General features: G+C 49.8%; 4 protein-coding genes across 11 annotated transcripts; 3 read left to right on the plus strand and 1 right to left on the minus strand.

The window, feature by feature from the left end:
• The first annotated feature begins 215 nt into the window (after positions 1-215).
• On the plus strand, positions 216-31,264 carry CCDC102A (coiled-coil domain containing 102A). 2 transcript variants are annotated; one of them, XR_013538617.1, is made up of 10 exons: positions 216-662; positions 16,184-17,157; positions 20,240-20,466; positions 20,606-20,714; positions 20,867-20,983; positions 21,525-21,734; positions 23,090-23,260; positions 23,892-23,995; positions 28,665-28,852; positions 30,269-30,400. XR_013538617.1 is itself a non-coding variant. In XM_020797941.3 (9 exons), the coding sequence occupies exons 2-9, from the start codon at positions 16,558-16,560 to the stop codon at positions 30,393-30,395; spliced, it is 1,665 nt and encodes a 554-aa protein (XP_020653600.3). In that variant the 5' UTR covers positions 226-662; positions 16,184-16,557; the 3' UTR covers positions 30,396-31,264. The 2 variants fall into 2 exon arrangements, 1 of the variants encoding a protein (XP_020653600.3); XM_020797941.3 differs by lacking the exon at positions 28,665-28,852 and having other exon boundaries at positions 226-662; positions 30,269-31,264.
• Positions 31,265-33,210: 1,946 nt separating this feature from the next.
• Positions 33,211-77,557, plus strand: DOK4 (docking protein 4). Of its 6 annotated transcripts, none has more exons than XM_072980687.2 (9): positions 33,211-33,300; positions 53,688-53,989; positions 62,393-62,500; positions 64,288-64,402; positions 64,659-64,778; positions 65,572-65,761; positions 69,397-69,538; positions 71,093-71,216; positions 73,019-77,557. In XM_072980687.2, the coding sequence occupies exons 2-9, from the start codon at positions 53,924-53,926 to the stop codon at positions 73,147-73,149; spliced, it is 996 nt and encodes a 331-aa protein (XP_072836788.2). In that variant the 5' UTR covers positions 33,211-33,300; positions 53,688-53,923; the 3' UTR covers positions 73,150-77,557. The 6 variants fall into 6 exon arrangements, with proteins under 6 accessions (XP_072836788.2, XP_020653599.3, XP_072836792.2 ...); XM_020797940.3 differs by having other exon boundaries at positions 69,400-69,538; XM_072980688.2 differs by lacking the exon at positions 33,211-33,300 and adding an exon at positions 40,551-40,841.
• A 919-nt stretch (positions 77,558-78,476) lies between these two features.
• On the minus strand, positions 78,477-88,339 carry COQ9 (coenzyme Q9). Its single transcript, XM_020797841.3, has 9 exons — positions 88,183-88,339; positions 86,216-86,387; positions 85,588-85,723; positions 84,750-84,892; positions 84,468-84,552; positions 83,525-83,629; positions 80,474-80,629; positions 79,869-79,922; positions 78,477-79,083 (listed from the first exon to the last, which is right to left on the minus strand). Exons 1-9 carry the CDS (start codon positions 88,247-88,249, stop codon positions 79,048-79,050), a joined length of 954 nt encoding a protein of 317 aa, XP_020653500.3. The 5' UTR covers positions 88,250-88,339; the 3' UTR covers positions 78,477-79,047.
• Positions 88,340-88,821: 482 nt separating this feature from the next.
• On the plus strand, positions 88,822-98,421 carry CIAPIN1 (cytokine induced apoptosis inhibitor 1). 2 transcript variants are annotated; one of them, XM_078380474.1, is made up of 9 exons: positions 88,822-88,967; positions 92,506-92,674; positions 93,658-93,810; positions 94,575-94,651; positions 94,996-95,164; positions 96,197-96,273; positions 96,532-96,647; positions 96,975-97,044; positions 98,041-98,421. In XM_078380474.1, the coding sequence occupies exons 2-9, from the start codon at positions 92,518-92,520 to the stop codon at positions 98,149-98,151; spliced, it is 930 nt and encodes a 309-aa protein (XP_078236600.1). In that variant the 5' UTR covers positions 88,822-88,967; positions 92,506-92,517; the 3' UTR covers positions 98,152-98,421. The 2 variants fall into 2 exon arrangements, with proteins under 2 accessions (XP_078236600.1, XP_020653502.3); XM_020797843.3 differs by having other exon boundaries at positions 88,827-88,971.
• The last annotated feature ends 2,705 nt before the right edge of the window (positions 98,422-101,126 follow it).

Raw genomic sequence — 101,126 nt, forward strand, 5'->3', positions numbered from 1 at the left:
CCCTGGAAGCAAACCCACTAAATCCGAAAGTTTTAGGGTTGCACGTGGCCGAGAGTTTAAGCCTTTCCCCTGCTCAACGGGAGCCCTTGAAAGTTTCAGCCAACCGGTTTCTTGGAGCTCAGCTCTTGCCTGTTCAGTAACGAGTTACTCCATGGTAACTCCTACACAGAACAGCAGGAGGAGGACCCGCGCAGCCGGATGCAAGGCCAGGTTGCGCGGCGGTAACCCGATCCCCGACTGCTTTAGGTCTTGGGACAGGATTAGTCGGCACATATCAGCGTGGCGGGTTGCAGCCCTCGCGTCACGTCTGAAAGGACCCCGGCCCCTTCTCTCTCTCTCTCTCTCTTCCCCCCCCCTTCCCGAGTCTACTGGCTCCTGGGCCGGGCCAGGGGACGACCCCCCCCTCCGACATCTATCCACCCCCCCCCCACAGCCCCGGCTCGGCCGCCCCGCTTTGCGCGCTGCTTCCAAGGGGAGGAGACTAAAAGTTTCTCCCTCTCGAGGCGCGCCGATCGCGGCAATCGGACCTGCCTGCGGACGGAAGGGGAGGCGAACCCGCCAGCGCCAGGACCGAGGCAGGGAAGGACGCCGCCCGCTCCCCCCACCGCCCCACTTCCAAGGGGGTCGCCGATGCTGGAGGCGGAAGGCACGGGGGCGCCGAGGTGAGCCGCGGCCAGGTCTCTCCAGGGCGCGCGTCTCAGGGCGATGGGGAGACCCTCGGGGGGGGGGCAGGCAGGGCAGGGCCCACAGAGGACCTAGATGCCAAGGGGGCGTCCAGAAAAGGGGGGGCGGAGGCGGATCGGTGCATGCACGGACCGGTGTGCAAACTCCCGCCACCCCAAAATGTTCATTGCAAAGTTGCCATTTGGAGGGCAGAAAGTTGCAGCGCCGTCTGGGGAGGAAGGGGTTAAAAGCCAGCGGTGGCGAGAGGAGGAAGGAGGGGGGGGAAGAAGAGGGTGCAGGAAACGTCTGTTCTCCCCCCCCCCCACAAGCAGCGCCTCTGGGCATGCAGGAGGCTCCCTCTGGCTTCCTGCTCCTTTCTCGGACTTTTGCGCGGAGGAGCGCATTGCAAGGGCGCAGCGCCTGCCCGGACCGGCCCAGCTATGCGCGCGAATTGGGGGGGTGGTGGAGAAGGGAGGGTGGAGGATGGAATGCGGGGCGGGGGCGGAGAGGGGACTCCCAAGGGGGGGTGTCACTCTGCTCGGCCAACCCCCCAGCCAATGGCCTGGAAGCATCTGGTGAGGGATGGAGCCAAGGAAGCTGCTTTCGGCCAATCAAGAGGGGGCGAAGGATAGTGGGAGGCTGGGAGGGGGGAAGTCTTCCCCTACCCTTGATCTGGGTTGTCTGGAGACGAGTAGGTCTGGGTGGATTGCAGTGAAAGGGAGGGGGAAGCAAAGCATTGAAAATTTACTGCTGAATGACTCCCCCCCACCCCGAATGCTGCCTGGAGGAATCTGGGAACTAAAGTCCAAGAAAATTCAGTTTTCTAATAGTTTTGAAAAGAAACCTTCCTGGTTGAGAACATTCTGGGAACTGTAGTCCTCAAAAAGTAACTTTTATGGGCATGTCGACTGGAAGGGTCTAGCACCCTTGCAAACACACAGACGGCGATGAGATTTCTAGCTATACACTTGTTGGGGGATTCTGGGTGTTGTGGTCCCAAACCACGTAAGTTTTTCATCCCTGCTGCATCTTTAGGAGGGAGAGGTTTTAGATCTCGCCAGCTTTTGGAGGACCTGACCCATTTCCTCAGATGCCCCCCCAGCAAAATATTCAAGGCCACAGGTGTAGATGCAAACCTAAGGAGGGTGAGACAGAAGAACAGGAGATACAGAGAAGGACCAGTGTATTCATTCACTCTGTTGCTAATCTTTGAGAGGAGTCATCATGAGCCTCCTGGCCATGTACGTGAGGTCAATTACGCGTCAATTACCTTCTGAGTGTTAAAAGGGGGGGTCCTAGTGAGTGTGTGTTTTATGGTGAAGGCAGAAGTGACCTGTTTTGTCTCCTAGCCCTGTTGGCAGGTGGAGAAGTCTTCCTGTTGCGGTCCCCAATCTTGGGTCCCCAGATGTTTTTTGGACTACAACTCCCAGATATCCTGGCCAGCACAGCTAGGGGTGGAGGCTTCTGGGAGTTGTAGTCCCAGAAGACGATCTGGGGACTTCCAGTGGTTGGGAACCACTGCAAGACAACACCGTAAGGTAATAATACAGATAAAGCATCACAGATAAATGGATTAATATGTGTTAAGAGACAGCTTGTTGAAGCCAGGAAGGAAACAGTCGGACTGCTAGACGTCTTCAGGTTGAGCTCTTTCCTTTGGCGTCTCCTACCACATAAACATGTTAGTTATAAAGCTATCTCCTCGGAAAGGCTTTCATTGCCGGCGATGGAGAGAGCAGGTTGTCCAGCAGAGCTGTACCAGTTACATCTCAGTCTACCTCTTCCCACCCCAGGATAAAAAGAGTAAAGCGTAAAGAGTGACAGTGTTCTTGGGTGAAGGGATTCTTGCATCTTACATCCTTCCAATCACACTATCAAAGAACCTACCTGATGGAAACAAAAAGACCTCTTTCTGTATAGATTTATAGCCACACCGTTGGTCCGTTTGTGTACAAGTAATGGATAATCAATGACAATGTAAAGCCCCACCCTTTTCACGATTTTCCAGGTAAAGAATGCTCCAAAGTGATTGAGCCTTCCCTTCTTCTGGGGGCAGTTTTGGGACTGCTTGCAGCTTTTTGCCCAAGCCCCCCCCCCCCCAGGCTGGCTCTTCTCCCAGGAAGTCCAGTGGGGGGAATCGAACTCCGAAACTCTGGCTCCAACAGCCAGAGACCTAACTTACCGCCAGCCCAGTAAATCAGTTTGTTGAAAACTGAAAATGTCCCACCTAGATTATTTGTTTCTTTCCCTGGTGTTAAAAATGTACTGCAAACTGACAATAAAAAACATATTGTTTTAATTTCTCGGCAGCTACAGAACCACAAAGGGCATGCATGGGTCTTGTTCAAGTGTTATAAATGAGGGTTTCCAACCAGGCTTCTAGTTATGAAGAGGGACCAATCTGTATGAAGATGGAGCCTGCCTTCTTTACTAATCTTTTAGAGATCACTGGAAAGTGAATTGCCTCCAATTTCAAATTCCTTCTTCAGAAATCTACTACTTTGTAAAAGAGAACTTGTTGTCGGCTTGTAAGCTTTCTCTCTCTGGGCACATCAAAACAGCAAGCTCAGAACTCTTGTTTCTTCAATGCCCTTAAAGGGTGAATGTTATGCATTTCAACGGAACCGCTTTTTAGAAAGAGCCAGGCCTTTTAAAGAGCAATTTTAAAATGCTTCTTCCACCTGGTAACCAGATGATAACTGTGTTGAAAACTTCTAGCTGTGGTCATCAGTCTTCTGGTGTTATTGGTTTGCATGTCTGTGCATGCAAACACCCAGACAAAATGTATAAAGGCGGGCTGGCTCTTCACTTTGTGAAGTCCCTTCCGCTGCTGCGGATTCTTGTAACAAAGAACCAGATCTTACCACTCAGATAACACTAGAATTACTCCTTTGTTCACTTTCTCCTGTGTTTTTGATTGTGAAATGTTTTCTTTACTAAATAGATCTTTGGGGCTCAGATGAGTCTTCTGGTGTGCTCATGGCAGTTCTCTACGTGCTTAGCAAGACAGGGGAAAACTGTGGAAGGGATATCAGCCCAGGCAAAAAGCTATTCTGGTGTCTTTTCCAATTGTTTGTATCTTCCACTCTATAAATGAGCCAGCCTTCATCTGTGCAGACCTTGAGGTGACTAATAATAATAAATAATATGGGAATCATCCAGGATTGGGAGGGTCAGATGTGTGTTACTTTCAGCTGAGTACACAACATACAAGTCAATGCAAATCAGCCCAGAATTTTCCCCTGCAATCTGAATTTTTTCCCCTCTGCCACTGGGACTTCTCCTTTTTTTTTGCAGTAAATGCATTCTGATCTGTTTGGCCAGCACGATTGCTTGAACCAGCATAGAAGAGCATGCGCAGAGGTGATTGTGGTTGGCAGGTAGGGAGAGAGAAAGCAAAAGGGCACTTGTCTGGGTCAATTCCTCTCGTATATCTTAGGAGATCACCAAGAAAACTTTCGGTCTTTGTTAATAGTGCTGTTTCTTTTTTCATTTTTTTTTTAAAGCTTGTGCCAACACTGCAGTGATGTTGGGCTTTGGCAGCTAGGAGACAAAAAGGAGGGAAAGAGGAGGAAATTGTTAATCAGCACTTCTTTGCAGCTTGTTAAGGTAGTTATACCGTAGCCATGTCTCCTGCAACTCTGGATGGCTACAGCAGAAGCCGCCTTAAAAAGCTTCAAACAAGAGCTGATTGTCAATTTCCTCCTCTCTCTCTGCTAATGCTTGTGTGGTCAGCCTGGCTTCCCAGTGGACCCATTCATATTTTTCCCGCTGTGTAGTGACATCCCTTGTTTGTTTGTTTTTAATTCCTAGCAAACCCGGCAGCAAAATTTATTTAATACTTACATGATGGCTCCTATCCACTTTCAGTGCTCTTCTGTCCAAGCAGGAGGGCTGGCTATGGTCTATAAGACGGTTACAGCCTGCTGAGAGGGATCTTGCACGCAAAGCTGCAGCTATGAAATATACAAAACCACTGTAACCATGAACGGAAGAATACCAGCACCTTGCACTGCAGTTGGTCTCTCGTCTCTCCCTACTTTATTTGTTATGGCACTAAAGTTGGGTTGAAGTGATTAAGCTCTCCTGACATTGATAGGCTGGCCATCCTCTCTTGCCCTGTACTTAACCAATTTAGATCCTCCAGTACCCGTCCATTAAGGCTTCCTGGAGCACTTTCCCAGCTTGGCAAAACGGCCGGCCGTGGGGCTCTGGTTATACAGCCCTTTCCGGAGCCTAAGTAAATGTAAACTCTCAGACGCAGAAGACCTGAAGGCAGGTGGTCCTGACATCTTCCCAGCCTGCCTGTTGTGTGCAGTTTTCTTTGATAGCCCAAGAAGACCCCTGGCGTGGCACAGGTGACCTGACAAGATAGAGCGAAACCATTCAAATAGTGTATTTTTTTTAGAGAGAGAGATGCAGCTGTTTTCTTGAAATACTGGCTGCCAAAGGACATTATTTTTGGCTGGGGTTCAGGTTCGCCCACCTGCTGAGTAAACAACGGGGCTGTGCGTCAACACCAGTCCTTATTTTTTTGGGAACGCAGCTACCAAAATATCCTAGCCAACGTAACAACACACACACAGACACACACACAGACACACAGACACACACACACACACACACACACACACACACACACACACACACACACAAAAGCAACTTTTTCACATTGCTGCTTAAGATTTGCCAGAGTTTCTCTGCTAGAACCAAAATTCTGGGCCCGCAAAACAAAAACAAGCACAAACCCTGAATCCTGTGACTTTTGTGAAATCCAGTGGATCTGCTCCATCTGTTATTTTGTATAATTGTTTTTAAAAAGCAGAAACAAAGACCTCCTCTTTTCCCCCCCTGTCTTAGCAAGAGCTTTGCCACTTCAACTGAGTAGCGCTTCAAAGAGTTCCCGGATGTTGACCAAATAATTCCAGACAAATATAAGATGTAGCGCTTTCCTTTAAACCATATCAACAAAAAGGGTAGTAAGCGATGGAGAGAAAGTAGCACCATCTACGGACTTGGGGATCAGATTCAAGCCCCGATTCCTCCCCGTCGGCTTCACCAGCCCCCAAAGGTTGAAAACTAACCATTTTAATAAAATATGGGGTAGAATGAGGGGAGTCTTGAGGGATCTCACCCCATGACCCAGGAGAGGACAAACACTGTTCCCGCAGGCCATTTTTGCCCCAAATCAATAGGTGGGTCTGACCTTGGGGGGGGGGGGGCTTTTGGATAGCCTGGTGGGCTGAAAAAAAATGGCCCTTGGAAATTTCATGAGGTCCGTGAGCTGCATTTTGTCAGACTTGCCTCAGAGCCTTGGAAAGCTGAATTCAGTGGCCAGGACCCTGTTCCAGGCTTATCTTGTGCTTGACAGCATTTGGAGAGGCCACCTGAGGTCTCTTGATGCCTGGGGATTGTGGCGGGAGGGAGAAAGCACTGCTATCTTTTTATCCGACTGGCACGGCCCCTTATTCCTCCCCCACCACTAATAGCAATTTTTTAAAAAAATAACACCATCAAGTTATTTTCAACTTGTGCTGACCTTCCCAGCATTTTCTAGGAGTAAAGTCCTCAGAGGGAGTTTCCCCGTCCTTCCTCCTGAGGGCGCTCTATAGGGCCACAGTGCCGCTTGTCCAGTGCCACACAAGTGGCAGGGCACACGACTCCACCCGCCACACACGTGCGGGTGATCTTGGCTGATCCTTCTCCAAGGAGGCAGAGAGGAGACTCGAACTCCTGGCCCCTGGCTCCACAGCCAGGTGCTCCAACCCACTGAGCTGTACCCGGTCCTGTCAGACTGTAGTCCCATCCATCTCTCTTATTGCCCCCTACCCTCTCTTCTCTCAGGGCGGGCAGAGGTTCTCTGTGGAGAGCAGCAGCCCTCAGAGTGAGGCATGGCGGTGGGTTCCCTCAGGAAATCTCTCGTACTGCTTTCTGCCTTCCCGAATTTGGAAAATGGCAGGAGGATTTGAAGAGGGCGAGTGTAGAGGAGAGGGTAGAGTTTTGGATTAGGGCTGAGGAGACCTGGGTTCAAATCCTGCTTAGCCATGGAAACTCACCAGCAGGGGATGTGGAACTGGTAAAATAGCTCCGCATACTCCAAAACCCTTCTCTGGTCAACAGGTCAGAGGTCAGAAGTGACCACAGGCCAGAAGTGACTTGAGGGCACCCCCTCTGTCTTGGAGGCAAGCCTGGCTTCTCACACCTGCACCAAATGAAGACGTGTCTGCTTAAATAGATCTTTATTGTCAAAGCCATCAAAAATGTTGGCACCTCCTCCCCAAAATGAAATACTCCCGTTCCAGATGAGTTTGAGGTTTTTTTGCACATTGGTCCTCCTCCATCCCATAAAGCACATGCCAAACAAAAGCAAACTGGCGCCTTTGAAAACAGACAGACTGGATTCAGTGCGAGCTGTTCCTGGATTAAAAAAAAAACCCTTTTGGCCGGGTCCATCTTCTCTCCAACCGTTTAGGAATCCCAGATGTTGAGGTCTTCTGGAGTTTCCTGAGACCATTTTGTTCCTTGCAGCTCGGACCTAAACGGAGCAAGGAAAAAGAGCGATGCCAGAAAGCGGAGGGCCGGGGAAAGGACCCCCTCCGCAGTAGGAAAAAATGGCTTTGTTTGCGCAGCTGGAGGAACGATTATGCGAGGCTCGCTGTCGCTTGGGCCCCAGCCAAACTGGAGTCCCTTTTCTGCTGCCATTCTCCCTCATTGCATGCTTTCCCTTCTGCGTTTGTCCCTAGTTCCCTGGGTCTGGATTTGTGCGCACTCTTCCACTTTCAACACCCAACTGTGCATACAAATGCAAATGTCAAAGCTGGGGGCTCCTTTTTTTTTTTCCAGTTTGCTGTATCTCCTGGAATCCTCCAGCCAAGCTTAGCAAAGCAGGAAAAGTTGGGCCAATGAAGCAATGAAGTGCCCCTGGATGGCTCAGCAGCCTGGGTCCGACCTAGGACGAGGCAAGGCTGAAGTTCAACAGAGGCAGACGTCCTTGCCTGCCCAGCGAGGATGATGCTGGAATGGGGCAGAGAAGCCCTGGTTTGCAAGCCCTTGGCAGCCGCAGGGTGGCTTGACTGCTGGAGGGCTCCATCGTTGAGGTCTCTGGCTGTGGGGCCAAAGGCTGGGGGTTGGGTTCCCCACCCACCTCCTCCAGTGATCCCTGGATTCTCTTCCAGCTCTGAAATTTATGAACCTAACATGGAGAGTTGAGACACCTGCCGGCCAATCTGGAGGGCAGAGAGGGCATCGATGAGATCCTGAGAGAGCTAGCGAAGAAGACCAAGGGGCGGAGGGGGTCTGCTTCTGGCCCAGGCAACCGTTTTCAGAGACGAAAGGCCGCTTCTTGGCCTCGGCCAGGAAAAAAAAAACAGCAGACACAAAGGTGCCAGTGAGAAAACATCGGCCCGGAGGGTTGCCAAACAGAGCATTCTCCGACTGCACTCCAGATGGGTTTTTTTTTCCCCTAGAGGGCTATAAAAACTGTAATATGAGCCAGTCCTCACTTAGGCCCTTGGAGAGCCCAGCAAATAATCTTGCGTGGTTTTATTAGCCCCTTTCTGTGACTCCTTCGGAATGGGTCACCACGGCCTGAGGGGCCTGAGCAGGGTGGCCTCTTTATACCCTTTTTGAAGGAGAAGAGTTCTCTGTCCGATGGGCACAGAGGCCAGTCTTCCTCCTGATGGGGTGTGGACCATCCCTGATGGAAAGGGACAGAAAGAGTAACATGGATAGCTCAGGAGGGTTAGGCTCAGAGGTTGGGAGTTTGATTCCCCACTGGGCCTCCTGGAGAGGGGCTGGACTGGATGACCCCCTGGGGTCCCTCCCAGCTCTGGCATTCTAAGGGGATGATTATAAAAAGCTTGCCCTTTCAAAACGCCTGGACAGCGGTGGTTCAGGGTCAGCCGCCTGTCGCTCCATTTGGCAGCTTCCTGCAGGCGGGCCAGAATGCCCGTCCTCTTTCTTTCGGCGTTCCCCTTTGAGTGAGAGCGCGGCAGACGTCATGAGGCTGAGCAGCCCCCGTGCGGGAGCTTTGCAAGGGTTCCGTGAGAAGCCAGCCGGGTTGGCTCCCACTCCGAGGTCTGCTTGGTGTCTGGATGCAAGCACCAGGGGCCCTTTCATGTGGGCAGAGCCCTTCGGGGAAGAGCCGAGCCTGCAAACAATTATTGCAGCGTTGTGGGTGGCTCCTTCCCCCCCCCCATGTGATTCTTATGGCTCTTGGATGTGAAGTTTTGTGCAGGGGAGAGGGTTTCCAAAGGAGACAGGGGCACATAGAGAAGCGCATGACTTTGCCTCCCGTTTGACTCAGGCTCCCCAAACAGGCCAGAAAAGCCTTTCTCTGCAAGACCTTAAGAGTCAGTGGGGCAAAACGATTCATTTACCCCCAGGTCCTTGGGCCCATGTGTTGTGGCACATTAAATCTAGGGCGGTCTATGCCAGACAGTTCAGGGGTTGAGGTCTCTGGCTGCAGAGCCGAAAGTTGGGAGTTTGATTCCCCCACTGGGCCTCCTTTGAAGGGACCCTACGGGTGGATGACCCAGAGGGTCCCTTCCAGCTCTGTAGTTCTAAGAGGATGATGGTGATAAGACTGGCCTTGGGTCCAAAGCCCCTTCCCTCTGACATGTGCCCTGCTGAAACTGGGTGGCAGATCGTGGCACTTGAGTAGCAGACCAGAAAATCCCACTTAAAGGAACTTTTTGCAACTGAATTTTGGCAGCACCCCCCAAATAACTTGCTTAAAGCAAGCAAAAGGCATGCTCTAGTCTAAATGACCTGTAATCATTTTATCTTTTAGTGATTATATGAGTCAAGGCTTTCCCTGGACTTGGAAGTGTAAATCTTTACTTATTTCATTCTCACAGGTGAGAACGAAACTATCCCACTGCTTTTCCCCTACTGGGCAAGATTACATGGGTTTTTGGACATTTTTTCCCCTGCATTTTAAGACATTCTTCTGAAGCAGGTTAAGGTGTGCAATTTTGACTCTCTCTTTGATGCTGGAATAATTCTCCATCGAGGGACCTGCTTTTTCAACTCTTTGAACTTTAATTTCCTTCCTTATAAATCAGGTAAAGAGTCCTCCGCCTTCCCTTTTTCCCTAATGCTTTTTCCTTCCCTCCCCACTTTATTTTTCGAGGAAGCCCTAAGAGGACTACTGTACATGGTATAGCCTTTCCCCACAAACATGCTGCCGGATCAAACATAATGATTTTCTGGTATCTCCTGTTTGATTTATTTAAGGAAGCTTAACAGGTTGTGCCTACAGACAGAGACTTAACCTCGCGTCCAGATGGGGAAGGCAGGTTTATCGTCTTTTTATTTATTGTCTGTTTTATATGTGTTGTAACCACCTAGAGTACTGCCTCTGCACTAATGGGAGTGAGATAGAAATATCATTCATTCATTCATTCATTCATTCATTCATTCATTCATTCGCCACCTAGAGTGGTCTTTTAGGCCAGATGGGCAGGGTATAAATCAAATCAAATAAATAAATAAATATTCATTGATGATGATCCCCTTGCCTGCATGCTTCCCGCTGACATTACCTTTTCCATGATTCGATGGAGAGATTGGTGAGCATACAGAAAACTCCACTTGTCTTGCACGTGTCCCCTGCTTTTCTCATCCAGCCTCCCTTAGAGTGAAGTTGCACCCAAAAAAAGAAATGAGATTATAATTGTACAGCATTTTGTATGTGATCCAGTCCTTGGCCAATGGCTGCACATGGAACAGAGCAGATAAAGAATATATCAAAACCTGCTAAATGTCTGTGCTTAAGCCCAGAGGGGTGTGGGAGGGAGAGGGTTGCTACTGGAGGTGTGTTGGGGGGGGGGAGAGGTCAAAGGTCTGGCAAGTTTATCTAAGGCTGCTCTTTGGACAAAGGCAGAGAGACCTTTAGCAGCTGTTGTCCAGCTTGGAGGGGAAAGCTTAATGAATGGATTAATCATTTATTCCAGCTTCTTGGCTTAGAAAGAGTTTGTCCTGCCTGAGGGACAGAAAGAGGAAAAGCTGGCAGAAGCAATGATGTCCTCTATCCAGAATCTGGAGAAGTCAGACTTCTGGACTGCTAATATATATATGGTCTGTATATATATTAGCAATCCAGAAGACTGAATTGTCCAGACTCTGGACAGAGGACATCAGAATATTCCCCCCCCCCAGGTTTTTTGCTTCCATCCAGCCCAGATTTTGACTGTTCGCACTCTCTGGAGGTACACCTGTGCAGGTGTCATGAGCAGGGTGTCCACCTCGTGACTATGAGGGTGCCTTGTGGCCAGTTTGGGAGAAACAAGGCGTTCATCATTCATGGTAGGTGGGTTATATTTCTGATCGCAGGGTTTGGAACAGTTAGTCTGTTTCAACAGGAAACAGACAGAAAAGTACAAACTTCACACTGAGATACCTTTGTTAGTCTTTAATGTCCGCCCATGAATACCTGAACATCTCTCTCTCAAAATGTTCAGGTATTCATGGATGGACATTAAAGACTAACAAATGTACTGTATCTCAGATAAAAGATAAGCGAGAATACCTAAGTACTGACCCCATTATGTTGGCTTGCTTCCTGAAAATACCCAAGGAAGATTTTTACCGTATTTTTATTTTGCATATTTCCAACATTAGACACGTTCTGATAGTTGGGGATCAGCTTTAATGTACACCCTGTATTGCTTTAGCCTGGCACCTCCTTATTAAGTCAGTGATTGTCTTCAGATGGCTTGAGAAAGTTACATTTTTTTGGACAGCACGTCCCAGAAGCTAGATCCTGGGGAGAGTATCTTTCTCCCCTTCCCCAAATATTTTTCCCAGTCTCTTCCAAAATCCCCTGCTTCTGGAACAGATAGACCAGCTTGGATGTATTCTGTGGCCCATAATCAATATTCTGTTTCTACCCTGTTTTAAAATACTGCAATCTGCATACATTATGAGCCTGAAGTCTATTTTGAGTGTGTTTTCTTGGCCTGCAGAATGTATTCTGCCTCCCCTCTCCGTAGAGATGGGCAAGGAGTTGCATGACATAGCCCATCACTGGTGACCTTGCTTAGCACCCTCTCCAGCTTCTAAGATTCTGCTAGGCTTTCAGATAGATCATCATGGTTCAGAAATTTCTGCAGGATACTGAATTGTTCTTGTGATGGGCTGTCAATCCGCTTCCCATTTATGGCAACCCCATGAGTGAGCCATCTCCAAAATTTCCTGTCCTCCACCGCCCTGCTGAGGTCTTGTAAACTCAAGCCTGTGGTTCCTTTAGGGAGTCAATGCATCTTTTCCTGCTGCTTTCCACCTTCCCCAGCCTCCATGATTCTGATGCCGAATACTGGGTTGAAAATTAAATTCTCTGCATGCTGAGGCTGATGAATGCAGACATACTGGAGCTGGGTTCAGGTCTAAGCCACCAAAGGACACTCTTGCCTTAGGGGTCATGATAGAGCCCACATTTGTAAGAAACTGGCAAGGAGTGCCATTCACTGTTCATCCTCTTGTTGTCGACCCTTCTTGGGGGAAGCTTTTCGGCAGATCTCGGATGATTGTGTGGATGCAGTTGCTTAGAGAACGGTTTCGCCGTGAGCACTTTTTTGAGCCTGGATGGGAAAAGGCAGGATGGTCATCCAAGTGAAGAGGGGTCGTCCTCCCAACGGACTCTTTCTCCCATGCTTTCAGAAAGAGCCCTGGGGATATTGGTGTGTGGGGGGGGAGAAAACATCCCCAGGACCTCCGTCAGGAGGTGGCTTCGTGGACCTTGGGAAGCTCTGGGTTGTTTCCTTCCCTGTTCCTTCAGGGTCTTTCCCAGCTTGCTGGCCATACCTAAATCAACTGGAGAGGAGCAGACCTCTCTGGTTATATGGCGCTGGGGGTGGGTGGGTAGGGAGTTGGAACAGAGCGCCCAGGAATTCGGGTTGGAAAAAGACGCAGCTGGGAGATGGAATTCTAGAATGCCTTTGGAGCCTCTGTGGGTGGATGGAAATGCCAGACAAGCTTTCTGGGAGAGCCAGAAAAGGGGCCTTGGTGGGTTTTGTGTGTCTCTGTGTGTGTTCTTTTTAAAGCAGCAGAGAGCGTGGGGCTGCAGAAAGAGAAAACATGCCGCTGGGATGAGGGAACAAAGCTAGCAGGGAGCCGGGATGCCCCTCTGTTTGCGATGTAGGGTTCGATGTGACCTTCATAAACACACAGCCCATCTCACTGTGCAAGGTGGCGTCCGTGCCTCGAACGACACTTTCAGACGCCCCTGTGTCATCTCAGTTCCCCAACTCACACCTGATTCGATGGTCCATCATGATTATCATTGACATACAGAAGACGCGTGGGGCATGGAAAAGTGTGCCACGTGAACAGTGGGGTGGTTATTCTGGTGGGTGCGTCACTTGGCCGGTGCTCTTCCTGGGGTTTCTCCTGCCCTGAAGGCTTACCTACACAGTGTGGTGTAGTGGTGGCTAGAGTGATAGATTAGGACTCTGGAGACCAGGGTTCGAATCTCTACTCAGCCAGGGAAACTCGCTGGGGAAGTGAAACTATTAGGATCACTGTAAGTTGAGTTTTTGACCAAACTCCAGGAGGCAGTGGAAGACAGGAGGGCCTGGCGTGCTCTGGTCCATGGGGTCACGAAGAGTCGGACACGACTTAACGACTAAACAAAAAGTTGGTTTTGATGCAACAACGACAACAAAGCCTTGCCTATGGTTTCTCCAGTGCGCTGCGTTCAACCGCACGCCTCCTGTTTTTTCTCTCCGTCTCCATCACTTCAGATTTTGATCCTTCCCCAGCTACTGTCCGTTTTGCTCTGCCGGCCCCTCCTGCCTTTGTCAGGACTTTACACACCTCCTGATCAGTCTTGGGAGTTCTCGCCCTGCTTTCTTTTAAAAGTTTCTTTCTCCGTGGCCTACTCATTGGCAAGAAGACACCCGTTTCCTAGGCCCGTGCTGTTATTAAGTGAGCCTCCTCTGCTTCCCTCTGTGTCAGGGGAGGAAAAGAAAATCAAGTATTTATAGTAGCAACTGTCTTGTGCTGTTAAAAGCAAGACTCCGAGAGTGGTTAAAAAAGAAAGCAACGGAAATTACTGGAAATCCATGCAGAGCACATTGTAAGAGAAATTGTAAAATAGCTCATAAAACCCTCGAGTGATGAGTGTGTGTGTGTGCTTGCAGCCTGTGTGGAGACACCTTGTGGCTGCTTCTTTCTACAACAAAGAAAGAGTACAAACTTATTTCTCAAAGAAGGAGCAGGAAGGAAGTAGATCCTAAGAATAGCAATCTACATAGCAACATGTAGTGGCTTAGACAGAAAGGGGGAGACACCCTAGGTCTATCTGGCTGTTTTTCTATTTATGACTTCTAGGGTTCTGAGTTGCTTATCTCACGCTTTGGTGTTCTACTTGTTGTGTTGGACTCCAGCTCCCATTCACCCCAGCTCCTGGGGGTGCTGGGCAAGAGTGATGGGAGTTGTAATCCAACACACCTGGAGCATGCGAGTTTAGGTAAAGGTTTCCCTTGACATTTAGTCCAGTCGTGTCCGACTCTAGGGTGCGGTGCTCATCCCCGTCTCCAAGTTGTAGAGCCAGCATTTGTCTGAAGACCGTTTCCGTGGTCACGTGGCCAGCGTGACAAGACACGGAACGCCGTGATCTTCCCACTGTAGTGGTACCTATTTATCTACTCGCATTTGCATGCTTTTGAACTGCTAGGTTGGCGGGAGCTGGGACAAGCGATGGGAGCTCACTCCGTCACGTGGATTCGATCTTACGACTGCTAGTCTTCTGACCCTGCAGCACAGAGGCTTCTGCGGTTTAACCCGCAGCGCCACCATGTCCCCAGGTTAGGCAAAGCCAAACAAGAGAGGCCCTGCTCGCCTGCTTCCTAAGGTTGAAGCCCAGGGACTTTCTGTAGCCATTGTGCTCATTCGGATAAACCGCCTAGGATTGTCTCAAAGGGAATTGTAAGTTTTAGCTTCTATGAACCTTCCTCTAAGCACAACGATTATTATTTTTTTTGGCTACACTGTGGGTGGACGTCCTTGCCTCCAGGTTGGAAAAAGGAACCCCCCCCCCGGACCAGTCCCTCTTTTTCCAGCTGCACCCTCCCTCCTTTGAAATCACAAGCCAAGAGTGAGCAGTCTGTTTTATCTTTGGCCAGTACCGAAATGGTCTGGGTATGTCTCCTGGCTGGCTCTTGGCTGGCTCGCCAGCCTCTGTCTGGGCTCGATCGTTTCCAGTTTCTTCTGCACGTGCCTTCCTCTCTCTTGCTGTCTGTACCCGCCTGGATGCAATTACCCCTCTCTTCTTTTGTCTGTCTCTTTCTTTCACGCAAAAAAAATTATTCCTCCTCTGCCTTTTTCGCCAGCTCCCTCCATCTCCCTCCCTAGATTTTCCAGGCCAACTTCCAAGAAGGAGGGGGAGAAATGGCGTGACATCCCTCTGATGCCCCCACAGGCGCCCATCCCTTCCTTAGAGAAGCCGCCAGGTGGGCTCCAGAACCGAGATTGAGTTTCGTGGGTTGCTTTTAAGCAAGGGGCAAGACCCTCGCTGAAGGACGAGAGGTTTAAGGTTCATTGGGGGGGCAGCACAGAAGAGAAGAGGGAGCCCTCGGCTGAGTTAGAATACTGCTCGGCGTTGGTCTTCGAACCATGTGCCCCCTGAAATTAAATATTTAATTTATTTTCATTTTCTCTCCTCTATAAGCTACCTTTCCCCTGATGAGGGAACTCCAGGTAGCTCACCATGTTAAGCCAAGTAAAACGAAAGACACAGCAATTAAAAAAAAATCCTAATTAAAATACATTCCGTGATTTAAAAACATTCAAAACTCTAAAAACAAGCATACATAGGGACTCCTTCGTGGTTAGGAAAAGGGGGCTTGAAGAGGTGGGCTGTCAGCTGAAAGCCACCTTGGACCCTGTTAAGGAGAAAAGGGGGGTAAAATATTTTAAACAAACAAGCAAACTGTTGGTGGAAGGGTCATAAGGAGGAAGCTAACCCTGACCTCCCGAAAGAGAGCATGCCACAACCTGTCCAGTCAGCCTCATTGTGTGTGTGTGTGTGTGTGTGTGTGTGTGTGTGTGTGTGTGTGTGTGTGTGTGTGTGTGTGTGTGTTTCTGTGGCATCCTACACAAACATAGGCATGTGTGTGCGCGCGCACACATAGATATTATACATGATTAGGTAAGACCCTGCTGTATTTTAGTGCCAGGACAAGATAAAAGATTTCCAGCCCTTTTCTTAACCCCTTTTGGTGGCTGTTCTGCACCATCATGTCAGAACCGACCTTCTAAACAGGGCTTTCAAGGGAGTGAGGTATTTAAGGAGTGGTTTTGCCAGTTCCTGAGTTTCCATGGCTGAGCAAAGATTCGAACCCAGGAGCTCATGAGTCCTAGTCTGATTTCAGTGCAGCAGGCCTATATGTCCGGGTGGGAAGATTTTTCTGCCTTAGGGGTTAGAAATGTAGATGCAAAACAAAGTACTCTGTTCTTTGCAGCTGATCCTTGCACATGGCGAGATTTATCTTTTCTATACTTTTTTTTTTAAATGCAGGCTTCTGCATCCCATCGTTTTGCACGGTGATTCTAGACTTGTTTAGACGGAGCCATAAAGATTGGAGAGAAAGAGGTCTCTTCCAGCGCACAAGGGCCAGGAAAATGCCTCCATCGGCCGGGACTTCCAGAGGTGGTCCCTTCTTTGCTTCTTTGGGGACTTCCTGTTCGCCCCTGACTGGCTTCTTCCGAGGTGATTTTTGAAGAAGGGAAGCTTCAAGGCCTCTTCCAGGTCTCCGTTGCATGTGAAACCAAAGGTTTCCCGGTGGCAAAAACAGGACCGTTATTGCCGAGGGACGAAGGGCAGTTTCCCCTCCCTCCTTGCCTGCCTGTTGATGGAAGAGGTTCAGGGGTGACCGGACGCCCCAACGTGAAATGGATCCGAGCGCCGGTTCGCGCTTGGCTGATTCGCCACAGCTCTCCAAGAGCAGCCTCCTCCACATCCTGGGCAGCCCGCCGCCCGAGAGGATGAGCTTGTCGGAATCTATGCCCCCCACCCCAAAGAGCGGCACCCCCTCGCCGGGGCTGCCCCAGCTGCCTCTGCTGAGCGCCGCCTGCCTCGACGGCGACTGGGAAAGCCGGGAGGAGCTGCGTCTGCGGGAGCTGGAGGAAGCCCGGGCGCGGGCCGCCCAGATGGAGAAGACTATGCGCTGGTGGTCCGACTGCACGGCCAACTGGCGGGAGAAGTGGAGCAAAGTGCGAGCCGAGCGCAACAAAGCCCGGGAGGAGGTGCGCCAGCTGCGGCAGAAGCTCGAGACCCTGACCAAGGAGCTGACCGGCTTGAAGCGGGAACGCCAGGAGGTCCTGAACGAGAAGGAGCAGCTGGCCAGGGAGGTCGGGCGGCTGAAAGGGGAGGGCGGGGACGGGAAGGAGAAAGACCTGGACAACCGTCTTGCCTCCGAGAAGGAGAGCGAGGCCTCCCCGGAGCAGGAGCCGGTGCGCGACGTCAACTCGGAGAAGGCGCCCAAAAATAAGGTAAGGAGGGAGAAGAGGACAGGTGGCCAGCCTCCCAGGAAGGAGGGAGGGCTCCTCTGTGGTCGGCTCTAAAAACACGTCTTGTGCATTCGGCACCAGACACACCCAGAGTGTGTCGCCTGAAATGTCATTCTCTTCCTTTCCCCGATTTCAATCTGCTTCTCTGAACTGTGGAAAGGGAGTCAGCAGGACCTGATAAACAGACTCTCCAATTAAAGGAAGCTTATGATTTCCCTCTGGCCTCGGCCACTGCTGTCCAAAGCCTTAAGGACTAGCAGCTTGAGTGATGCAAGTAAAAGGTAAAGGTAAAGCTTGACATTTCGTCCAGTCATGTCCGACTCTAGGGCGCGGTGCTCATCCCTGTCTCCAAGCCGTAGAGCTGGTGTTTGTCTGAAGACCGTTTCTGGCGTCACGTGGCCAGCGTGACTAGACACGGAACGCCATGACCTTCCCACCACAGTGGTCCCTGTTTATCGACTCACATTTTTACATGCTTTCGAAGGGCTGAGTTGGCAGTGATGCAAGCAGGAGATGCCTAAAAGCCGAGATTCAGGAGATGTCAAATTATACACTGATCTTTTGCTATTCTTGCTGGATAAGATATCGGTTCTCCTTGCCCTATCCATTTAACCACCTACAATGGCCGTTCTCACTAGAGCAGAACATCATACTTGGAATCTTTCTTTCAGAAACCTGGAAAATTTACAAGAGGTAGAGGTCAGAATCTTCTTGGCTGCCTGTGAGGTGTGATGCGTGACAAGACAATGAGACTTGGGCTGACATAAAGGAACCCCCGACACGTAGAGAGTAAACCTTATTCCTGTTCGGTGTTGTGGCTGGCTGAAATCAATGCAAGCTAAGCCAGATGTTCTTGATGGCATGCAGAGGTTTGACACAGGTTTCAAACACCCTAACCCCTTGACAGAGCCTGGACACGAAAAGATGCTCATTCATCTCTCCCTAATTGTCAGACCCGGGAATGACAGCTACCCTTCAGTCGCTGTGTTTTGAATAACCTGGCATAGTTAATAAGAACAATAGCAACCAAAAAACAACCCACAACTGCAACATATTTGGGATGGGATGGGATGGGATCTAAGCTTGCTATAATACAACTGGAGCCCGTTCAGCATAGATTGTTTCTGCCAGGAGCGGGTGCAAAATAATGGGACGTTTGACTGTGCGGGGGGGGGGGAGGGAGGGAGAGCCAGCTGTTATGCATCAAAAGAAAACTACTTGGGCTCCAGAGCGGAGGGGGATGGGAACTGATTGTCGAGATAATAATTCCATGTTTGGAAAAATAGAGGTGGCAAAACATTCATTACAGTGTGTTAAGCTCCCCTCCAGCCCTCCATCCGTGGGGTGGGAGAATGGTTCTCTGTTGTGCCTTAACTTTTACTCGCTCTTAGAAGTCAGGTCCAAGCCAGCGGGCAGAGAACGGCAGCCAAGGAGAAGGGCCAGCTCATCCGCTTTTGCCTCTGGTCCTGTTTCTATGAACCACCCCCTGGGTGACAGTCCGGTGTGGCTTGATGGCCTGATCCATGCACTGGTGGTCCAACCGCACGTTGGCTCAATGGCCTGATTCAGGCCGTCTTCTAAGACGTGATGGGGAGAGGTAGAAAAAGGGCACAGGGCGAAGGGCACTCCTTTCACAGACGCCTTCCCATCTCCCATCTCCAGCCTGTGGTGGGTTTCCTTTTTAGTCAAGATCCTACTGTTACCCAAGGTCCCGATCACAGAGCTGGGAGTATGTAATGAAGTACTTCCGATCACTGGCTTTTGGAGGAAACAGCCGCCCAGTGTTGTTGCTTTTTAAACTGAAGGGATGAGAACCTCACTTCCTCCCTTTCTCAGCAGTGCATGAGGGGGTTTCCCAAGTTTAGTTACTAGAAAAAAGCAGAACTATTTTCTTCCTCTTTCTATTTAAACTTCATAATTTCCTTGCTTCATCCAAGATTCTCCTACAGGCTCCAGATACTTCAGGAAGACTCCAATAAGTGTTTATACTGTAATTCCCAGGACTGCTCTAGCAAGGAAACTCTAGAGCAGCTATGGGCAACTTCAGCTGTCCCCCCCCCCCCGTGGTCCATTCAGTGGGAGCTCCCGGGCCCACCTCCTCCAGGGGGCGGCTGCTGAGTGGTTGCCCACGGGATGGGGTGGGCCAGCTGTTCGGCTGGGAAGCAAACTGCACCCAACCAGCGGTTCCTGGTCATCTACTGGCAAGCGGTGTGTGTGTCATCCTGTTTCAGGGAAATAGCTAAAGTGGGGAAAGACATGTCTGAGGAGGCTAATTACTTGTCTAAATAATTTATTTTTCTTTTAATAGTAATACAGTGGTGCCTGGCTTGATGACGATAATCCGTTCCGTTGAAATTGCTGTTAAGTGAAATCGTCATCAAGCAAATTTTAAAAAAACATTGAAATGCATTGAAAACTGTTCAATGCATTCCAATGGGCTAAATACCTGCTCGTTTTGCGAAGATCCTCCATAAGGCAGCCATTTTCCGGTGCCTGTAAAGCAATGAATCCATCCTAAAGCACAGTGGGGAGCCATTTTGCACAGCAGGTGGCCATTTTAGAGCCACTGATCAGCTGTTTTAGAATCATCATCTAGTGAAAAATCGGTTCCCAAAGCAGGGAACCAATCATCGTCAAGCGAGTTTTCCCTATCTAAACATCATTTTGCGATCGCTATTGTGATTGCAAAAACCTCATCGTAAAGAGGATTCGTTGTTTAACGAGGTAATCGTTAAGCGAGGCACCACTGTAATACCAAGGGATGAGATGGTTTGCTGGGTACTAATTTCACTAACATCGGAAAGATGGAAGGCTGAGTCCATTGGGACTGAAATTGGGTTCTGAGCAGAGCTTTGCCTGCAGTACTGCAATTTAACCACTGTGCCACAAGTACAGTCTGCCGTCTTGAGTGCACAGAGAGGGACTGATACCCCTGATACCCCTAGGTTAAAAAAGGCAGGAATCTGCCGCCTGGATGTTTTGAAAAGTGCGGTTTCGGTGACTTTGCTGTTTGTTTGTTTTTTCTTTTTAAGCTTGGCTTTTCCTTCTTATCCCTTTTCTGCAGTCCTTGCAAGAGTTTGAGCTGATGGAGAACCTCCTGAAGAGCAAGCAGGAAGGGCCAGAGTGCTGGGATCAACGGAGCTCGGTCAGCGTCCGCTCCTCGTTCGCTCGTCCGGAGAGGAACCGGCTGCTGTGGGAGGACGTCTCGGTCATTGAGGAGGACGCCACCAAGATCACGGCCTTGAAGCTCCGTCTGGACGAATCCCAGAAAGTGCTCCTCAAGGAGCGGGAGTGAGTGTCGCCAGGGAGCATCGCTCTCTCCTTGCTTGGTGTGTCCCCCACACACCCACCTGATTCCTTCCAAAGGAAAAGACCCTCCTCCCACCGCTGCCACCCCTCAGCCCTGCTTTTATGTCCTCATTTCTTTCAGGGACAAGCTGTCCCTCAGCAAGAACATCGAGAAGCTGGAAGGGGAGCTGAGCCAGTGGAAGATCAAGTACGAGGACCTGAACAAGAACAAGCAGGAAGTGCTGAAGCAGGTGGGCAACGAAAGGCCACACACGCTCACGCACATGCACGCACGCACACACACTCCTGCAGTGTGCTGAGTAGTAATAGCCAAGAGGCAACACCAGGACCAGAGGTTGCCAGAATCAACATGGTTTTTTGGCCTCCCTTTTCTTCCCTGCAGCTCAACATCTTGAAGGAGATCCACCAGGATGAGTTGGGGCGCATCTCTGAGGATCTAGAAGACGAACTGGGGGCACGATCCAGCATGGACAAGAAACTGGCTGAGCTGCGCTCGGAGGTGAGAGAGGGTGGGAAGGGTTGGTCCTGAAGACCTGAGATTTCACATTTTTTATCCCATGTGGTTGGGGGATGCATGGGAGTGGTTCCACTGGTTTTTCAAAACTGCCCAGCTCTGATTTTTGGGTGGTGGTGGTGGTGTTGGTGGCAGGCATGCATCGAGCAGTGGTTTGGACTCAACAGCCTTGTAGGCCCCTTCCAACTCAGTTATTCTAGGATTCTCTGACTCTGGGGGACAGTTTATCCCTCTGTGTGGAGTGCATTGAGATGTTATAAGAGTTACCCAGTGATCCCCACTTTAAATCAGCCTTACATGCATACATGTGGTTTAAAAGATCAATAAGGGCCAACAGCACACCCAGAAGAAGAATGTCATGCGGCTGTCCCAGGCCAGAGACTTCACCTCACCTCGTGAAGAGGTTATTTGGAATTGGTTATTATTATCCATGGGTGAGTTGATGCAGAAGACCCCTTTTTGCAGGCGGGTGTCAATGGCTGGTCTGATTTTTTTATTTTTTATTTTTTTGGCCCTTTGCCCAAAGATGGAGCGTCTCCAGGCAGAAAACGCAGCAGAATGGGGGAAGCGGGAACGCCTCGAGACAGAGAAACTGAACCTCGAACGAGAGAACAAGAAGCTGCGTGCCCAGATCGAGGACCTGGAGGAGGTCTTGGCCCGGAAGAGGAGACAGACGGCCAGCGCCCTGGACACGGATTTCAAGGCCATCCAAGCGGAGCTGTTCGAAAAGAACAAGGTAGCCTCAGGTCTGGGGACAGGGACGGGAAGAGAGACCCCAGGGCAACGAAACCATTTGGGGGTTCGTTGACCCCTTTGGCATTCCAGAAAGATCCTGCATAAGCGAGGCCAGCAGACAACATGCTTAAGTTTCCATTCCTTCAGAAATGCGTCTTCCAGGAAACACCGTTCCCTTTCATGGACTGGAGACACAATAGCACTTTTTCAAAGACTTGAAGGGTCGTCCTACAGTAGAGTGGCTGGGTCTGTTCTCGATCCCATCCAGAGTGCAGGACGCGTCATCATGGGCTCAGCTGACAGGAAGCCAAATTTAAGCTAAATATCAGGGAAAACGTCTTAACTCTTAAATAAGGATAACCATGGGACCCATGACTTCAGAGGGAGGTGGGGATCATTCCAACCCTGGAGACATTCAAGAGAAAACCTCTCCTTGGATCGGGATCCCTACCTTGAGTAGGGGGTTGGATTCGATGGCCTTAGGGGCCCTTTCCAACTCCATGATTCTAGGATTATAGGATTTTCACATTTCTTAAAGTACCAGCTTCAACAGTGATGTTAACCATATTTTTTTTCCAGCATCCATATGACACTCTCCTTCTCTTGCTTCCTACGGGACATTTCTCCATGACTTCCTGTTCCTTTTTTTGCTCTTCCCGAAAGCATGGCTTTGTTTTTAATATCCCTTTGTACCAGGGCTGCGTTTAGCGCTTTCCTCCTGCAGTTGATGCCCACAGAGGCCGTTTCTAGGCAGAAGCTTTCACTAAATACAGTTAACACTGCAAAGGGGGGGGGGGGAGGCACTGAAAAAAAAAACCTCTGGCGTGGAAGTAGATTTCTGAAAGAGGTCATTAAAAGAAGCAGAGCTTTTGAGCAAGAAGACAAGTGGTTTTCCAAAGAGGGGTTTAGATATATCTGCCCACCAAGGCCATGCTATTTCAGCACTAATGGATAGAAGAGAGTGTGAAAGTGGAAGAAATGTTTGGAAAAGCCCTTAATTGGAGAGGTGCATCGAAGGTGTTAAGAATCAACACTAGAGGGCAAGCACATCTTTCCATTGGCGAAAAAGAGAGAAAGTGGAGTGGGTTTTGGGAAGGAACGAGGGAAGGGAGGGAGGGGGGAGGGAGCTGATGATGGAGGGAGGGACGAAGGAAGCTGATGAACCATAGGATTTTGTCCAGAGAGAAGAGTTCCCTTGACCAAGTGCAGAGCGCTGTTTATTTCCCTCGCCACTGCAGAGTGCCTGCGATCTCGCATTAGGGAGCAAAGGACAGGAGTGGGTGGCCTGGGCCAGGATCCCCGCCTGGGAGAGGTCAGGGTCTTGCTCGCTGACGCGCCGGCCTTGCCTCCTTCCAGGAACTGGCTGACCTGAAGCACGTCCACACCAAGCTCAAGAAACAGTGCCAGGAGAAAATGGCCGAGCTGGCCCACGCCAACCGGCGGGTGGAGCAGCACGAGGGCGAGGTGAAGAAGCTACGCCTGCGTGTCGAAGAGCTGAAGAAAGAGCTGGCTCAAGCGGAGGACGAAGTAAGCCTTTCCCCCCACACACACGCACACACACACACCTCCAGTCCCTCCTTTCTCAGAGCGTGAAAAAGTTAGCCTGTCAAACTGCAGTGCCTGGATCAAAATCCCATCAATAACCCCAACTGAGTGGAACCATGGACTCCGTCGCCCATTTAGGAATTTGATAGCCCCGTGAATTTCATTGACTGGGTGGGTCTACTCTAGTGGAGACCAAGAGTTGAATTTAGGCCCTTGGGTCTGTGTGTTGGTTGAGCTGTTCTGGGAGCCCAGAAACCTAATTTTTCCAAGCTCTTACCGGTGTTCGTCTTTTCGGAGATAAATTGAACATTCCTGTTACAGCCAGCAGAGAGAGAGAGCGGTGAGAGTCGGGCCCTGTAGATTCAGGGGGAGGTTCCTTTAATGCCTCTCTGCATGAGTTCCTGTTCCTGAAGAGAGGAGCCATTTTCAGAAAGGATCCCCACTGGCTTCTTTCAGTCGGAGAAGCAGGGAAAGCTGCAAAGGAAGGCCTGACAAGGGTGCGGATGTGAGAACGGTGGCTGGTGCCACCAACTCTGGGTGTCGCGCGGAGAACAGAAAGTAGGGTAGGCAAGCTCATTGCCCACACACGTCTCTGTTTCTGTCCCCCGTGCAGCTCGACGAGGCCCACAACCAGGCCCGGAAATTGCAGAGGTCCCTCGATGAGCAGACGGAGCAAAGCGAGAACCTCCAGGTTCAAGTGGAGCATCTGCAGTCCAGGTAGGGAGGAGCGCGTTTAAGCGGATGGAAGCCGGTAGGTTCAGCCCAAGGAGAGGCAAGCGACGTGGGAGGATGGAAGAAGCGTGATCAAGAAGAGAAATTGCATTTATTCGGGATGACAGCATAAAGCATCATCCACACAAAACTTCCCTGGGTGAATTTGGCTTGCGCCGGGGGCTAGCTTTTGCACATGCGTGCATCGCTTGATGGCTGCAGTATCAAGGGGCATGAACTGCACAGTCTAAATATGTCGTTTGCACACGACTGAAAGTGCTGTGCATGCAGAGATGTCTTCCTATGACGTTTTCTCTACAGCTAAGAGGCTGGCCTTCCTTCCATTTTGAAAGTGGCTTGCCTCTTCTGCTGTAGAGGCCGTTCAAAGGAATTTCGGGCTGAGCCTGCATGCTCCCTAACATGCATGACAAGAGGAATCTGCATGCATGCGTGAAACAGGTGCAGAGCTGGGCCTCTCACTCTAGGCAAGCTGGAAGAAATTCGTCCTCGCCGTAACTGGCGGTAGGGAGGATTGTGTTCCTCTGCAGCATCCAGATTGGCTCACTTGCTTGATGAGTGGAAGCTCTCGGTCTTGTGTGCAACTCGGAACGCTTGCTCTTGCCCCACAACACATAGCAGTCCTGGTTGCGCAGGCTAGATAGTTTTATACCAGAGAGCCGTAAAGCCCAGCCCTCTGCCAATCCAGGAAGGTTGTGTCCTTCCGTTGCCAACCCCTGGATGAAGAGTCAAGAATGGGTAACAGAGAGAAAGAGTTGGGGGGGGAGGAAGTCCACCCCCCACATTTCTCTCCTGGTACCCCATTGACTTTGGCCTCCAACCTGTGAACAAACACCCAGACACACACCCTTGATAGGAAAAAGTAGCATTCGCCTTGCGTTTTCCATCCGAAGATAAATCTCTCCCAGAGTCCCACCGCCACCACTTTCCTTCCACGGATCTCCATGAAGTCAACTACCGTTGTGCTTAGAGCGTTGTGGGGGAGTTCGGAAGGGAGGTCAGGGTCTCTCTTGAGCCACGTAACTCATCCGGTCAGGGTCTCTCTTGAGCCACGTAACTCATGGGGCCGGCTGCTTCCATACGCTCAGCTTCGTTCACCTCTTGGATAGGTTGTGAAGATGATATGAGGCGAAGGAGGGGTTTGCTGATCACACAGCCTTACACGCCCGGGAGGAAAATATATCTGCAACTGCCAGCAAAAACGACAAGGGATATTTTCTCCTCCCAGACTCGTGCCTTTCAGAATTGCAGCTCTGGAGGTTTTTTTTTTGGCTTGCATGCATTTCTGCCCATCACTAGAGGGCGAGGCTGTATACGCTGAACGGTGGAGCTGCCGCTAAGGCGGGTTTGCGTGAGAGAGAGAGATTCTGGCCTTTAAAAGCTGCCCTTCTGTCCAGGAGATCCTGACACAGCCTGGGAGGGAAGAAGGGGTGGGGGTAGGGTTAGAGGTTGCATGACATGCCAAGCAAAGTGCCTTTAAGAGATACTTCCATTTTATTGCCTTTAAAAAGTTCTTTCTCTCTCGCTCGCTCTCTATTTTTTTTTAATTTGCACATTCGCTTCTCCAGCAATAAAACACCGAGATGCCTGCCAGCCGAATCGATTGTGCTCCATCCAAAGAGCCTTTGATCAAGCAGCTGGGCTTTTAAAAAAAAGAAAAGAAAGGGGAAGAGAGAGGGGTGGGGAGAGAGATGATTCTTATCTTCTTATTTTATTGGGGAAGTTGCCATTAAATCATAGGAAAATAATGGAGCCTTCGCCTCCCTCCCTAACAGATACTCGCCGCCCTTTTTTCTTAAATAATTCATGCCTTTTCCAGTAAAAACTGGCTGGAGCTGGGTGGCTGCACCTCGAAGGAGTACAGGAGGAGGGGGCATCTTTTCATTTTTGTGCTCCTCCTGGGTTCAGAGTGGAAATCGGAGGCATAAATTTTTGGCGTGTGAATTGGGAGGCTGGGAAGATCAAGGGGCCAGTGAAGCCGAGGGGGCAAGGCGATAATGGGTCTCCCAGCCAAAGGGCCAGGGAGGCCAGCCGGGGGTCAGGCTGCGCTGCCTTCTCAGCACCTGGCATGGAGGGACCTTCTCTCATCGTTGAAAGAACCCGATGGCCCCAGGTTAGCCGGGCAATTGCTCATGGCAGTCGCAATTTTCCAGGCTAGCGACCAAGCTTTGGAGTGCCGCGAAGCTGATGGAAAGGCTGTTCCTGGATCCCGCTTGCTTCATTCGGCTTGACTCGTTTGATGCTTTGAGCCAACGTCGTTCCCAGCTTGGCAGCACTCCTCAGTGAAAGGCGCCTCAAGCGTTCTGTCCCAACGATGAACTGTACCTATCAGTTGTATGCATTTGCTTCTCATTTTCTGCGCTTCTGCAGCGGCCAAGGATTTCCATACAAATCATAAAATCCTAGGCTGGGATCCTCTTGCACAACCTTATGGGACCAACAGGGGTTGGTTTTGCGCACCAAAGAGTTCTCTCCCCTGTTCTGCAGCTCCCAAAGGCTTGCTCTGGAGGGAAGGGATCCCTACAGATCCCTGGATCCTGAGGGGACTTGGACGGAAGCTTTTCATTCCCACCCTAAAAAGCCAGAGTCGATGACATCAATACAGCTCTATGCCATGAAGTTGTGCAATAGGATCTTGGCCATAGGGTTGGAGTTGCCTTATGCAGGATACCCCAGCTAAAGCATGCTGAAGGATGTCTGTCCACACTCTGTTTCAAAATCTTCAACAAAGATGAAACACAATTATCGTAATGGTCCTGGTCCGACGAGGAAGAAGGGCGATGTAGCTTCCCAAAATCTCTTCACCCCTTCAGAAGTCTGGCAGAAACCTTGTTCCGAAAGGTAGCCATTTCAGCACAGGGAACACCTTAGAGACTATGACTAATTTATTTCACAGCGAGCTTCTGTGGCTTGCGGTCCACTTCCTCAGGCACAAAGAGCAGACGTCTGTCGGTTCCTGAAGGGATTATTTTTCTAATATGCCATCGGACACCAAGCTGTGCAGTTGAAATTTTTGTTGCATTTCCCTGCCTGTTGTTCAGGTTCTTAGTAAAAAGACATTGACAACAACCGGAACAATCTGCCATCAAGTCAATTCTGACTTACGAGGACCCTTTTCAGGTAGAGAATACTCAGAAATGGTTTCCCCTTCTCTACGTCTGGTGGGTGCCCTGGGATCGTACAGCTTGCCCAAGGCTACCCAGGCTGGCTTAACAAAAAAACTCCCAACCCCTGGCTTCCCAGTCGAATTCCTAAACCACTGAGCTATCTAGCCATCCTGAACAGTTAGGGAGAACATCTCGTAATTTGCTCTTTTTAATCCAGCTGCACATGTATTGATTTCCAGCTGCACATTTATTTTTCTCTCAACTCCCCCTTTCTGAGTCCAGCTGCACACTGAGAAACCCGCCCGATTTCCTGTGGCACCGTACACACCTCAGTGTGGAAGAGATTAGCCGGCCAGCACAGAAAGGTTGGGCCATTCTGTGGGCAGTTTTTCAGATGAGCGAACCGCTGTGATCCTTACAAAGTCGTTCTAGAAGCAGAGGAACCCCGAGGCAGATTCACAGCCCGCAGGCAGAGAACTCCAGAGATGATGTTGAGCCAGTCTCCTTTCTCACGTCTTCTCGTTCTGTCCGTCCAATTCGTCTCGTGGGATGGCTGTGAAGGTGAAATAATGAGGAGAAGCACCCTCAGGGAACTGCTGGAGGGCTCTGTGGTTTAGGTATGTGGCTGCGGAGCCAGGTGGGGAGTTCAATTCCCTGCTACGGTGCCTCCTGCAAGAAGAGCCAGCCTGGGTAGCCTTGGGCTAGCTGCACCGTCCCAGGGTACCCCCCCCCCTCAAGAAGAAGGGAATGGGGAACTATTTCGGTGTATTCTGTATCTGAAAAACCCTGAAAAGGGGCACCATAACTTTAGATTGGTTTGACAGTATGTTATTATTATAGCTCAGTGGTTCAGGCATTTAGCTGCGGAGCCAGCAGCTTGGAGTTCGATTCCCACGCTGGGCCTCCGTGGCAGGGGCTGGACTCCATAATCCCGAGGGTTCCCTCCTGCTCTCCACTTCTTGTGCTGTGTTTCGTTGTAGTCCTAAACAACAGCCATGCAAAGCTTGGCCACGATTATGATCCCCTTGTGTCACAGAGGCAGGTTGGGTGGCGCTGAGACAGAGCGGCTTGCTTAAGACTTTCTGGCAGGGGCGAACTTCGTGGGATTTCATGACTCATCACTCAGCCTCCAAGCCAGCCTGCCGCACCAGGTAACCAGTTTACCAACCGAGTCATGAAGTTCCTCATCCTTCATCTTCACGGGCCACCTTTGCTTCCATAGCTAGAGCTTGGAGGAGGGATCCCCCCCCCCAAAAAAATATTGTTTTGCTGGAATCCACTTGTGAATCCTCTGTATTTTGCTCCATCTGTTTCTACAACAGTGTTTCTCAGCCTTGAGCCGCCAGATGTTCCCGGACTAAGATTCCCAGAAACCCTGGCTAGCACAGCTAAGGATGAAGGCTTCTGGTCATTTTCGTCCAAAAACATCTGGGGACTATGTTTAGGGCATGTGTCGCTTTCTTCCTTGACTTTATAATCTAGCATAGCAGAGGTATGAAATATCAGGAAGCTAATCAATGGGAATTGCTGCCGGTCTTATTCTGTTTCAGTGTACATGTACACCCATGCAATCCATTCAACCAACTGCTGGTTGGGCATTCGATTCCCCCACTGGGCCTCCTTGATGGGGCTGGACTTGATGATCTCATAGGGTCCCTCCCAGCTCTGCAATTCTAAGATGATGATCAGAAGCCCATACGCTTAATACACAAATACATGTTTCATTACTGGCAGACAGGTAAATAATTCTTAACTATAATTATTGATATGATTTTCATGGGACAGAAAACATAAGAGGACTACTGAACTGAATAATGGATGTTAGCCCTGAGAGCTAATTCACTAACCTCCCGTCTCCTGCTTCTGCCTCCCTAATTCTAAACAAAAGAAGTTCCAGACGATAATATGCAGTTGTTAAACGTCCCAGATCTGGAAAAGGTTTCCAGTCAACTTTGCTGGCTTTTGTCAAAAGCCTGTAAGTGGTGCTTGGAGCCACTGACGGACGGTCTGGCCCGCTTTGGCTTTATCAGCATCTAACACCCACTTAGTTGGACGGAGTTTAAACAGGAGGCAGGATCTCTCTTACCCGCTGGTGGGTGGGAGAGCAAGGAGGCAGATTTATTTATATCTCTTAGAAGCTTTAATGGGAGAAGTAAGCTTCTTGCTGAGGATCTAAAGGAAAGAAGAAAGAAAGGAAAATCAATCAAAAAAAAATCAATTATCTACAAAATTGGCACTCCCAGGAAAACGTCAGCCAGAACCTAACTAAATAAATATCTTTTTTTCTTGAATCAGCTTTCTGGAGGGCAGGGTAGTGAGAATGGGGGACCCCACACATGTGACTTGTTCATCTTCTTCCCAGATTGACAGGGTCTTCTGCAAGGCAGAAATGGGTGAGTTGATCAGCTGAGTAGAGAAGTAAAATCCCCATGCAAAATGATGACTGGGTGCCAGTTTGTGGGAAACTGAACCAGCTTCTTCCACCACCCCCCACCTCCCCCCCAGTGGAACAGGCAGTGCTACAGATAATGCAATGAGCTCCTTTTTCACCTGCGGAGCAACAATATGTTACTCTTTGGACACAGTCAATTGGAAACTCATTACATGTACAAGTGCCATCTGGGTTTGTTCTTTCGTTTGCTTCCTCAAGCTTCCAGCCTCTAGGTTCAAGGGAGGTGCGGGAAGGTGCTGTGGACTCCGTGGGAAGCTTGGGAGAACTTGAGAAGGTCCTCGAGTTTTATGTTTGGATTCAGCCGTAGGAGAACGATGGGGCAAGGGTCTCTCCTCCCCGCCTAACCTCTGTGATGCCCAGCCTTTTGAAAAAGGCTTGCAGGAACTGGGGAAAAATCGCATTGTTAGGCCACTTCCGTGGTCCAGTGAAGGCCTGACCAAACCCTGATTTGTGCAGGTGGACCAGACCCTGGTACTGCTTTTCTGTAGCTGCAGGATCTCCAAACAGCTGCCAGGGAGATTGTGTGAAACTTGATCTTCCTGCTTATCTCACTGTCTGATAGTTGGCTCTACAGTGGTGAGCCACCTAAGAGGAACCTCAAGGGGTGGGAAAGCAGCACGCAAATGTTGTGATGATGACATCAACCGTGACAACGATGGTGATGTAGATATTTGAGCTTCTTCTCTCTCTGTCCCGGAACAGGCTGCGCCGTCAGCAGAATATCCCTCTTTTTGGGAAGATTCGTGGTTCCCGCTTCGGCCCCGACGATCCAGGCGACGGCACCAGCGACGTCGATGACGAGGAAGACCTTCAGATCCAGGTCCCTTAACCACCGGCCCCAGGTTCGAATCCATGCCGCTATAGCTGAGTGACCCAGAGGGCTACGGAGTAGACCTTCGCTCTTGTCTTCCAAGAGTTACTCTTGGGCAGCAGGAGTGCTTAGCCTCTCCCTCCACCGACTCAAGGGGAGACCAACCCAGGATGATGAGAGGCTGAGGAAAGGGGGTCATCCGCACTGTAACATCTGCTGACTAGGAAGGGAGATGAAGATATGACGGTTTCATGGAAGGAGGTAACTTATGACAGCTTCTTCTTTCCCAGGTCCTTAAAACTCCCAAAGTCCATTCAGAAACAATAAGCAAAGCCAAAACCTCATGTTCAAAGCAATGGGGTCCACTTGCCTACATTTCAACCTCCCTTGTATGGCAACCTTCAGATTCTGCTGCATCTTCTTCCTGCTTCCAGGCATAATCCCTGCCCAAGACATGTTTTCTCTTATGGCTGATGGACTCTGAGCAGCCCCCACAATACAGCCCCCCCCCACAGATCGCCTCTGATCCCAGTCCATAGGGAGCCAAGCACGGAGAGAATAAACCTTCCCCGTGGAGGGTTGGAGACCCAGAAGGTGGGAAGGAGAGGGTGGGAATCTCCATGACCATGGGATCACTTGAGGCTGTCTTGCCTTATAACTTCCGTCTCTTACCTCCCACCAAGCCAGCCCAACTGGGAGGGCTTTCCATTTGCTCCTCCACACCTCATCAGGTAAAAAGGACTGAAGTAACGGACCTGATGCAAAGACAGCAGAATGAACGTAAAAGCTGGTGAAAATGTCACCTGTGGCTTTAGCTTACCCATTACATATGCCTCTCTGTGTGTGTTGTATATATTTTTATAATAAATACTGAGCTAGCCATGGAACCTGGATGTGGTTGGTACTGGGGTCCACTGGACCAGTTTCCCTCACCTCTGTGCCTATAGAGGTAAACAAGAGATAGAAGTCCTTGGTTCAAATCTCATCACAGCCTGTGCGGTGGAAAAAAAAAACTTTGGTGAGCCTCTGCTTCTGCCTCAGCTTTCCAGGCAGCCCTCATCCGAGATGTGGAAATAATCACGATGACCTCATTTTCAGGGCTGTTTTAAGAATTTTACAAGAGCGAGGGCCGATGTGGACATGATGCTGCGCCAAGCGAGAAGAAGACCTGGCTAGTCCGTCTGGCGCTTCTGAATCCTCTGGCAGAGAAACGGGAGAGGATTTGGCAGGTCTTGATTGAGATATAATAATTGCATGCCATATCACCATCGTCTGGCAACCAGTGATTGATCTTCACTGCGGCTAGGGAAAACTTCAAGCCGAGGTTCAAGAAGCTGGCTTGTTCTTCTACGTGGCCTCTGTGAATGCACACCATTGGGTTGTTCATGCTATTTATGGAGCCCCAGGAAACGGCCCTTGGTAGAGTGGATGGCCCACAAGAGTGGCTTGTATTGCAAGAAGGAGGGAACTTTCTCCTGATGTGCTTGAGCTGGGCATCAGGGGGTGTATCCAGTGTGCTTGAGGCGCATCTTCTCTGCATGAAGTCTTTGGCCAGCGCCCTTCTGCCACTTCTGCAGCAGAACGAAGTGCAAGGACCTCTTTCTCGTGGTGTCTTCGGTTCTTCAAGACACAGAAACGTCCTCAAGGTCAGGAGCCGTCAGCCTGCAGAACAGCCATGCAAGGGTGGCATTTTCCACCTAGGGCCGTGGTACCCCAGATAAGGCTTGGCTGGCACACACACTCCACTTGTTGCAATAAGCAAAGGGCTTATGTAGGTGTGGGTGTGTGAAGTGACATGCTGTGGGCAGAGTTCAAGACTGGGTCTTGCGGAAGGTAAAGTGTTACTGGCAGTGGGGAGCAGGATCTCACCACACAGTTCTTTCTACACGGCTTGAAATCCACACCCCTTTTGAAAACAGGCAATTTGAGGAATTAAGCAGAAACACGAGGAACTGGTACATCCAGTGGCACCAGAAAGCAGAATGAGAGACTCTGTCTCAGGATGTAGAAAAATGTAAATAATCTTTATTTTGATACTACAGTAATATTCAGAACAAATCAGCTAAGGAGGTTCCAATGCTAAAACCTTGCTCCTGAAGAAGGCCATCTGCTGAAAGAAGAATAAAGATGATTTATATTCTACATCCTGAGACTTAGCTTCTCATTCTCATTTGAGGAGTTTAAACAGGAGGGAAGGGGGAGCTGAGCCCTTTTTTTAAAATGTGAATCTCCATTCTTGCAGGAGCTGCGATTCTCCTTCCTTCCTTTTTGAGCCCCTGTGCTGCGTTTGGCCCACAGGTTTGGCAGACTGACCTGTGCTCGCCTGTGGCACCCTTAAAGGTGCTACACCATCCCCGTAGTCAGGCTGGATCCTTCAAGAGCTGGTCTCACTAGCCAGGGGTGGTGGTGTTGCTCCAGCCCCCCAAAGAGGGGGACAGGCACCGCTGAAAAGAAGGGCGAGGAAGACCAAGAAGGAGAATGTTCTTCACACATATACACAAAAGAGGAAATGTGTCAGGATTTGGCCCATTACTGCCTGGGCACTTGCAGGATCGGGGCCAGCCTGACCCAGGAATGGCCTGTTCTTTGCAGGCTCAGGCCCTGGCCTGGGGAGCAGCTGCTGGGCCACTCATGAGGCTCACCTGGAAGCCTGGAGGGAAGGCCTATTTAAGGAGGGGTTCTCCCTCCCAGAGCTTCCCTGGGCAACCCAGGTCTTCGGCTGTGCCTTGTTGCCTTTGAGGTCCAGTGGTCCGGCCTCTGCTGCTGCCGCTTCCTGCATCTCTACATCTGGACTCCAGTGCTCCTGCATCTGTTATTGCCTATGCCTTGGTCCCTGCTTCCTTCTGCATCTGGGCACCTTATTCTGGCTCTGTGCTCCCAGCCCTGGGGCTCCCACCTCGGCTTGGTCACAACCCACTGCACGGTGAGTGTCTTTGGACTTGATCCCCTGTGTGGTGGACTGGGGTCCCGTGTGTCCTTTTTGCCCCTGGTGAGAGGCTCCCTGAGGTCTCTTGGACAGTGACCAAAGGTCTGCATTAAACTAGCATGTGCTAATGTGTGCAAATATTGCAATTGGACATTGTTACTTTATTTTAAATAGAAATACACAGGTGCTCACTGTATTGCACAAAAGTGTGACTTAGGTAATCACCTGGGGACACAATGTTGAAAGATGGGGATATGAATAAATAAGGCCTAGTGTTTGCAGCTCTGTAGTTCTAAGGTTATTATTAATAACACTCTCAGATGCCCCATGCCTTAAATTTTCTACAGCTTACTGAAAATGAATAGAGCTAGAAGGAAAAGATACAAAGGTTACTGGAATTTGGCTCAAATATCTGGCTAGGTAACAATCAGTTATAACAGCACTTTCAGAGTGTCCCCTCGTGGGAAGGACCTCATACATGAAGTTCATACACACTGGACCTGCTTTGTTTTACACCTCCTGCTGGATTTTTTGGGGGGGGGTCTACCCAGACGTTTCAGTGGGAGATAACACAGATCCAGCAGGCAAGAAATTCTGACCTGCCGATTATAATACAGTACTTTTGAGCAACCAGGATATCCCATCCCGTGTGTGTGTGTACACCGACACCTATATGTGCACACATGTGCAAAAGGTACTCCCAGTGTGTTGGTCCATGAATAAAACATTGCAGCTTGCCATTACTTTACAAGCCTCTGTGCACTCGACGGCTGAGATGTTCTTGGAAATGAGCCTAAAACAATGGTTAAAAATTAAGCAATAATGGCCCGTGATAACAGTTTTATGGCGATCAAGGGGCTTATATTTCCACCCTCCCTGAGTGATGTAATCGGCGTGAGCTCACTTCCTGCACACGCTGAGAATCACACTCGCACACGGTTCCAGGGAATTATTGTGAGAAGCTGAACAGGATGGCTCCGTTGGGGGGGGTTCTGTTTGCTCCTGACACCCCTGTAGCAAAGAGGGAGCACTTCGGGGGAGAGGATAATGCATTGTCCGCTAGGCTGGGCTTTTGTAGAGCTTCACGGGGTGGCGAGGGACCCTTGAGCCTCCAGCTATTTGAGGCTTCCAGGTCCCCGGTTGCTTGACCCGAGCCGTGCCGGTTGGGGCCGAAGGGTGCTCGGATAGAGAACACTGGGTTATGCTGCTCCCGGATGGTCAGGAGCTGTGTGCCAGAGGCAGGGGGTGGGGGTGGGCTGAATGAGATCCTCTCCCAGTTCCCCAAAATGCTGCAGGATGAAGGCACAGCTAGGATCCCGCAGGTTGAGAGCTCAGGTGGAGGAAAAGGGTCCTCAGAAGGGCTCCCCAGGCATAGGGTCTCCTTGAAAGAAAGCTCTTCTTTTTTGGGGGGGCAAACCCTGCACCCGACTTCCTTTCCCAGTTGCCAAGTACCTGCAGCCGAGCTCCATAAATCTTAAGGGTGGATCCGTGCGGTGGGGATTGGACCTTGTCTGTTGCTCTCCAAGCCTGTTTATCCTGACGGGGACTGCCTTTTGCTAGACTTCGCAAGGGTGTTTGCTCCGGGTCAACCTTTGCCCACCCAAGACTTTGCCTGTAAGATCAGCCCCCCCCAGAGGAAGACCCAGCATGGCTTTCCCCTGGTGGCCCTCGACAGAAATGGCCTTAGGAGTCTGTGGTGCCCATACGCTGCCTGGTTCTCAGGCTGATGTGAACAGGCTGGATGACGGGACCCACAAAGCAGGAGGTCAGGAGGCTCAAGGGGCAGGCCGGTTCACTCCAGGAAAGAGGTCCGCCGATCTCCATCTTTAAGAGCACATCAGCCCTTCCCGACAGGGGGCCAGACAGCAGGAAAGACATAAGTGGCCAAGAGGCCAGGGGTAAGGGTGAGTTTCTCCCGCAAGCGACGGCTGTTATGTGACATCAAGTCACTTCCAAGTTACGGTGGTCCAGCAAATGAGTGGCTTCCAAAAAGCCCTGTTGTTAAAGGTCCTGCTTAGACGTTGCAAACTCAAAACCATGGTTTCATTTATGGAGTCAATCCATCTGTGAGTTCCTCCTCTTTTCCTCCTGCCTTCTGCTTTACCCCACGTCATTGTCTTTCCCAATGAGTCTTCTCTGAATCTTAAGTCTACTGATGGTCTCCAAAGTGCAAACAAACATAAACTATACAGGCTTGCTAATTTATATGGGGGGGGGGGTGTCACTTGCAAAGGCCCTAACAAAATGTGGGTGGCTCTAATAAAAATGTGAGCTGGATAATTTAAAGTGAACAGGGATGTGATCACCACCACCTTTATTATTATTATTGTTGTTGTTATATCACCTTTCTCCCTATGTGAGGAACTCAAGGTAGTTTGTTTATATACATATATAAAGTATGTAAAACATAGTAACTAAATCATGAAAACTGACTAAACAAGAAAGAAAACTATAATGACAGCCCCACCCAGAACATGTTTTTTAAACATCCTCTCTTCCCGTCTGGAAAAAGTAGCATGTTATAACAAAAACTGTAGCAGAGATGTCTCCTGGGAAGTTTAAAGCAAACAGTTTGGTTCGGTGTGATGATTTTTGGATTACAGCGTAGCGAAAGGAAGACTAACATAAACCTGATAGCCTTAAAGGTGCAACAAGGCTTTGTTAAACAAAAGCCTTTTTAGCTCATGGTTAAAAAAGCTTAACATGGCTCCTTTTCCTGAAAACTCAGGAAAATAAGTGGTCCTGCCTTCTCCTGCCCTAAAGTAAAGACATTGAGTTGTTTCTGTCTTTGAAATATTGATACCACCAGTAAAAGTCCTGATGAGCAGCCGTTTGCCCCCAACATGACGGAGCAAAGGGGGAGAAAACCAGTATATCTTCTTGCAAAGGCGAGCAGGTGTTTGCAGAGAAGATGGAAAAACCTCTCATTTCTGCAAAAAAACACGAGGGTGATGCTAAGCGCTGGAGGTTTCAGGGGTCCCCGGGCAAAAAGCGATGCAACCCCAGGGAGGCTCAAAGCACTTGCCGGGCACAGGGACTCTCCTCAGGCGAGCGATGTGTGCCAAACTTTATGGGGAGGGAAGCGCAAAGGCGCATGGGAGCGATGCGCTGAAAGGAAACCGGGAGATGCAACAGTATTAAAAATTGATATTTCAATGAGATAATTCTGCTTGCGCGGGCTCTTAATTGATTAGCTGAAAGAGACATGCCCTTCGGAGTTGTGGCTAGGGCTGCTTCTTTGGGTTTAAAAAAATTTTGAGAGACAAACATTAATAAATTTTATAGGCAAGTAAATCAAGCCCGGAGTGGGAGAAGCGTGTCCACAAATCACAAGCGCCTCTTGAGAGCTGCAGACTTGCAGGAAGGGTGAGACGGAAGGAAGCTGGTTTTAGGACAGACTGGAGTGTTTACTGGGAAGGCCGGACCGGACACCAGCTTGCACGGCGTGGCCCTCCCGGCTGAGGCTTGTTGCACGTGAGGTTTCCTTCCATGTCTCGAAGTGCAGTTCCAGGGATGCTTCCTGGGGTCTCCAAGCCAAGAAGCCCCAAGTCAGGGGTGGCGCTGGAGGAGAATACAGCTTTATTTTACTGCAGGTGGCGGCTTTAATCCCTGGGTGCCTGTCTCACCTCTAACTCCGAAGGAAACCGGTGCTCATTGACTCGGCCTCAAAGTACTTCCCAGGGGATGCTAAAGACCCTACTTTTTCAAGGGAGCGTTTGCCCCAGTCTGAACCCCTTGGCCCCAACACCATTTCTGACTCACCCGGGTGGCTTGCCTCCGCTTTCAGGTAACAAAGGAAAGTCTTTTCAGGCAGCTGGCACCGGGTGTCCAGTCGGGCCAGCTTTATTCCATGCCTTCTGTTCTTGTAGTAATGGCTGGGTAGCTCAGAGGGTTAGGTCTCTGGCTGCAGAGCCAGAGGTTGGGGGTTCGATTCCCCTACGGGGCCTCCTGGGAGAAAGAGCCAGCCTGGGTGGCCTTGGGCCAGCGGAATGTTGCTCCCAGGGATCCCGCCCAGAAGAAGGGAATGGGAAACCACTTTTGAGCACTCTCAAACCCTGGAAAGGGTCGTCGTCAGTCAGAATCGACTCCATGACACCTGATTATTGTCTCTTATTATTCTAATAGGTGCATGTGGGATCTTCAACCCCTGTGCATTGTAAAGGCTTGGTTAGTATGAGATTTGAGTTGAGAGGCGGAGGAAAAGGGTCCCATTTACTGCCTGGTTACAGCCGGCACAGCGTTCTAGGGCCCCGACACAGAAAGCGGTGTGAAACGCCAGTGAGGTTGCAGTGCTGGAGATCTGAAAGGATGCTGGGCGCCGGAGTACCTGCGGACATTGGGGAGAACGGTGAGGGGCGCTGAGATGAAAGGGTGGATCTTGCAGAGGAGAGGCCTGTGGCCTGTGCTGTTTCTGCCGGCCTGCCAGCAACCTTCCAGAGGGTGGGGAACTCCCGGACGGTCACCACCCGGCATGCTGTGGGTTAAGGTGAGGAATGCTAAGCACAGCCGGCCTGACGCTCCTCCTGGCCAGGTCTGGTTCTCTTCCTCCTGCAGCTCCATCGGTCTGCGTTAAAGTGACAGCCGGCTCCGGCCCAACCTTCTCGGGAGGCTGACGCACCCTCACCAGGGTCAGCTGGGAAGGATGATGGCCAGGCAGGTTGATAACTGATGCTCCAAATAAAAAAAGAGAGAGATGCAAGTTGCCTTCCCACTGATCCCAGGCTTCCTTCTGCTTCCTTTTTCCTCTGCAAGATAAGACTGAAGAACAAAGCTTAGAGATGATGATGATGATAACACCATGGCAGAGCTGGAAGGAATCCTATGGATCATCGGGTCCAGCCCCTGTCAAGGAGGGCCAGGGGGGGAATCAAACTCCCAGCCTCTGGCTGTGCAATCTCTGCGTTACCTCTGGAAACGACATCTCCCAGAATTCCCCAAGCTCTGAGATCGAGGGTGTGTGCCAACGGAACCTTCAGCCATGGTACTTTGTTTCCCTACAGTTCTACAAATCCCAGGGGGTCACACCAGAAGGAGAATTCTGGGAGTTAAAAAACAACAACAACAACACCTCCCAAGCTGTGTTTCAGACTTCGTTTTGTGGTCAGGAGTTAGAAGATTTCGAAGGGAGCAGATATTCTCAAGTCTCAGCTAGACATAAAAGGCACGTTTTGGAAGATGAAATCAGCAAATTAAAAAAAAGGGCAATGCTTTATAAAGGTAATTATTGTAATTACTCATAATAATAATTAGCTGCAGCAGAGTAATCAGTGCCCCAGTCAATTAGCCACCTTTCTTTTTTTTTTTTTTTTTTGAAGCAAAAACAGACTCTTGTGCATTGGGGGGGCACACCTAGGGAAATTAAGGTTGCCTGGAAGATTCTCATTTGGAGAGATAGTGTCAGAGTGAGTCCCCCCCTCTGGCCTTTCGCAGTCTGTCTGAGAGTCTGAGAAAGCCCGAGATGTTTGGGCACTTGAGATCAAAATCCCAAAGGTTTAATTGTGCCTCACTCCGCCTGAGGATACGGCCGCCTGCACTGACGGCCGATCCATCCAGACCTTCTTGTTTACCTATGCCACTCCATGGACACACCTTTAACGTTGGATTCTGTCCCTCTGAAATGGCCTTGTCAATTCCCCAGTACAAGCCGAGGATCAAAGACCTTCTGAAAGGTTTTCCAGGAGATCAAAAAACGAGGGACAGCCTAGTTCGGGGGGGGGGCATTCTTTGCTCCTTTAAGGCTGGGATGACATGTTCAGCAGCCCCTGGTGCCATTTTTCTGCTCTTGGCATCCTCTGAGGGTGTCACACACCACAAAAAGCATGCTCTCCTCCCCCCCCCCAAAAAAAACACAAATGATCAAAAAGCACCAAATCCTGAATTGGATAGAAATTTATTTCTACCTTTGAGAAACCAACATGAGTCTCTTTCAATGCTGGACTTTTGTTGTTGATTCCTTGGCTGTATATAACCTTTGGACTGTCTTAATTCTGCTTCTTAGACTCGCCCTGCATGTTTGCTGCTACTCCTAGCAACATAGGACTCGCTTGTCAAGTGCCCTTTGATTCTGGATCTCCTTAACTGGGTCCCCTCCAGGCTTGGGTAGGATTCACCTTTGCTTTGCCTCTCGGCTGTGGTTTGGGAGCCCCCCACCCCCCAGGCCAGGCTTTTTATGTCTCAGCCCGCCAGATCCTTGCCCGTGGGACCTAGGCAAATATAAATGTATGTCATTTTGGAAAAGGCAATTGGAAATAGAAATGCAGTTTCAACATAAAATGGGACAAAGCGGCCACAGAACCGAAGAAGAGGGTCGGACAAATAAGAATAGCAGTGTAAGGGCTTTGTTAGGTCAACGCAAAGGGCGGGAGCCAAGTGGCTGCTTTTGAGCTCTCTTCATCTTTTAATTAGACAAGGTTTCATGTAAAGCTGGAGTAGAAGCTATTGGCTTGATGGGGAATCCATGCCATTCTTATGATCTCCTCAGGCCTTCATCCTGTTACAGCCTTTGTGTTTTTCCCCCCTCCTTGAAACCTAAAATAAGTAACAGAATACTTGTAAAACAAGCAGTCATTTTCCAACTCTAGCAAAAACAAGTTGGGACAGCAATCCTCGGTTCCTTGTTCTTCCTCAACCTACTATATTCAAGACAGTAGTATCCTGTGAGTTTGCTCCACACAGCAGGGCAAGTGTTTTTCTCCATTCCCCCCCCCCCCGTGGTCTGCACAGCACACCCCATCGCTGGTGGGGCCAGTGTGCGACTCTTTGCAAAGCGGAGAACACGGCTTCCACATCCATGCAAGCAGGATCCTGCCCCGATGCAGTAGAAGCACTAGTCCAAGGCGTTTTCTGGCACTTTGAAAAACCTGGCAAGTTTTATTCAGCAGAGGCTTTGCAACGTCCACCGGTGAGAAGGCTTCTGTCTGATGACACGGAGAGGTCAGTGCTGCTACCCTAGCCTAAGACAGGGAGGATGTCTTCAGCGGTACACTGCTCCTGATTCTGGAGGTTCGATTGCTGCTGATTGCCCCGTCTGTCTTCTCTTCTGATGCTTCTAGGGAGGGTGACGCATGGGAACTCCAGAATGAGCGTGCCCTGCCCTGCCCTTTGCGCTCCGAGCAGCCAGGAGGGAAGAAGGGCGCTCTTTGGAAGCAAACCAGGAGGAAGGGAGGCGCGTTTCTGTCCCTCCCCTCCATCCTCCTCCTCCCATTCTCCCTCCCCCCCTTTCTCTCTCGCTGCAGTCGCGGCGAGGGGCGGCCCCTCTGCTCGGAGGCATCCGGCGCGGCGGCGGCGGCGGCGGCCAGGGGCGCAGGAGGCGAGGCGAGCGGCGGAGCCGGGCGAGTCGGGCCGGCGAGGAGGAGCCAGCCGGGGGGCCCGCCTTGGCGCCAGCCTCGGCCGCTGCCTCCCAGCGCCTGGGCTCGCCCGGGCGCCCGAGGAAGGAGCTGCCCCCGCAGCGAGAGGAGCGGACGGGGCGCGCTTCTCTCCGCCAGGGCGCAGCGCATCGCCGGATCCCGGTTGGCCCCAAGCGCCGGCCGGAGGCGCAGGTAAGACGCCTCGCGCTCCGGGCGGCGAGCCAGGCACCCCGCAGGCGGCGGCGGGGGTTCTTGCGCGGCCCCGGGGGAAAGTTGCGCCCGGCCGGGGAGGAGGAGGAGGAAGGCGAAGACAGCCAGCGAGGGCTCCGCGGCTCCTCTGCCTCCCTGCCCAGGAGAGTAGGGCTTACCCGCCTTGGCTCTGCCTCGCCCCGGGGCGCCTCTTGGCAGGGCTCTCTAGGGCGCGCGTGGGGGGAGCTGCGCCCCCCGGCCACCCCTTTTCTCCTCCAGGCAAAGGGGAAGGGGCCATTCCGGGGAACCTCCCGGAGCCGAGACGCGCCTCGGAAATTCAGGCCCGAGGCCACCCGTCCCTGCATGCTGTTGCGCCCCCCCCCAAAAAAAATACAGTATATCAACCTGGGTGCTTTAAAGGCCAACGCTGTCTTTGGAAATATCATTCGATCTGTCGGTTTGGTGGGTGGGTGGGGGGCTTTTCTGGGTCTATTTTCTTGTATGTTTTCCTGCGACAGGATAACGCGGCTGAACTCCTTGGGAATCGCTGCCCGAGACGCGCAAACAGAAAACAAAACAGAACGCGCGCCCCCCGCCCCGGTTTTTGACAAGGGGATCTGGAAGCAGACAGTGCCTAGTTCTGTGGGGCTGGGCTGGTCCGTGTGATCTCTGGGGGTTCCCATAGGTGCAGAAACCGGGTTACCCACTCCCGGTCTAGTCGGAGAGGTTTGGCTGCCCGGTCCCCTCCGTCTTCCTTCCTGCTCAAGGAGCTGATCCTTAGTAGGGTGTCCTGGAATGATCTTCCTGGAGTCTTATGGTGGGTGGGTAGGATGATGATTATCCCAGGAGCTGAGAGAGGCTTGCCTGCACAACCCTCCTGGCTAAGCGCTTGCCTATTTTCTTAGGATGGCATCATCGTAACAAGACCCTGCTTCACTTCCTTATTGCCAACCTGCCTTGGATCCTGTAGCAGATAGGTGGCCTATAAATACTTTAAATAACTAAGTATCGCCTCTTGATTACTGGATAGCTCAGTGGTTTAAGGCAGTGGTTCTTAACCTTTGTTACTCGGATGTTTTTGAACTGCAACTCCCAGAAACCCCAGCCAGCACAGTTGGTGGTGAAGACTTCTGGGAGTTGCAGTCCCAAAACTCCTGAGTAACCCAAGGTTAAGAACCAGTGGTTTAAGGCATCCCGCTGCAAAGCCAGAGGTTTGGAATTTGATTCCCCCACTGTGCCTTCTTGACAGACGGTGGGTTCGATGGTCTGCAGGATCTCTCCCAGTTCTCCATTTCTAAGATTATTGCTCTCTCGTTATCGTTTTGCTAGTTTTTCTGGTTTAAGGATCAACCCCACCAGTGTAAGCCATGAATCTTCATATTACTTCCCTGTTCCCTCATTTGTAAAATGGACATTATAGCAGCTGACTTTCAGCAGCAATCCTGAATGGGGCAGTACAGGTAGCTGCCCTGGACATGAAAGGCTGTTCGGGATAATGCTGCCTGGGCAGAAATCCTGTTGTGGAGCTGCGCCTGCATGGCAAGCAATAGCAGCCGAGGTGAAAGGGCTATCCAGGAAGCACTTCGGCAGGCGCATTGCATGGCAGTCACGATGGGAACAACATGACCCATGGCGCCATCACCTTGTACAAATTTCTCTTGCTTGGGTGTAACTAAGTTACATGGAGGTAACTTTATGTTATGCCTGCACAATCTGGAGTTCCATCATCTTGGGCTATTTTCTTTCTGTTCTGGGATTATTGTCATTCCAAAATGGGCAGATGAATGAGAGGAAACAATGAGGACAGAAGTAGGTTAGACCGAACAGTGTTCTGGCAGCTTCCCGTTGGTGAGCAGCCTAACACAGTAAAGCACATTCAACTTTGCTGCAATTGTAGGAAGAACAGAGCAGAAGGTGGTACAGTATTGTCTGCTTGTTTTCTGTGCTTGCTTGGTTTTAATACAAGGGCTGTGTGTTCTCAGGGGAGCTGCGGGCTGCTTTTCAGACTTGCGAAAGCTTCAAAGCCTACACTCCCCTCTTTCCGCCTCCTTTCTGGCATAGAAAGCATAGAACCAGAGCGGTACAGTGGCCAGGAGGTCCCATCTGTCGTGACCTTGTACTGGATCACACCTTCCGTCCGTGGCTCCCAGCGCTGTCTGTCAGACCGACCACCCCCTGTAGGACCTCCTGTGGGTTTGTTTTGGGCCTGGACGTTTGTGGGTTTGTTTTTGACGGAAGGACACACTAGCCACGATGTCGCTTATAAGGCCGGTGCTTCAGCCAGTAAGTGCTGGAGGGCAGCCGTAGCCAAGCCAACTGGATTTGCCCCGCATGTACTGGCTGGCCCCTGACAAGTTGGTATGCCTGAAATGGAGGAGACCTTTCCCTCAGGCAGCAAAAACTCTTGGGCTGACCCCACCCATCCCTTCCTTCTGGGCACCAGCCAGGTTGAAATCATTGGGGGTGTCTGTGTTTTGCCCCTTCGGGCCTGGCCCCTTGGCAATAACTCCTTGGTGCGTGATGCCAGTTCTGGACGGCCTTCAAGGTGTACCTTCCCGGTGCGTTCCTCCCCCTGCCCCACAGGCCAGCCCCTCGCTGTATGCTAGGACGGGTCCTTGAGGCATGTTCTTCCACTTACCCCCCCACCCCCTTCAGAAGCTGGCCCACCCAGCGCTAGCGGTGGTCAACACACATGGTGCCAGTCATGTTTACACAGCCAGGACTTAATTGCCTCTGGTTGCCTAGGCAAAGTTATATTGTTATATTCTGGTGAGGATAACAGCTCTGGAGTTCGAGCTGTTAATAACATGGGCTGAAGCGGAGAAGAGCGACTTGAGGGTTTACATGCAGCCCCACGAGGCACCCAAACTCTCTGTGTTGGGAGGGCGGGGGGGAGGAAGAGTCCGCTTTTAGGATTTCTCCAAGGCTAACATTACTCACACCGAAATTGCCAAGATTACGGCACACTTATGAGAATAAAGGCCCCACACGAAACCTCTTATGCGCTTCTGTGTGAACCGTCTTGAGGCTGAGTGCATGGGTGTATAGGATAGTGCGTATGCGTGTGAGAGAGATGGCCAGGTTAATTGCTGTTGTTGCTCAAACATCATAGTGGAAGTGGAAGGGGTGTGTGGGAGAGAAATTCTACATGCTTTTAAAAGTGCAAATTAGAGAAGACGAGAATTTGGAACAGTATGTATGAATTTTGAGGCAATGCATCTAAGATGGTCAACTCATAATCAGGCAAATGTTGGCGACCCGTGAACATTGGCTGTTCGCATGGCAGCTTCGCTGCCTTAAAAGGAGCACCATTGGGTGGCTATAGAGAGAGCGTAATCACTCTGTAGGAGTGCTTTCAAAAAGATTAATATTAATAAAGTTTGCCTTCCTGTGTCTCATGGTTGGAAAAGAGCACCTGGGGTATCTCCCTGTTGCACTCCACTCCTTGCTGAAGTTTTACCCTGCTTCTTGTCTTTTTTAGATCTACATGCAGGCCACTACTCTTAAGCTTTCTTCCTTTTGTCTTTAATGCTTCTTTCTGTTTCGTGTAGTCTTCCCATGCCTGCAGACATGGAAGCCAGGTCTAGTGGTTTCCCTAATCAAATTTAAGGATACTTTTTCCTCTTGCTCTCTTCTATCATTGGGGCATGTATCTTATAATCCACACATTTTGGCTGTACTACTAAGATCTGGAGGAGCTGCTGTTTTTAAGTGTCACAAGAGCAGCATTGGACGCAGTAAAAATAGCAGAGCAAGGAAATGTGACTTGTGTACAACAGTTCCCAGATTCCCCAGACAGCATGGGCAAATACAGAGTGTGGGCATTGATCTTCCCTTTGGGCCAGGGAATCTGTTGAGAGCTCATGCTGTACAGTGTTTGGAGAAGAGGGGGCTGAAGCACGGGAGGGGCTGATCCCACTAATCCATGTCACTCAGCAGGTTTCTTTAGGCCACTTGTTCCCTTGGAAGTGGGCCCACCTTATAGGGTCGTTGTGAGGATGAGATTCATGTCTGCTGCCTTGATCTCACTGGATGGAAGTCGTTCTAATCAGAACTTAAAACGAGTGGCCAGAACCCGGCCTCTGCTGTATGCTTGCATAAGAGGATTTGCCCACGTCTTGCAGCAATTTGTCACTGGATCATGAGATCCAGGTTGCACCTCGTGCATCCTACTGTAACCCCCCCCCCCCGTCCTTTTCTGGTGGTCCTTGAATAGCCACCGAGGTCTTGCAGCTGGAGCAGGAAAATAAGCAAGATGGAGGCAGAATGCTAGCCAAGAACTATATTTTGTATTTTCAAAACCCTTGCCTTGGATCAGAGATGAGGGCCGAGCTGTTTATGTCGCCTGTTGTGGAGGAGATGAGTCCAGGCAAGCCAAAGGGCACGGTTTGAAATGCTGGAAGTCTGTGGCTTGCCTAAATGCTAGCAGTTGGACCTACCTGCAAAATGCCTCTTATTAGGAACTAATTTCCTTTCTCCTAAAGGCCCGGATCCAGAGGTGGAGGAGAAAATGAAAATAATTGCACCCGGTGCTCTTGAAATTGTGGGTCCCTATGATTTTGGCAGCCTTAATTTTCCCCCCACTACTGTTTTCTAGGAAAGAGTCAGGCAGGCATTTAAAAAGAGTAGAGGGGGGGGGGGGGGAAATCCCTGTTTCCAAGCTAACCTTAGAAGGATGCAGACTCGATTCCTTTCCAAATTAGGAGCTGGGGAATCATGGAGAGGAAGCTTGGGTGGCCCCTTCCTCAAGGCTGTGCCCACTCCCCTCTTTGGGAAAAAAAAACACCCTGATAAGAGCCCCTGGGCACACAGGGTCAGGCTTTGCATCTCGGGCGACAGGAAGGGGGTCTGGGGGAGCTCCCGGGCGCCCTTGACAAGGCTGATAAAAGGAAGGCTGATAAGATCAAGAGAGGTGGGGGTGGGGGTGGGGGGTGGCAGGGATGTAGTGATCCTGCGCCTCTCCTGCCAAGATAGCAGAGCTGCTGGTGGGAAGCAGATAAGAGAGACCCATCATTCTTAGCTTTGTCTTGCAGGGGTTATTTGTTAACCCTCCAGGGCATCCCTGCTGGGAGCTTGTTCTGATAACAAGGGAAGAATGCACAGACATGGAGAGGCGTGTAGGCACACACAGGCGCACGCACACACACCGAGCCTACAGGTGAACAGGCACCGGATGCAGCCGAAGAGCATCACGTCCTGTTTCTGAGAGAATGTTCTGAGCTGTTTCTCTTCCCTTGTCTCTTTTATTTACTACACCATGTTGCCTTCTCGCTCCTTCTCATGGGCACTTAGGGTGTCCCCGTGTGACCTCCGAAATGTCCTGTCCTCAGCAGTCCTGCTCAGCTCCAGCAGACTCATTCACACCTGTGGCTTCCTTTCAAGAGTCGGTACATCTCACTTTGGGTCCTACTCCTTTCCTGCTGCCTTCTACTTTTCCCCAGCATGACTGGAGAGAAACAAATATTGTAATAAGAAAGTAACTCCCCTTTCTTTTCTTTTTTTTGTTTTAAAAGGAAGTTTAGGTTTTAAAGACAAGTCAATGAAATATGGATTAAAATAAGCTTCAATCCTTTCATTTCCTGTATTGCACTTCATACCTGCCTTTCCTTTTCCTCCCCCCTCTTGGCAAAGGCGAAGCCAAAATTAAAAGTACGGCAGCACTTCAAAGATGAACAGATTTATTTTAGTGTGTCTGTTAGTCTTTAAAACGCTACTGGTTTTTTTGGCCTTCTTCCCCCTTTTCTTTTCCTCCTTTATTTTTGCCAGCATGCTGAGACTCACGAGCCGGCTTTTTCTTTGGAAATGGCTGCTTTTCCTCTTGGAAGAGCTGGCATGGGCGCAAGAGGAAGAGGAAGATGCACTGGGGAGCCCTAAAGTCATTCATTCATTTCTCAGATTTGCACCTTCCTCTGCGAAACAGGACCATAAACCAAAGAGTCAATGCCTTTGAAAACTCAAAACAAGTTGATCTATGGAAGCACTACTATGTTAAAAACATAAACCTGGGAAACATCTCGAGTGGCGAGGAATAATAAACAGCATCCACCAGCCCCTTCGTTAGTGGTTGGTTGGTCACCAAAAATGCAGACGTTCCTTTTTTTACCGACTGAGGAACAATGGTGGGGCCGGCCCAGCTGCCTGAGTAGGTGACTCTGGAGTCTACAGGCCACTCGGTGGTTTAGGCATCCGACATGCAGAACCAGTGGCTGGGAGTTGGATTCCCCACAAGGGCTGGATTCGGTAATCCAGAGGGTCCCTTCCAGTTCTGCCCTTCTGAGATTCCCCATTGTGTTCCCACTGATTTTAGCTCAGTCCAGGTGGAGGGGCTCAATGCACCGTTTCCTGAATTGGACTCTGCCCCAAACCTGCACCATGATGTGTGAAGAAGAGAGCAGTGATCATGGTTTATATCCTAGGATGTTTACAGAGGAATCCTCCCAGCAGGCTGTAAGGGGGGGAAACAGGAGGTGAAAGGAACTGTTGCAGCCGAACCGGTTGGTCTGGCGTAGGCTGAGCGGAAGGCGTGAGGGCTATCTTTATCTTTTTCCCCCTTTTCCGTGGCTTTTTCCCCCCTTCTTAAACAGCTTCCCTTCCTTTGATTCTGTCAGGAAGGAAATGATCTTAACTTCCTACCCTGGAGAGGCTCAGCTTCTCCCACTCTGCCCAGGATACACTTCCTTATCTTAGTATTCCTTTATTTAAAATATTTTCATCCTGCCTTTCTCCTTAAGAAAGAACCCACAGGGACTCGCGGCATTCAAAGACGGGGTTTAAAGCAAACGACGGTGTGTATACAAATACTAAAAAAGGATCAAACAAATTCTATAGTAAAAAAACATAAGCAGCACCAAAACGCATTCAAAGCGGTAAGATGCGGCAGTCTGTTTAAAACATCCTACCTAGGCAGCCAGTCGCTCAAGGAACGCTTGCTAGAAGAGAAAATTCATCATCTGCTTGCAGAAGGTGAGTAAAGGTGTTGTTCTTCAACAACAACTATGGAGCCTGGGGATTCTGGAAGTTGTAGTCTAAGAAAAGTTGCTTCCTCAAACACTGTTCATAGTCGCCGTTTAGTCGTGTCCGACTCTTCATGACCCCATGGACCAGAGCACGCCAGGCCCTCCTGTCCTCCACTGCCTCCCGGAGTTGGGTCAAAGTCATGTTGGTCACTTCTATGACCCTGTCCAACCATCTCATCCTCTGTCGTCCCCTTCTCTTACCTTCACTCTTTCCCAACATCAGGGTCTTTTCCAGGGAGTCTTTTCTTCTCATGAGATGGCCAAAGTAGTGGAGCCTCAGCTTCAGGATCTGTCCTAGTGAGCACTCTGGTTTGATTTCCTTTAGAATGGATAGGTTTGTTCTCCTTGCTGTCCAGGGGACTACTGTTCGTGGTAGTTCTATGGAAATTCTGGGTTTAGTGGCTGTGAAGACATTCAGTACAACAGCAGAGAGAGAGAGAGAGAGTTTATCTCGCAGTACTACCTTACTATGTTGGCTTGAAGGGCTTGGTGGTTTAGGTATCTGGCAGCAAAGCCAGGAGTTGGGAGTTTGATTCCCCAACCGCCCTGGGCCTCCCAGGAGGAGAGCCAGCCTGGGTAGCCTTGGGCCAAAGCTGCACAGTCCCAGGGCATCCCTGGAAGAAGGGAAAGGGGAACCCCTTCTGAATATTCTCTCCCTGGAAAGCCCGGATGCTTGACATCTTTGATTGTGTTTTGGTGTTGCTTATGCTTTTTTGTATGGCGTTGGTTTGATCCCTTTGAGTATCTGTATACTCATCGTTGTTAGCTTTCGGTGATGAAAGCCACCTTGCATCCTTTTAAGGAGAAAGGTGGGATATACCTATTTTTAAATAAATAAAATAAAATTTAAAGGGCACATCTGCCGTCGTCTTCTTGTATGACAAGCCGTGGGCAGGAGTGGCTCTGGGTGAAGGTTTGAGTCCTTGCCGACCACAGCACCGAACTGCACAGCCGGTCCTTGTCGGATGCATTTCTGTGCAGCCCGGTCTTCATGAAGAAGATCCTTTAAGGTTAAACCTAAGCACCTCCTGGTCGCTGTGTGGGGCCAGGTATCCCCGAATATAAGGGGAAGGTCAGCCTGGCGTTGTGTGTTTGCATGTGTGTCTGTGTGTGTGTGTTTTGCTCCAAAGCCTGCAGGCAAGAGAGCATGGTAGTTGGCTTTGGAGCGAATCTGTTGGTTTTTGTACAATTATCATCGCATGAATTATTTAACTCGGGAGGCTCTGCTGCGACTCATTGTGTGGGGAGGGCGGCTCCAGCTGGGCTGACGCCTTTGGTGTGCTGATCGAGGCGGCCTGGAAGATCACACAAGAGGGGTGGGGTGGGGAAAAGGGGGTGGCAGCCGGGGGGGGGAGGAAGAGCAGGAGTAGGAGAGGGGATGGCTTGCAGTCCGGGAGTGGGCAAGAAGTGGCCTTTGGATTTCGGTGAGGTTGGAGTGGCCCGGGGGGGGGGAGAGGGCGGGGTGTGTGTGAAGCAGGCGCCCCCCCCTCCTTCTCCAAAGGCGTCAAGTCAAGGTCATTGGTGCAAACTGAGAGGCTGTGGCTTTCTCAGATGACACAAAGCCCTCCTCGGCTGGGGACTCCAGGGCTCGAACCGGCCACCTCAGACCCTCCAGGGGCCGGAATCTGACCCAGCCGCTGGCCTCGGAGGGATTCTGTGTGCTCGGCAGCCGGAGGGAGCAAAGGGGGGGGGGAGAGAGAAGTGCCAGGCTCCCTAATAATAATACAAAGCCCTTCTTTGCCTTTGTCGTCATTGTCATTTTACTGAAGGAGTTTTTGAACCCTGGTAAAATGAACTGTGGTTTGTTCTGGCTTCAGCTCTTCCGCTGGTGCGGACGCGAGGGGAAGCGCAATCTAGGTATTAGGAGCCGTCACGGCCGTTTTCTGAAGCTCTCCAGAGTTGTGTTTGGGTAAAACACGGATGTGTCTTTGTGTGTTAAAAGGTCTGCCCCGTTCCACACCCCACGCCCTACCTTGAAACGGTGGAGTACCACTCCCATTATCCATGATGATTGTGGCTGATGGGAATTGGTGCCCCTGAAAAACTCTGAGTGTGTGAGATGTTGAAAAAGGGCTATGGAGACATCAGTGGCCATTTATTTCTTTAAGCAATGTTTGTAACAATACAAGGGGGCTTTCCGGGGCATTCAGTAAGCAGGAATATTATGGTCTGACATTTAGATGGTGTGTTAGAAGTTCCAGATGCTTTGTATAATGATGGATGGTCTTAAGAACAACCTTGTGAGACAGGTCAAATGATTTGGTTCCCGTGCTGTCAAGTCAGAACCCACTTATAGGGGCCCTAACCGGGTTTTCAAGGTTAATGAGATATTTAAGGAGTGGTTTTTAACCAGTTCCACACCCCTAGTGAGGTGCCATGGCTGAGTGGGGATTTGAACCCTGGATTCCCTTCTCTGTATCCCTTCTGTCCATTACAGCTTGCTGGGCGGTTCCATATGAATGTCTTTTTGTTACAGACGCAGGCGGAGACTGGGAGAGAGTTTGTCTGTGGTCCCTTGCCCATGGCCGAGGCTGGCATCTGCACAGGGCTTGCTTGAGTCTGTGGTTGAATCCTTTTCGCCGTTGCGCCGTCCTGGTTCCTGGCTGTTTAGTTGAATAGGATTGCCCCAGTGGGCGAGTTTGACTTGGAAAGGACGGGAGTCTTCCTAGAAAAGAAGCTTCTGCTCTCTGCTCTCCTTTCCCCTCCCTTCTCTCTACACAGCCGGGATGGCTTGCATTTCTAAGCCTGCCGATTTGGCCGTCCGCAAGTATTCCATCTGGCAGTGCCAACCCTTTCTTCTTCAGAGGGCGAGTTTCCAACCACAAGAGTCCTTAGTTTCCCCGAACGCCGTGGGGGGCCTTGGCTGCAGCACCGTAAACGCGGCTGTGTTGGAACCTTGCCCGCCAGCCTTGCGAAAGACGCCTTTCTAGGACCTCTGGTTTCCTAAGCCTCCCCCCTCTGAAGGCGTCCCACGGTGTCTGGAGATCCAGCCCCACAGCCTGGGCTCCCTCTCATTGATTTGGGGGGGGGGTGTGGGTGGCCACAGACGCAGGATCCTTTCCTTCTGGCCTGGTTCCTTCATGCACTTCCATCTCTCCATTTACATGCAGGGAAGGTCACTGAAGATTAAATGCCACAGATGGGTCTGATCCATGGCTGGGTCATGGGTCTAACTGCGCAACCAGCCTCCCTGTCACCTGCAGGGAAACACCTGCAGGGAAGGACCAGGCCCTCCCACCGAGGTGCCTAGCAGACCCAGTCAAGCTAGGCGCATTTCCGAAATGAACCTCTTTCCCCATCCAGGTTTTTACCTTTTATTTTCAAAGGGAGTGCGTCCCTATAGGTGCCTGCCTTTACATGCCCCTCCCTCTCCAGCCGAGGAACGCACACCCCGTTTTTAAAAACGAGGAAGGAGAGCTGGGGGTAAGCACGGGTGGGCGCACACAGCGTTTCCCCAACAGTGCATGCATTGGCAGATGGTGTGGCGTGTTGGATCTTTGCAGGGCTCTGAGCAGGTGTGAATGGCAGGGCCATGTCCGTTTCTCTTCCCCCACAAAGAGGCAGGTGTAACAGGTCTTTCCCTTCCCTCTGAGCAGAATGTCTCCCTGCAAGCCAACACTTTGCTCTCTGCCAGGTTTAAATAGACCCAGCCGGGGAGTCGATCAGTCGGAATGGATGAATGGACTGGGTGGGAGCAAGCGGCCGGGGGAGATATATTCGCGAAGGCTTTCACGGCCGGGATCTAATGGTTGTTCTGGGTCTTTCAAGCTCTTTGGCCGTGTTCTGTCCTTCCTCGTTTTTAAAAACGGGGTATGCGTTCCTCTGCTGGAGAGGAGGGGCATGTAAAGGCAGGCACCTATAGGGCTGGGGGAGACTTCAACTGTTCTCCTTGGGTCTCCCTCCCGTGCCAAGCTGGCGGTGCTCATCTGTTCCTCATTAGGGACCTGAGACTTCTAGTTTGATAATTAATGTTGTCAAAATGAGGTATGGATGGGTGGGTGGGCGGAATAGAGAGGCACAGAAGCAAGCCACCCCTGCCTTCACAAGCAGACTCTCCGCAAAGATTCCGGCAGCTTTCACCCTGCAAGAAGAAAGGAGCAGCAGTCATGGGTTTTATTGTCTTTCCTCTTCATGATGAGGCCCGTCCAAGCATCTTTATGGACCTCAGGATTGCCCCCTTTCTTTTGCCAAAGGGCTCATGTAATGCCCTTCTGGTACCGCGCGTGTGAAATAGCAACACAACACTTTCTGGGTCGGGCAGGAGGGTTTGGAACGGAGCAGGATGTAAAGCAGGCAACAGACACGGTTTGTCCGTCAAGCTCCCATCTGCACATCCTTGACATCTGGGAATGTCTCTCTTCTGGCCTCTAGGATAAAATCCTGCCCTTCCAGCGCCCGGGAGGTGAAGGAGGGAGGCTTGCCCCGGTGATGACGGCCCTCCCAGTCTGCAACTGGGGTATCTGGTTTGCTTAGCTATGTGAGACCCAAATGGATGGGGCTGTGGTGGGGTGGCCCTCTCGTCTGCAGAAAGGGGTGCAAGTCAAGTGACGACCCCGTGCGTATCGTCTAGGGTGTTTGCTGCCCACTCCGCAAGAAGCAGCCGCACTGGAACGAAACGCAGGATGCCGGGAAATGAAAGGCCCAGCAACTCTTTGACAAAACCTCGGCCACCCTTGCAGCAGGGGTGGGGTGGGCATGGAGGGAGAGCCTAGATCTTGCCAGGAATCCATGATGCACAAGGCCAGAGTGTGCCTCTGTGTGTGTGTGTGTGTGCCGTACCCACAGAGGCCTGTGGTGACCCCCATGAGTGAGAGGGATTTCCTGCCTAAGATTGCAGATCCCTTGCTGTCCTGTTGTGAGAGGCAGCCAACGGGTCTGTCCACCCCTTGCATGCCATAGTCGACCCCTGAACCACTGGGTGGAAATAAAAGGGCCCTTAGAACAAGGAGAGAGGCTGGGGCTGTTCCAACATGCAGCTTGGGTAGGATGCCTAGGGGACCAGCCCAGAGATTCAACAGGGAGAGCGCAGGGGTCCTCCAAACCCTCCCACCCACCCCCACAAGCTGATATTGTGTAGTTTGCAGTCTGTGACATGTGCTGGGCTTTGAGGTCCCCGAGTCGTTTAAAAACCAGAGCGCAATAATGCATGCAATAACCTTGATGTACTAAGAGAGCTGCCCCCACACATCTTGCAAATCCTTTTTTTTTCCAAAAAGTCATCGAAGAAAGGGTGTTAGTTGGAAAGCGAGGCATTTGGGCAGAAGCCCAGATGGCAGCTCAGCCCTGCTGAGAGTTGTGACTGTGTCTGTTTCGCCCTCCCTTGACAACCTGATGACGAGAGACCGGTGGCCCTGGGGAGGAGGAGCAGGAGCAGGAGCAGGAGGAGACCCATTAAACCGCCTTGAAGATTCTCCTTCCTCTAAAGTGACCGTGGGCTGGTGGCAGATCACCCTCGGTGGGAAGTCCCCCCCCCTCCCGTGTTATCTTTCCCTTTAAATAGAAGAAGATGGTAAGCCGCCTGAGCCGGGCTGGTCGGGCAGGATTGCAACCCGAAGCACTCTCTGTTGTTTGAAAGAAGCCTTCGATTTCAAAGGGATCCGCTTTGCATGTGGAGCTTGGCAGAAGCACCACCTTAAAGGTGGGAGACCTCAATTGCCTGGCGGGTTAAAAATCTGGATTGTTCCATTTCTCTTTCCCCCATCCACTGCATTCTCCGGAATGGTTTCGTCGAGAGAGGGGGAAGCAGGGGCGGAGAGTGGAGGAAGGGGGGGGAAAACGAGCGAGAGAGAAAGATGTCACCGTCTCTAATCTATCTGTCATTTCTGTTTTTCAGCAAACAAGAGGAAGCCACCCCAGCTGGCCAGCTCCCTGCGAGGACAATGCTGAGGAAGGCAGGAGGGAAGAGGGCTGGCGTGGGAGGCCAAGCCTGAAGACAGGTGAACCGGCTGACGAGGAATCCTCCCTGCCGTGGGGAGGAGGAGGAGGAGGTGGCACACATAGAGAGAGGCGTCGGGAGGAGCCGGCCGACTCCGTGGAGGTGGATCGCAGCCCGGCGGCGCGCCTCGAGCCATGGCTACGAATTTCAATGACATCGTCAAGCAAGGCTACGTGAAAATGAAGAGCAGGAAACTGGGGGTAAGCGTGGGTGGGCGCACATAGCGTTTCCCCAACGGTGCATGCATTGGCAGATGGTGTGGCTTGTTGGATCTTTGCAGGGCGCTGAGCAGGTGTGAATGGCAGGGGCAGAAAAAAAGCCATCTCACAGCAAGCGGCTAGTTTTGCGTGGAAGAATTTTCCCTAGAGGTTCCCTCCTCTCTGGTTTTCCCCTTCTTCCGCTCCCTCCGTTCCGCACAGACAGTCGGTTCTGCCCGAAGGCGGTTGCCGTAGGTGGAGATCTGAGCATTGGGTCATTCCTGGTCTCCCTGTGGTGGATGTGGCAGCTGTAGAGTTAACGACGGGCGCATTGGATGGAGGTTCTCAGGAGGGGCTTTGCCTTCTCAGCTGAAAGAATTTCCTTCCAGGATGCAAGATGCTCGGACACCTTCGTGCACATTAAAAACAAACCAACGGCCCTCGGTGTTTATAGATTTCCATTGTCTGCGTGTGTTTGTGTGTCTGTAGCATGCCTCGCCCCTCACTGGCTGTGTGGACGGTTTGTGGTGTTTATAGAGTTTTTCCATGGCTCTCCCTTCCCCGGGGACACCTCAAGTCTTGAACAGCTTATGCAAGGAGAGGAGGGTATTTTATCTTGCTAAAGATGAAAGCTGGCAGGGGAGGAGGAAGAGAATGGATTTTGTATGTGTTTGTGTCTGCTTGTATTTTAGCTGTCTTTAGCTGTACAGTTTTAATTGCATGCTTCATGCATGTGTTTGCTGATTCGGCTCTGGCTGCCCTGTGGCTTGGAAGGAGGGGTGGGCAAAATGTGGGATTTTGAAAAAAGGAAGGAATACCGTTAGTAGAAAATGTGGCGGTTTTATCGTGGTCTGTTGGGAGCGTTCAGCTTCAGAGTCCTTTTCTGGATGTGTCCTCCTTGAGCGCCTCTGGCCCATACGGGTGAGAAGGACTCCGATTTCACTGGCCAAACCCCAGCCGTGAGCCAGGGAAGGTTGTCGCTCTCGGGCTGAACATGTGGGGCGTGTCTCTCGGGGAGCTCTCGGGCTCTCCTGGTGTGCAATAGGAGTGAGGAAGAATGGACGTTATTACCTGCCCCTTTTTTCATGTTGTTGTTTACTCTCAAATGACTTTGGGCTAACGACAGCCCCTAATTGTGTTTTTGAAGCGTGTGAAGTGCTCAAGAGGTGGTTCACTATCGCTACCCTCAGTTGAGATGTCCAAGCAGGGATTTGAACCTGTGTCTCCAGAGTCCTGATCCAAAGCTCTGTCTCCTACATCGCTCCGGCTCTCCCTTTTTGCTAGGTGGCTCTTCTGGGAAAGGCCGTTTGTCCAATTGTCTACATTTTATTCTTTAAATCGGTATGAAATCTATACTGCCCATGCAGCCTTAGTAGGTTTTTCTAGACTGGGGGTGGGGGGTGGGGGTATTGTGATGGATGATGATGGTTGAAAGGCAGGTGAAAGCCCAGGAGGGGCTTCTCACGGAGCTTCCCATGGACTGAGTCCGAGAGGTCTGTACAAGCTTCATTCCCTCCCTCCCTCCCTGCCCGTAATCACAAAATGAATTAATTTTTACTTCCTGATTCCAGGTTTTCCAAATCTCCCCTCTTGACAGCCTAATACTTCAGGGGGTGATTAGGATGAATGGCCCTCGTTACCTCTTCACCGTTTTCAAGAGATCCTAATTTTCATGCTTAGGGCTGCGTTTCTGATTGAGGGTTAGCAATCCCCCTGTAATGCGAGGAGCTCTTTGGTTGCTTTCGAACCCAAAAAAAGGGGACCCTGATGGGCAGAAATCCACACACGGAAGGAAGGATAGCTGCCCAAGCGGTCCCCCTGTGTGATGACGGGCTTGTTGTGCAGTGGTTGCGAAATTGCTGTGACGGACGTCCTCGTGCCGACGGAAGGAGGCACTTGCAGGATGGGCTCAAGGCATGATGCCTTGAGCACCATTGGAAGGTGTCCTTGTAGGCCCCTTCCAACATGATGTTTCTATGGCTCTGCCCTCCACGGGTCTCCCCACAAGGCCTTGGCGCTCCCTCGTGAAGTCAGAGACGTGGCTGCCCCCCCCCCCCGTTATGGGCATTTAATTAACCAAAGTGGGCCTTCATTGGTAGAGTTGTCAGGCATCAAAGAGATTGGTTGGTATCCCACGGAAGGGCTCTGCTGCTCCAAGTCTCTAGAGGGGAAGAGCCAGACTCAATGGCTGTGAAGGAGGAACAGTTTGATGTGTGTGCGAGAGGTGGCTTCGAAGCCTTGACACACCCATCATCACGCCTTCCCAGCTGGCATCAGGGAATCACAGATTGTGAGAAGAGGATCATGTCATTTGGAGCCAGGCGGTGGTGGAACGCACGCAGGTGTCTGATCCTTTGAGCCCTCTGGCCGTGCATGCTCCAACTTTGGGTCCCCAGCTGTTCATGGACAGCAACTCCCAGAAATCCTGGCCAGCACAGCAAGTCGTGGAGGCTTCTGGGAGTTTTAGTCCAAGAACCTCTGGGCACCCAAGGTTGGGAACCACGGCTCTAGCAGAAAAGGGGTTGGAGCACCACCATCAGAACTTCTGAGCCTTACTTTGGCCCAGGCCTTAGCAATCAGGGGGGGCAGTGTCTCAAAATAAGTTCCTCTGGTCAGGAGGTGAATTTCCCACAAACGCCAGTAGCTGCAAAGAAACTGCCCAGAGAATGTTTTAAGCACTGTGGGGTGGTATGTAAGTCAGAACGACAGCAGCTTCCATTACATAGCCGCCTTCAAGGGGATGTGGGGGTACTGCTGAGGTAGAGGTATATGGCCCAGATATGCTGCATCTTAAACTGGGGTCATGACCACTGTGTGTCTCAGTAAGCCGAGTTGGTGCATTTTGTCCCACAGATTACACAACGGGACAGGTGCGGTCTTAAAACATGAGCCCGCTGCAAGGTTCAAGCACACCCTTCTCACTTTTCTGTGCTCACCCAAGGGGCAGTTGCCTCACCGCTGCTGGTCATGTCCTTGTCAGGCGCTTCTTCTGGAGAGAAGCTTGGCCAAAGCCCCTCCGATGTGACAGATGTGGTGGGCTTTGAAGTCGGCGTTTGGGCCTCGGTTCCTCAGCCCGTTCTGAGCGGATGTTTTTTAACTACAGAGCAGACCTTTTGAAAGGGCCAGGATGGCACCGGAGGCAAGCTATGTGGTGTGCTGTGCCCTCAGGAAGTCACGCAATGCGCCAGGAAGACGCTGCGCTCCCAAGAGGCTTGTTATGTGTCTGAAAGAGCCATGGAGGAGCGTTGAGTTCCTGCGTGCAGGCGACTTAAGCAAACGCCACCATGTCACGCACAGAGAGACAAGATTTCCTTCTGAGGAAGCTTGGCTTTGCTTATCCTGGATCATTTCCTGTCCTGGCTGTTTCCTATTTAAAGTTTTGAGGGGAGACAGTCATTATGGGTTGGGTCACCATGCCCCAGAAATAGGAAATGCTAGTTTTTGATCCACAGCTCCTCGTAAGAGTGTCCACGGTGGGTGTTGAGAGCTTGAGGATTCAGGTTGGAAAAACCGAAGTTGTCTCTTCTTTCTGTCGCTGGAGCCATCACTGAGACAGAACCTCTGGCGTTTTGCTATTCTGGCAGACAGGGTGGAAATCTCTCCTGCCCTGCAATCCATGTGAAGTGAGGCACAAATCATGGGTGGCCGTGCTTCCCAACTTGGGGTCCCCAGATATTCTCGGGTGACCATTCCCAAAAATCCTGGCCAGCACACCGTCCAAGACCATCTGGGGGAGCCAAGGTTGGGGGCCCGTGACATATGGAATGAACGGCTTTGGGGCCCAGCTGAAGACGGGTGCAGACATTTCCATTCCCCGAGGGAGATTAGTAATGCGCTTCTACAGAGGTCAGACCCTGAACTATGAAGCAGCTCTTCGACCACCTCAAGCCCCCGTTCATTCTTCAGCCTGGACCATGCGCCTGCTTCTTAATGGAGCACCATCACAGGAGAAGCATTGTAAGGAGGCGAAATCTTAAGGCTTCCCCGGCCTCTTGGGTGACTTTTTGAAAACCTTCAGCCGACTCTCTTTGCTGGTTGAAGTTGCCAGTTAGGAGAATGTCTGGAGTTTGGTGTTCGAGTGGATGTTTTCCACCCAAAGTATCCTGGTTTCAGTAGCTGGCATTTCTGTTGCAAAGAAGGGGCACGGCGAAGCGAGAGGGGACCTCTTTTTCTGGCTTAATTCCCAGCATCCCTCGTTAGGGCTTTGTCTCGTCCCCTCCTCTGACCCCCGGGAGGGGCCCTTGCAGCTAGAGCAGAAACTGCTGACCCGAGAGGAATGACGTTTCTCGTTCAGCGTCTAATCGTCTGCCTTGATTCCATCCAGAGGGTGGCTCAGAGGAGACGCTTGTGCTCTGAAAGTGGAAGGCTGCAGATTCCGTCCCTGGCATTTCTAGGTCGGGAGGCGCTCTGGAGAACTTCTGGCCCATCCGTCCAATGCCAGGGAGGGGCACCCTCCAGCCTTTCCCTGCCCTGGGGAAGAAAACCCATTGGGGTGTTTAAAAAAAATGGCCCACCATGTATCAGTGGCCTTTTGCATGCACCTCCTGACCTATTTTCATCCCAGAATAGATGTTGAAAGATCAGGTGTGTCTCAGAAACTCACCCTCTTCCCCAGGTCCTCTGTGGCTGGCAGCCCTGGGCTCCATGAACCCATGTGGGGTGCTGCTATATAAGGCAGAATCTCTATGCTGCTCCCATTCATTCATTCATTCATTCATTCATTCTCTCTCTCTCTCTCTCTGCTTGGCACGGCAGATGCTGGAAGGAAGTAGCTTGCCATCTACCTCCTCCACCAGCTGCAAGAGGGCTGAAACCCTACTGGATGCTTTCGCGCTAATTGCATGGTATTAAAAATGGGATGGGGGGGAAGGAAAGCAGCCAGGGAAACCTTTCTGCTTGGAAATGGTTGTGGGTTTGAGGGAGGGGGGGGAGAGGTTGGGGGTGGGCTGGCTCGGATGTGCTGCGACTCTGCCGGCTGGAACTGGGTGGGCGAGAGAGAGAGAAAGAGAGAGAGAGAGAGAGAGAGAACATTGGGGGTATGTAGAGAAAGCCCCCCCCTCCATGGTAGCAGCCCAGCACCGCCCGCTGTTGCTACTGCTTCTGCCGGTAATTAAGTGGCTGTGCTGTAATTAATGCTGGCATCCTTCCTGACAGGTAGGGAGTCCCAGGAGGAGGTGGGGGAAGGAATGGCAAAAAGTTGTCAAGAAGAGACAAGGCTGGTGGTGCTGGTTTTGCTCATGTGTGTGTGTGTGTGTGCGTGCACACACACACACACACACACACACACACACTCAGCTTCTGGGAAGGGTTTACTTGTAGACCCCGATGAGTCAGTCTCTGAAGAGGCAGCCTGAACGCTGTGCTCTAGGTTTATTTTATATTATGGGGTTATTACTGTTTTGTTCTGGATCTCATTATTTATGTCTCTGTGGGCCGTTGTGTTTTTAGCTGTGGTTAGCCTCCTAGAGTAGTGCTGAGGCACGAGATGGGCGGGATGTAAATGTACTGAATTGAATAAATGAATAAGACAGAGAAAAGCCAGGATTTGTCACCCGTATATGGGTTCCTACCGGATGGATGGATGGATGGATGGATGGATGGATGGATGGATGGATGGATGGATGGATGGATGGATGGATGGATGGATGGATGGATGGATGGGAGCACTGCTGCACGTATGGGTGTGACTTCCTCATTTGCTCTAGCTGTGGTTCTCAACCTTGGGTCCCCCAGATGTTCTTGGACTACAACTCCCAGAAATCCTGGCCAGCACAGCTTGTGGTGAAGGCTTCTGGGAGTTTTGAGTCCAAGAAACATCTGGAGACCCAAGGCTGGGAACCATGGCTTGAGCTGATTCTTGGCTTCCACTGAGCTGCGAGCGGTGACACAGAGAATGGACCGGGGGGCTGCATTCCCGCCACCCACCCATGGGTGGGCCTCTTGTCTTGTACGTACCGCCCAGGTCCTCTTTTCTTTCGTCCTTGCGGGTGGGGCCTCCTTGGGGATTATACCCAGAGCATAATATAAAGCCCTAGCCCATGAGTGGTCAACCAAGAAGCATTTAGCAGCACCCCTACCACCCAGGACTTGCAAACAACCCCACACATCTAGGGTTGGAGGCCAAAAGTGGTAAGAAAGAATGAGCTTTGTTTCCTAAGTAACATCTTTGCCTCGGAAAATTTGCTGTTTTCTGCCATCGGATCGCAGGGACTCTGGACAGGGTTTTCCAATTCTGTGAGATGTTCAAGGGAGTAGTTCATCATTGACCCCCAAGTGACTTTCCATGGCTGAGCAGGGGCTGGAAAGTGGGTCTCTTGGTTTCTAGTCTGCCCTCCAGCCGTTACACCCGATTTACTCTTGTGTTCAGTCTTCCGTTTTAGGATTGAATCATTGATTAATGTGTTGGCTCTCCCCCATCCCGACGATGGATTCTTTTCTAAATCTCAAAGGCTTGGTTGGGTCTCCAGCCATGGCATCCCCTGTTCTTTTGAAACAGAACGCAACCTGGGATTTTTGCAGGAAGGAACAGATGCCTTAAGGCAGATGCACTAAGGCAGAAAACCCTCTGCCGGTCACGTTGAGCGGTTCTGTCCGGTTGCAGCCCCATGAAGCAGGTTCTTCCCGTTCGTGCTGCTGACCCATAATAGAGCCTTGCTTTTCAAGTGGCGTGGGTTGGCAAAGAACCATACCCAAAAAAGGTGCCTCCAGAATAGAACCCCTTTAGATGGCATGGTTTGCTTGCTGGTGCCCCTCGTGACCCTCAGAAAGCCTTCTGGAGTAGACAAGAGGCTCCTCAAGTTTGGTGTTGTGTTCCAACAGAGGCCAATCACCCTGCTAGGAAGACGCCCATGAGCAAGATTGCAATCCTACCCTTCTGCTTTTGCTCCCCTGCAGCTGGACTACCCAGACATTACCACCCTGGCTAGTGGTAGCCACCACCAAGAGCCATGCAGATCAACGAGCGGCTCTTGAATTCTCTGGGTGGTTGAACAGTTGGGACATGGCAACACTGGAAGGATAGGAGGTCTTCTATTAATCCATTAAACACACAAATTAAATTCAACTGCTGCTCTTTCGGATCTGGGTTTGTTTTGATTGTCCTGCCAATGTTGCGTTATTTCACTCTTCCATTAAATACCCATCGCTTGTCTATATTTTGAAGGCTGCATTGATTGTATGTGTTATAGAAAGCCATCGTGTGTGTGGCAGAAAGACAAAAGTCTGCAGGCCTTTCCCCCAAAGGATCTGTGGTCTTTGTAACCAAGAAAAGTTTCTGCTTATGCTCATGGTTTAATGGGACAACTCTCTGGAGCTGTGTCTCTGCACCACCTTTGCTGATTCCAGCTCCTTTCTCGACGTTTCATGGGGGCTGACCATTCCCTTTATTCCTGCCCCTGGTTTCTTGGTCCCAGACTAATTATTCTGCATTTCCCATCCGCTATCTCACCAACGTATACCACTGGGCTCTTTTTATGCCTCATATATATTGCAGTTGCTGGGAGCAACATTTCCAAGGTCGTGGTCTCTCAAAATAAATTTCAGGATCCCTTCCTGTTGGATCGATTTAAAAAGCAGGGTCGATTTTAAAAAATATATATTTCAAGGCTTATTTGAAATATATCACATGATTTATTTATTTTTAAAACATCCATTTTTAAAATTTAAATTGTCAAAAAAAAACACACACACATGATTTAAATCAAATCCAGCAAAGACATAGCATTTCTTGAGTTGCTGTAAGAGGATCAGGCTTAAACGTGTTTTGTCCCGTGATTTGACTGAAGCTGGAAAAAGTTTGGTGGGTCAGAAGAGGGAGTGAATGAACAGAGAGACCCAGCAAAGTCTAGACTTCCTTCTTTACTCTCTTCCATCCTTAAGAGACAAATCACGGGGCCTTTCTCAGTGTCTGCTCCTTACCTTTGGAATACCTTCTCAAAGGATTTTTAGATGGACATCCTCGTTGTTGTCCTCCTCCTGCCAGCAGGCAAAAACCTTTTAATTCAGGCAAGCTTTGGGCAACTGGTTGGCTCCAGTGATGGGGGCATTCATTCATTCATTCATTCATTCATTCATTCATTCATTCATTCATTCATTCATTCATTCATTCAACTTCTATACTGCCAATTTGGCTACAAGGCCATTCTGGATGGTTTAACTTTTGATGGATTCCTGCTGTGTTTTTTAATGAAATATAAATTGTTTAACTGCTTTCTAACCCTATAACTTCCTAACTCTTTTTTTAAAGAAATCTGTGTCTACTGTTGATCTGTTCCTTTTTAAAAACAATCTCAGTGTGGGCCATCTTGAACCTTAGGGAAAGAAGTGGAAACGAAAGTCAAATACAATTAGAAAAGAAATAAATGAGACACTTGTATCTTCCTTCTTTCCTTTTTTTCCCCCTTTCAGATTTACCGGCGTTGTTGGCTTGTGTTCCGGAAGTCTTCCAGCAAAGGCCCACTAAGGCTAGAGAAGTATCCAGACGAGAAGTCGGTGTCTTTACGTGGGTGTCCGAAGGTGAGGATCTCACCCCTTCTGGGGGCAGCTGGATCTAGAACAGTGGTTCCCAAACCTTGGGTTCTTGGACTCAAACTCCCAGAAGCCTTCAACACTAGCTCTGTGGCCAGGATTTCTGGGGGTCGTAATCTTGACAACATCTGGGGACCCAAAGTTGGGAACCACTGATCCAGAATATAGTGAGAAGTCTTTCCAGGCCCCCCCAGCAACGCTGACTTCATTCCCAGGGAAGGGGGTCCCTCCTGAGAGATTTAGGGACCCAGCCATCTCCTGCACCAAGCCAGCATGCCATTTCTCTGCTCAACAACAATATCTTTAATGCTTCCCTGGGGCACCATCGTGGTCCGCGTGACACAGCCTGGTGGAAAAACAGTTCTGCCCAAGGGAGCCATCCTGACCAAAAATAGCCCTGTTTACGTTTTGGAGGGGCTGCCCCTCCCCTCCCAGCCTCACGCGTTGGGTCTCTTTTCCCTTCCCACCTGGCCTCCAAAGCTTCCTCTCCAGAGTTTAGTCTTTCCCCCGGTTGCCATGCCTCCTTTTTCTGGAGGAAACAAAAAAGGCCCGTTCTGGATTCTGCACCACCGTAAGGTCGCCTCTGTCGCTATAGAGAAGGCACACGAGTGTAACTTTCTGAGCAAATTGCCCCCCCCCCATGGCTTGGGTTCATCTTGGGTGACGTGAAGAAGCAGAGGAGCCTGGAGCTGGATATTTGGACAGGAGGACCCAAGAGTTAGTTTGAGTCCATCCGGAGCTGACCTGTTTCCTTCTGTCCAGAGAGGAGAGGCTAGAAGAATACATGCGCGTGGAGTTGGCAGGTCCATGCGTTTCCGTCTGCAAATACCGACAGGCAGATTCACATCCCTCCAGCCGCTAATTTTTGTGCCATCTGAACTTTGGCACCCCAGGCTGAAGCTCTAGTTGCCCTATCTAGTTACTCCGGAAGGCCGTAACCGGTACGTTTCTGTATGAAATTCAAGGTCCCAGTGCGGACGTAGAAAGCTCTGAATGGTTTGGGAGCTCGTTACGTGTCAAAGTACCTCTTCCTGAGATCTACCAGCCACACCAGTCACAACTCCAAGGCTTTGACATTGTGGTTGGCCACCCAGAGAGAGGCCAGGAAATCCGTGACAAAGGAGCAGGGCCTTCTCGGTGACGGCCCCTTCTTTGCAGAACCCTCTCCCTGTGGAGGTCTGCCAGCCTTCCTCCCCTCCTAACATGTAGAAAGCACATAAAAACTTTGCTTTTCAGAGAAGCATTTCAGGACAACTCTCCCTTTATAATAGTAGTTGTGTGTGATTTTTTTTTTTAAAAAAATGTATTTCTTCTTATATGTTGATTGCTTTTTTGTGTCCATGGCTGCCGTCTTGTGTTTTCAGTGAGTTACTCTTTTTTATATATATATTATTGTGGTGTCGGATGGGCTAGGGAGTGTTGTTTTCATTTACGTTAATACTTACGTTGGAAATTACCCAGAGTTAACGGTGTGCTGCTAGAGGGTGCGGTATAGAAATTCAGTGAACAAACAAGCCAGTAACAAGAGGCAGTTCCACCTTTCTAAGGAGAGGCACTTAAGAGCATCTCCTTGTGAAGCAGCATCTTCTGCGCCCCAGATATTAGTCTATTCAGATCTCAGCAAAGATGTTCTTGAGATGCATCCAGGGAGTTGCATGGAACAGGTATGGCTTCTCCTATGTTCCGGAAGTGTGATGGCAGGACCTTACCTGTGGGATGTTGGGGCGTCTCCTAGCAGGTGGGGCATCCGTAAATGATCTTGCTCTCCCCTGCAGGTCACAGAGATCAGCAACGTGAAATGCATCACCAGGTTACCCAAGGAGACAAAGCGGCAAGCCGTGGCCATCATCTTCACTGACGACTCAGCTCGAACGTTCACCTGTGAATCTGGTAGCGACTCGGGTGGCTTGGGAGCAGCAGCAGGGTGGGGCGCGAGGCAGGGTGCGATCTGGGGGATTTGCTGGGGCCGGCCCTGCTGTGAGGCAGGGTTGTGAGAGAAGCCACCTCAGGTGGTGGGTGGATGCTGGGAGAGGTTGGTTGGGCCTTTTGCCTTGGGCACCCAGTGTCTTAGGCTGGCCCCAGAGTTTCCCTAAAGGCTTGATACTGATGGTATGTTTGTGCATTTGTGTGTCTTCTGATTTTGCAGAGCTGGAGGCTGAGGAGTGGTACAAAACACTGTCCGTTGAGTGCCTGGGGGCACGGCTCAATGACATCAGCCTTGGGGAGCCAGATCTGTTGGCCCCGGGCGTTCAGTGCGAGCAAACAGGTAAAGGAAGTTGACAGGTCTTTGGGTACCAAGTCCCGGCTCTTGAGTTCCTCTTAAAAACAAAGGTTTTCTCCCCAAGAAAAAGGGGCGGGGAGCATGCGTTCTCAGTCAGAGTTGAGTCTTGAGTCATTGGGGTGGGGGGAGATAACAGAATCAAGTCCGAGGTGAGTCACTGGTGTGACCAGCATGACAGCAAAGTCCCACAAATTAAGTCCCCATCTCTGGTGCACAGGTCGCTCCCCTGACAGGAGGGAGGGAGGTCGTCCCCTGCGTTGGAGAGGAAGGAAAATACTGAATAGGAGTAAAGAAAGTTTCAATAAAGGGCTAAAGCTCATGGACTGTCCCAGCTAAAGACAACCCATTCACAGGAAGTCAGTGCAATTAGGAATCCTGTTCATTTTAGCAAGTCTAAACTAAGGGCGGGCGCGTGTGGTCACCACATCAATGAAAAAATGCTTGAAAAGAGGTTGGATCCACTCTGCGTTTTAGTTCAACCTTTACAGGAACTGTCCCAGGATGCTAAACGCTGTTCCCGAAATGGGTTCAGCACCCTGGATAGCTCCCAGTGTAGATGTATTGCCCTGCAAAACTGGGACCCCCAGCCTTCACTGGTCTAAAGCGGAGCCAGGAAAGAACTTCCTTAAAGGAGGAACTTGGCACTCCCAAGACCATGGATTAGTAAACTATGTTGTGGTCCAAGCAAGTGCACAAAGAGGTGTAGGACTCCGGGAGGTGGAAGCAAGCGAGAAGCGGCTAGGATGGTTGATCCGGTCCGTGGCGTCTCTCCTTGCAGATCGGTTCAACGTCTTCCTCTTGCCTTGCCCCAACCTGGACCTCTACGGCGAATGCAAGCTGCAGATCACCCACGAGAACATTTACCTTTGGGACATGCACAACCCGCGCGTCAAGCTCATCTCCTGGCCCTTGTGCTCGTTGCGCCGCTATGGGCGAGACGCCACCCGGTTCACCTTTGAGGCCGGCCGGTACGTTTCAGGTGGTCGCAGATGTACAGTATTTTGGAGAGGTGGGGGGAGAGAAATGTGGTTCTGTGGAAAACGTGGATTCCCGTTCGGGGACACGGGGGGCAGCCAGTCCGCTCCGGGGGTTGAGCCTGAACGGTAAAGAATCTGTCCGAGATATTGGACCCAACTTTGGGGAGTGGATTGGCTGCACCCAAGAAAATGGAGTTGTCCGTCTCCACGGGAGAGAGGGCTAATTTCATTTAACAGGCATTCCTTCGGCCCAGAATGCGTGCCGATTGAAGAATCCATGTCTTCTGCACCTGGAGAAGCATTTGCCTGCGGGTTCGAGTTCTGCGCATTGGATGATACTATCTTAGAGTTTCTTGGTGGGACATGAATATTTTTAAAAATGGACTATCAATAAGTGTGTAGAGAAGAGGAAGGAGGAAAAAAACAGATGAAGGGGTAATTCATTCTAATCCACCCCGCCCAGGGTAGTCAGGCCGAATCCAGTTTCCTCTTCTTCCGGGCTGTGGACCATAGGCATCCATAGTTTTGCAATTCCCCAAATGTAAGCCGCCTTTTCCTTATTTTAAACACTGCATATTTATTCATCTGTTAGAAGTTCCTCCTTTTCTCTTTCTGGACTGCTTCAAGTAAGAAATAGATTCAAGAGGTCTCAGACCCCAGCTGAAAACTGGCAGAATCGGAGGTCAGCCGTAGGCAGGAGATGCCACCGTTAAGTAAACGCCGTTTGGGCTGCTGTTTTACAGTTCTAGGTTGGTTCACAAGCACTCAAAAAGAACGTAGCCCCCCTGCCCCCCCGGGAGGGGATCTGCTCCCTTGGAAGCGATGGTTGCAAAGAGGAATAAACCACCCTTATAATCCCCAGCCTTATGGAATAAAGCTAAATGGTCTGCTCCTCTCTCAGAGCAAGGCAGGATTTTAAACCACCGCTCCCTGAAGGCCAAAGCGACACCCAGGAAGTCTCGGCTTTTTTCCCTTTGTGCGCCTACACCGCCGCTGCAAAACTTTGCAGATGGGTTTAGATCGTCCCCCGTCTGCGCCTATTAGTGACTCCAGCTAATTGCCCTCCACAAAGGAAAGAAATCTGATCCTTTCCTTTTATCCCAGAACTTCTTTTATAGAGAGATTAGAGGAATTTCCCTCCCGTCCCGTCCCACCCTGTTCTGAGGCCGCGGAACAGCCTGTTCTGACCGTGACGCTTTTGGTTTCCTTGGTGCCGAAGAAAGGGGAATAACCCGGCTGCCACTTGGAAGGAGGGAGAGAGAGAGAGAGAGAAACCACACTCTAGGCAAGTCAGGGGGTTCTGCTTCGCCTGCTTTCCATTCTGCTGTGGGGCGATCTCAGAGCTTTTAATATATACAGAGCGGGAGAGTGTGTTTCGGGGTAAGGAAACTACTGCTGCTCATCCATGTTCCAAACCCAGTTTTACACATCTGTCCATCTTTGCAAGCTGCTTTTTGCTGACTAGGGTGAGCAATCATCATCTTGGAGCTGCACATTTGGAAGGGACCCCCCCCCCCGAGGATCATCCAGTCCCTGTCAAGGAGGACCTGGGAGGGGGGGAATCGAACTCCCAACCTCTTGCTCCGCAGCCATAAGGAGAAACCACTGAGCTGTCTACTTGTCTTAAAAGGGGCATAGTCGTCATCATCACCACTCACCACTAAGGGGAGGCACAGGGATGTGGGGCATCAAACTCTCAACCCCTCTGGCTATGCTGCCCGAGACCTAAACCACTCAGCTGTAATTAGCTCCAGAACTGAAATAGGGGCTGACGAAAGATGAACCGGCTGCAGGAAAGGGCCAACCGGTGGTCCTCTGGAACCAGCGAGACTTGACGCAAGACCTAAAGAAGAGAGCCTATGCAACATCCTGCTCAAGGCAGGGACCCAAATCAAAGCAGATTTGATGGGCGGCTGTTCCGTTTTCTCTTGAGTTGCCTCCATTTCTGGAGTAATGGATTCCATCGTTGTGCTGCTCTAACAGTTAAGAAGTTTTCCTTGATATTCAGCCTAAATCTGGCTCCCTGTCACTTCAGCCCATGGTTGCGTGTCCTGCACTCTGAGATGATGGAGAACAGATCCTGCCCTCCCCCCCACTCCTCTGCAGGACAGCCTTTCAAGTCTTTGAAAAGTGCTATCCTGGCTCCCCTCCGTCTTCTTTCCCCAAGGCGAAACATGTCCCGTTCTTGAGAATCGAACCTAAAACTTTTCAGGGCTGCCTGAGTAGATCTAGTCTTCTTAAAAGAGAGAGTTTGGACCTTAAATAAAGCCTGAAACAGAATGACCTCCGGCTGAAATTCTGGGACGGCTAGGCAAACAGACAGTGGGTTGTTGCAGGTTTGACTGCCTTCACGTTGGCTGTGAGCAGCTTACTCACAGCAGAGCATCTGCCTGACGCCCAGTCCCTGGCATCTCCAGGTTCGCCTAAAAATGAACCTTGCTTTTAAACCCCAGGGGAGTGTTGCTGGCAGTCCATGTCGCCCCACCCCATTTGATCGGCTGACAGCCTGACTCTGCATAAAGCCGCCGTCCTTGGTCCTGTCCCAGAAATCTCGGCTGGCGTTGGCTTTGTTACTCATTCGGCAGAGCAGCGCCTCGCACCTCGGAGGAGAGAGAAGCCTGGGTGGCGCCGTCGGGGTTGATGACAAGAACAGAAGTGAGCAAGCACAGACAGGTGGCCCAGACGCCGCAGCCAGACTCAGCGGCTTTAAAGAGTCAGGCCTTTTTCTGCACCTGTTTGGCTGTTGGCATCCTCCAGCCCTGCCGAGCGGGTCGTGGCAAGACTCAGGGAGGGGGTGCTAAGAGGAGGGTCAGGCCAGCAGCTCCCTCCTCTGGCACGCGAGGGAATTGGAGGCATTGGTCAAGTGGGCCCCACGCCCCCCCCAAATCGCCTAGCCCCATGCCCCTTCTAGCTAGAAAGAAGTTGCTTTCACGTTTAGCCTTGAGACAAGAAGACTGAGGGGAGAGTGCAGGACACGTAATAAGGAACTCAAGCAACAGGAAGCCAGGTTTAGGCTGAATATCGGGGGGGGGGGTGTCTTCCTAACTGTTAGAGCAGTACGACGATAGAACCCATGACCTCAGAGCATGGGTTCTGTCATCATACCACTAAGCATTCCAGTGCTGGAAATGTTCGAGAGAAAATTAGGCAGCCATCTGTCAGATAGGATTCTTGCACTGGACAAGACGGCTCTACTCAGTGGCCTTAGGTACCCCTTCCAACTTTATTATTCTATGATTCTAAGAAAAGGTGTCATTCTCTTCAATAAAACACTGCCAAGCCCCTGAAACACAAAATCAGAATTATTAGACTCTTCCAATCCCTTCTGGCTTTTATTTTTTCACATTTATTTTACCTCTTTAGGGAGATGGTTTGGCTTTCGGTGAGTCCCAAAGGGTAGAAACTTGGCTGATGGACTCCAAAAGCTTGCCTTCTCATGGAGTAAAGGGCTTTCGGTGCTGTGGGAATGTGTGTTTCAGGAAAAGGGACTGGGTGTGATGCTCATGTGACCTGCAGTTTGTGAGTTTTGTCTAAAGCACTTGTTTATGGCATGGAAAGGATGTGTTTCATGGGGGGGTGGCCTCCTTCTTGACCCCCTTGTCCCCCCATGTTGCCCTTGTGCTCAGCAGGATGTGTGACGCGGGCGAAGGGCTATACACCTTTCAAACCCAGGAGGGCGAGCAGATCTACCAACGGGTCCACAGTGCCACGCTGGCCATTGCTGAACAGCACAAGCGCGTCCTACTGGAGATGGAGAAGAACGTGAGGGTGAGTGTCGGGGGGGGGGAGGCACCTCCGGAGGTGTGGTTGTGTCATCTTCCTTGGCATGATGTGGGCCCGGAAATCAAGAAACCATGGCAGAACCCCTGCAAGGAATAAGCCATGCAAGCTCAACAGGCAGCATGGAGAAATACAATGGTGCCTCGCAAGACAATGTTAATTCGTTCTGCGAAAATAGCTGTTTAGCGAAAACATTGTCTTGCGAAATGCGGTTCCCCATTGGAATGCATTGAAATCCATTTAATGCATTCCAATGGGGAAAACAGTCGTCGTCTTGTGAAAATCGCCCATAGAGAAACCATTTTGCGAAGCATGGACCAGCTATCAAAATCGCTGTCTTGTGAAAATCGGTCCCTAAAAAACCATTTTGCGAATCGCAGACCTAGCTGTCAAAATCTTCGTCTTGTGAAAAAAGGTCCCGAAAAAAACTTCTTGCGAAGCACAGACTGAAACATCATCCAGCGGAAATCGCCCATAGGGAAATCCGTTTTGCGAAGCGCTATAGCGATTACAAACACTTATTGTCTTGTGAATAAATCGTTTTGTGAGGTAATTGTCTAGCGAGACACCACTGTAAGCAAAGGAACGGGACCCGAGCTAAAGTCTTTAGGCATCCAGCTGCAGAGCCCGAGGTTGGGAGTTTGATTTCCCCCTCGGTGCCTCCTTGACAGGGACTTGATGGTCCATAAGGTCCCTTCCATCTCTGCATTTCTAGGATGATGATGATATATTATTATCATGCAAAATTGGGCTACTGTAGCTAGTATAACTGGAGCAGGGCAAGAGGAAACTTACCACAGGCCAACTGAGTCATGGAGTCGACATGAGCCTCAAAGCTCAGTTATTAAAATTAAGTGAGAGAAGGTGTTTTTTCTTTTACTTGTGAATCATCTGGTGTTTTCCAAGCAGGAGATTCGAAAACAGCTCTCCCTTGCTTTCTGGGCTCAGCATGGCCGTTTTTCTTGGGCCCTGTGCTCGCAAGCTAACCCAACGGAGGACGTTTGATGGCTGAGCATTGCTCACAAGGCGGCAGAGAAGATCAGAGTTATCATCAATACCTACCGATAACTTCCCATAAGATTAATTTCTGAGCAGTGATTTTTCTACCTGAAGTTGGAAGAATCAGAAGCTTAATACAGAGGCAGAAAGGACTAGTTGCTTCATGGTTTTGATGCAGAACCATTGTTTTAATTTGGGAGGGAGGGGAGGGAAAGAAGGAAGAGCGAGCCGGAGGCAGTGGAGGCTGGTTGACTGATTTGGTGGGAACATTGCAACCACTCTGGGTTTCAGCCTGAACTTTGAAGGAACCGTCTTAGGTGCTGTGAACCTTCAAAGAGAGGGCTCCACACGGATGGATAATGCTTTAAAAGTTTGGATGAAAACCCAAAGCGGATTTCCTGCCCTAGAGAAACTGGAATGGGTGCCTTAGGGTCAATTTCAGCTCTCCCCAATGCTTACGCGGGACTTTATAAGCTCTCCCTATCGACAAATGTCTATCGTTGCTGGTGTGTTAAAAATCCGTATTGCTTTCTTTCTTTGCAGCTGATGAACAAAGGCACAGAGCATTATTCCTACCCCTGCACGCCCACCACCATGTTGCCGCGTAGTGCCTACTGGCATCACATCACCGGCTCACAGAACATCACGGAGTCCTCAAACTATAGTGGTAAGTGGCTCCTCCGTGGGAAGGATGGAAACGCACCCCAGAATCCGCGACAACCCGTTTCCATGCCCCTTCGCGTAATATTGACCCACCTGGATTGGTGACCAAGGTTTTAGAATCCTTGATACAACAGGGAATAACAATGAGAGTTAAGGGAGGGAAAGAACAGGTAGACAAATTCGGTGCCTTGCAAGTGAAGAGATATTTATGATTTAAATGATTTATTTAAAATATTTTTTACCCCATCTTTCTCCTTAAGAAGGGCCCAAGGCAGCTTATCTCCTTAAAAGACAACATGTAAATTTAAAAAGCAGTAAATATAAAAATATTTAAAAGAAAACAAATACCACTCTGAGAAACCATAAACACAAATAATACTAAAAACACAATCAAAGCGGTAATGCATAACAATCCATTTAAAAAGGATTGCCAGTCCTTAAGGGAAAGCTGGCCTGAAGAGAACGGTCTTGGTCTGCTTGTAGAAAGAAAGGCAGCTGAGATGGCCTGGCCTCCAGTGGCAGGAAGTTCCAGAGTCTGGGAGTCGCCGCAGAGAAGGCCCTGCTCTTCTGTGCCTTGGTGTGCAGAGGAAATAGCTCTCCACCTCACCCTTTACCCTGTCAAGCATCAGTTCTAGGATAAAGGGATCCTTGTTAGCTGCAGAGACCTCGTATTCTGGCACGTCGAAATGCTGATGGCAGAGCCCCGACTCAATACATCATGATGCGGCTGTTCTGCAGTCCATCATGCCCCGTATCATATTGACAGAGGAATGCACAATGGCCTCCATTCAAAGAGTCTTTCGTGCTTCTAAGCCTTATTGATTTCCATGGGAGGCCTAAGCTGCTGTTTAAGCTTTTCCTTTTGAAACGGGCAGCCTCATCCCCAGTCTGACAGCGCTCGCTAGAGCAGGACCCACTGCATCAGTGGGAAGCCTCTAAGGATGGACTCGGGCATTCAGCGGTGGATCGGTTCTAGCTGGGATTCACCTCCTGCTTCGAAAGGAAAGGAAAGAAAAAACCCAGGTAGAACAGAAATTCTCCTAATAAATATATTGCCTTTGTTCTGCCAAGGTGACTCTTACATGTGATATTTTCGCCCAGCCCATGCAATCTGTCGATTACAAAATATGTTCCCTGTCGCTTTACAGCCAATGCCGGGCTCACTCAAGAGGTGGGTGTGTCACACACGAGTGCAAGGGGCGTGTCACGCATGTGCACAAGCTCGACATGCCCCCCCTCCACAAGTGCGACACACCCACCCGTGAGCGCAGGGGTGCCCCCACCCCACCCCAACCAGTCTGCGCAGGGAGCCAGCAGTCCCAAAAAGGTTGGGGAACACTGCCCTACAGAATAAAATACAAACACAAAGACTTTCTGATATACCTGTCCTCCCCCAGCACTCAGTGTGAATTATTTTTTTTCCTACCTGGATGAGGGTTAATAACTGCAAAGCAAGGTGTGCTGCTTATATTCTGTTGTCTGGTACTTAAAGCCCTCTCCGGGTGGTTCACAATTTCACTACGCATGGCACACAAACACACTCAGCAAGCTGGGCCCTCCATTTAGCGACTTCAGAAGGGTGGGAGGCAGAGTCAGCCTTGAGCCAGCTACCTGAACCCTGTCGGGATCAACTCAGGCCGTGAGCAGAGTTTTTGCTGCAGTGCTGTTGCGTGTGAATCGTCCAGAGTGGCCATGGGTCAGAGGGACAGTAGGAAAACCAAATGAACAAATAAAATAAATGCTGAGAGAAGCTTCTTCTCCTCCGCCTGGATGTTGATGGGCGATGTGTCTGCTCGCTGTCCACAGGTGACTCCTATCCGGGACCCCAGGCCAGCTCAGAGACTGACCTCCTGAACCGGTTCATCTTGCTGAAGCCAAATCTTCCTCCCCCAAACGGAAAGAGTGACAGCAAAGACCCGAAATCGGCTTCGCAGTGAGGCGTCCCAGCATGGGGAGGATATATATATATATATATATATGTAGAGAGCAAGGGGGAGATGCTGGCTCAGTCGAAGGAGAGCACTCGAATTCAGCCCTCAAGATCTGATTTCGTTCCCTCGGCTGCCTCTCCTGTCCTTCCAGCAGAGCTTTTTAAAGTTCGGGGACGGCTTGTTTCGCTGGAAAAGGAGGAATGAAAGAAAAAAGGAGCAAAATCTGCACGGAGGTAACTCTTGAGGAGACCGTCCGGGCATCCAGGCGTTGGGACCCAACCGCGAGGCCCGAGACGAGGGTCGGAACCCTGATACCGACGGAGGACTAGCTCTCTATTGCTACAGCTGTTTTAAATATATAATATTGCTTATGAATATTCTATATATCAAGAGATTGTCTCGCACGAATGCGCATTTCGTAGCCATCGAGGGCAGGTTTTTAAAGGGTCGACGGACAGACTGGGTTGCTTTCCATCCCCAGCCCCAACTTAGGGATGGGACCCTCTAGGATATGAACCAAGGGGGCACCATCGGTGGGAGCAGAAAGACCGCATTCTCCCAAGGACCAGAGGGGGTTGGATTTTTGTCGGGTGTCCCAAAGGCCTTGTAGAGGCTTCCCGCTGGCACAGGTCTCCCGTGGAGTAAACCGGAAGTCTCTCCATCCAAGGCGGTCTTTGGGAGGGGGGGCGTAAAATAAATCTTCCTTTGCTGCCAACAGTCCTTGCTGAGGGAGGCAAGAAGGACTGAGCCTCAAAAGGAAGGATGGATCGTTTTTTAGGAAGTTTTGCAACGTCTTAACATAGGACCCAGGTTGCATCTCCCTGATCTGTGGATGGCTGTGAGGCCGATTTCCTTCCTTCCATCCCGGCATCCTCCCATTGTATTGGATGGCCCATCCTCCCTGGGTGGCTGGGACTGATGGGAGTTGTTGTCCCTCTCCAAAGGCCAGTGAGTCCTGTGGATCCTTGAGGTTTCCCCTTTTCTTTCCAGAGGCTGGGACTCATGCACAGTTTTGAATTCCCCTCAGGCCTTCCAGCGGAAGATCTTCCCCCTGCTCTTTCAGTGCTGACGGGGGCCTCGGGGGCCTGCCGCGCAGGGCAGGCGGTGATGTGTTTCCTGGGATGTTTCCATCATGCCCGCTGGCTCTTCCTTGGTGATGTTTATTGACCACGGCTTGTGAGGTGGACGGGTTGACCTTCCTTTTTCCCAGATGGGTGCCCGGTTGCCAATGCATTTGCACAAGTAAAAGGGGGTGGGGTTGGATGGGAAAGGGGGGGGGCTGCCTTGCTAAGAAGGTTCAGGAGGCTCATGATGACCCACCGTTAAGGAAATTTTGCCTGACTCTAATTACACCCTGCCACACACCCCTTTCCCTTAACCTTTTGGGAAAAGGTTTGTTCTCAATTTTTCCTCCATCAGGATGTTGTAGAGGGCAAAGCAAGGGCTGGGGTCTGTATGCCCTGTTCCCCCCCCCCACACAGCTGCCAGCACCTTCCACCCACGACCACCCTAATTAAAAACATATTCCCCTCTTAAGATGCCCAATTGTGCTCTTCAGGGGGGGGCACCCTTGCACCCCAAAATGCATTGTTTAAGCTTCCAGGGATCTTTTGGGTTTTTGATTAAGAAAGGAATTTCAAGGTGGGGGAGGAGGAAGAGGAAATAACTTGGGAAAGGCCATTAATTTCATTAATTGATTGCCTATTTCAAGCCCCCCCCCCATCCCTGTTTCTTCAGTTCTGAGGATTTGGACACCATCAGCCCTCCAAAGCCCCAGGAGTGGCCACCGCAGCCGGCCAGCCTCTGAACGTGGTCCGCTCCGGTTTTGGGTCCGAAGCGGCCGCCAAGCCACTGTCCCCGTCCCCTCCCTGCCTGCCAAAGTGTCCTCCTTGAAAGGGGAGCCTGTTTTACCCCTTCCCTTGACCGCCTGGAGACAATCAATTGGTCCTAATGGCCTTTGTCATCCAAAGCTTCACGGCTCCCCCCCCCCACACCCCGTCTCAGCCCCCCCCCCCAGCTTCTTTAGTGCTGCCCTGGATTCTGTGGCAACCTCTGGGGTTGCCAACGTTTTTCACTGGCCTCTGCTCCTGTGCCTCTGGCCACAAGACTGATCCGCTGGGGTTTTGCTGAAGTGTTTCTCCCCAGCTTCAGCTCAAGTCAGAGAAGCAGCCCCGGATAACGGGCGACCGCCACGATCCTGCCATTCAAGGTGGCGGTGCCCAGGCCAGCCTGCCTCGTTTTTTTAAAATCCCTTTTCTGGCCCCTGCGTTTCCCACCCGCCGCTCTGCCCCTTCCCACCCGATGAGCAATTTTGAGAGGAACCGGTGAAACCCGTGCACAGAGCAGCTGGTTTTTCCTATGCTGAAATTTTTTAATGAAGCGATTGATTTTCTAGTTTTTCCTATTTATTGAATAACTTTTAGAAGGGCTATCTTTTTATTGTAGTACAAACCTTGCTATTGTGTTGTTTTGTGTTCCTCTCTCTTCTGACACACACACACACAAACACGCCCTTTGTTTTCAAAGTGATGCGGGAGGGACATCGGCTCTCTTGTGCGCACTGCGTATGTGTAAATAACTGTGTTTTGGATCCTGTGCATACACGAGGGGAGGGAGGAAGCCTCCAAGCCAGCCTGCTGGCGGGGGTGAGGGTGGGTGACGGGGAAACTCTTAAACAGGGACCAGCAAGCATCCAAGCTGCCTTGCTCCAACTTCAATTCTGAATTCAAATTTAGTTTTAAGACCAAAGTATAATAATTAGGAGGCGAGATCCACAAAGCCACCAATTCGGGGAGCTCCAGCCTCGTGCCTCCACTTTGTCTGGCTCGCCGCTGTTTCCAGAGTCCCTTTGTTGCTCTCGAGTCCGCTTGGAGATTCCATTGTGGGTGAAATGGCTTAATTTACGGTGGTTCATTTCCTGCTTCGGTGGGGCGAAGGAGTCCTCCCCCCCCCCCCGGCTGTGCTCTTCTGTTTGTCTTTAAGATTTCCCTGGACGGGAGATGGAGGAGAGACTTTGAATTTGTGTTCGAAACACATCTCAGCATCTTCTTCTCGGGCGTTCTGGGGTCTGAAGTCCAAAAACAAAGCCACTCTTCCAACTCTCTATACACAAGGTGATATCTATGCACGCTGTGCGTTCAAGGCTAGGGCTGACCCAAGGCATTTTGCTGCCTGAGGCAAAGCCTTCCCCTCCCCCCCATTGCCACCCTTGTGGTTGAGTTATTAACTCCTGCACTGGCTGGGGCAGGCATGCCATGGTCCACTGACTAGTTGATGGGGCGTAAGACAAGCCCTCCGACCCGAAAAGAACCGCGAGGTCTTATGAGTCTGCCACCAGAGCAATGTTGCCTCACTCAGCCCAAGGGTAGGGCTGGCCTGGTGACGCGCAGATCAAAGCGGAGTCCTGCCAATCATATATATTAAGTAAATGGGTATAGAATTTGCCTTGGTTAAATTCCATACCCTCTCTGAGAACAAGAGGGAAGGATGACAGCACGGTGGCCAGATGGCCTGCCTGTTGGTGTCCCCTTTTGTCCTGGCAGGGGGATTCTGGGAGTTGTAGTCCAAAGGTGTAATGATTTCCAAGCCACATTCTTCCTTCAGTGGTCTCATACATTGCCCTCTGGACCCTCTGACTTTGGGTTGCAATGAGGAGCTTCTTCGTGCTTCTGGGTGCAAATACGACACGTGTGGGTCTGCCCTATAGATCGGGGAGGAAAATCCCCCGTCGTCCGGGCTGTTCCATTTCTGAACCACCCTCGGGGGGGGGGATGCTCTTCAGGCAAAACTCCCCTCCTTCCACATCATCAGATTTCCTTCTGTGGCATCCAGCCCCTCCGTCTTGCCTCCTTTTTGTTTTGCCTTCAGCTGGGGATGATGAGTGTTGTAGTCCCCAAAACAGGGAGAGCATCGGGTCCTAGGAGGACACTCGGAACCTGGGCCAGAAGCGAGTAACTTGTGGCCCTCTATAATAGACTACAACTCCCGCCCACCCCAAGCAGCAGAGGCAAGAGTGAAGGATGATGGAAATTGTAGTTCAGTGACATCTGGAAGGCCAGAGGTTGCCTTCAGGCCTGTCATTCCTGCTGAAGCAGTGACTCCCTCTTTTTAATAGGGAGTGCCTTTGGCATTTGAGAGGAACACGCACGCACCCAGCACCCCCTTTGAGAACATGCTGATGGGTAAAGCAAAGGGACTAGTCCACATGGATGGTCAGTCCAGGAGAAGGGCAGTCAAGGATGATAGAGCACCAAAGTGGCATAAATTTGGGGACCAAGTGCTTGGATGCTAGTCAGTGGTGGCAGGGCTGGTCCAAGAGTCTTTGATACACAGGTGAAGTTTGCAAAAAAATGTTTCTGTTTTAGTTTTTTTTTTTAATGGAACTGCTCAGTCAATAAATGAACATTACTCACAATCCCAAACTGGCTTTTTAAAATTATGGCAGCCATTTGCATAAGAGAGAATGGTGTATGTGTGTCTGGGTGTGTGTGTTACACAATCACATATTTTGGGACATGGATTGATCATTGCCGTTTGAAGTGAGGCCAAGAGGGGGTGGCAGACCGCCCATCCTTAAAACTAAAAGGGATGAACAGGCACAATTGATGGGGTTCCGATTTCAATGAATGGACCATCTGGCTTGGACTTCCCGATCAGCTTTGTGAATCAGCCTGTCAGCGCCAGTGCCGAACAATCACAGAGCCGAAGTCCAAAATAGTTGGCGGGCACCACAAAGAAGACAGTTCTCACAGATGTAATGGGTAGGTGTTTTTAAATCAGCTGGTCTTTCTTGAGCCTTTGGGGTGGGGTGTCTGACCCATCAAGTGGGTGAAAAGGGGGGGCTAGAAACCTTCCGACAAAGTTCCAGTTAGGTGGCGATTGGGAGAGTCTTTTAGGGACCATTCCTGAACCTCAAAGAACCCATTCTCTCGTAGGAACCCATGCTCTCTGGGGCTCATAAGGCAAAGGACGTTGTTCGACTGCCTGTTTTTCAGAGGTTGCTGGCTTCCCAAAAGCTGAGCTCCTAGACACTTGTCAAGACTTTGCCTCCAAGTGCCATTGACCGCAACAGAACAGACCTTCTGCCACTTGATCGGTGGATACCCAAGAGAGCAGTCGATGAATTGCTTCCGGTAAACAGCGCTTCACGGGATAGTAGTGGCATGTTCTGAGAAAGCTCCTTCTCACATGCAAGCCATAAAAATGAGTGTGTGAGTCAGCCGTGCTTCCAATGGCCATCTGTTCCAACCTATTATTCACTTCAGCCCTTTGCACGCGCTCCTGCAAGCTGCGTCAAAACAAAGACACTTGGAGAACGAAGGGATTGCAAAGGGTTGCAGAGAAAACCAATCCGTTTTTATTATTACTATTAATTTACAGTCACATCCATGCCCAGGAACAGAAGAAATGAGACACTGAGAACTGTGAATACAGTGACCACCACAACAAGGAGCCTTGACAATTGGCAGCCCCATTTGATCTCATTAGTCGAAAGCCGGACAAGCAACATAAGGAGTGGGTAGTGATGTATTTTCTCTTGGGTGAGACTGGATCAAACCCATCCTGCTCTGCCCTCTCCGCCGATGATGCATAAGGCTTCTGGGTCCCCAAAGTTACCTTATTGCACACCGTTTGCTAAACATGGAGCCCTGGGCGTTATTTTATTTTGCTGGGCAGGTTATGCATCAGCGTAGATGGCATGGCAAGAGAACCCGATTTTGTCATTTACACCCAGTCCAGAGAAGAGACGGTTCTGACACCAAAGCTGGTGGCTTCTGTGTGCCTGTGTTACAATAGAAGTTGTGACAGGTTTAGCGTTCTTAACAGTCTGATCCCTGGAGCATGTCCCGTTCCTTAGCAGGTTTTAGACAAGACGTTTCCTCTTCCGGCCATTCCACCACCACTTCACCGACGCTGGTTCAATCCCGTGAGATTCCTTATCTGCCAGGTATACAAACAACAGAGACAGTGAGAAAACCGCACCATGCAGTCCTGCAGGAGGGGAACGCACCTCTGCTCATCACAACCTCCGAAACACAGGCACCTTTCTCAAAAGAAGGGTGCTTCAAGGAATTTTGCCAAAGCTTGATTCCTCCTCCGAAGTTCCTCCATGAGAACATCAACACGGTGTGTGTGAGAGAGAAAAGAACCAGCCCCAGGGATAATTTTCCGTGAAGTGAGAACAAGCACATCTTATTTGGCTATTAAACTTCATGAAAACTTTTATGTGGGAATTAAAGTTCCCTTAGTCCATTTGCTACAAAGAAGTCTGGCCCCATTAAATCCAATCAACGCTTTGCTTTCAATTTACAGGGGTAGAATTAATAGAAGGGGGGGGAACCACAGATAACCCCAAGGCAAGAGCGAAACAACTCAGAACGTCTGCCCACGCAATGGCGGAAATCCGGTAGATAAACCCAACTGAAGCAGGCCCGTTAAATCCCAACGGATTTTGGGATTCAATTCCTCTGTGGTTCAAGGGGCCTATTTTAGGTGTGACTTATTCTCCTGGATTTCAGCCAATATCTGTGTCTAATGCTGGAAAGAGTCTTGTGTCATTAAAAAAAAGCATTATACCAGATCTGGTCATTGATTTTTCCCACATGGAGGGCTAATTCTATAAAGTGTTCCTTTTAAGAATCCTCAAACATGACTAAATGGGAAAAGGTTGCTACATGTCACTCCGCTGGGTCAGAGGGTAGAGAACTGCATGCGGCATTACTTACAGTAACAGCAGCTCCCATCAGTCCCTGGACAAGGGCTTCTCCCGTTGCCTGCACCTGCAAAACATAATCCCCAATGGCTGTAAGCACCCCTCCGCCGACTGCTTCTTCAGAGGCAGTTCACAACCACCATCTCAGAACGGCAGAGCTGGAAAGGGACCCCAGGGATCATCAAGTCCGGCCCCTGGCAGAGAGTCCCCGTGGGGGAATCGAAGCCCCAACCTCTGGCTCCACAGCCAGGGAGACTGAAAGCAGCAAATACATGGCAGGAGTGGGCAAAAGGCAGCCCTTGGCCAGATGCCGCCTCCCCGAATGATGGGGATTCTCAGAACGCCGCCGGAGAAAGGCAGAGCGCTTGCCACCTGGGGAGAGTCTACCTGTCCTTCTTGAGCTGCAGGAGAAGTCTGAACCTTTCAGTGCACCAAACGTTAAGGCCCAGGAATAAAGGAGGGCCACCGTGAAGACTTCCTCATCAGAACTCCCAACATGGTATTGTCTTCAATGTATGTGAGAACTTGATCCCACGCTGGGAACTTGATGATGGGGAAAAAGGCTCATACGCCCCGTGGAGGTCCGGGCAGTGGCTACACCCAGCCTTTGGGCCTCACCTGTTTAGCTGTGTGGCCCATGTTCATGGCATCGGCGATTCTGTTTTGAAGGAACAACCAGGTGTCCTCGAAGTCCGGAGAGGTGTCCTGAATCATCACCAGCTCTGTGGTGTTATAAATGCTGGCCAGCACCGCGCGACGAGTGTACCAGCTGATCTGCGTGGGTAAGAATCAAAATATAAACGACGAGGGCGTGACTCCCTGTGAGAGATTTTGCACCCTCAACCACACGGAGAGGTCAGTTAAATTCAACCAGTATTATTCTGATCAGTTTAAGTAGGGAGAGAAGAGGCTCTGAAACAGAATCTCCTGATCGAGAAGACCTGCTAGAGAAACTAACTGGTAGGAGCCCAATAGGTTTGAATGTTTTCGAGGAAGACGAAGCCAGCCTCCCAAACCAAACTTTCTCTCTGGCAATCTTGTTCTACAGCACAAAGGGGCACAGAGTGGCCCACCGGCCTGCACTGCAGCCACCCCGTGTCTCTGACATCCCCAGCTATTTAAGTAAACAGATGAAAAAGGCCTCCAGCACCCTCACCGGAGGACTAAGGCCTGTTCCGCTTGACCTGTTTCGGATCCAGGGATACATCCAGTCAATTTTCCGTTTATTTAATTACGCCGCTATACATCCTATCAACCAAATGGGTACAGCAATCCGGGAACTCAATTTACTGACCTCAGAAGGATGGAAGGCTGAGTGAACCTCAAGCCGGCTCTACCTGGGATTGAACCCCAGGTCGGGAGCACAGTTTTGGCTGCAGGACGGCAGTTGAACCACTGTGCCACAAGGCTCCTACAAACAGGTTGGGGGTGTGTGTGCTAAAAACACAGCAAGCATCACTGTCCCTTCCCTTCCCAAACACAGAAACAGAGAATGCAAGGGGTCCTCTTTTTTTCATCCATTTATTGCGGGCTTATTTTGACTTTCAAAGTCTGGTATTGGTAAGCAAACTGTTCCTCAACTCTGTTGTACAGCTCAGAAAATCACAGCTGATCTGAAAAACAAACTTGCTAGTCCAGCTTTGTCTCCAAAGTGTGCGCGCACAACACACCCTCAGTATATATAGGCTTTCACATGTTCTGGCTTTATATATATAAATATCTGGCTATATATATATAAAGCTGTGATTCCTACTTACGGGGAAACGGAAATCCTTAGGGTTGAACTAAAACCCTGCTACTCCTCTGAAAAAAATTGTAACGGAACAGCAACTCTGCCAATAAAAACCAACACAATGCTGATCACATCTGCACACAGGGGTGGGGGTTGTTAGGGTTTACTACCAAAGGAAGCACCATGCAGAATTTCTGTAAGTAATAAGGTCTTGTTGGGGACTCAGCCCCATCCTGAAAATCCACAGTGATGCAAGGCAAGCACAGGCTGCTTACCGTACACAGGGAGCAATGTGGAAGCTACGATGATTGCCGAGAGAAATGTAAGAGTTACTCTTGGCTGCAGTCAGTCCGTTATAGTGTTACCGGCCAACCGCACTGCCCCTGTGTTCAAATGCTGCGTCATCACACCACACGAAACTGCACTAGCCTTAACACAACCCAGCCTAGCTTTGCAAGTGACCCATAAACATTTTCCCAGTTTCCAAGGCAGCAGGAAGAAAATAAGATAAGCACTACTACTGGTGCAGTGTCTTTTTAAAAGCTAATGTTCACACTCCAAGTAGAACTTTAGCTTCCTGGTGTGGCTGATACGTTTTGTTTGGCGTTCTAGTTTATTCTTTTAATTTGCCTGTGTGCTGTTTATTTGTCACCACAGTGGCTGCTATTTTATTTTCACACAAGTTTATTAAAGCCATTCGTTAAGAAGACCCACAAAGATCAACCCACTCCTTACTTATGTTTACAATAGGCCGAGTAATTCATTAATTGCTTTAATTAAGATATAATTTACTTTGCTTTTATTTCCTGCCAGAAAGATGATGGCTTTTATCATTAGCTCTGGGTATTTTTAGGCAGCTACTAAAGGTTTTTCAAGAAGAATTTTTCTCTTTCTGTCACCCCGCCTGGGTGCAGAAGGGAGAGCGGTGTTTTGAAACACAGAAATGCCTAGATTAACACTGCAGGTCACTTAAATAAACACTCTCCATTTTGTTCACTTCCATAAAAAGAAAATCACCGTATAATTAAACTCCCCTTTAAAACAAAAAACAACAACAGACAAACCAAAAGCTAACACACTATGCCCAGCTAGTTTAAGGCACACTCAATTCTAACAAGGCTATTTTCATTGGGTCATTTTTCTATTCATATAGTTGTGGTCTTTTTTAAATGTCCTGTGTCACCTTAACGACCAACGGCTTTATTTCGGCATGAACTTTTGTGGATCATCAACAATTTCCTTCCACTAGTCAATGACCTCAACTGAATTAGAAAGAACTCCAGTTGCTGTGACTCAGCTTCCATATACGATTCTTTAGGTGGTGTTCTATATGGTTTATAACGGTCTTAACACAGTTTTAGCCTCAACTACGCCAGGCATCCACAAGAAAGAAAGACAACACTATGTTTTATGTATGTAAGCCGCCCTGAGTAGACCTGGTCTAGAGGGGTGGGGTATAAATCTAATTAAAGTAAAAAGTAAAGATGGAAATGAACACGACCAGGACAGAACTGGGGTTCTTGGCTGAGCCGTAATCTTCGGCCAGGACCGTGTTCAAACTGCCGAAACCACCGTTCGTTGTGCAACTCAACTCTTTAAAGACGGATCCAGCAGCACCCGTACAAAGAGAAAGACCACCAGGCTAAACCGTGCCGTGCCCACCACTTCCACTCTTACAACCATTGGCCTTCACTGCTCCAGGCCCCCGTCCCATCTCTGACATGTCTGAACATTACATCCCACCCCTCCACCCATCCCGTACGTGACTTCCAACTCTTGGAAGCTCGCCAGGAATGTAGGCCTTTCAACGGCATCGTTTCCCTCCGAGGGCATCTGGAATGCATCGACTCTGCCAGGCCGGGGGGGGGGGCGATCCAGGCTACCCTGTGGCTGGGTTGAATGCCTAGGGACAACCTCAGGGTGACGCGCCGACTTACATCCGTGGACTGGTCTCCGGCGTAGTGCCACAGGTCATCCACCATGCTCGTCAGGAGGTTTAGGCTGGCTGGTATGTTGTGGGGCAGCAACAGCACGCTGATCGCCTAGGGGGGGGAAATTGGAACAATTCATGAGGCCAGAAGAAACTTGCCTGAATGGAGACCATGCAAGGAGTCTGTCCTGTCCTTTTCCTACGGCTCATCGTCTTCTACCACGCAACGTCTTCTGGTTGCTGTTTCCAGCAACTCAGCCACAACCTCACAGCCAGGCTCTGCCTGATGAGCGGCAGACAGAAACAATGCTCTGAGAGGACGCCAGGAAGAACCGTAACGGCCACCTGAGCGTTCCCAGTTCAGCCAGAGATCCCAAGGAGACCCTTTGATTCCTGGGACAATCCAACGGAAAGCTGGGATGGTGGAGGAGGCACAGACAGCTCCACCATTGAGAGATGGAAGGGCAGGCCAGCTCCTCTTCCTCCCCTAACAGAAGGCGGAGATGAGGGCAGTTTTGAGCCTCCAGAGGCTTGCAATGGCTCAAGCAGTCAAAAGTGGAATGGCAGAAGACGCTTCGGCTCCAGCCCCTCTGTCAGGGCCCCTGGGTCCCTTTGCTACCCCTTCCCCATGGAAGACTTGGGGGGGCACATGTGGGTTCCTTTGGGGGGTGAGGTGCAGCCTGCAGTGCTCTTGAAGAGGCAAAACTGGCCTCTAGATTTCGCCCGTCCATCATCAACGCCAAGATCCTGGGTCTTTCACCCAAAGCTATCGCCTGCGGTTGGACCAGTCTCCATCTTTCAGCCTCCCCTGCCTCCCACAGGACTCTACAGGGAAATGGAATAGACAGACTACCACACACGTGTGCGCGCGCGCAAATGCACACACAATGCAACGAACCCAGTTGGAGTTCCAGTGAAAAGAAAGTTAAAGAGTGACCTCTGTTTGGTACCTGGGGCCATTGCTCAATATATGGGATGAGCATTCTCAGCCTGGCTTCTAAGGCCTCCTTGAGAAACTGGTCTGTCTTCTTCTTCCTTTAGAAGAAAATTCACAATTAACACAGCTCAAGACTTTCCTTCTTCCAAAACAAGTCATGACGCACCCCAAATGCCGAGGTGTGCCAAGGTGTTTTGTTGGGCTACAGAAAGGATTCTTGGGGGGGGGGCAGCGGTAAGACAAAGACACCGACTCGCACCCCTCTCCCCTCCCGCGCACTCTGCCTGGCACCTACTCGGCCTGGCCCAGCTGCACCAGCTTGTGTTGCTCCTCCAGATGTTCGGAGAGTTTCGTGTTGCACTGGGAGACAAAGTGCAGGACCAGTTCGCTCCCATCGTTGTGAAACAGCCCAGCTGCAGCAACAGAGAGACCCAGTGACTAAAGGGAGGAAGGGAGACAGGGTTTGAGTGGGCAAAGGGGCCATCACCAAGCCAGCAGGCAAGGAAACCTAGCAGGAAACAAGCACGCAAAGCACAGTCTTTTGAAAGAGAGCAAAAACCGTCAACTGCCAAGTCCTCCGTTCGACTCCCCGGGGTGGCCTGGAGAGAAGCCCCATTCCCAGCTCTCTCGTCTGCCATACGGTGAGAATGCTGATTTACTCTATGCTAACCCGTTCTGATACAAGAAGGCCTGAGATCACGTAAGAGAAGCATCACATCCTGAACTGTAACGCTGGATAGAAACGCTCAACAGTCCTGCTCCAATGTCCAAACTGGTCAAAGGATCTTCTGCAAACGTGCAGCAAATGGAAACCACCCTCTCTCTGCCCAACAGAGGAACCTGCAGGGCGAAGTGGAATCGTTCCTTTCCCTGTATAGTATCTACTTTGCAGGGAGAGGTCTGTGGAGGCCAACCATCTTAAAATAGGCTAACGGTAAAGGCTCCTCACCAGGGAACCCTGGCAGGTTTAACTCTGCTGTGAGGTTGCAGTTCTTCATCAGAAAATCCTCACAGCCTCCATAAAATAGTAGTAAAGTTATTCTGGGACATGGTAAGAGGGAAGAGAGGAGGAAGCTTGTAGAGCAGACGCTCCCAGAATCTTTCAGAGCACTGGCCCTCTACGAGATATGTACCTTGGCTCCTTCCGCAATGGCGTCGGCCGTCCAGCCGTGAGCAGGCACAAACTCCAGCGCCGCCGTCAGGATCTGGTGCTGCAGCTGCTCCTCGCTCTCGTACCCTTCAGATTCTTCGCCACCCTGATCGGTGTAACTAAGAGAAAAAGCAAACAGCCGGAAGGATCTCGAATACCAAGAAAGCTGCACCTTTGCTCTGCCGTTTTGCATTTCTAGAAAAACAACTGACACCAACAAAGAGCTTTCACTCAAATTCCTACATACAAACTTCTTTTGATAAAAATTACATAATATTTGACCATTAATCATCTGCTTCAGAAGGGCAGAAACGCCACACCAGATTGACTGATTTTCAAAGATCTGCTCTTCTTCAGCAAACAGATGACAGCAATGTTTTTATGGAACTAGCAGGGAAATAAGGAATGTGCCACAGTTTACATCATCCTGCCTTTATAGACACGAGAAATATTCAAAAAGGGTTTACTAAAACAGACATAGGCTCAGAGTGCAGAAGTACCATACCCTGTTTGGAATTCAGAACATCACACCAGATCTGGCTGTCAAATTGTGAAAGGTGAGATCTCACAGAGCTTCAGCTTGGGGAGAGGGAAAGGGCCGTGCAGGTTACCTGGGGCGGGCGTGAGGGTACTCTGGATCATGGTGTTCCCCCACTGGCGGGGACTCCACGTGCTCCTGGGTGGGAGATGCAGGAGGCTCCCGTTTCTGCTCATCGGAAACTCTGCACTGCACGGTTGCAACACGGAAGGCACGCTGGGCTGGATACAGCTGGCGTCTGAAAACTGAGGCAGAACGCAAGACCGATTATGACTGTGAATTATGAACCACCTGAACTGCACTTTTGAAGTCCAATTGTTATAAAATCTATGACAGCTCTGCCATTAAAGACAGCCTAAACATCATTTCATATAACTGTACACGCATGTGTGCGCATGTGGCTCTAAAGTAGCCAGTTCATAAGGAGTTGGTGTTGAAAGACACTAGCTTTTTCCAAGCTACTTTGATCAATTTGCAGAGATGAATACAGACTTGAACCCACTTCCATCGTCAAACCCTTGAACACTGGATGGATCTGCTTTTCAAAGACTGGAAAGAACTGTGTTATTGTTGTACGAGTAGTGTGTTGTCTTCTTCTGAAAGGCAGGCCTTTATTTTGTCATATATTTGTTTATTTAAAATATTTATAAGCCACCTCTCTCCCAAAGGATCCTAGACAGCGTATAATCTTAAAAAGAAACCAAGTTATGTCTCAAGAAATCAACCAGCAGAAGAGGTAGCCAGGAATTTGCCCATTTTTCTGGTGATGAATTCATTATACATTATGCCAGGAATTATCTACAAGATCACTGGAGCATTCAAATATGTTTTCTAACAGACCTGTGGAAAAAAGAGAGATATTTCTGTTTACCAAAGCTGAATGTTTTTTAAAACTCCTTTGTAACGTTCCAAGCAGAATGTTTGCTGAAAATCTGGGGTGAACAAATGGTTTATCATGGGGGGGGGGGAGAGAAATGAAAATGCAAGCTTGAAAGTCCACACAGGGTGTTTACATCCTGGGACTCTTTTGCCAGCTTGTCCCATAAATTCTTTCCGAGTCCTTTCTTGCCACAAAAGGTCAGAAGACGTTCAGGAACGCACAGCTAGAAAGAGAGAACGGTCGTTGGAAGGCATGTTTCAAACTATCACATTAAAATGTCACTGAAGCACTGGCTGCATCCACCGTCCTTTCGAGAGAGAGGAACTCACAGCTGAACTTGCTCCGACTGTCATGGGTTCAATACTGGAAAACTCTGCACAGTGGATAAAGGGTTATATCAAACTATCTTCTTACTAGGAGGGGAAAATCCACATCTTTCTACAAAAAAGCAGAACATGAGATTGCTAAAATCTCAGAAAGAGGCAGGCTTTTTGAGGTCTGCAAGAGGCTTCATCAGGCACTGCCGTGCAGGAAGAGGGGGCAAAATATAGAGATTTTTGGGGTGGGGAAAATGCACCCAGGCCAAACCACTCTTTTTAGGGTTTTCTGATCTGCCTTGGGTCCTTTAAAGGTGGCTTACAAACAAACAAACAAACAAAAAACCAGACCTAAACAGAGGTTGGGACCTGTTTCGGTTCAGACCAGGGCCGGCTCTCCTAGCAGGCAGAGGGAGGCGCCCTGCGGGTGGCCTCAGGCGGCAGATTTGGTGGGTCTTCAAAGGAGCCCAGACTTTTATCCAGTTTTGAATTTTTGCAATTAAGAGCCTTTTGCTCCCAGAAATGGGGAGAGGCGCTGGTGGGATTTCCTGAGCCCCAAATAACTGGGTTGCCTGGACTTCGGAACGCCCTGCCACTTGATTTTCCTGGGAAGGAGAATCTGGCCCGCCCTCAACCCTTTCCACGAGGAGCCTTCGAAGGAACGAGGAACGGCTCGTTACCTTGGAACGCCAAGGGCGCCTCTTGCCCTTCACCTCACCTTTGCCGCCCACACTGGCCCCGCCCTCAGCAGATGGGGGGCCACCCCACCCAGACCCCCCCCACCCCTTTTCCCTCCACACCCCCGTAGCCCCTGGTCTTTCTGCCGCCCGAGGTCCTCCTCACCCTCCTGGGAACGGAACAGCCCCCAGCCCGCTCGCCTCAGGCTCCCCACCGCCGCGGCCGCCGCCATATTTACTGCGGTCCAAGCAGCCCCGGAAGCCGCCTCAACTACGGGGCCTGGATGGCGGTGGCCGCCATCTTTGGAGCGGGCAAAAAGCTGTCCGGCCTCCTAGAGATACGCAAATAGTAGAGGGAACCACCCAGAAAAAGAGCAGCAGAGAACTCCAGTAGAGCTGTCCCTGCTTTGTGACAAAAGCGAAACGGAAAGAACAAGGACCTAAATATTTCAGCACTTTAAGGGCTGACGCGTTTGTGTCATGGTGGGCTTTCATGGAGAACAACTCGTTTGTTCTGGACGTTGTGGCCTCTCCTCAGATGTATCCTCAAAAGCCATCCACGAAATATTACATGAAAACACATCCGCTATTCTAGAGGTGCTGCGATCTTCTTGCTTTTCAAATAGAATCAGTTGTCGTCTCCTTTTCTCTTAGAAATTTTTCCACAGTTTCTCTCATAAAAACCTGAGCCTGCGCGGCTCTTCTCTATTTTTTCCTATCTCTAGGGCTCTCCGACGAAACAACGCCGCGGCCGCCATCTTTGGAGCGGGCGAGGGCCCTGAGATCCCCTCGGACTGGCCGCCATCTTTGAAAAGGGCAACGGGGTGGGAAGAGGCGGGGCGCCCTCAACGACACGTGAAGGGGAAAAGTCGTGAGGAAGCGGAAAAGGCCTGGCCTGAGAGAGTCGGCGAGGAGGGGGCGGGCGGAGAGCCTCGTCGTGGGACCGGAGAGGCAGGTGTGGGGGAGTCCGGGATGCTGAGCGGAGGGAGGGAGGCCCGGGCAAAAAGGGGGCCGGCTGCCTCGGGCGGCCCTGGGAGCCGGGTCGGCACGGTGTGTGTGTGTGTGGGGGGCGCCCGCCTCGGTCTCCCTTCTCGGGGGTCTCTCCTGGGGCCCGTGTGGAGGCAGGCTTTCCGGGTGCCCGGAGGAAAAGAGGCCGGAGCGCCCTGGAGAACGGATTGGGGGGATGATGGGCTTTGTAGTCCGTCTCTCTCTCTCTCTCCCCCCCCCCCTCTTTATTTCAAAGAAAGAATCAGCTGAAAAAAGAGAAAGACCGGCTTCGGAGCCTTTCCCCGTCCCTTAGGAGGGCCTCTTTTTTGGAGGGGGGAGATGGATTTTCCCCCTCCCCCTTTCCTTAATTGCAAAGCCCCCCCCCCCCTCATTTAATTAAGGGGAGGGGAGGGGGCCCACGCCCCTCCTCTCTTTGGGTCCTCCTAATTTGCTTTTAAAGATCGTCTTTGCTTTCTCCCTCTTTCCGATCTGCGTCACTGGCTTTAATGGCAGTTGTTATTGATGATGATGATGATGATGATGATGATGATGGCAGCTCAGCCCAAAGGGGAAAAAAGGGGAGGGGAAACGAGTTACCCCAATTGCCACCTCTTCGTTACTCAGAGATGTGCTTCAGTTACTCTTATATAAAATATATATTTTAAGTTGCCTCCTGGAAGCTCTGCTTTGGATCTCTTTTGTTATCCCTTAATATTGCAAAGTAGAGTTATTTGTTGGCTCCTTTTGTGATTTTTTTTACACGCACGCACGCACGCACGCACACACACACACACACACGGTTACATTAATGAGGAAAGCTGCTTTTACAGACTTGTCATCTTTAACCTTAAATATTGCTTTTTAATCATATAATAAGCCACTTTTGTCTACTCGATGGTCCTTAGTTTTAAATATTGCCTTTTAACCAAGTCCCCCTGCCTTGGGTTCCTTTTTAAGGAGAAAGGCAGGGTTAAAATGTTTGAAATCATAATCATTCCTTTTGTGGATTCCATGTTTAGCCTTTAATTTGCTTAATTGCTACCTTGGGTTGGCCTGTCATGTCAGTGCCTGTTGTTCTTTCCAGCACCCCCAAGGCATGTGGTGCTAAGCCTAAAAGGGCAGACGAGGCAGCATCTTTATAGTGTGATGTGATTTTTTAAAAAAGGCTTCTGTCATTTTCCCTACATTATTACCAGCAAATTTTAGACTTGGCAAGAGATGGATGGCGAGAGAGCTTTGCCTAGAGGTGTGACTCTTAAATGCAATTAAAAAGCAAGCTATATGGGATAACAGCAGCTACATCGCAATGAACAGATAGGCGGGTTATAAATGGAATAAATAAATAAATAATACATCTATAATTCTGTATAATTCTGCCCTATACATGACTAATAGTAAGGACTGTGAGCTCTCTTTTTCACCTTCCTTCCATGATTTAGAGGCTCTTTTTGCCCGGTTCACTTTGCCAGGCCGAGGATAAGAGAAGTTATGGCAGCTGATAACGGCAGAGTGATGGTGGGAGGTGGATGCGCTACCAGTTGTCCTTTTTTGATATTAATTGTAGAGCAACCCATGCGAACAGCGAAGAGTTTGCCTCCAGTTAGGATCAAAATGCGAAATTGTTTCTTTGAGTTAAGTAAGTTTCCGGTCACATATATTGCATTGGTTTAGAAAATGCCACTGAATGCATTCCTCGTTTGTTTATTTATTTATTTGATTTATACCCCGCCCATCTGGTCTAAAAGACCACTCTAGGCGGCTTCCAATATAGTAAAAACAGTGAAATAATCCAAAAAACAATAAATTACATAAATCATATTGTAATAAACAGAATACAACTATAGAATAGAAAATACATAAGGAGAAAATAACCAGAAAAGTCAGATATAAACCCATTGCAAAGCGTTTCACTCCATGGGTCTCTGGAAGTGGGTTGTAATACATGAAAGCCCGCACTGATATTAAACCGTTTAAGAAGCCATAAAACTCTGGATCTTAGTTTTAAAAAATATTATTATTACACCTCCTGAAACAAACCAACGCAGCTATGTCTTTGAAAAACTGCTTGCAATGGAAGGCACTAGATTTAGCTAGGAACTAGATCTAGGGAATGGAGACCTATCCTTTGAGTGAAGAATCCGGCAAATGTTCTTTATTGGACAACTGATCTGCTTTTGGATTGAATGGCCTAATAAATGGGTTTCCATTCTGTTCTGTAGCCCCCAACGTGTTATATGGATATCACCCATGTAGTTGTAAAACTGAGTCCGTGAGTCTCTCCCGCTTCCACTGTCCATCATTCCTTCCTATATCTCCCCTACACTTCTGTTTCAGCCGCTGTGAATACTTTCGTGGCTTTTGATTTTCCAAAAAATCATGGTCCTCCTCCCAGTATGCCATAGAGAGGAAGGACCCTTGTTCTCCAGCGTGAGCAGCATCGTTTTCTAGGTCATAATAGCCTGTTAGGATACCTACTATGAAACGGATCCCCGGTGAAAGTGCAGGGAGCGAGCAGAAGTTTTCAGGATGGGTGTCCCTGAAAGAGACACAATCACAGCTGGTGTCTGAAGCCTCAGACCTTGCTCCACAACTAGTTGTCGTCAGCAAACTATAAGAAACCCAAAGGAAAGGGAAGACCCTGTAGGTGTGATTTTGCTGCTGGCAGCCTACTAGTTATTGATCCCCTGTAAGTCCATTCTTTTTGGCTGCTTAATAGAGATGGGCACGAACCAGGAAAAAAGGCAGTTCTTGAGGGTTCGCGGTCTGTCACTATTCACAAACCACGAACTTTTACGAGCTGGTTGAAGAGTACTTTCCTAGGGGGAGCTGCTTGGGGGGGGGGCTACATCTCGGATGTCCAAAAAGCAATCTTTTTCAAACTGGGAGGGGGTGGGGAGGAGAGCCCGCTGAAGACCCACAGCACGTTTGGCATCTCTAATTCACACAGGGCTGTTGTACCGCTCCTGGAAGCTCCAAATCACGCGAACCGTGAAGCGTACAATTTGCCAACGCAGATAATCACATTCCATTTTGTTCTGAGAAGGTGCCTTTCCCTGAAGCACCCTGAAACTAACCACAAAAAACTGCCAGATTCGTATTATGTGTGTGTGTCTGTGTATTTGTAGTTCATGGTTCATTTTGTGCTCATCTCTACCACATATTAGTAGCCTCTAGTTTTAAGGCATCTTTTAAAATTCTCATCTTTTGCCCCTTGGGGAAGGGTGAAGACCTTCAGAGAGCTGTTGTTCTTACATGTGTGCATTTGAGATAAGAGGCGCTCCTGTCATGTGTTTCCTAATTCCTGGTATTCTCAAAGTTGTGTGATGCTGTCACTGAACGTTAGTTTCCTGATAGCAGATCTTAGGAGCAATGCTTCAACGGAATAGCTTTGGAGAAACTGGCATAGTTTCTGTTTCGCAAGATCCTTCCAGAAGGGTCATGGCTTGATTTTAAAAAATCATTCTTGTTGGGGTTTTTTAAAAACAATTTTTGTTCCTTTCAGGTACCCTCAGAGATGACAGAACACGGGATCTCCATGGGCCAGCAAGTGGCCGTGGTTTGGGACGCCCAGCCATCGCCAGAGGCCCTGCAGAGCTTTGTGCAAAAGATCCAAGCGGCCGTTGGAGTTGAAGGCCATGTATCTGTAGAAAACATCCACCAGTTGCTCCAGTGTAAGTGTTCAGAAATACTTCTCCTTGTGCTCTGTTGAAAATTACTGTAATGCTGAAGATGTTATGAAGAACACCATCACTGGGGCAAGGCTAATGGCTTGAGAAGCTGCTCCTTCTGATCCTGCTGTCATGAACAAATGGGCCACAAAGGTGAGAGCATGGGATGGAGTGCAGTGACAGAGTCCTTTGTGTCCTTTGTGCCTCACAACAGTTGCGTTCATTGGACAACATAGGCACAACCTCTGGCTGTAATTTGGAATGTTGGAAATGTTTCCCCCGAAAAAAACAACTGCCCGTTTTATTTGTTCCCGAGATTGGCCAGGCTGAGACAGGTGAGAAAGGCCACAAAGAGGAATCAGGCCTCCTTGGTGGTGGCCTCATCCGTGTGGAATAAACAGCCTTTGGAGATGCAGCAGCCCCCCCCTCTGAATATTTAGAAAGCTAGATAAGACAGAACTCTTTAAAACTGCCTTTAAGAATATTCTCCCATAGGCAGGAATTTAGCACCAATATCATTGTGTGGCCTCATTCCTTTTCCTTTCTTGACTGTTGCCATATGGCCAATTTCTTGTCTGTCTCTTGTATGATTTTTCTTTCTGTTGTGTTGATTCTTTTGTTGTGGTTGGGCCAGGTCCAATCAACCAGTCAATTAAAAGCAAGGGAGATAGATGTATACAGTTTATTTTCATTCTTGTGCCTGGCCCCAATCCATTGTGTGATTATGGTGTACACCCTTGTGGGGGCGCATAAGAGTGCCATGCAGCCATATGCATGGCACTCTTCAGCTATTTGGTCAAGAGAGTAAATGAAAGTTTTGCCGGCTGATGGAGTTGCATATAATTGGTAATCTTCCATAAAGCCCAGCAGTATTTTTTTTTCAGAACCCTGCCAGGTTCTTTACTAGTGAGTCGTGTAAAACAGTTATGTATGTCAAATACGACTGCAAAATGGTTATATGCACCCTAATAAGTTTATCTCTGCAGCATCCCATAAGGAATCCAGTTTTGATGTGGTTTTGTCGGGTCTGATACCTGGTGGCTGCACGGTGCATAGTGCCGAAGTCCTGGCTGAAATAGCTCGGATCGTCAAGCCGGGAGGGCGTGTCCTTTTAAAGGAGGTGGTGACAACAGAAACAGGTAAGGAGCGGGCCCTTCTCTGGCCCTGGGACTGAGAGTCTGAAGGGTCTTTACTGGGTGGTAAGATACCATGGATTATGCACACAAAACGTGTCAAAACGTGAGCAAAAGATCTAAAACACTACTTGGAGGTGTATAACATGGATTTAAACGGCTGGTGTTTGAAGCGGAGCAAGTACTTACGTGTAACCCTAGCAAGATGGTCTCAGAGATAAATTTGGACTCAAGCTGTTTGGGGAGGCGTGGTCCTCTTCCCCTGACAAAATTGGGAAACAGACCTGTGACCTTGGCCCTCTGAATTTGGCAGCAGGGGATCTGACCCAAGGAGTGTGCATATCCCATGAAATCGCCTTTTGCAAACCAAGGTTAAGTCTCTTCTGGGCTCAATGACAGCCTGCAGCAGCGAGGTTGGCCTTTTCCTGGCAATGTTCCTCATTCATGGTTGCAATGGAAAATATTCCATTGCAACCATGGAATCAGTGAGACTTCACAGAAGCGCTGATGAACATGTTTCGTTTATTCAGTCCATCCACTTGTGCAGGTGCTGAAGACTTGGCTTTGGTTCACCAAATCGCTTTGGTGAGAGTTTGAGTCCACGGGTCAGTCTTATTAGATCAATCACTGTTTAGCTGTGCCCGAAAACAATTTGGAAAAAAAACTTATCCTAACTCAACATTTTCTTTCCTTGTGATTTCTGTGTTTTGTGTGCACCGCCGTGCTCTTAATTAAGGCTGCGAGTCATCTTCTTGTCCTCTCCTTCCCAGGTAACAACAGCAAACTAAAGTCAATAAACAAGTTACCCACAGTTTTGACCCTTTCTGGGTTGGTGGAAATCAAGGAGGTAGGTTGATCTCTTTTTTTTACCTCACTGTTGATTGCTCCAATAGAAAGCATTTATTTTATTTAAGAGACTTCGATGCAGTTTTTCCAAATAAAATCTCCCTGCAGTTACAGTGTGGGAAATTTTAAACATGAGCAACACAGTACAACAACATTATTGTATCAGTGTTGTTTACTTGAAAAAGCCAAAGTGTTTTACTTTAGCCTTGGTGAGGGTTCCAAAAGAAGTTATGTATTTTCTTGGTAATTTGGTAGCAAAAAAAATGATTTCCCCAGATTTTTCTGGGTCTCCACTGGCATGGATTGAACAGCTGAATGCATGCAGTCCTCTGTTTCGCATTCCAGATACAGAAGGAGCCTTTAATGGCAGAGCAAGCCCAGTCCACCCAGGAGCATCTGGGTGTCCAGGACGGCAAACTTCTCTCTGTTCAGATAGAAGGCAAGAAGCCCAGCTTCGAAGTGGGATCCTCAAGTCAACTCAACCTTTCCTTTGTCAAGAAAACAGCCCCATCAAGTAAGAGGGAGTTGAAGAGGGGTCGTGGTGCACCTTTACCATCTACTTAGACAAGGGGTCACGACAAAGGGTTCAGCAAAAGTCATGATTTCTAGCCCTAATTAAATAAATACTGGCCGAAATCCTGTTGTTTAATACAGCAAGTTGCACTAGAACTGGCCTATTGAATCCATAGGAATTTGATGAGTCAGCTCCTCCCTAGGTTCTGTTGATTGAAACGAGCCTGCTCTGGTTGGAACTTAACTTTAGCACAGTATGTCACAGCTAGAATAGGCCCATTTGAGTTAATAGAATGCACGGCGGAGTTGGCTCGCCACATCCTCATCGATTCAGCGGCCTGCTCTGGTCTGACTTATAGACTTAGCCACAAAACGTTGTTTCACTATTTTGCTATAAATAACTTGGTTACCAAATCTGAACCCTAAATCTTGGTGACATTTCCAAAAGGAGCCGTTGGGTTGAGTTGGGATGGGTTCAGTTAAATCAAGTCGAGTTGAGTCGTTCTGTTCTGTTATGTGCCGTTCCATTACAAGTAACTTGATCAGAAATCCAGTCGCATTTTGTGAAAAATGAGCAGCAGAATGGCCTTTGTGATTGGTTTGAGAGTCTATAGGAAAACAATTCTTGGAAAACAATTTAGAACTTCCTCTGAAAGGCACTGACCTTAGGTGTCAGAGGGCTGTGGAGTAGAGCACATTAACTATTGCATTTCTTGGCAAAGCCAAGCCAAAATTATGTACAAGAGGTGGTTGGCATTGGCTGCTCTTTAAAGGTTCCTTTAATTAAGAAGAAAACTCCTATCCAACCAAGGGCCCTTTTCTGGTCCAGCATGATGTTTCTGTACTAGCCGATCAGATGCCTGTACAAAGTCTGCCACCAGGACGTTTTAAGAGATGCCCTCTTAGCCAGGGTCTTGTTCTGTCCCAGTGAAAGTCTCCCGAGAAGGAACTGTCCCACAGGCAAGGAGGTTGTTAAGAGTCGATCAAACCTCTTTGGGTCTCTACAGCCCTTTGTCTGCTCTGTGTCCTTTAGAAAAACCAGCTGTGGATCCTGCAGCTGCCAAGCTGTGGACACTTTCTGCCAGCGATATGAATGATGACGACGACATGGTAAGTTTGAAGACGATCCCCTAAAACCAGCTGGAAAATTCTATGTTTTGTGCAACTTCGTGGCCCCTGGCCTCCAGACGCTCTCTTTTATGCCTCTCTCTAGGTTTCTGTGTTTTGATAGTTAAATCACCAAAATATTGCTTTTGCTATTTCATTATAAAAGGCCTGCCGGACTGTTGTTTCCACAACACACGTTCAGGAGCAGACCACCTTACAGGGGGACATTTTTCAGAGTCTTTGTTCTTGACTTCATTTCAGGATCTGCTAGATTCCGATGAGCTTCTGGATCCTGAGGATTTGAAAAAGCCAGACCCAGGTTCCCTCAAAGCTCCCTCTTGTAAAGAATCTGGGAAGAAGAAAGCCTGTAAGAACTGGTGAGTCCATGAACCCCCTAAAATCGTGGTGGATTCAATTCTGAAATAATCTGTCTGGTGGCTTGTGGTTCCCAAGAATCCTGAGTGATAGCAAGTTGCTTTTAATTGTCCAGTTGTATTATGATTAGCATGTGGTTTTGTTGTATTTTAATGTTGAACTTGTCTTTTTAATTCTGTTCTTCTTAATATTGTGTGCCACCTTGGGTCCTCCTGTTGGGAGAAAGGTGGCCTATAAGTAAAACAAACAGATGAATAATGAAAATAGACCGCAGTGCCACAGATACTTGGCTAAACAAATGTTGATATTGCTTGTTTCTTCTCCTGCAGCACCTGCGGCCTTGCGGAAGAGCTAGAGCAGGAAAAGAAGAGCTCGCAGCCCAGATCGGCTTGTGGGAACGTAAGGACAGGAGCTTACCCCATGGTTGAAAGTTGCTTGTGCATGAGTTTTAAGAACCTTTACAATTTTTATTCCAGCTGTGTAAAGCCACTACATGCAGAGCAAAATGTTGAACAGATATTATTCCTTCAATTGTAATGTTTAAATCAGAGTAACTAATGGATACCCGGCGTGGTATTGTGGACAGAGTATTGGACTAGGACCCAGGAGGCCTTGGGTGCGAATCCCTGCTCAGCCATGGAAACCCACCGGGAGATGTGAAAGGGTTAAATCACTCCTTAAAGCCCTCACTTGCCTTGAAAGTCTTGCTATTATAAGTCTGTTCTGTCTCAATGGCATCTAAAAACCAATTCCAGGCCTTTTAAAATCAAACAAACAGATAACATCGGATTTTATTTTTGAAAGAAAGAAACATTAATATAAGTTGCCAGTGGTCTGGGTCGTTGGGAGAAGAGCATTCCCACTTCTCTCAGTGGGAGGAGAGCCTCTTCTCGTGTCATGCGTCCTGTAAGAGGTGCATGGATTCTCTAAAAGGCAAAACACAATGACCCAAAATACATATTTCTAGCCATGTCATCTCCAGAACTGGTACTACTAGAGGGAACCATTGACCCTGTTGTGTACAGCGTTCCGTATTATAATAGTGTTTGCTGCAACCCACATTTTTCAGCATCCGCAGAGGGGTCTTGGAACCAGTTCCCGTATAACTATGTGAAGTGGCAGCGGTGTATTTTAAGAGAACAGAAAAATGGATCACTCCCCTACCTGTCTCCGACCTGGGTGGTTTTGGGCTGGTCCCTCCATCTTTGCATCCATTTTTCAAGAACCTGCACCGACTTTAAAATGTTGGAGCAAGACCCCCCCCCCAAACGATCTATGTTCTGCGAACAGATGTTGAAGCATTGTCAAATGCAAGCTCAATCTGCTTAGGAAAGGTCGGAAACGGCGAAGCTTTCCCTGGATGGGAGGCTGACTTCTCCTCTCTTCTCTCCACAGTGTTACCTGGGGGATGCCTTCCGATGCGCCAGCTGCCCTTACCGGGGGATGCCAGCCTTCAAACCCGGCGAGAAGATCCTCTTAACTGAGAACAACCTTCACGACGCCTGAGAGGGGGGCCGTGCCAAGCCTCCTTGGGGAAGAAAGCTCCTCTTTGCCCCCTCAGCTCTTCATTAATCTTCTCACATACATCACATCCTGGGAAGGTCTCTTGTAAAGGAGGAAATAGAGTGTGGACTTGGGGTGGGGGGGATGGATGGGCCAACAGAAAACCAGCGAAGAGATCGTGGAAGGTGAAAGGAAAGGACTTACCTCTGAGTAGCTGATTGCTCTCGGTGTTCACTGGTTCACAGCGTTCATGAATATACAATTGTGAACTTCCATGCTTTTGTTGTTGTTCTTTTAATGGATAGTGTTTCATCTCTAGGTGGTGGCTGTCATCACATGCCCTGTAGACAAAAGAGATGTCATGGCAATAGATAATCCCCATCGATCTGGAATCAGGGCCGGGGGGGGGGATCTTGAAATGCTGTCTCATCTTCCTTGATCAGCAGCCTATGAAGAACCTTTTTCTGTTAGGTGCGGGCTGCTGGAGGAGAGTCTGCAACAGTAGACCGTGTGGGTTGCGAGGGGAGGGCCGCTTGGGAGATCACGGGGGGTGGTGGTGGTTCTCCTCTCAGGTTTGTGCAGCCAAAAGGATACGAGGACTTGAAAATAAACTAGTCAATTAAACTCTCTTCCTTTCACTTACCTCCTCAAGTCTGCAGGATTCTAACTTAGCAGCACAGTTGCATGCCCGTCAGCCTTGGGGTGTTGAGCGCTATTTACGTCAGAATTTAAGCCTGCCCTGGTGTTAAAAGACTTTGAGCAAGCATTTGTGAAATGTGTCCAAAAGCCTGTCCTGGGCGGCGCTTCAGAGAAAGTGCTGAGAAGGACACTGTTTTAATTTCACGATGATTGGGGGACTATGGTAGTCCAGAGCGTGTGTGCCCAGTGTCATCATTTTTCTGAAGCTGGTTGCAGACCGTCTTGTCTCCCCAGACAAAGGCTTTGAGGAAGGGACCTTGTTTCCCTTCCCTCCCTGCTCTCAACGCTTGCTTTCTGGATCGTTCTGGCAGAAGCGGGAGGGGGCCAAGCGGGGGACTTCACGCCGTGAGCGAGTCTGCAGGAGTCTTGATGGAAATGGCTTCGTTCTGGAATTCGGGAGAGAGGGTGCCTTTACTTTCCAGCCAAGGACAACCTGTGCAAGATCAGCTTAAGGAGCCCATTTTGTTGAAGACACGAGGATCCAACCCAACTAAGGCAGGGGTGGCGAACCTTCAGAATCCCCAGGCAGTGGTGAAGGACGGTGGGAGTTGTTGCCCAAAGTGTTTGGAGTGCCAGCCATTTGCTGGCCCTGCCCTATGGAAGAAATACTGCCAGATGAGAATTCCTTGTGTGCCCTCAAGTTGATTCCTCTTTCCAGAGGGTTTTCTAGGTGGAGAAATACACAGAGGGGGTTTCCCATCCCCTCCTTCTTGGGTTTGCCCTGGGATTTGTGCCGCTGGCCCAAGGCCACCCAGGCTGGCTCTTCTCCCAGGACGCCCGGTGGGGAGGGGGGGGCTGAAGTCCCAACCTCGGGCTCTGTCCTCCAGATGCCTAAACCACTGAGCTCTCCAGCTGGCTAAGTTAGAATTAAGTATAACAAAAGGCTTGACTTCAAACAACTCCTTTTCTAGAAACAGCAGTACATTTTTGCTGACGTTTCCCAGGGACAGGAGCAGACTTGAAAAAGCCTTCGCTAAACCAAGCTTCGTTTGTCCTAGTCACAAAACCCCGGTACCTTGTGATCTGCCAAGAGGAAGACTCAGCAATGACTTAATAAACCACCTTGTTTTGTTGCCTTTTTAGGGCTGAAAGGAAGAGGAGCTTTCTTGAAAGTCCCTAAAAATTAAGGATAGTAGATAGTTTTATCACTTTTTCCTCATGAGCAGGTAGATGGTGTAGCTATTTGGCTGTTGACAAGTATTCACTTTTATTTATCCTGTTCTCTCTTAATTGCTGGCAACTGCTGCAATACGACAAATCGTTATTCTCCCGAGAGATTTGTCTCCCTGTCGGGAGAGTCGGAGGAGTGCAGCTGTCCCCTGAAATCGTGTGATCCGAAGTCGGCCTCCATGGAGTCGTGCTTTGCAGAACGGCGGGCTCGACATCTTGCAAATAGACAAAAAGAATAATGATAAATATGCAGATTAGCATATCTGTCTCCATGAAAGCAGAGAAACTTTGAAACGGGGAAGGAAACAAATAGTGCATCAGACCACGTGCAGAGTGGCTTTACCACTGGGGATCCGCACGGCCACACCCACTGCATGCAACTGGGAACGAGGGAAGATTTCCTGAGCGGCGGTGGGATTTCTCAGGTTGGGTGGATCCGTGACACATTTCTGTGCTGGATTCTAAATTTTTGCAGTGCAGTATAGAGGAGGGTGTCTCCTGAAACCCCATTCATTAATTTAGCAGGACCCCTTGGTATGGAAGCCACTTACTTTGTATATTTATAGGTTGCATAACTCTTCCAACCCCATAAAAATGCATTATTGATGAAGAAGCAATATGCTAACGTACAATTATAACAAGATTTTAATAGCAACCAATTAGCTAGGTAACTTGAATACAGTGTCGGTCTTTAATCATGGATTACTGGGTTGTTTTCCCCTTACTGCATAATTTCTTTCTTTAAATATTTTAACTGTTAACGATCACTGCTGAATACTTCCTTAGATTTTTTTAAAAAGCATAATATTTTAAGAGGAACATGTTTTAAAGGGTGTCAAGATTCCTAGAGGCCTTTGTTTGAAGTGATAAAGCTTTTTCTTTGCATTTTGAACCCAACGGCCTGCGTCTAGGAGATGTGTTTGTACTTTCAATCATCAGGATATTGACACTGCATCAATATCATGTCAAACAGAGTTCTTCTCATTCCTTTATAGAGCTTTTAGTGGGATTTCTATCCACCCACCCACTCTCTCTCTCTCTCTCTCTCTCTCTCTCAAGGACTAACCCACATTTCTCAGAGCTAGGACAAATCCAGGGCAGAGTAACCT

The sequence above is a fragment of the Pogona vitticeps genome, chromosome 10 (genome assembly GCF_051106095.1).
Source record: "Pogona vitticeps strain Pit_001003342236 chromosome 10, PviZW2.1, whole genome shotgun sequence".
NCBI classification, from domain to species: Eukaryota; Metazoa; Chordata; class Lepidosauria; order Squamata; family Agamidae; genus Pogona; species Pogona vitticeps.

Coding starts and splice junctions, on each gene's coding strand:
- COQ9 (XM_020797841.3), bottom strand. CDS start 88,249: ATGGCGGCGGCCGCGGCGGTGGGGAGCCTGAGGCGAGCGGGCTGGGGG. Junction 84,893..85,587: donor CCATTGCGGAAGGAGCCAAG/GTACATATCTCG, acceptor TCCTCCCTTTAG/TCACTGGGTCTCTCTGTTGC. Junction 79,084..79,868: donor TGATGGGAGCTGCTGTTACT/GTAAGTAATGCC, acceptor TATACCTGGCAG/ATAAGGAATCTCACGGGATT.
- CIAPIN1 (XM_078380474.1), top strand. CDS start 92,518: ATGACAGAACACGGGATCTCCATGGGCCAGCAAGTGGCCGTGGTTTGG. Junction 92,675..93,657: donor CATCCACCAGTTGCTCCAGT/GTAAGTGTTCAG, acceptor TTATCTCTGCAG/CATCCCATAAGGAATCCAGT. Junction 97,045..98,040: donor CCAGATCGGCTTGTGGGAAC/GTAAGGACAGGA, acceptor TTCTCTCCACAG/TGTTACCTGGGGGATGCCTT.
- DOK4 (XM_072980687.2), top strand. CDS start 53,924: ATGGCTACGAATTTCAATGACATCGTCAAGCAAGGCTACGTGAAAATG. Junction 64,403..64,658: donor AACGTTCACCTGTGAATCTG/GTAGCGACTCGG, acceptor CTGATTTTGCAG/AGCTGGAGGCTGAGGAGTGG. Junction 65,762..69,396: donor TTCACCTTTGAGGCCGGCCG/GTACGTTTCAGG, acceptor CCTTGTGCTCAG/CAGGATGTGTGACGCGGGCG.
- CCDC102A (XM_020797941.3), top strand. CDS start 16,558: ATGGATCCGAGCGCCGGTTCGCGCTTGGCTGATTCGCCACAGCTCTCC. Junction 21,735..23,089: donor AGCTGTTCGAAAAGAACAAG/GTAGCCTCAGGT, acceptor GCCTCCTTCCAG/GAACTGGCTGACCTGAAGCA. Junction 23,996..30,268: donor GTGGAGCATCTGCAGTCCAG/GTAGGGAGGAGC, acceptor GTCCCGGAACAG/GCTGCGCCGTCAGCAGAATA.